The sequence below is a fragment of the Homalodisca vitripennis genome, chromosome 3 (assembly GCF_021130785.1).
Source record: "Homalodisca vitripennis isolate AUS2020 chromosome 3, UT_GWSS_2.1, whole genome shotgun sequence".
Taxonomy (NCBI): Eukaryota; Metazoa; Arthropoda; class Insecta; order Hemiptera; family Cicadellidae; genus Homalodisca; species Homalodisca vitripennis.
Genome location: NC_060209.1, coordinates 171,732,272 through 171,853,565, shown reverse-complemented (window position 1 = coordinate 171,853,565; position 121,294 = coordinate 171,732,272). Strand labels below are relative to the sequence as shown.

The 121,294-nt window shown below is 34.3% G+C and overlaps 3 protein-coding genes across 12 annotated transcripts; 1 reads left to right on the top strand and 2 right to left on the bottom strand.

The window, feature by feature from the left end:
- Positions 1-28,269: 28,269 nt before the first annotated feature.
- On the bottom strand, positions 28,270-92,329 carry LOC124357779. Of its 2 annotated transcripts, none has more exons than XM_046809824.1 (4): positions 91,978-92,329; positions 52,244-52,457; positions 42,672-42,749; positions 28,270-28,907 (listed from the first exon to the last, which is right to left on the bottom strand). In XM_046809824.1, exons 1-4 carry the CDS (start codon positions 92,158-92,160, stop codon positions 28,597-28,599), a joined length of 786 nt encoding a protein of 261 aa, XP_046665780.1. In that variant the 5' UTR covers positions 92,161-92,329; the 3' UTR covers positions 28,270-28,596. The 2 variants fall into 2 exon arrangements, with proteins under 2 accessions (XP_046665780.1, XP_046665779.1); XM_046809823.1 differs by lacking the exon at positions 91,978-92,329 and adding an exon at positions 78,014-78,557.
- On the top strand, positions 86,561-105,937 carry LOC124357780 (protein AMN1 homolog). 9 transcript variants are annotated; one of them, XM_046809828.1, is made up of 6 exons: positions 95,892-95,915; positions 96,736-96,905; positions 99,982-100,256; positions 101,262-101,476; positions 103,467-103,635; positions 105,775-105,937. In XM_046809828.1, the coding sequence occupies exons 2-6, from the start codon at positions 96,901-96,903 to the stop codon at positions 105,849-105,851; spliced, it is 741 nt and encodes a 246-aa protein (XP_046665784.1). In that variant the 5' UTR covers positions 95,892-95,915; positions 96,736-96,900; the 3' UTR covers positions 105,852-105,937. The 9 variants fall into 9 exon arrangements, with proteins under 9 accessions (XP_046665790.1, XP_046665781.1, XP_046665788.1 ...); XM_046809825.1 differs by lacking the exons at positions 95,892-95,915; positions 96,736-96,905 and adding an exon at positions 86,565-86,924; XM_046809832.1 differs by lacking the exons at positions 95,892-95,915; positions 96,736-96,905 and adding an exon at positions 94,861-95,039.
- Positions 105,938-107,009: 1,072 nt separating this feature from the next.
- On the bottom strand, positions 107,010-121,057 carry LOC124357777 (protein FAM114A2). The gene is made up of 9 exons (XM_046809822.1): positions 120,897-121,057; positions 116,890-117,585; positions 115,971-116,157; positions 115,621-115,847; positions 114,002-114,107; positions 111,642-111,892; positions 110,680-110,867; positions 109,226-109,340; positions 107,010-107,279 (listed from the first exon to the last, which is right to left on the bottom strand). Exons 1-9 carry the CDS (start codon positions 120,897-120,899, stop codon positions 107,202-107,204), a joined length of 1,851 nt encoding a protein of 616 aa, XP_046665778.1. The 5' UTR covers positions 120,900-121,057; the 3' UTR covers positions 107,010-107,201.
- Positions 121,058-121,294: the final 237 nt, after the last annotated feature.

Below are 121,294 nucleotides of genomic sequence, written 5' to 3'. Positions count from 1 at the left end.
GGGATATTTTCGTTTTCTAGCCATTTTCTATATTCTTTTCTTTACATAATACTATAGGTTTAGTTATATTTAAAACATTTTCATAAAATATAATAAACATGCTGTATATATGTAGTGTTTTTCAATTCGTAAAAAATAAAATAAATAAAGTACAAAACATAAAATTATAACTTTTAAACGTACAAACTGTAACATTTTGGCGATTGTGTATGGAACTGACGAGTGTATAGGGAAGTAACATAATCTAATTTAAAGAGAATGTAATTAGAAAAATATTGATTGAAAATCGTACTTCTAAAATTAATATTAACGTCGGGAAGCTGGTCGAATACGGGTATGGGCGAGATATAGCCAGACATTTGTCTACTTCGCACTTGATGAGAGTGAAATTTGCTTTATTTGTATTACTAAATATTATACACACCCAAACGTGTTGTCACTGCCCAACTACTAAAATAACCGCATGTATGTAACGGTTAAAAAGGCTCAATACTTATTACTTCATTTTTCAATAACTTAAGTGATACAATTGTAACAATACTCAATGTTAATTGTTGTTGTCAATTAATATATTTTATTTGTTATTTATGCTAGTTATCTTTTAACAATTTTACGTTTAGTGGCTGTTATTAAAATATGAGAACAATTGGATGCATGTAACACTAGCTACCCTCATTGATACCCTTAGATTCACACGCAATTTTGCTCGCATGACAGATGCGTCATGGAGACATCCTTTTTAATGACAAAGCAGGCATTTCCGACATAAATGGTGGTTATTAAAGAAAATTCCACTATAAATCCATTTTCAGCTAATTAAATATGGCAGTAAAGATTTTTTAGAATTTTTAAGTCGGAAGTGAAACATTTATATTTGCACTATTTAAATAACTGAAATTTCGCTTGCTTGAATAGTTTCAAAGATTCCAATATTAATGAATTGTTAATAAATAATTTTAGGTCAATGGGTAGAATACTGAGGTCTAAGTCCATAGCCCTTTTGTAGTGGACTCTTGTAGTACAGAGCCCTTGATTAAAGCTGGAACGTTAATATATAACATGTCGTAATTCTTTAATGATTTGTTCCTTTAGACTAAGTATATGGTTAGATCTCTGGTGATTTGAAAATTATAAATAGTATTTAGTATTTATATCTTTTAATTTAACTATAAACTGACAAACCAAATAATAAACCCCAGGGGTTACATCGAATCATAATTTTATGAGCTAATGCTAGAATCACAAACTAGCAAAGAAGAATGACAAAATGCTAGAAGGGGAATTTTAAAATTATAATAAAATTTTGTACCACATGATTTCTATATGGTGGTTTGAAATGGAAAAAGAAGTTTTATGACGTAACTTTTAACATATTTTTAGCTTCCATAATTCATTTTTAGTACATTCTCATAAATTTAGTATATAACTTTATAGGGATTATTTTCAATTCTCCTTTTTAAAAGATGTATGGCGACACGTTTTGTCGGCATAGTCGAAATGTAATTCTCCTCATTTAATTCATTTTCTACAATGAAGAATGGTTAAATGATGGTAGCCACTTAACCTATTCTTACAGTTAAGATTCTCCTTAGACTACTAGATACGATTATATCTTAATATATTAAATCTTGAAGTTAATCCACTAAAAAAACTCTCCATGACTTCTTTTTCACCCCAAACACTATTAATATAAGCATAAATGTGTATGAACATGTATATATCAATATTCCGTGCAGGTATTAGAAGCATTTATTAAACTTCAAGTATCAACTTTATTCAATCCACAAAGTAAATTATTAATAAATTAAGAGATATAGATAGAGTTAATAACATATTGAAGTTAGACGAGGAGTGTGAACGAAACATAAAAGAACAATTTTGCTGTGAACAGCACTAAAATTCTATTTATTCATTTAAATATTACAAAGAAACTAATTTTATAAAACGATAATATTTATTTGACATGAATTGTATAGTTTATATAGAGAATCAAACTAATTCGTAAAAATGTAAGTTTTAAATTATAAACATTTACGTTTTAATAATTCATTGTATATAAGCTAAATTACTTATTACTTTCAAAATTATATGTAATTTTTAACTACTATTATTAATTTGAGCTATATTCTTGATATTTAGAATTGCTATTTATCGTTACAATTTCCATTTTTAATATTTATTTGTATTCCATTTTTATCAGTCTTACTTGGTAATGTGTTATCATTACTGCTTATAAAGTATATCTGTATCCGCTAAAAGGGGTTTATACAAAACAAATTATTACATTTGTAAATTTATAGTGGCAAGAGAATAATGTACGCTACATCAATACGAGCGCAACATTCATTGCCGTACGACTGGTGCGCGGCAACATCTCGCCACATTGTCCGGCTGCATGCAGTTGACATATAGACCCTAGTATACTAAAAGGTGACAGGTCTTTTGCACTTGCAAATATAAAAATAGGGTCGTTGAGACAACGATTCGTAGAGTAAAAGAGCTGCCCCCGACTAAAAGAACCTCTGAACAGTTTAAAATAGGTCGTTGCCTCAACGACCCTCTTACTATTCTCTTATACGTCTATATACTTCTCATATCGTCTGCTGGTTTGCTTGTGTGGAAAGTTGGTTGCAACTATAATTTAAATAAGTTTTTAATGTAAAGTCTTTCAAAAGTGTTGTTTGGATGTTGGATAAGTGAGTCTTCTCTATCCTGAAAGTACTGGAATAATAGGTAACAGTTTCCACACACACATTTCCACACATGAAAAGAGGCATGAAAGGTCAACGATTTGACAGCGTTGAAGAGGTTAAGAAAAAAACAAGTTGATTTTTAAGTATTAAATTAAGCTTTGATCAAGAAAATTGCATAGACATTACAACCTATAAACATTTTTATTATGCAAACAGTTTAAATGTATTCCACAACATTAATATCTTTTTAAGTAACAGGCTCTAAATGAGATAATAAGAAGCAACCTTCCAGACTAATAGTTTTTATTTTTTGTAAAGTGAAGTTGAGTCATAGGCCTGTTTGCTGTGACATGGTAAAACCAAGTTTGCCTGTTAATTGAATACCTTATCTAGCACTGATAAGATATCTTAACCATCAAGTATAATAGCTCAGTGGTAAGAGTCTCTGCTTGGCAACATAGAGGTACTGGGTTCAAATCTGACTACAAGTGAAACTTTTTGCTTGATAAATTTAATTGAGCTAATATTACTTAGTGATTTTTATTTTATTGAACTGACAAAATAAATACTATTTATTTGACAGTAAAATTTTTTACATTTTTTATTTGTAGGACAAGGTGTATTTCTGTACATATTTGTATATATAGGACTACCTGAATATTTGTAAATATTTTTATTTTCACTGCCACATAAATTAGTGAACTTTGAAATATATTTTAAAATGACGAAACAAGGTAAAAAAGAAAGTAAAACTAATTCTCCTTGTGGTAAATGCAGTAAAAGTGTTTCTAACAATAGTAGAGCTGTATTGTGCAGAAGTAACTGCCTTATTAAATGGTACCATTTGAAATGTACGAACCTCACTCTAAAGGCGTTCAAAGAATTGAGTAAAACTAATATAATATGGACCTGTAATAAATGCATGAATAAAAATTTAGATGAAGATTCTTGTGATGAGTCCTCTGAGGAAAGCAATACCAACTCTTTAGATGAAAATTTGTCGATAAGTGAGGACTTGGGACAAGAAGAGATGATAACTAATGAAGTTAATTTTGAATTAAAAGAACAATTAGAAAATGTAAACTGTGTCTTGAAAACTGTAAACAAAGATTTGTTTCTGGCAAATGAAGAAATAAAAAATCTAAAAAATGAAAAGACTTCGCTTGAATTTATTGTCTTGCAAAAAGAAGAAGAAATAATTAAACTTCAACAGGAAATTAAAGAATTAAGGATCAAGTCTATTACACAGACAGAGGAGTGTTTTAGTTTTAATTTTCCTAGAAAGTCCCATAAAAGTAAACGATATAGCCTACCGAATTCCTTAACTACTACTAAGCCTATTCTTAAAAAGGTACCTTCAATTGAGAGAGGAAATAATGACTCAATAAATGAAACAGAACTATATGCAACAGTTCTCCGTGAAGGGAAGTGAAAATATAAAATTAGTTCTTCTATTTTAAATTCAAATGCGGAACATAATTTTATCTCAAAAAATTACTATCATGCTATAATGCCATCAGACGATAGTGATCATGTGGATTGTGACGGACTGGACACTCATGGAAAAGTAAACAAAATCTTGATTTGTGCTGACAGTCATGGAAGAGACTTGTCTTGGCATGTGAATGCAAAAATAAATAAACATAACAAGAAGGAAATGGTTAACAATGAGAAATTTATATCAGTAGGTTTTGTAAATCCAGGTGGTCGAACTTCAGATGTTTTGAAAGAAAGGAATATTAAAGAAGAACTTACTAACAAGGAAGATGTACTAGTGATTGTGTCCGGGACAAATTACATTGCTAGAAATGAAGGAGGAAACGCACTGGCAAAAATTAAAGAGACACTTGACAAGTTTAGTGATAAACGCATAATTTTAGTAGACTTACCTACTAGGTATGATTTGGTTGACTGGTCGTGTGTGAATTTAGCGACCAAAAAAATAAACGAAGAGCTCAAAGGACTAAGTGTGGCATACAATAATGTGACCATGGTGGAAGCAAGTAAGGCGGAGAGACATTTACATACATCTCATTGTATGCATCTGAATCCAAAAGGAAAGATATGGTTGGCAGAGAAGATTTGTGAGGCAGCTGGGATTGGCTCCTTTCAACTCGAGCACATGCCTTCTTCTAACCTCAGAACACCAGTAGACTCCACTATCAATTTGGGAAACGACAAGTCGACACAAGAGGACCCCCAACCATTGGTGCTGCAGCCTTCAATAACAAAGTCTTGAGTATATTTCACCTTAATTTACAATCAATTAGGAATAAATTATTTTCTTTAGACTTAGTGTTGGATAGGTTAAGCTGTAATGTTTCATGTATTAATGAGCATTGGCTATGCCAAGATGAAAGTCTGCTCTACATTCCGGCTGGGTTCACTTTAGCAGCTACTTATTGTAGAAAACCACCACTCACCAAAGGTGGCTGTTGTATCTTTGTGAAAAATGGATTAGATTATAGAATTATTAATGTACAGAACTTTTGTGTAGAAAAAGAGTTTGAAGTATCAGCTATCTACTTGCAGAGTGTTCAAACTGTTATTGTAAGCATTTTCCAAACTCCAGACTCAGATGTTGCTATGTTCATTTACCTTTTTGATATTTTTCTTAACTTTTTAGTACATAAATATGTTGGGACAATAATCATAGCAGGGGATTTTAACATAAACATAAAAAAGAATACAACTAAAAGTGAAACTTTTCTGAACCTTCTACGATCATATAATCTGTATTGCCTAAATAAAGAAAACACAAGAAAAAATGCCTGCTTACATAACATCATAACTAATGAGTTGCCAAATAGAACTAATTGTGAAGTCTTTCAAGCTCATCTATCAGACCATTCTAGTGTTATTGCTACATTTAATAATAAAACCTTGTTAACCAAAGAAAAAGAAGTTATGTATCGTAGTATTAGGAATGTAAAACCATGTGCAATTGCTGTATTTAAAAATCATCTTGAATTATTGGATTGGTTAGAGCTAAGTTCTTTTAGTAATGTAGATGAAGCGTTTAGTTATTTTATAAAAATAGTATCAGATTCTTATAATTATTGTTGTAATGTTAGAGAAATTAAGTCTACATCCTTAAAAAGAGAACAAAAAGTCAAATGGTTTACTCCTGAACTTAAAAAATCAAGAGAAATATTGTTGTTGTTGTATGATAGGTTTCAGAAATGCAATAGTGATTTAGAGAAAAATAGGTTTAAGAATGACTATATGGTGGCAAAAAGATCATATAGATTTAAAATAAAGCAGGCAAAAATAGCAGCAAACAATAACTACATTGAAAAGTCTAATAACAAGTGTAAAGCAGCATGGAACATTATTAAAGCTGAAACTTGTCAAAATGGTAAAGGAGGTGAAACAAATAATATTGAATAAAAACAACTTAATGAGTATTTTACTGATGCTGCTTATCTTTTGAATAATAATGTCATAAATGATGAGACCAGAGCTTTAAATTTTTTAAATCAGTACCTTATATCTAATCATAATAACATATCTTGTAATTTTAGATGGCGCAACATTACAGAATATGATGTCTTAAAATGTGTAAAAGAGTTGAGTTCTTCTTCTTGTGAAGACATATATGGATTTTCCAATAAGATCTTAAAGGAAGTAATTCTATTTATATTGAAACCCTTAGTATACTTATACAATATTATGCTTCAGCAAGGTATTTTTCCAAGAGTTCTGAAAGTTGTTAATTAAAGTCACCCCTATCTATAAGAAGGGTGACAAGTCTAATCCTGCTAGTTATCGTCCTATATCATTGGTTCCAATTTTTAGCAAGGTATTTGAGTACTGCATTAAGAATCAATTATATTTTTATATGCCAAACAAGGGGTACATTTGTAAAGAACAGTTTGGTTTTATACCTAGCCGTAATACAATTCAAGCTGTGGAGTCAGTGGTTTCGAATGTTTTAGATGGCTTTGAAAATAAAATGATTTGTTCAACTACCCTGATAGATTTATCTAAAGCTTTTGATTGTATTCCACATAAATTACTCTTAAAAAAACTAGAGGGTTACGGTGTAAAAGGTGAGGAATTGAAGCTCTTTTCATCATATCTCAATGGTAGAAAACAAATGGTAGTACAAGGTAGAGACAAATCGGATCTTAAAAATGTTACAATAGGGGTATCACAAGGTTCAGTGTTAGGGCCTTTTCTGTTTGTAAGGGCTGTGAATGATTTTGCACACAAATATACCATGTTTTTCTGTACTATATGCTGATGACACCACCCTAGTGAGTAGCAATGAAAAAATAGACCAGTTATTGATAAATCGTAGGAGGCTGCTAGATGATGCAAATGAATGGTTCAGATCTAATTCTCTAACTAGAAACCTAACTAAAATTCTCTAATTTTACAACTGTAAACCGTGATAAAACAGAGAATATATGTTTCTCTCTTGATAATAATAATTATGATGATTTAAATTTTAACCCTGTAAAACTTTTAGGAATATATTTGGATAGTAAGCTAAGCTGGGATGTACATGTGCAAATGATGTGTAAAAAATTGGCAAGAGTCATCTACTTACTTAGAAAATTAAGATTCTGTGTTAGCATGGATATGCTCATGACAGCCTATTATGCCTTCTTTAATTCACTTTTAATGTATGGAATTTTGTTATGGGGAAATAGTAGCGCTGCTCAAAAAGCTTTTATATGGCAAAAAAAGGCGCTAAGAGTTATTAAAGGTTTACCTGACAGAACTTCTTGCAAGCCCCTTTTCAAAGAATTGCAAATTATGACTCTGCCAAGTATGTATATATATTCATGTTTATTAAAGTGTAAAGAAAATTTAGAAACATATCAGCTCAGACAAAATATACATAATTATAATACAAGGAACAAAGGCGAGCTAGATATGGTAAATTTTAGGCTAGAAAAAACTAAGAAAAGTCATTTATGCATGGAAATTAAACTTTTCAACAACTTGCCTGATAATGCATGGAGAGTTAGTATTGTCAAGTTTAAAACTCCTATTAGTAGTTGGTTGAAGATTCAAGATTCAAGATGTCTTTATTAGTCATTAAGTAACATACTTGATACTTGATACTTTTGTTTCCGCAGGAAGTTGGCCCATCTTAGGGCTTCTGCAGGTCCAAAACTGCCCTGCATAGGAGGGACAGTGTTTAGGGTAGGGTGGGGTGTTCCAGCCCTTTACAATGATCAAAAAATTGTTCCATGCTATAGAAGGATTGATTGATCTATAGGAAATTTTTTAGCTCATCTTGAATTTTTTGTTACAATTGATTGTTCTTATTATTAGTGGTAAGACTTGATAAATTTTTAGTCCAGAGAAATTTGGTTTTTTTTTCAAAAAGAGTAAGCCTATGTTGCATTGAGAAATATGTTCTTAAAATCTAGTATTGTAATTATGACTATTGTTTATAAATTCTAAGTTTTGAGATTTTATGTACCAGGCACATTCATAAATATATAGACATGGAACTGTTAATATTTTTAGGTTTTTGAAGTGATCACTACAATGTGAGCGGGGAGGCAGGCCCAACATGGCTCTGATGGCCTTTTTTTGCCAAGTAAAAATTCGTTTGAGATTTGAGGCTGAGCCCCCCCACAGGATGATTGGAGTAAGAGATGTGAGACTCGAACAAACAGTGGTATACAGATTTTTCCAATTGGTTGTTTTTGAGTTTTGCAAGGTTTCGAAGGACAAAAACGCCTTTGGCTAATTTGCTTTCAATTTTGACCACTGTTTCATTCCAGTCTAACCCATCATCCAATACCACCCCCCAGCAGTTTCTGCTGATTTTGTGACATCCATCTCCCTGTCACCTATGCACAAGCTAGGAGTCCAGGAAATTTTTTGAATTTTTCTTTTGTTTTTATTTGGATGCAGATGCATTTTGTTTTTTTTCTTGATTGAGTTTGAGGTGGTTTGTTTCAAAAAATTGGGCTAGATTGTTTGCTTTTGATGAAGGATTCTAATTCCAGGGACTCCACAATCTCTGTGCCTGGTAACTAGGGTAGTGTCATCAGCGAACATGTAAAGATTTTCCACTGGAATCTTACTGGTTATGTTGTTTACATAAACCAGGAAAAGCAAAAGGGCCCAGGATTGAACCTTGTGGCACGCCATTTCGGATCAAACTGGGTCGTGAAAGTGTGGGATTTAATTTTGAATTTGGTTGTGCTGAGAACCTCCACTACCTGATTACCTATTGGTCAAGTATGAGGTTAGCCATGCGATGGCAGAATTTTGAACGCCCAGTGCTGATAATTTTTTCAATAAAATGACCGCATTGACACAGTCGAAGGCCTTCGATAGGTCAGCAAAACAGCCGGAATACCGTCTCACCAGCCTCGACCGCATCAATGCAACCATTTACAAAATCTATTAAGGCCGTTTGGTTGATTTGGATTTTCTGAAGCCATACTGCCTCTCCACCAGGAGTTTATTTTCCTCCAGGTAGAGAGTCAGCTGGTCACAGATTACCCTCTCAATGATTTTGGATACTGCCGGAAGGAGCGATACTGGACGATAGTTGCAGACATCGGACTCATCACCCTTCTTTTTGAAAAGAGGCCTCACCTTGGCCACCTTGCAGGCATCCGGGAAGGTGCAGCTGTTTATGGAGGCATTCACCAACTTCCACAAGGGGTTTAGTCAGTTCCTTTTGACAGAATTTAATAGCCTTCATACATAGACCATCCACTCCGGCCGATGTTTTCGGTTTGAGTTTGAAAAAGTTTTTTTAGTATTCTATCATCTATGGGCCTGAAAGATTCTAGTTTTGTGTTAGGGTCTATGTTTGGACCGTCATTGTCATCAGAGCAATAGTTTAAATTTTCATTTATTTGAGTCTGCAATGTTTATGAAGTAATTGTTAAAATATTCTCCGATCTGCTTTGGGTGATTTATTTTTTTGTTTCCATTAATATTTCAATATTTGTTATCTTATCAGTGCTCTTTCCTCTAAAATTATTTACAACATTCCAGGATTCCTTTTGTTTGTTGTCAGATTCATTTATTATTTTGTTAAACCATTCTGCTTTTGTTGACTTGATTCTTAATCTGTAAGTCTCAAGGGGCTGAATTGTATTTCTGTCTGTTTTCTGAATTTTTGTTTATTTTCCATTTATTAAACAATTCATATGCCCTGTTCTTTAAATTGCTTATTTCATTGTTCATCCATTTAATTCTGTGATTTTCTTTTATGGTAACTTCTTTTAAAGGGCAGGCTATATTGTAGTGGTATGCAAAAGTTTTGATAAAAGCTCCATATTTTGTCATTTATATTTAGGGCGTTATAAAAATCTCTCCAATCTTCATTTCTCAGTCTAAGTTTTAATTCATCTAGGTTATTCTGTTTCAAGCTTCTTATTTGTTTTTTAGTTTTACAATTTTTCCCTTTGTGAGTATCAATATTTAGTGATATGGCATGGTGATCAGATAGGTGTGGTTCGATTACTTCGTTTTTTTGTGTTTTTCAAAAATTTGTAATGAAGTTGTCGATACAAGTGGCAGAGGTATCAGTTTCTCTGGTGACCTCTTTTACAGTTAGATTCAAGCCAAAACTTGTTAAACTATTTTTAAAATCTAATATGGTTTTATTTTCACACAATATATTCAGGTTGAAATCACCACCAAGTATTATATTGTCTCTCTTTTGGTGTTAATTTAGAGAGGTAAAGTGTTAATTTGTTTTGGAATATGTCAATGTTTCCATCAGGGCTCCTATATAGGATGCCAATAATGGTTTTCTTATCATCTACTTCGGTTATTATTTCACAGCATTCAAAATTCTTGTTCTCAGATAATTTATTGCCAATGCTGGGTTATTTTTTAGAACTTTTAGTTTAGACTGATTTTGCTTATAGATTGCAACTCCGCCCATTCTCATCCCTTCCCTGCAAAAACTGTTTTGCAAAGTGTAATTTTGTATTTTCAACATGTTTAATTTAAAATCTTCAAGACCATGCTCAGAGACTAAGAAAAAATCAGGTTTATTGTCATCCAAAAAATATTTCAGTTTGTGTTATTTTTCCAAGAATGCCCCTTATGTTTTAGGTGAATTACTTTACAGGACCCTGTTATATTGTTAGATGAAGCTTTTTTCCCCAATTTAGCCTTCTGTCCCGTCGTGGGATATATCGGCTTGTGGTTATCTATGTGTTTTCCAGGGTCATGTCTATTTTTGCGTTTTTTTCATCCAGTGCTTTTTTTGGACTGACTAGTGAGAGATAGTTGATTATTAGGTCATTTAGGACATCCTTGCCCGTTTTGTTAAGGTGTAGGCCATGTCTAGTAAGCAAGTCCTATCTAACATTGAATTTATGGTTTAGGAACGCCCAGTTATATTAGTTTACATTTATGTTGTATGATTTTCGTTTTGTTTTTTTTATTACTTCATTTTTTGTCCGGGCTGTCGAATCTGTAGGGTGTTTCGACCCACAGCACCCTTCCCTTGAGCCCTTCCGCAAGATTGTCCAACCCGGAGCCCAGTTTCCAAGTTTGTTTGGTTTGAAATGGCATTTGACCCCCCAACCATGAGTACAAAATCAGAGTCCCCTGCCTGTTTGGTTACCTCACCCGCCTCGGTCTATCATGGACATGAAAGAAGTACCAGGTTGCACATTTTCCAAAATTTGAAATTTATCCCAATTTTTGACCCTCTCAGCTGGTCACCACAGCCCCTCCATGACTGTCTGAAACCAAACGTAACCACACATTCCGGCCGGCGAGCCCTCCCAACATTCGCTCCCCAGCTACACCCCTATGCCCCTTAACCCCCTTGCACTCGTTCAAACCGCCATTCACTCCCTCCTCAGTCATGTCCATGACTACTTGCCTCAGTCTCGTTAACTCTACTTCCTTAAGACCAAGATCCTCTAATAAGGTTTCTTTTTCCAATAACAAAGTTTCGTTTTTGAGTTTTTAGATCATTGATTTTCTTTTCATTGTCCCTAAGAAGGCCTATTACATCAAGATTTTTTAAGCTTAAATTTAAATTGTGGTAGTATTCTATGCAAATAGGGACAGACCCAGTAGTCATTTTTCCTAATGTTAACAAAAAGTGTTTTTTTTAGTTTGCTACATGCTTTGTCTGCATGGAACCACTTACAGCATATGTCACAGGCTATTGAGTCGGTTTTGTTTTCATCAATGGGCTCTCCACATTTACAAACAGGTTTCAACAATCATTTTCTTGATGAGCTTAAGTAACTTTAAATAACTTAAAAACTAGCCTAGCGTTGGGTAGCTTTTTGTCAATTAGTAGTAAGTTAACAACGAGAAAGTCTAAACTAACTTATTGTATGAGTGGCCAGATAGGCCTAGTCTTGTATTAGTCCAAATTTGATCAAAAGCCTTAATTGTGTGATTTGAATTCCTAAAACTAACTATGTAGGTAAATGGCCAGATAGGCCTAGTCCTAAATTAGTCCTAATGTAACTATACAACAATCAGGGATTTATTCTATTCAAGAGTCAGCTAAGTCCTGGAACAATTTTAATTTTGTGATTTTTTGAAATGAAAATGATTAATGTTGTTAATTTTAGAAAAGATTTGACCAATTGGGTTTTTAATTTTGAAAAAAGTTCGGCCCTCCCGGTTCAGAGTGATGTGGGTTTCAGCTGGTGTGTATGGATATAAAATGGAAGTTTTTAAGGTTTTGAGGTTGAAGAAAGATATTTCCAAGCAAAAGGAAGGCAGTTTAGTTGTACTTGCGTGACTTGCAGTTATCCAGAATTGAATTTCTTCATTAATGTGGTACGAACTTCTTCATAACCTATATCTTGACTGATGTCCACAGCTTGCCATGCTACACAAGCGTACACTGTCCACACTCACTAACTGTCCACTGTCCACACTGGTAACATAATTAGTTACCATAGACTTCGTCACATTATTGGGCAGTAATACTTAAAAAATTAACAATTTTATAATTGGAGACTTATTTTAAAATTAACAGGAATGTTGCAAGATATAGGAACTTACAAAACTAATAATTGGTATAAATAGAGAGCGGTTGTATAAAATTATTTAAGAAATAAGAAAGCATTGTAGGGTAAATATATATAAAAAACACAGACTGGACAAGAAACACAAATAACACATACAATTAAAACCCAATGAAAAATGTAACAATATAAATATTTAAAATATGTAAGTCAGGTGGTTAAAACATAAAATCTCCAAACTATAAAATAAAGGTTAAAAAACTTAAAACTTGACTAGACAAAATTATAAACTTAAGGAACTAATATCACAGGCCAAATATTCATTCACAGAGTAAAATGCTTTTTCTTTAAGCCATTTGCTTACAACTCGTTTAAACCTATTTATATTTACAATCCATCCTCCTTTTGGTAATTTATTAAATAGTTTTATTTTCATATAGATATGACTACCTTTTGTTTTTTCAAGCCTGGTCCTTGGCAGCTCTAACATGTACTTTTTTCTAGTTTTATAAGTATGTATGGTTTCTCTAACAGTATAACTTTGCAGATTTGCTTTCACATCCAGTAAACAATAATATATATACAAACAGGGCAATGTCATGATATTTAAATCCCTAAAAGCTTGCAGGCAAGATTCCCTTTCATTAAGATTTTTTATAATTCTTATTGCTTTTTTTTGCCAGACAAACACTTTATTTGAATGGCAACTATTTCCCCATAAAGAAATTCCATAGACTAAGTGGGAGTGGAAAAAGGCATATTAGGAGGTTATTAGCATTTCTTCGGTGATGCAGAGTTTCAATTTGCGCAATAGGAAAATTACTCTCGCCAATTTAGTACAAAGATTTTCTATATGGCTTTCCCAGCTTAGTCTACTGTCTAAAAAGATTCCTAATAGTTTAACAGGCTTAAAACATTTGTAAATTACATGGTCCATTGAAAAAATTATATTTTCTGTTTTGCTATTGTTTACAACAAGCCTGTTAGCCTGAAACCACTCAGTTGCTACCTTCATTGCATTTTCTTGTATTTTTATTAAACCATTAAGTGTACTATGGTGATTTAGAAGAGTAGTATCATCAGCAAACAAAACTGACATACAGGGTAAATTGAAAGGAAAATCATTAACTGCAACGATAAATAAAAAAGGACCTAAAACTGAGCCTTGTGGCACACCAATTTGAATTGTTTTTATGAGAGACGAATTAGAACCCTGAACAACCATTTGTTTTCTATTATTCAAATAAGATACCAACAAATTCAACTCACTACCTTGCACACCATAGCAATAAAGTTTACTTATAAGTAACTCATGAGGTATGCTGTCGAAGGCTTTAGACAAATCAATTAAGGTTGCAGATGATGTTGTTTTATACTCAAAATTATGAATAACATTACCAACTAGAGTTTCTACAGCTTTTGTAGTATTCAGTCCTGGTAAAAACCCAAACTGCTCTTTACATAAGAGACCATTTAGCATGAAAAAGTTTTGTAATTGGTTTTTGATACAATATTCAAATATTTTGCTAAAAATAGGTATTAAAGATATGGGACGATAACTGGAAGGGTTTGTTTTATCACCCTTCTTATAGATAGGAACTACTTTTGCTATTTTTAAACATTGAGGAAATGTGCCTTCAATTAACATTCGATTAAATAGATAAGTTAGTGGTTCAGCTATGACACTGATAATCTGTTTAGTAATCTTATTCGAAAAACCATAGTAATCTTCACTACCCGATAGATTTAATTCAGAAGCACACTTTAGGACATCTTCAACAACAATTACTTTCCAATATAACGTATTTCTTGGAGTACAACTATTTACATAAATATTTACTAAGCTAAGAGCTACACTAAAATCATCAGGTACTTGAGTTTTATTCATATCTAGTGCTACATTTATAAAATAATCATTAAAAACATTAGAATCAATATAAGACTCATTAGATTGCGATTCTGTGCTTTTTTCAGCTTTGATAATATTCCATGCAGCTTTACATTTATTTTTAGACCTCTTAATGTAATCTTCATTTGCCAATAGCTTTTCTTCCTTAATCAAGGCTTTATACTGTTTTCTAGCTTCCTTGTACACTGATTTAGCCAACAGTTCTCTTTCTGTACCTTTACTATTTTTTAAATTGTCATAACAAACTAAAACAAAACTTCTAAAATTCTTAAGTTTTGGCGTAAACCATTGAATATTTGGCCTTTTTGAATTTTTAACTATAACTTCTTTTAAATAACATGTTTCTTCATATAAACTAGTCAATAAATTAATAAAATAAGAAAATGCCTCGTCAACAGTATAAAAAAACTTAAGCCTAGTCCAATCTACTTCAAGAAGTAGTTTTTTTAAAACTATCAAGCCTTTTATTCAATTGACGAGTATTTGTCCTGTGACACTAGTGAAATAAAATTTTAGTCTACTGTTTTATCTTTCTTTTAAAATTTATTTATTATTTCTCATTGGACAAAGCCTTTTGATGAGCATTTGTCCTGTTTCAATCTTGACGCCACCGATACAAATTTGTTGAGTTATTTGTTTTATTCTCTGTTATTACTTCTTATATATTCTATTTATTGTTGTTATGTTATGAACTTATTTATTGTAGTTGTACATTAGTTTTTAATTATTTATTTATTTTATTATAGGCTTATTAAATAATTTTGTATACAAGAAATTAAGGAATTTGATATTGGCTAGTTATATGAATATTCTGACGATGTCAATTGCATTTATATATGTTTAAAGACAAATTCTAATTTTCCTTCTGTTAATCCAAGCCAAGGTGGAACAGCATATGCCGAGGGCTGCGTGATCAAGGGAGAGCTTGGTCGTAAATATGCGAACTCTGGATACCTGGCGACCTCCAGTTTAAACCTAGCCTTCCCCAAGTAGAGCGGGACAATGCTTGGGGTGACCTTTAGATCTCCGCTACTCGTGGGAACACAATGAGTACAGAATTTAAAGAAAAACAAACAAAACCAGAGAGCTCTTGTAGCACTCAAAAAGTGGATGAAAATTCACGAAACACAGAGGGATTGATGATGGGCTCTGACCCTAGCAATCCTGATCAAACCCAAAAAACAGGCGGACTTCCTAGTAGAAGTCCAACAGCCTCCGACTCGGTTTAGAGTCGAAACCGATGAAGAAGATGCGATACTGGAGGGCGATCACCAGAAAGAAGAGGGAGCAAAAGTCGAGGGACAGCTCCCAGCACTGCCTAAGTTATGTGGAGCCGCCAGGAAACGCATGGTCTGGTTCCGAAAAAGAGGGTATTCCCAAGAAGAAGCCAGGGAATTGGCCTTAAAACCAATTCCAGAAGAAAGGAATAAAAAATTGAACAAACAAAAAGAGGGAAAGAAACCGAAAAGACCTCACTCTGATGGATCCACTCCGGAGGCCCATCAGAGGAAGAAAACAAAGAACGAAGGAAATCAAGGGGAACGCAAGGAGCAATCTGGACAACCCCAGAAACCTTCCTACAAACAAGCGGTAGCTGGTATAAGGGTAGGGGTCTTGCACTCCAATTTTCCCGAGACCCTACTCACAACCGAACAGATGGAGAAGATCCAGAGCTTCATCCTGGAAGCTATCGTGGAGGAACAGGAGGGTCCCTACTCTCCAAGATTCTACGGTATCAACAGGAGACAAGGGGTTCTAATCTTCACCTGCGAAAACACCGAAACAGCAGAATGGCTTAAAGGAAAGCAAGACTCCCTAAAGCCTTGGGAAGAGGCCAGTCTAAGGATAGTACCAGAGGAAGAAATCCCTCGTGCGAGAATCGCGACTGTCTATCTTCCTGACAGTATACTTGATACAACCGAAAAGATAATGAAGCTCTTAAAAGGACAAAACAAAGAGCTATCTGTCGGAGAATGGAATGTTCTGCGGAGAAGCGACGAGGGGAAGTCTGTCCTACTCACCCTGGCAGTCGACTGCGCTACAGCGAACAAACTTGAGAAGGAAGGTCCTTGGATCGGCTACAAGTTTGGGAAAGTTCAGCTTAGACTGAAGAAAAAACATCAAGGAAACATAGAACAACCCACAAGGGAAGAGGGGACTACAGAGAAATCTGAGACGGTCACCACAGAAAAAATGACCGCTGAAGAGATGGAAGTGGAGGAGGCCACGAAGGTGTCAGAGCAATCTGTACATACCTTACCTAAAAGGTCTACTCCACAAGCCAGTGCAGCGGTCGAAGAAGAAAGACCCACCTGTTCTCTCTTCTTGAAGAAGGGACCTTCGCTCAAAGGACCATCCGTCTCGGCTCGAGGAAGAAAAGGGGATAAAGTCTCCAAGCAATCCAGAAGAAGAGATGGGGATGGACCACCTGGGGGAGGTGGGAAAAAGGCGTAAGTATGCGCCTAATACAGATAAACCTACACCATGCAAAGGGCGCAACTGACATCTTGGGAAGAAGGTTTATCTCAACAGGCCTGGATATCGCCCTAATCCAGGAGCCTTGGATCAATAGAGGTTGCATCAGAGGACTGACAACTCAGGTAGGTAATCTCATTTATGATCGAACAATTGAAAACCCAAGAACTTGTATTCTAACTTCAAAACTAATAACAGTCTTTCCGATTACAGATCTAATAACAAGGGATCTGGTGGCGGCTACAGTGAAGGTGGCTTCACTGCAAGGGGACAGAGAGGTTACTATAGCCTCAGCCTACTTCCCCAACCCGTCAACAAGCTGCCCACCAAAAGAACTAGAAAGACTATTGCAGAGCTGCAGAGACAGAGGCTCGGCCCTCATTCTCAGCTGCGACTGCAATGCTCACCACACGTATTGGGGAAGTACGAACACAAACAAGAGAGGTGAGGAACTTCTACAGTTTATGTTCAGCAATGATCTAGTGTTAGAGAATAGAGGGTCAAGCCCAACCTTTATAACTAGAAATAGGAAAGAAGTCCTGGACATAACCCTATCTACAGGACTCAAAAACATAAATATAGTAAGGTGGCACGTCTCCAAGGAGGCCTCACTATCGGACCACTGTCCAATTAGGTTCGACATAGAGGAGATAGGGGAAAGATACGTGACCCACAGGGTTCCTAAATCGACCAACTGGAGAGGTTACAGAGAGTCCCTGGTAGAAGAGTTGGAAGAAATAGGACCCTTTCAAAAAAATGAATTTGAATTAGAAAGGTCTGCACAAATAGTAGAGCAAGCTATAATAAAGGCCTACGAGAAAAACTGTCCTCCCAGGCAAAACCGGTTGAAGAGGGATGTGCCGTGGTGGACTGGGAGGTTGGAAACATTAAGAAACAAAACGAGGAAACTATTAAAATGGGCAAAAAGGACAGACGACTGGCTCCCTTATCTACAGGCCCAGAACAAATAAAAGAAGAACCTGGAGGAATTTCTGTAAAAATATTAACAGTCTTCCCGAGGCATCCAGGCTTCAAAAAACTCTCCAAACGGAGCATACAAATCCTATGGGGACTCTAGTAAAGGACAATGGTGACCTAACAATGAACAGAAAGGAGACCTTAGAACTACTTCTGGAGACACACTTCCCGGGGGGTCAGCTAACTCGTAATGAGGATACTTATTCTCTATATGGGGGGGGATCCAGTCGGGAGGTGGCAAAAGCCAGACAGGTGTCTAACAGACTATTCACACACGAAAGAATTAAATGGGCGATAAGATCGTTCAAGCCATTTAAATCTCCTGGGGCGGATGGAGTTTTTCCAGCCCTTCTTCAAGAGGGGCTGGACATTCTATTAAATACCCTTAGCATTCTATTTAGAAGCAGTTTCGCCCTAGGATATATACCAAAGAACTGGAGGATAGCACTAGTGGTGTTCTTGCGGAAAAATGACAGGGATCCAACAAAACCCAGTTCGTACAGACCCATAAGCCTAACCTCCTTCATGGTGAAAACTATGGAAAAAATAATAAATAGACACATAAGGGACGTAATATTACTAGTACACCCACTTAGTCCCACACAACACGCATACATAGAAGGAAAATCAACCACCACTGCTCTCCACAGTTTAGTGAGAGAGGTGGAGAATACCTTCGAAAAAAAGGAAGCCCTAGTCAGCGTCTTCATGGACATTGAAGGAGCTTTCGACCGAGTAGCATATCAATCCATGAAGACTGCGATGGAACGTTTTGGAGTTTCCCCAGACGTAGTCAAATGGATAGTAGCCCTCCTAAAAAGTAGACAGGTGAAAGCCAAGTACGGGGACGAATCGGCTGCGATCACGGCCCAAAGAGGCTGCCCCCAGGGGGGAGTCTTGTCTCCTCTCCTGTGGGCGATGGTAGTGGATGATCTCCTAAGAAAAGCAGAGAAGAGGGGGATAAGGCTACTATGTTATGCGGATGACCTAGTGCTTATGATTAAAGGGAAAAACATTGGCAGGCTGGAACGCCTAATACAAACAGAACTGAACTTCATAAGCAACTGGTGTCATGGGGAAGGTCTGCGGATCAACCCATCAAAAACTAATATGATTACCTTTACCAGGAAAAGGAAATTCCAGCTAGCTAAACCGGTCCTGGAGGGAATCAGCATTAACCAAACAAAAGAAGTGAAGTATCTGGGTTTAATCCTGGATGAGAAGCTCACTTGGAACTCCCATATTAGAAACAAGACATCCAAAGCAATAATGGCCCTTGGGGCCTGTAAGAGACTCTTTGGATTTAAATGGGGACTTAAACCCAAAATGATATATTGGATTTACGAAACCATAATAAAACCAATGGTCACATATGCTGCTTTAGTGTGGTGGCCGAAGGTCGAACAAACAACAGCTGCAAAAAGGCTACAGAGTCTTCAGAGGTTAGCTTGCTTAAGCATCACGGGAGCAATGAGCTCCTGCCCAACACTAGCAATGGAAGCGGTTCTGGGTTATACTCATCTTGGCCAGGAAGTGATGAGAACAGCTGCGATGAGCGCAATGAAGCTTCTAGGAACAAAGGTAATAAATGCTACCTCCCTAGAAGGCCACATAAAGATATTGGAAAATTTCCCTGAGGCTGAAATGCTAACCAAAGTATCTGATACTATGGTTAAGAAATACTCCTTTGAAAAACCATACACGGTCTCTATCGGAAGTAAGGAGGAATGGATTAAAAGGGAGGCCTACCCGGAAAAAGGAGTCCTGAAGTTTTACACCGATGGTTCACTCCTAGACTCAAGGGCAGGGTATGGAATACATGGACCTGGAGTTGACATGGCTGTGCCCCTAGGAAGACATGCCTCAGTTTTTCAGGCGGAGGTCATGGCAATAGATTCATGTTCTAGAAGACTCACACAGTTGGGGACAAAAGGATTATCATACCTTATACTCTCTGATAGTCAGGCTGCACTGAAGGCACTGGATACCTGTTCGATTAATTCGAAAGCGGTCTGGGAATGCAGGAAGGCCCTAGCAGAGCTAGCAACAAATAACAGAGTAACACTCAGATGGGTGCCGGGTCATGAAGGAATTCATGGAAACGAAAAAGCGGACATCCTCGCCAAAAAGGGAGCAGAATCCATATTGGTGGGGCCTGAGCCAGGTTGTGGAATATCCTTCTCCAGCATTAAAGCTCTGGTTAAAGATTGGGAAAAGAGGACAAGATACAAGAATTGGAGCAGAGCCTCGGGTTTAAGAATATCCAAAATGTTTATCTCTCCTTATGCAAAAGGGTGGACAGCTCTCCTAGACCAGAATAAGGAGGATATAAGACTGATATTAGGAATGTTGACAGGACATGGCCCTCTGAGGAAGCACCTTGTGAAGGTAGGCCTTAGTAGGAGCAGCGAATGTAGACTCTGTGGAGAGGAGGAGGAGTCAGCAGAGCACATTTGGTTGGATTGTCCTGCCATCGTAGAGACTAGGAAAAGATACTTGGGAGCATATCTCCTCAGCCCCAAGGACATCAGAGAACAGGAGCCCTTAAATCTGATTGGTTTTTGCAAAAGCCTCGGTTTTTGAGGGCACAAATAAAAGTAAGGGAGGCGCAAAGGTCCTTTTAGGACTAAGTGCGGGGACAAAGTGTCCTCTTCCCTCAGAAGGAAAAAAAAAAAAAAAAAAAAAAAAAAAGACAAATAAAGAATCTTGAATCTATATTTTATCCATTGAATTGAAAAATGGATTGTTGTCGCTACGACCCTTCTTCACATTGCTTATACATTTCTCCATTTTGGTCCGTTGACACAAAGAATGGTTGAGTAAAAGACCTGGTTCTCTCAATATAAACATTAAATATAATTTAGGGTCGTTGAGACAACGACCCATTTTTTGAAATATTCAACTAAACAGGCAAAAAGTGGTGTTGTTGCTACGAACCCAGTTGAGCAATTGATCCTTTTCATTCATTTTACTGGGTCATTGTCACAACGAACCTATGTAGAAAATCTTAAATATCAAAATAGGGTCGTTGTCTCAACGACCTGTAGACTAAATGACCCTGTCTTATTTGTTATTTTCTCAGAAAGGGTCGTTGAGTCAACGATTAGTAGTGTAAAAGACCTGTCACCAATGGGTTACTTGTACAGTCTATAAAAGTATCAAACTTTTGGGTTAATTGCTTTCAGTGTAGGCAAGTTGTGTTGATAACTATTCACATTTTAAGATCAATAACAATTCACATTCTAATTTTAAAATGCGATGATTTTCAAAATGTTATGTTACAGGGAAAGTCTTTATGTTTTCAATGAAGGCAATTGAAGGTAAAAAAAGTTAATTAAATTACCAATAAAAAACAATGTAACCTAACATACTGAGTGAATGGGTTTAAAAATATATTTTTGCTTCTTATGTAATATACAGTACAGTGTGAGTTAAGGGGACTCGGATGGGCAAAAAATCTTTTTTACCAAAAATTGTTTTTTTGTGATTTTGTATTCCCTGTTTCATTCTTTTTCAGAAAATACTTCACTTAAGATTTTCTGATGGTTAGTTCTTTTTTTATAGCAGTTTTTCTAAAGAATTGCAAAGAGATTTTGACGTGCAAGTACCAGAGAGCGATGGCCAATAAGGAGGCCTATGATCATAAAGATCATTTCCATTTGCCTAAAGTGGTAATGGACAAAATAAAACCAATATTTAGGGACTTGGCTTCACCAGACCTTCTAAGGGAATGTTTACACGGAGATACACAAAACCCCAATGAATCCGTTAACAACATAATTTGGTCTCGACTTCCTAAAAATACATTTATGCTAAGGTCAACCCTTGAACTAGGTGTATATGAGGCTTTTGCTTGCTTCAATCAAGGTAATATTGTGAGATGTTTAGCTTTAACAATTAGGCTACAAGCCTGGCAACAATTTGGTCAGACGAATGAAACAGAAAGATGAGATCCGAATCAGACAAGCAGAAAATGCCATCGAGGAATTAGAAAAGAAGTGCCGGCAGAGGGCAAAATTAACCAAATTAAGACTGGAAGAGTTGCTTGAGGAAGAAGAGGATCCAGATAACCCAGCATATGCCCCTGGACACTATTAACTATAGTTTATTTTTGTATTTTTATAGAGTTGGTTACAATGAACTTCAAATGCGTTTTCTGTAAAACTATGTTTTTTGTTCGATAGGTACACTTTTCTCAAGAACTATTATAGGTAGCCTGTTGATTCTTTTTTTAATTTGTTCCCGAAGTAATAATCTAAATTTTGAATACATATTATTGCCTTATGTTCAGTACTTAATTTTATACATCAGAGTAAATTGTAATTTTTTATGATATTTTTTGCATAAAAAGAAAAAAATGTCACACGTTTATCTGAAAAGATTTTTTATAACCCTGTATTCAAAATATTAAGAAAAGTACAAGGAGCAGAATAAAAAAAAATTAACTGGCTACCATTTATAGTTTTTAAGATAATGGTACCTAAAATTCATCAAATTAACATTGCGGGGATAGGCCCATCCGACTTCCCACGTATGGATACACTCTGTTTAGTTTTTGACGGATAAAGATGGAGGGATGGAACTCAGGACACCGCTCTAGGAAATAGAAGCGAACTTTTTAGTCACTGTTACAACTTTGCCCATTTCTCCAAAATGGAATTTGGGGGGGGGGGGCGGCTCAAAATTTTTAAATGTAAAGACCCATTAAGTGACACCTAATTTGAAAGGTCTTGATAATAAAAGAAAAAGAGTGGAAAGAGACGTATAGACCACATTATGGTTTAGTTTAGAAGTTTAAGAAGCTTACAAAGTAAGTGATTAAAACAAATGTAACTGACCACATATGTTTGGTGTGCATAGTGGATTACACTCACTTAAGCAGAAATAAGAGTTAATCGCAGATGTTTTATTGATTACAAACTACAGCGTTAATATTTTAGAGACTGATTGGTTGGACATTGCTTGATGAAATTCACTCAGCAGGAGAGATTCATCGTTAACTGTGTGTGGTTTATGACCGAAACATTATGAGTGGAGGTATAGTTTGTCAAAGGGTGCAATAATTTTTTTTTATTTGTAAGAAGAAACATTTCTTATGAAGAAATGAGCAGTAGACCTTCTCTTATCATTGATCATGTACTGAACAAAATGAATGAAAAAGTTCATGAGAGTCATTTCACAACTTAGAAACTTTCTAATCATTTTCCTGAAATTCCTCAGAGACTTTTACACAAGATAGTTACAGAAAAACTACAAGTTTTGTACTTGTTTGGTATTAAAACTGCATACCGACAACCAGAAAACAAATATAATGAGTTCTGTCCGTACTTCCTTTCTCAATTTGTTTTTGAAGAAGAATGTTTAATACAATTGTTACTGGCTATAAGATAGGTTGCCTACGTAAATCCTGATCGAAATAACAGTCTAGCAATCCACATATCACTTCTCCAAGCAAGCCAAAGAAATCCCATCAAACTTTGTCAGCAAGAAAAGTCAAGTTTTATGAAATGCTAAGAGCATCTTACTCTTTGATTCTATGGACATGTTACCATCACTTTTGAAGCCTACTATGAAACTTAGAAAAGAAGCGTGATCCAAAACGAGTGTCATAACCTTCTGGTCATCTGTGTTCTGTTTATATGAGGGCTACCCAGAAAATAACAAACCTTTATGAATGATGTGGCAGTAAGCGGGACTACAGCCGCCATCTTGGTGTCAAAAACTCTAACGTTCAGTACACATTGAGCTGCAGTCGCATGCGGTCTGCATCTCTTTTACTTTTCTCACTGTGATTAATTAAAATGTGTGCTGCAATTAAAAATCCTGCCATTTGTGAAGTGCGTTCAGTGATAAGGTTTTTGTTGGCAAAGACCATAAGCCAATTGTAATCTATCGCCAACTGTGTGAAGTTTATGGAAATGGAATAATGATTAAAAGCAGAGTATGGCAGTGGTGTATTAAGTTTAAAATGGCTGCACCAATTAGTCATAGCGGTTGGCCTAGCCTAGTGACTAAAGATTTGATGTTGAAAATCAATGACAAAGTTTTGCGTGAAAATCAGTTTCATTTCCCACTCTCTCATGTGTATCATTCACTCTCAGAACATTTTCCACAAATTTCACGAAGTTTACTTCATAAAATTGTTAGAGGGAAGCTTGGATACCACAAATTTTGTGCCAGGTGGGTTCCAAACATCCTTAAAGAAGATCACAAAAAACAAAGGCTTGCTGCATCGTTAACTTTCCTTGATGAATATGACAAACATGGTAACGAACTTCTCGATCGTATTGTTACTGGTGATAAAACATGGGTGAAGAAGCATGTCAATTGTGAAATAAAAATGCAGTCTATGGAATGGAGCACACACATTCTTAAAAAAAACCAAGAAAATGTATCCAAACTCTTATCGGCGAGAAAGATTATGATAACTGTTTTTTGGTTGATTTCCTTGAACGAGGATCAACAATCAATGGGGAGAGGTACTATGAAACATTGCAGAAGCTACGGCGGGCGATACAAAACAAGCGTAAGTGAAATTTAGCTCAAAATTTTACTTTTCTACAACAATGCATGTTCCCATACAGCCAATCGTACACAAGTCTTGGATGATTTTGATTGGGAAGTGCTTGTTCATCCGCCTTATAGCCCAGATCTGGCACCAAGCGACTGCCACCTTTCTCCAGCGATGAAGACCTTTCTCGCAACGCAGTGCTTCGATAGTGACACTGAATATCACGCTGATGTTAACACGTTCGCTACTGAGCGACGCACATGTGCGTCGCTCGGGCCGCACTCACGGACCGCGCTAAAAATTATAACCTCATTCTTAGACTGGGACTCGCAAGATTGACATAACCATAGACCATGAATGGTATATTGTTAAAATTAGTCTAATAACTTCCTAATAAACTAAAAATATGTTTACAAATAATAAGTACTTGTTTTTTTTTTAATTAAAGCAATTTTGATGACGACGCATATATGCGTCTCCCGGTCTATAGCACGAAAATAATAATAAATTCAATAAGTTATTTTTCAAATAGACCAGGTGACGATGATATGCGTCTTTGTACATTTGTCCCTTATGTTAGTTCAAATAGTACATTTTAGCAAAACAAGGTTTTTACATGAAAACCTTTTACTGAACATATAAATTAGGTTTTATTCTTATTGGTAAAAATATCAGAATCACAAATAAAAATGTGTAAACTGTAGTTGCATTTGTTAACTAATATCATGTAGCTTACATAAAAACACATAAATGTTTCTTCATTTTTTAGTGTGGTAGTCTTGAAAACAGCTTGGCATACATAAACCAAACGGCTTATCATCTGAGTTCTTGCAAGTTGCACAAATATAAAATGTGTCACGCCTCTTGTTACGTTTTACTCGACAAACATAGCACTTTACTCTCTTCTCCAACTTCTGTGGTAAATGAGCTGCAGGACTGGTACGAGGAGTATGTGTGACAGGCTCCCACTGGATGTAGTTCCTAATGATGATATTCCTATACTCAAGGTAAGTCATTTTTCCATTTAGTTTTGAATGAAGGTAAACACTATTCCATAGTGCAACATCTATAAGATGGAAAAAGATTTTAACGTACCATCTGAGTGACTTACGTGGAGTTGAGTAATAAGATATCATTTGGTCGCTTCGATCGATGCCGCTCATCCCTTTATTATAATCTACGACCATGGCAGGTTTCATTGTAACAGTACCTCTTTTGTTAGTTACATGGACCATTTCAGGACCATGTGTAGTTGAAATGGTTGTCACGTTTCTCTTATCCCGCCACTTCATCACCGTCACATCACCCTTTTGCCAACTAATATACTCTCCCTTCTGTAACTTTGACTTTACTACTACCTGCGGGTTACCTGCTCTGTCGACTTGTAACGTTCCACATATATTTGTTTTGCACTGAATCAAGTTTTCTGATAGATCGACGCTGTTGTAGAAGTTATCTAAATAAACTGTGTGACCTTTCCCAACGAAATTTTCCATCAGTTTCATGACAACTTGATAAGTGTGGCCTTTGTTTTCATGCACTATCTTACCTTTTCCTTGATAGATTAAAATGTTTACAATGAAGCCATCAGATGTGCAAAGTTCGTACAACTTTATTCCGTACTTATGAGCTTTATTTTTTATATATTGACGGAATGAAAGTCTTCCACGAAACAAAATCATAGCCTCGTCGAGAGAGAGGGATTTCCCAGGACTGAATACTTTGTTACAGTTCTCTAAAATGTGGGTTAGGACTTGATCAATCTTGTGCAACTTATGCTCAGTGCAATCTGTCTCAGTGTCATAAAAGCATAAACATCGCAAAATGCTCTCAAATCTAGTTCGAAACCTTGTATTGCCAAAAATTGGGTGGGCATATAATGGATCTGTAGACCAATAGTGTTTTAAAGTTGGTAAACGCACATTACCCATTAACATGCAAAGGCCTAGAAACTTTTTTACTTCATCTCTGTTAACGTCTATCCATTTATTAAGTGCTGCATGTTTTGGTATAGGGTTTCCCCGATTGACATTTGCTCTTTTATTGGTCCATGTGACAATTTTATCGAGGATGGAATCATCAAATATGCTGCCAAATACTTCCACCGGATCATCCGCTTGAATGTTTATTTGTTCCTGTCCTGTAAAATCGAAAGTTTGAGGGACATTATTAGTGTTTGTCCACAATCCTTCAACAGTCACAAATTGTTCGTGGATAGCATTTACTACCATTTCTACATTATGATCCTGCTGTGCCAAATCATCCCGATTATTTTCATTTTCGATTATGTTTACTTCCATTTCAGCATTTTCTGCTAGTCCTATTTCTATGTCCGTGTATTCTGCTATAGATTCGAAATCATCAGGTAAGTACCTTACGTTTTCCTCACTATCAGTTTCGCTTTCACTAGATGGATGATACTCACTACCTCCGTCTGAAGAGAATAAATCACTTAGTTCAGAGTCATCACTATTTTGGTCACTAATCATACGGTCTATTTCACTGTTTGTTTGTAAAAATGATGAGGATTTTTCTCGTCTTTTGTTTCGTTCCATTGTAAACACTACTCTGTTAACACTATAACCACAACAATCTAGTCCGTAGGTGTACTAAACCACGTTATAGCTTTGAGGTTAGGTTACTCTTATATACAGCTGAAAAACATCAGCTGTTTAGCTAACCGTATTGTGACGTCACTAATCGTCGTAGCCACAGACCAAGGGACTCAAATATGAGTCGGGCATTCCCGTAGACTGTTACAAAGAGAATAGAGCTTTAAAATAGACTGTTCATGAGAAATAGTCTTTTCAATACAATGGTGACACGGACGCAAATATGCGTCTCTGGTCTAATTTAATGTGATCACCGGACGCAAATGTGCGTCGTCAGTCTGAGCGAAATAAATAGGTAGACTCAAATATGCGTCGATGGTCTATATTAATGGAAAATAATTAACACTGCGGTAGCGAACGTGTTAATCAGTGGTTAAGATTTCAGGTAGGAGATTTCTACAAAGTTGGAATCGAAACATTTGTGTCACGTTAAGATAAGTGTCTCAATTTGAACAGGGATTAGGTTGAAAAATAGCCTGAGAGTGTAGCTAAAAACACTTTTACACTATAACTAGTAAGAGTGCATATAATAAAATGTTCCTATTTCAGTTGGTTATTTTTTATTTCAGAATGTGTTACTTTCTGAATAGCTCTCATATATGACAAGGCTCGCCCTCACACAGTTCAAAGAAGAAATTAAGTTTTCAAAGATCAAATGGAACGTCTTTGATCATCCTCTACACAACCAGGACTTAACTACTAGCGACTTTCATCAGTTTCCGAACATGTAGTGGTGGCTTGCATCTCAGTGGTTCATTTACCAATAATGTAAAAGCTTCAAAATGGCGTGACAGGTTGGCTGCATTAAAAGTGACAGATTTTTACGCAGAGAGAATCAAAGATATGACAAGTACTTGAATCTGTTTGGTGATTAGGTAGAAAATTATAGAAAGTTGTTTTTCATATGTATACAATCAAATTTTGCTATCTTCACCGGTTTACTTTGTATTTCAAAATGGAGGTTACTTTATGGATAACCCTTATATTATTAGCTATAATGTGACCACATTCCAACATGAATTTTCAGTTATGTACCTTGGAAACCTTAATCATCAGTAAAATAATTAATAATTTCCTTATGTTGTTAAAAATCCAGAAAAATGCTGATATAATTTTAAGAAGAAGGATTTCAAAGAGTACAAAAATATGTGTTGTATACATTTATTTAATCATGGACCCAGTCAGTGTTAGGTTCAAAATACAAAATGTATTGATGTATTATATTTACAATATTTTAATAGATAATACTGTACTTACAACAGTATGCAGTACAGTGCACTTTATCCACTTACCATAGCCGACAATAGATTTTACTGTATAAATTTGTTTTGGAGATCATCCATCCTGGTTTACATTACATTAGCAAATGTCATTCAAGTTAAGTGCTTAAAAGGCGCGGGAAACAGTCGTGAAAACACAACTGGGACCACTTTACTAAAATAATATTTAGTTGTAAATATGAACAAATATATGCTCATTCATTTAGCACTGCTTGAAAAGAGAGAAGGTGGTGTGAACCTTCCTTGAGCATTTTGCTGTCTGACACGTAAAACACTTTAGTATTGTTGCCACCCACGTCTGTCTGTGTGCCCCTCGAAATGGTATCGGAGTTCTGCAGAACCTGTGTGAAGATGGACCGAGGCAGACTCAGCTGATGCTCCAGTACCAGTGCCTCCATCTGCATGTTGTACTTCTTTATCTCCAGACATTCCAGCTGTAGGTCCATTATGCGATTTCTCTTCACTCTCTCACTTCTATCATTTATGCAGCTCAAAGGTCTTGATGCTATACGAACAAGAGAATGATTAACACGATGCAGTTGAATACTTTTGGGTAATTGGAAAACATTTTAAAACAGTAATAAATGTTAATAAAACAATACTTTTCCGATATTGTTTATTTTTTGGATGAGGCCTTTCGGAACCAAAGGTTTTTATCATCAGGCAACTCCACAAATAAATATTTACATTATTTTGGATACAATTAATATTAAAATACCATACGGTGTAAATATGCAAACACAAATTTTGAAAATATTTCAGTCAGTATGAAAAATTAGATATGACTACAGTTTAATTTTTTTATAAATTTAGAAGAAAGAAGACTGGAATTTTCAATAGGGCCTTCTTTATTGTTTATAATTTTTTTATTTATTTCTGTTTATATGTAGTGTTTCCCAAGCGTTTACGTTCATTGGTTTTGTTACTTCTTTTAGACAACATAAAGGCCACCTCAAGACACAAAACAAGAATTTATTTGCACAACATACAGCACTTTCTCGAACCAAATATGCAAAAATTTTAAAAGGTATACAAAAATGTCAAATGCTAATAAATCAGGAATTTATGAAATTGGATGAGATGACTGTGATAAAATTTATATTGGACAAATAAAAAGAACAATAAAAACACAATTCAAAGAGCATTTATCACACATGAAATAAGGAAGAGTTGAAAAATCTGCTGGAGCCAAGCACTGCATTGAATAAGGACACAGAATGTCAATTAAAAATTAATAAAAGAAGTAACAAAACCAATGAACTTACATGCTTTGGAAACACTATAAATAAACAGAAATAAAGAAAAACTAATAAACAATGTAGAAGACCCTATTGACAATTCCATTCTTCTTTCTTCTCAATTTATTCAAAAATTAAACTGCAGTCATATCTATTTTTTCATACTGGTTGAAATATTTCCAAAATTTTTGTATTTGCATATTTACACCATACGGTATTTTAATATTAATTGTAACAAAAATAATGTACATATTTATTTGTGGAGTCACCAGATGATGAAACCTTTGGTTTCGAAAGGCCTCGTCCAAAGAATTAATTTTATTGGAAAAGTATGGTTTATTGTACAAAGTAAACAACATAAGGATCCCACAGAACTGAGAAACTGGAATGTGCCAACTGAAGAAGCTCCACAGGGAAGATGTATAATATTTACAACTCTTATCCATTAGGATTATCTCTCCCTTCCTCCCTCTCTCTATAAAATATGAATAATTTATCCTTAATGTAATAGTTGTTAAATATAAATATTGCGTGTACTATTACAATATGTATTTTTTATAGAAAACCAAATATTGTTTGCCATGTTGTAGGAATGGCAGTTAAAATAAAATAAAATAATAAATTTGAATCCTATATTATTTAAAAGGGTCATTTTTCAAGTAAGAACTTATTGCGCATTTTGCCCGTGCATCCTGTCACGTTACGTCCGTTCAAGATCAGCCACTCTTCGCTAGTCCCCCACTACGCCACCATTACGTTACACGTCTCTCCACTCTCCCGATGTTAGTTATTCGGTTAGACTGCATTATTTATCGCTCAGTGATTTGGTTTTTAAATGTTCATCCTGCTGAGAAATTTATTGGCAATTTTTTTATGGCGATGATGTAATGGACAATGGAAGTGTGAAAATGGTGGAATCTTTTTAATGAAGGAAGGACAAATGTTCATGATGAACGACCTGGACACCCTACTGTCTGTCATAAATGAAGAATTGGCACAAAATTTGATGAGCAAATTCACCAAAACAGGCACTTCACTATTGACGAACTTCATTAGAAATGTCCTCAAGTTTCAAGGTCTGTAGTTTATAATATTGTTATTGATACTCTTCATTTAAAAAATGTGTGCGAGATGGGTGCCAAAAATGTTAACAGAAGAACATAAAGCAAATGGCACATTCTTTGTCCTTTTTGGAGTGCTATCACAAGGATGGTGAAGTGTTCTTAAGTCATATTGTGACTGGTGATGAGACATGGGTTGCGTACTACACTCCAAGGACTAAACGTCAATCCAGTGAGTGGCATCATCCAAACTTCCAGACAAAGCCACGAAAATTCAAGCAAGAATCGTCAATAAGACAAAACATGGCCACAATTTTTTGGGTCCGGAAAGGCATACCTTTATTAAACTTTCTGCCACAAGGAATGACAATAAATGCAGGGAGATTCTGTGAAACGTTATTGAAGTTTACGCTCGTTGTTGAAAACCACCAATGAGGCCTGCTTTCTTGCGGCGTTGTTATGCTTCACGACATCGCTCAGCCTCATTTCACAGTAAGAACACAGGCGTGTCTGGCCAAGTTTTGTTGGAAAATACAGGATCATCCTCCATACAGCCCTGACAGCACCATCAGACTTACATCTTTTTTCAAAACTCAAGGAATTTCTTGGTGGGAAGCACTTGGAAAATCATTACATTTTGGAAGAAACAGTCACTAACTGGTTTAAAGGTTAGGTGGCAGAGGTCTTTGATGATGGGATCTAAAAGCTGGTGCCATGACGAAAAATGTTTTGATGTTCATGATGACTATGTAGAAAATTAATATATATTCATAATTTAGTTTGTGATACAATTTAAGTTGATATATACGTTTCTGTTGATCTATTACAAAACAGTTCTTACTTAAAAAATTACCTCGCATACATATCAGAATCAGAATCTTTAATGTCGTTAAACACACCTTATAGTGTAATAGGAGTCAATTTTAACTCGAATTAAACTTAATACAAATATTGTGCTAGCCTTGATTATGCCTACTTACAAATCATACTAAATTGTCTAAATTATCCTCTTCAAATTCATTAACTAATTAGTATACTTTATTTTTTATAACTTTTCTATAATTGTCTTAAATCCCTTAGAGGGTATATTTCTGTATGGTACTGGCAACTTATTAAACAGTCTTATACCTAAAGTCTAGCCTAACATAGTTAAAAACAAATTTTTCTCGTTTCATGTATAGGGTTTTTCATTTTGGGTGGGTAGATGTTGACAGTCTATGATTAAACTTTATTATCAAAATCAGTGTTCACTAAACGTTACATGCATTGCGACCATTTTACGGCAGGCGCGAAGGACTTTCAATGTCAACTCTTCAACGTTTGGTACCTAAATTCGAGATGACCAGTTCGGTAAACAACCAGCCTACACCCAGACGTCAAAGGAACAGGAGATCTATCGAGAACGTCGCCGCTGTCCTTCAAAGTGTGCAGAGGAATCCGGGAGGCGTTCAATTCCTCGCAGTGCACAAGAACTCGGCCTTTCGCAAACTTCAACTTGGCGAATTTTGCTTCTGAATTTAGGCCTCCATCCATAAAATAACCCACTGACCCAGCAGCTCAAAGTTTATGACCATAGACAATGCCGTTTGTTCGCCAAGTGGGCTTTGGAGCGTTTGGAAGAAGATCCTAATTGCGGCCGAAAAATTATCTTCAGCGATAAAGCACATTTCTGGATCAATGGCTATGTTTAAAAGCATAATTGCCGTATATGGGACAACGCCAACCTACATGAGGTTCACCAGGTAGCGATGCATCCACAAAAAGTTACTATTTTGTGCGGATTTTGGGCTGGTGTTGTGATTGGTCCATATTTTTTTTTAAAACAATGATGGTGAGGCCATTACTGTCATCGGCGAATGCTACAGAACAATGATAACAAATTTCTTTTGGCCCAAATTAAACGATATGGACGTAAACGACATGTGGTTTCAGCAGGACGGCTCTATGTGCCACACAGCGAACGAAATCATGAACATTTTGCATGAACGATTTGAGGGTATGGTTATCTCTTGCAGAGGTGACGTGGAATGGCCACCAAGATCGTGCGATGTGATGCCCCTAGACTTTTTTTGTGGGATTTTTTGAAGTCGCAGCTCAATCAACTGATGGACTTAAAATCAACATAACCCAGGCCATCGCTCAAATTCAACTGGATTTATGCGGCAGAGTAATTGAAAATTGGACCACTTGAATCTGTACCATTGTGAGAAACCGCGGTGGACATTTGAACAATCTCGTATTCCATACATAATGGCATACATGGGCCTTTCATAGGAAAAATTAATTTCGTTAATATATCATACATAGCTTGTTTTATTTCATCTCAAAATCTACCCGCTCAAAATAAAAAAACCCTTTATTATGATGCTACGTACGAGATCTCAAAGTTAATTTGTTAAAATGATCTTTGACATACAATAAAATATACAGAATAACAATATACAAGGTAAAGTTAAAATACTAAAATAAATGAAGTAATTCTTACAGGAATATCCATTACTAACACCAGCAATTGCTCTATTTTCCTCTGTCACAGAAAAACATTTTTAGCTCCACTCGAGTTACCCAGTAGGGTTACACCATACAATAAATGAACATGAAAAAAGCATAATAGGCATTTAGAATTAAACTAGCAGTTGAGCAAGAACTAAAGAGGTTCCATATCAAAAACACAACTCTAGCAAGTCTAATACATAACTGAACTGTATGCTCAACCCAGGCCAGCTTACTATCTAATAAAATGCCTAACAGTTTTACAGAGGAAGATTCATATTTACTCAGACTAAAAATAATGTCTTCTGTCTTGTCATTATTAACAACAAGTTTATTTGTTTCAAGCCAGAAGTTGGATCTTTCAAGTGCAGTTTTCTTCAATTCATTAATTAAAGCCATACTTCTGTGAGCTAATAGGAGAGTTGTATTGGCTGCATATGTACAATATATACAGTTTCATTTTTCACTCAGAGTTACTTGATTCCACCTATATTTGCGGCCTCCCTGTCAAACTGGTCTTCCGTAGTGTTCGAGCAGATGGTAGCACTTATGGTGGGCTCTACAATTACATCCAGTGCAAAGGAAATTGGTTTTCTTTTTTCAAGTTTTTACGCTCACATACTACACACAAGCAATAGTTTGTGTTGGGGAGTTTTGCAAGTTCATGAGCAGGGCCAAGGACATCACCAAGTGGAACAACAACTTCTCTGTCTGACTCACACAAATGTGAGAGAACACTTACTAGGAAATCACGTCTGCTATATGGTCTGTCAAGTTTACCTCAATGTCAGAATAAACTTAGTCATCATTAGAAATAGGATGCTCCAAAACGGACTCTCTAAGATCACTTCATCGGTCTATAAAGTTTTTATCTATAATAAACAACTAAAACTATAACCTAAGAAAAGTAAACCACAGAACCCTTACTACACAGAAAAGGAATTTTGTGACAATTAAAATGTTTATTTTTATGAATCTAATGACTACTGACTCGATGTACTGTTCTCAAAGAATATGTCATTAAAGTATATTGTCTATTGTCTATTGTCAGCAACAACATGGTTGAGTATTACGTCAGCTGTCCATAAAGAACGATGTTTTTATGGCACACGAGGAAGACAATAATCAAAGTAAGTACAATAAATCGGTACTAAAGTTAATCCTCTGACAGAATATATCCAATAAAAATCACTTACATGACCTAAAATATGAAAAATTTTAATTAATGTACATATCTACTTTGGCGAGGAATATTCTTTTGGTAATGAAAAATGTGAGAGCAGAGTCCGATACGGAATTGTGCTATGGGGAGCATCCTCAACCATCAACCTTCAACGAGTCATGGTTCTTCAGAAACAGGCAGTAAGAATAATGGCTAACATTGCACCGTGGGACAGCTGCAGAGATGCATAAAAAAACCTAGATTTACTGACCATCACATCTCTTTACATAATTGAAGTCATCATGCTTGCTGCTAACTTAAAGTTGACAAAAAACAATTAATTGTCACGGTCGAACCACAAAACATGGACTTGACTACAACTTACCTGCTCACAGGACCGCTCTGTTCGCAAAGAAACCCTCATATGCTGGAGCTAGACTATATAATGCTTTACCTATCGAGCTCAAGACAATTAACCCTTAGCACGCCGTAGACGAAATAATCCGCGATGTTTTTAGGTCTTATAACGCCAAAGACGAAATAATCCGCCGATCGATATAAATATATTTTATTACTGTTTATGAAGTTTATAAACTCAGTATATAAGCCACAATACTAAGTAATGTACTGGCTTGACCAAATAATCCAGTTGCAGCTGTCAGCTGGCCGCAGTAGCTAAACAATACATTTTTTTGTTGCTGGCAGCTGTTCTCCCTCTCCCGTCTGTACGCCGATGACGATACTATCCGCCATTACCGACTGTCAGTGGAGCACGCATCGTGCCTTTGGGAAGTGTTCTTTCTTTGTCATTCCTTATACAAACAGTTGTAAAAAGGTGTTTTCTGTGTTAAAATCAAGTTTTTATTGTTTTGTCTGTTGTGTAATTATGGCTCATCACCCTGACGATTCTGATTATGACGATTTTGTTGCTAACGTTTTGAATGCTACGTTTTCTAGTGATTACTATGATGTGGATGAAGATGATATTAGTGATACTCTTTTAAACAATTATACTGACAGTGACGATAATGATGATGTGAATGTTCAACAACCACAAGTATTAGGCCTAGACCTATGTCAGCAACAGGTAAGAAGTCCTACCTTGCACAATAATGCTCAACCTACGCCTACATCTGCATGGATCAATGTTACAAATGATGATCCTGGGCCATCTAAAAGTATACCAATTTATAATGTGAATCACGGTCCAGTTTTACCATCTCATTTTGACAGCAACACCAAACCCATAGAATATTTTGAATTATTTATGAACGATGACATAGTACAATTTATTTGTGATGAAACCAATATTTATGCCAACAAACGAAAAGATAACACTCACTCTCCTGTTATACTTTCAGCAGATTTCAATATAGATATTAGTAAAATAACCTCAGAATCACAGTCTTTCCTGAATTTGTTGAGATCATTTTAATTTATATTGCTTGAATCACAACCCAACTAGGGAGATGCAGTACTAGATAATATTGTTACAAATATTAGCAAAGATAATACAGAATGTCAGGTTATTGAACCACATCTGTCAGATCATGCAGCTGTGTTTTGCAAAGCTGTATGGTCTATCTCTTGCAAATAAAGTTAGGCCTCATAATCCAAGCAATTTATATAAAAATATTAGAGATTTAACCCCTACAACTATTTTAAACTTTAAAGACATGTTAGTTTTAAGAGACTGGAGGCAACTATATTGTATGTCCGATGTAGAAGAGGGTGTGAATATTTTATTTCTGTTTTGACAAATTCTTTATAACAGATGCTGTAGAATTAAACATGTTAAATTAAAAAAATCCCAACAGGCCAAGAATTAAATGGCTTACACCAGAAACTGAAAAAAATGAAAGAATTCATCATTTTACTTTATGACAGATACAAGAACAGTAAGGGTAACAATAAATGAAAGTAAACATAAAGAAGCATATACTGATGCAAAAAGAATTTACAAAAACAAAATAACTTTAGAAAAAAAACATGCCAATGAAAACTTTATTGCCAATGCTTCAAATAAATGTAAAGCCGCCTGGAATATAGTTAAAGCTCAATCAAATAATGGCAATGGTAGTAACAGCTCTAGTCAAGTTAGTGTTATTGATTCTGAAACGTTTAATGATTATTTTGTTAATTTAGTAGGTAAGTTAGGTTTAAGTAGTTCTAATAGAAATGTAACTGAGAATCAAGCCATTAATTATGTAAATACATATGTCACAAATTGTTCTGAGGATGGAAAACATTTTAAATGGAAACCAATTAGTCAAGTTGATATTTTAAAAAGTGTGCAAAATCTAAGTACATCTCGTAGTGAAGACTACTATGGGTTTTCAAACTTTATTGTTAAAGAAATTATTGAAATAATCTTAGAGCCCCTACATTTTCTTTTTAATAGGGTATTAGAGAACGGTGTATATCCCAGTTCTTTTAAGATAGCTAAAGTTACTCCAATATTTAAAAAAGGAGACAAAAATGACCCATCAAGCTATCGACCAATATCTCTGGTTCCCATTTTTAGTAAATTATTGGAGTCTTGTATTAAGCAACAGTTAAACGGCTATTTTACTGAAAATAGCCTCTTTTTGTAATGAACAGTTTGGTTTCAATACCGGGGCGAAATAACAGTAAAAGCAGTAGAAAAAACTTTGTGGAAACAAGTTATTTTTAATTTTGAGAACAAAATTAATATCATCTGCTACTTTAATTGACTTGACAAAAGCTTTTGACTGTATCTCGCACAATTTATTAGTAAAAAAGCTGTTTGCATATGGAATACAGAATAAAGAACTTGATTTTATTAGCATCTTACCTTAACAATAGAAAACAAATGGTGGTCCAGGGCCAAGAAAAATCAAGTTTTAAAGGTGTGAATGCAGGAGTCCCCCCAAGATCTGTCCTTGGACCATTTTTATTCATCATATCAATGAATGACATAGCTTTTAATTTACCTTGCCCATCAGTTTTATACGCTGATGATACTACACTTTTGAGCTGGAATAAAAGTTTGGATACACTGCTTGAGGACGAAACACAAGCCATAGAAACTGCATTACAATGGTTTGAAGCAAACAACCTTGTTGTAAATAGTAACAAAACAGAAAAAATTATTTTTTTCCTTGAATCACTATATTTATAAAGATGTAAAGCCTGTAAAAAAACTGTTGGGACTTCACCTAGATAGTAGATTGAGCTGGGACCAACACATTGAAGAGTTATGCAAAAAATTATCTAGAGTCACATTTCTTTTACGTAAGCTTTTGAATTCTGTGACAACGAATATGCTAATTACTACCTATTACGCCTTTTTCCATTCTCATCTTAGATATGGCATTACACTTTGGGGTAATAGCTGTGGTTCTCAAAAGGTTTTCATATGGCAAAAGAGAGCCCTAAGGGTAATAAAAAATGTCCCAGAAAGAGAGTCCTGTGAGCCTCTTTTTAAAGAACTACAGATAATGACTCTACCTAGCCTATACATTTACTGTTGCTTGGTTGATGTTAAAGAAAATCTACAAACACTCAGGGTTAGACAAGAAGTCCACAGATATCCTACTAGGATAAAACCATATGATAGAAATGTTACCAATAAAATTAGAAAAAACTAGAAGTAGTCACTGTATTATGAAATTAAAAGATGTTCAATAAACTGCCTCAAGAGGCATGGCATGGCATGTAACATTAAAAAGATTTTAAGGCAGTTTTTAGAACATTGGCTCAAAGATAAAGCGTTTTTACTCTGTACAAAGTTATTTGGCCTGTGATATTAGTACCTTAAGATTTTAAAATTAGTGTAGTACCCCCTGTTTATTTATTTAATTGTTAAATAATTTATCTATTACAATTTATCCTTTTGTTAATTTTTTCTGTTATATCTTTGTTACATTTTTAAATTTTAGCTAAATTAGAGCTAAGCCTGGTTGATGAAAGAATGTAATAATATGTTACCTGTAACATTGATTGACTAAGCCCGCTAGACAAGTTTGTTAATGTACACAATATGTACTAGTGGGATTTAAGCTTTAGCATAGAATGAATTTGTCGATTTGCATATTTTATGTTTTAAAGACAATAAACTTTCTCATTCTCATTCTCATTCTCATTCTCCTCATGCACGAGTAAACAAATGGGTAGATATAAATCCTTGTGATTTCAAAGCTTTTATTGGCATTATTATAAACATGGGTTTGATGCCACTGACTTCAATTGAGGCATACTTTTCTACAAAATGGGATAGTAGAATCCCATTTTTCAGCGATGTTTTTTCGAAAAATGAATTTTTGAACCTATTTTGGAACATTCACTTCTATCATGAAGTAGGTCAGGGTGATACCTGACCCAAAGGATACCTGATTCAGCCATTTGTAGATCACATACGGGAAAAGTGTGCTCTATTTTATAATACTAGTAAATATGTAGCTGTGGATGAAAGTACTATTTCTTTCAAGGGAAAAGTATCTTTCAGAGTCTACAATCCACAGAAACCCACTAAATTTTGAATAAAAATATTTGTAATTTCAGACAGTACAAATGGGTATATATACAATTTTATACCTTATTATGGGAAGCAAACCCTAATTCCTAATTCTACCCTTCTCAAGACTACACAAATCGTAAAAGTGCTTTGTGAGTCAATCTTGCAGAAAGATCCTAAAAACCCTTATGTAGGATTACAAGTTTATACAGACCGTTACTACACAAGCCCTGAAGTTGCTAAAGAAGTCCTTGATTTAGGGTGTGTTTTAACTGGTACTGTTATGCCGAACCGAGTTGGTATGCCTCCTAATTTGAAAGCTGATAGTAAAAAGCTCAAGAAAGGAGACGTTCTCTCCAAAAAAAAGGAGATTTATTGGTCGTGTCCTGGAAGGATAAAAGGGTCATGCACATGTTGAGTACGAAGGGCAAAGGTAGCAGACGTAATATGAGCCTTGTACAAAGTGGCCAAATAATCCTCCAACCCCTAAACCAGATGTAGTAACAGACTATACCAAAAGAATGGGAGCAGTTGATAGAAGCGACCATTTTATCGCGTCTTATCAGTTCATGAGGCGTACGAAGAAATGGTACCGTAAGGTTTTTTTTTGGCTTTTAGAAGTGGTCATTGTCAACTCTTACTTATTATATAAAAATGTTCAAGAAGCAGCTGGAAAAAAACCACTTACCCATAAAGATTTTAGGAAAAGTTTGGTTAACGACTTGGTAGCAGATAGAGTACATCTACGTACGCAACGAAGAAAGCGTGGAAGACCAACTCTAAATGTTCCTCAAGAAAAAAGCAAGCAACATTTTATGGGGAAAAGAGCTCAAGGATCCAGGAGGTGTGTTGTTTGTACAAGAAATGGATTACGAAAGGAGACAATGTACTTCTGCAAGTCATGTCCCGAGACCCCATGGCTTCATCCTGATTTGTGTTTCGAAGTTTACCATACAACTGACTAAATCTATCATCAGAACTTGTAAACTCATTAAGATCAGCATATTACACTTTACTTGTTTTCATATTCATGTACATAGCCCAGTTTTTATCACATGTATTTGATTACTCTGTAACCATTTGATTGAATTAGATTTTTATTGAAATATTCCATTATTATTAAAAAATGTCGTTATTTTAATGAAAGTATTACATTATTGTAAAATTTACTTTTTTTGTGTGTTATTAGTCATTAGGAATGATTAAAAAAATTAGCTTCAAGGAATTTTCATTTTCATTTTTTTACCTTAAATGAGCGTAATCTAAAAAAATACTAAATTTAAATCGGCGTTCAAAGGGTTAAAGAAAAAAAACTAAAAAAAGGACTCTATTCCTGGCTTGTGAAAAAATCAATTTACACAATCAGTGAATTCCTTGAAGATGCAAATAGCCGCAACAGCTATAAAAAACTTACAAGGAACTAAAGACAATTTATTTCCATTACATTGTATTGATTTTCATTTATATTATTATGTATTTGACACCTGTTATAAACTTGATATTTATGAATAAAGCTTTCTGTATTCAGTATTTCTCCTTTATCAATTGGATTATAATAATAGATTCAATAAAACAAATTCCTACTGCAATTACTGATCGTCCTGATCTGAATCCATGTTGATTAGTATCATTTAAAATGTTCTTTATTAAAAAATTAGGTACAGATAGCCTTTTAAAGTGTTTTAAAAAAACGGCGGTAATATTGATAAAGTTGAAAATGTTGTAATTTTTCATGATCATAATTTTTGTACAGTGGTCAACATTATTTAGATGTTTATAACATACCTCGCCTACACTTCTGTATGGACTTGCTTTAGACTATAATGAGAGGGCCAGGTTAATTTTCCAGCAAGACGGTGCTCTGTTAAAAAATCAAAACACCAAGAAAATGTAGTAATGGACATGCCAAAGTATACTTACTTGTCAGAATATTGAAATATACTCTTTTCTGGATGTAATTACCTCACCCTCTTTTAATCTGACGCGTTCGAGTTAATTTGAGGATTGATTTTTTTACTAATCTGATCGGCTGCCCTTGACACACTATATTGAAGGTTCATATCAGGTAGGTACTTCATATTAGGGTCTAAACTTTCTACTTTTACGATTTTCTGACGAGCTTGTGTAAATTGATGTATACTCAGTGAATTCCCATGCACTGCAATTAAACCACTGCCAAATGAGAACTTGGCACCAGAGCTGGCACACCACAAACAAACAAAGCCCCATAATACCCAACCACAAGCAAGCAACACCATAATCATCCTACAGCGGAACACAGAAAGGGTCTCCAATAAAATCGACCGCATTAAGACACTCCTAGACAGTATACAACCTGACCTTGTAGGTCTAACTGAACATGGCCAAAGAAAGGAGACATTAAAAAACATAAGGTTAATAGGTTATGAGTTAATGGCACAATTCTGCAGAGAGAACCATCTTAAGGGATTAGTTACAAAAAACAACAATGACGTAATAAAAAAATAATAATGAAAATAACGTGTGTGAAGAACTAATCTTTGAGATTGAAGCAATTAAATTAAATCTTGGTAATTCTTTTAGGCACCTTGTTTGGATGTACAGAAATCAGGGCAACATTAAAGCCAGCTTATAAATCACCCCATACCATTGATACCCACCTTCTCACATTTAATAAAAAAACTTGTGCTAACCAGACTCATATAACATCTTACAACTAATCAGCCACTAACACCACAGCAACACGGTTTCTTGCCGGGAAAATCCACAGCACTTATAGATCTAGTAGAGTTATTAGTGGATCAGGGAAACACAGCCATATGATGCCCACTGACATGTAAAGCAACATCAGAGGTCAGAATCATCGCTCAAGATGAGTACCCCAGAGATCAGTACTCGGACAGGTCCTTTACATCCTGTACACTAATGACCTCCACTGATACATGGAAAACTACAGCAGAACACTGATGTATGCAGAGACACTGCCCTCATGCCTACACTGCTGTCAATATGGCAATACAATACTACCACAATAATGGCCTTGTTACCGAAAAGAGCAAAACAAAACAGCTAATTCTGAGAAGACAAGGAGACCTAACTGGAAGACTGCCTGAACTAGAAGAGAGCACCACAAAATATCTTGGGGTTATAATTGATGAATCCCTGTCATAGACACAACATGTAGACTACTTATGCAAAAAGCTAAGATCAGGGCTCTATGTAATCACAATAAATTAAACACATCAATGATACTGTGACAGCTACAACTGCATACTACGCCCTATATGAGTCTCATCTGCGGTATTCAATTGTAGTCTACTAATTGCAGCACAAGAGGCAATCTGCAAAGGATTCTTATACATAAAAAAAGAGCTACCCAAATCCTTGTAAAACATTCAAGCAAGAGAATCATGCAGGCAGGCCATTCGAGAACCATTGATTCTCACCATTGTTAACCTTTACATCCTGTAAAATGTCAAGTAAATATACTTCAAAACCCCTGAGCCAATCCCAATTGGTGCCCACCATCACAACTACAACATGTAACGCCCTGAACTAAATCTAATTTTGTGCAATGTTTAGACACAATTTGCTATATATAATATATATATATATATATTTATTTATATTTGTAAAGTCTAGATATAATGCATCACAAACTATGATTTCATCAGAAGTCAAGGAGGGTTCCTCTATTCCTTCACAATGTTATTAAAACAATCTATGTATGCCACAAACAGCTTGTAATCACCTAAATTTTTAATAACAAAGATATATGAATAAACAAACAAATACTTACTTAAATAATTAACAGTTCTATTCTACCTATCCATATTAGATAGTCCGTACTAATACATACCATGTTCTGAGTGATGGGATGGTTTAATCTTGTCTCTTGTGGAAGCCTGGCTACTTATGGTCCTTGGTGCTTCATCTCCTAAAAATGTTATTATTCGTCAATTCAAGAAATTCATTCTATCCCTATGGACTTTTAGATTAATCCTCAAACTGGCATCGACATTACAATGTTGATCTAAATCGTTTTGCAAGTGGCAATCGACATTATAATGTCGATCTAACACGAACATGTTTTAACAGTTCATATAGTACATAAATCAATACTACCACCACTATTTATACACAATTTCAAACAGAAAGAACTGCTGATTTCCATGGTGAAATTTGTTTTACTGTTTTGGCAACAATGATGTCACAGTGACATCATAAATCTTTCCAGAAAGAATTGTCTTCATCTAGCCATTTTGAAAAATAGTCATATACCATGGGTATGGTTTATAATGTTAGTTTAGAGCTGTTTATAGCTTTGTTTAGGCTATACTATGCTAAATTTTTATATATTTTGGAAATAATTAGTGTAAAAATTATAATTTTTGTTAATTTTGAAATAATTGTATCCATAGTAACAAATTTAGCCTTTCGTGTACTATTTATTTGTGGTTTTTACAATGTATATAATTTTTCATCAAGAGAACCTTGGACAAATATATTTTCTGAATCTAGATCAAATGAGGAATAAATTGCCTACCTCAAATTCTAGTATTTAAAATACAGGGTGGCGCAGAGAAACGGGAAATTTTGAAATAATCATAATAAACCAATGAATTGTACAAACAGCTTTTTTATGCTTAAAATGTGTTAGGCAAGAGTGGAAATTACATGATAAATGTTGGAAATAACAATACATCTAAAGTCACTTTTTAAAAATAACATCAGTTAAGTGCTGTCCATTGCGCCTAACACATTCATTCAATCAATTTCGAAAACTTGTGCGACGCAATGTGTTCTCTGGGATGTTGGCGACGTATTCTTCTATCTGAGTCTTGAGCTCAAGAAGATTTCTTGGCCTAGTCTGGTACACAACGCTCTTTAGATGTCCCCATAGAAAGAAGTCGCATACTGAGAGGTCTGGAGACCGTGGAGGCTATGTGACGTTAGCGTTCCTTGAAATTATGCACTCCCTAAACAAACGCCTCAGTGCTGCCATTGACAGATTGGCAGTGTGTGAGGTGGCTCCATCCTGTTGAAACCAGGTTTGCTGAATGTCAATATCTAGAAAAGCATGAAGCCGTGGAGTAAAATATTTCTTTAGCATATATATGAATGTAACGTTCAGATGTGACAGTCACAGTGGAACCATTACCATCCTCAAAGAAGTAATTATCCCTCGACAAAACACTGCACACCATACAGTAACTTAAGGCTGTGTAACGGACGTTGATGAAGTTCACCGGGATTTCTGTGAGCCCAGTAACGCATGTTCTGCTTATTGACATGTGTTAGATCCGGTCAGAAGGACCCAAAATTATGTAAAAGATCCGGCTTGGCGGACCGCAATTATGTTTCGAAGGACCAATAATTATGTCTAATATTAAACTCATACTTCGATAGCTGAGCAGATGGAGCCCATACGTTGACTTTCTACGAATAACTATTACTCGAATGGGAAAAATAAAAATACGAAATGAGCTCACAAAACATAGTATTAGAAAAAAGGCACACAATTAAATCAAGAATTCAGGTGTTAAAATGATTTTCGTTTTCTATTAAAAATGTCCAAAAATGTCCGAATTAGTTGAGGATTTTTAAATCTTGGTTGAGAAGAGAATTGTCTTTAGTTGCGAAGGACCATGATAAGAATGATGAAACACTGTTACCTTGCACCGTCCATTGTCTGATACCTCGACACAAATGAAGTTGGGTTGATTGCAGTTTGACCTGGGTTGCTTCCAAGGAACGTTGCACTGGTGGAGTCCTTGTTGATGGATGAAGATTCCACCTTCACTTGACACTGTTTTCGGTTCACTCACGAACGTTGAGACACAGTTACTTTTGGCTCGTTAACAAAATAATGTCTGGAAAGGGGACTGCTAATTGCCATAGAACGGCTTACGGTTCATAAAAGACAAGACAAGGGGGCACGGCCCGAACTTAGTTAAAGCTGGTGTTGACGTACAACCTAGCTGTACGGAGTCTTTAGAAGAACTGGAGAGATGCCTCGGGGGGCTTTTCTTGTCCGCGTCCTGGACGCCTGATTGGTCGACAGAAGTCACCTCATACCACGTGACAATCGGACCACTATAGATTTGGAATGCAGGTGGGTGTGTGTGTACAAAGATAAGTGAAAATAGCTTGCTTATAATTTAAATGGTATCGAACAACAGTGGGCAAAGAGCAGTTCTAAATAACATACAAAATTTTGATTATTAGTAAAAAACTATATTAATGCGTAAAATTTGATTAATTATTATAACTAAATATGAAAACCTAACATTTCCCGCCTCCTTGAAACATTATAAGGTTTCAAGAGAAAATAAAAATAAAATCTTGACTATAGAATAAGATACATATGGTAATAACACACTTAGTCTAAAGTTGATAAAACCAAATACATAAAACATAGTTAACACAAAGTTACAAACAAAATTCTTGAAAACAAAAATGTTTATTTACATTTGTCATTCCATAGGAAGTGGAAAGACCTTGAGGGTGGAACCCGAGAGGCAGGTAGGTCACCCATCAGTGGTGTTCTATTTCTAGGCTTGTGACGAAAGCACGTAGTACATTTGAAAATACGTGAACGTATGGCACTGCGAGCAGAGATGATCCATATCTCTTGTGAGAGAAGAGCCTGAGTCAGTTGTGGTCCAGAATGCAGGTGTATCCGGTGGTAGTAATCGATAATCAAGTTTACTCGATAATCAAGTAACCGACTACTGGGTGTTGTTTTGGTAGTAGTACGGGGTGTCGTGACTCATAGTTTAGATGGCTATTTTTTAGCCGGCCGCCTACACGAATAACATCCGCCTCATCGATGAAAGGCTGCAACTTCCGGATTGCGTTGTTACACTGCTCATTCTTTTTTAACAATAAATATTCTGAAGAAAATGTTGTTTGTTGTACAAGCTTAAACAATTTTTTGTTTAGCTGTTTTCAATTCAATAACAGACAATAGTTTTGATTTGTCATTTGAAGATCCATTTTTACAAATGTTGATGAATCTTAAAATGTAGGCCATAATTCGGATCAATTTATTCCAAGAGGAAAATTTAGTGAATATTTCCCAGTGCTCAACAATAGAGCTTTGTAATATGCTCAGAGAAGTCTCTTTAGTTTCTCTCTCGATTTCCCTTTTATCTTCAAAGAAGGTGAAATGAGGCCAATTTTGTCGGTCCAGTTTTAGCCACTGGGGACCTTTGAACCATAGTGTATGGTTTTTCAATTGTGATGCTAATAGGCCACGTGATCCGACGTCACTCGGATTGTCGCTTGATGTGAAATAGTTCCAAAACCGTGACGGAAATGTGTTCTGAATTTCTGCCACTCTATTTGCTACATATGTCAACTGATACGGTGGTGTTTTTATCCAGTATAGAGCTACAGTTGAGTCACTCCATAACATGACATGATTGAAAGTAATATTGCTGAATTGTTGAATGCAGTAAGTAGCTAATTTTGACAGCAGGTGCGCTGCGCAGAGTTCAAGGCGTGGTATTGTGATCTTCTTTAATGGAGATACTCTAGTTTTCGACATAACTTGTCTTATCACTGGGGCTTCATCGATTTGGTTGCACTTGATAAAAATGACGGCTGCGACGCCCTTTTCAGACGCGTCACAAAAACCATGAAGTTCTACGCTGCTGGCGGCGTGGAGGGGAAATACGCGATCGATTTTGATGTCACCCATATGATCCCGTGTGTCGTTCACATACAATAACCATTTTTCTGCTAGTTCAGGTGGCAATTGTTCGTCCCATTGGAGCCCTCGTGTCCAAAGGAGCTGCATAAAACTTTTCGCTACCATTATCAGTGGTGATAAGAAACCGCACGGGTCATACAATCTGGCTATCAAACTGGCACATGTCTCTTGGTTAAGCTACCTCTCTGATGTTTGAAATTGTAGCGAAAGCAATCTTCAACTGGATCCCAATGGAGTCCTAAAATAGAAAGTTGCGTAGATTGTGAGTCCTGCAGAAAGCGAGGCGTCTCACGATGAGTAGCTGGTAGTCTGTCCAGAAGTCGGGGTTCGTTCGAAGCCCATTTTCTCAACTCGAATCCTCCCTTCGCCAGTAGCTGGATGAGTTGGTCTTGCAGTTGGATAGCTGATTCTAGTGAAGCACTTCCTGTCACAATGTCATCTATGTAGGTGTGATGCTTCAATGCGTAGGCTGCATCCGGGAAGGCGTGTCCTTCGTCCTCTGCTAGCCGCGAGTGTCTTGATTGCTAAATATGGAGAACTGTTCATCCCATATGTCACTGTTGTTAGCTTAAAAGTAGATATCTCCTGTTCCGGAGTATCTCGCCACAAGATTAACTGAAAGTTTTGATCTTCAGGATGCACTAAGATCTGTCGATACATTTTTTTTATATCACATGAAAACACTATAGCGTGAGAGCGGAAGTTTATTAAAATACTGGAAATGTCTGGTTGTAGTTTCCTTCCAGTTAGTAGCACGTTGTTCAAGGAAAAACCTCAAGTGGTCTTGCTGCTTGCGTCAAAAACAGTCCTTAGCTTGGTAGTAGAGCTGTTTTCTTTTATTACTCCGTGGTGGGGTAAATAGTAGTGCGGTTCGTTGGCGTGATGTTTCTCCAAAAGTGTCATATGACCTGTTGCTTTGTAGTCTTTCATAAAATTCCTGTACAGTTCAGCGAATTGTGGTTGGGTTTGAAACTTCCTTTCTAAGGATACAAAACGTCTTTCTGCGGCTGCTCGAGATGAGCCTAAACAGCTGGGTTCTGTTTTGAACGGTAATCGAACAACATACCGTCCGTCTTCATTTCGCGTATGAGTACTATCAAAAAGTTCATCACACTTTGTTTCTTCAATGCTTTTGTGATTGATGATAGGCAGTTCCTCTTGAACGCAAAATTTTTGTAATGCTGTGTGAAGCGAGTTGTCGTGAGTAGACAAAAGTGCAATCGAATAGTTACTAACTGGCTCTGTTAAGGTGACACAAGGAGCTGTTCCCATAAGTATGAAGCCGAACTGAGTGCCGATCAGGTGTGGCAGTCCCGGTCCTAAACTATGATTTTCTTGTGTGAAGACAGTGGGTATTATGGTTCCACCCAACAATACATCAATGCCGCAAGGGGTGTCAAAAGTCGGATCCGCTAACGTGTAATGCTTAACTAGACGCGACAACTCTGGACTTATTTTCGCCCTTGGGAGGTTTACAGATATTTTATTCAAGATGTGGAACTCCTGATCAGGAGCTATGAGCTGACCTGACAAAGTGTTGACTTGAAGAGATAACATGCCACGTGTGTTAGAGGCATGCTGTGATAAACCAGCAATTTGAATGTTTGAATGATAACGTTTCGCTCCTAGCAATGAGGCTGCCTGACACGTTATCAGATTACAAGTACTTCCGGAATCCAATAATCCACGGAAAACATGGGATTGTCCATTTTCAGCAGTTAGTTTCACTAAGATGGTACCTAAGAGTACCGTTGACTGTTGTTGTGGCGGATGCACAGGTGGCAGCGTCTTGATCGTAGACAGCGTGACTGGAGTGGGACTCGTGACGTCAGCTAAAGGGGATGATCCCGCTTCTCTCGACTGTGGTATCGATCGATGATGAGTAGTGTTGTGACGTCGCTCCACAGCTGATTGATGACGTGTCGAGTATTGATTGCTTGCTTGACTTCGCTCAGTCGCGCCTGACTGGAGATGTAGCAATGTGTGATGTCGTTTGCGACACTGTTTACAAGTGTGCGATGATTGACATTGAGGCAAATTATGATCTCTCAAGCACGAGAAGCATTTTCGTTCTCGTTTTACAAGTTGAAACCTTTCAGCTGGTGAAAGCTTTAGAAATGTGGGACAAACATAGATTTTGTGATCTGAGTTACCACAAGCAAAACAACTGTTACTATTTATATTGTGAGTTGTTACTAAAGCGGTGGGTTTGTGTTTGTCTTCAAACCGCGTGACCTTTTGAGATCGCTGATTGAAAGCTTTAACTGGAGCTTTCTTTGCTGACGAGTGGAGGTCTGCATATTCACTCATGTTACATTCTGTGTTCAGAAACAAGATTATGTCTTTGACTGTAGGCAAAGTGTGTGTTTCCTCTTCGTTCGAGGACCTAAAAGATTCTAGACGTTTGCGTAAATCTCCATCTAATTTACGAAGTAACAATGCTGAAAGCAAAAAGGTTGGCTTGTGTGGTTACGTCACACTCAATGGCCTTCAAAGCCTCACTGTGTTCATGGAAAGTGTTCACGAAAGTTCTGAGTCCTCGTACTTACTGACTGCTAACATCGGGTAAATCTATGAAATGGTTCAAATGTAGAGTAACCAAACGTCTTGTTGAGTGATAACGCTGACGTAAGATATTGTACACAATTAGATAGTTTGCTGCACTAATGTTGAAATTCTTGATTAAAGCGAGAAAGAATCGAGAGCAAATATTGGAATTTGACTACACTTGTTAAGGCGGTGTTACGATGCACAGTGATAAAGGACAACACATACAAGTTGATAAAGGATACCCACTTGGCGGGGTCGCCAGAGAAGTGGTGAAGCTCTAGCCGCGGCAGATTGATATGTGACAGCGTGGCTAGGGGGGTTTGCCGCTCACTGTGTACCGACGGTGTTGACGGCGCTTCCTCAGGAGACATAGCAGACTCTATCAAACCAGAAATCTGAACGAAAAGGTTGTTAATTTCGTCTTGATCCGTAGAAAGTCTTTCCACGGACAATTCTTCAGTCGTTGCAACCTCCACGATCCTAGCTAAATTAGCTTTGAAGTCATTCCGTTTTTTGGAAACTTCGCTCAGATAGCTGTTTAACGTACGTTGAACAACATGAGTTAAAGGGATTTCGCTCTTAACTATTTTTTCAACTTCTTTTAGAATTTTGGTAAATCTATTCTTAACTAGCAGCGTCAACCTTTCATAGGTACTGACTTTGATTGGAGCCATGATTGGTTAGTGAATATTTAACTTAAAATATGAAATTACTACAGCAAACTAAATAACTAACTAAATTACAATCAATAACAATTATAACAAATTAATTAACCCTTGATAATGTAACAATATTTAAAATAAACAATACACAATAAAAATCATTAATCACCAATGATAATTGGTTACACAAAATTTCCAGAGACGTTGTAGTTAAACACTGATACAAGATATTTCAATTTCCTCTCATAATAAATTCTTACTTAATTATTATGACAATCACAAATGAGATACAATAGTTGGCAAAACAATAAATGTTGCAAGTGTAATGCAATGTAGTGTATAGACAATGGATGTAAGGTATAAGATGTGTCAATGTTTGTTTACAAACAATGCGTTTAAAATTGTAGTGTGGTATGTAAGAGTAGTCGGGGATGAGTGTTCAAGATGGCCGCGCATCGCTTGGGGACGCTAACTTTTGGCACTACAAATACTAGTCTCTCACACAATGGAAGCACAATGTCTTATTTTCCAACACCAAATAAAGTTTATTTCTCCATAGTCTGATGAAAATCCGGCTCGAAGGACCAAAATTATGGAGAATATCCGGTCAGAAGGACCCAAAATTATGTAAAAGATCCGGCTTGGCGGACCGCAATTATGTTTCGAAGGACCAATAATTATGTCTAATATTAAACTCATACTTCGATAGCTGAGCAGATGGAGCCCATACGTTGACTTTCTACGAATAACTATTACTCGAATGGGAAAAATAAAAATACGAAATGAGCTCACAAAACATAGTATTAGAAAAAAGGCACACAATTAAATCAAGAATTCAGGTGTTAAAATGATTTTCGTTTTCTATTAAAAATGTCCAAAAATGTCCGAATTAGTTGAGGATTTTTAAATCTTGGTTGAGAAGAGAATTGTCTTTAGTTGCGAAGGACCATGATAAGAATGATGAAACACTGTTACCTTGCACCGTCCATTGTCTGATACCTCGACACAAATGAAGTTGGGTTGATTGCAGTTTGACCTGGGTTGCTTCCAAGGAACGTTGCACTGGTGGAGTCCTTGTTGATGGATGAAGATTCCACCTTCACTTGACACTGTTTTCGGTTCACTCACGAACGTTGAGACACAGTTACTTTTGGCTCGTTAACAAAATAATGTCCGGAAAGGGGACTGCTAATTGCCATAGAACGGCTTACGGTTCACAAAAGACAAGACAAGGGGGCACGGCCCGAACTTAGTTAAAGCTGGTGTTGACGTACAACCTAGCTGTACGGAGTCTTTAGAAGAACTGGAGAGATGCCTCGGGGGGGCTTTTCTTGTCCGCGTCCTGGACGCCTGATTGGTCGACAGAAGTCACCTCATACCACATGACAATCGGACCACTATAGATGTGGAATGCAGGTGGGTGTGTGTGTGTATGCAAAGATAAGTAAAAATAGCTTGCTTATAATTAAAATGGTATCGAACAACGGTGGGCAAAGAGCAGTTCTAAATAACATACAAAATTTTGATTATTAGTAAAAAACTATATTAATGCGTAAAATTTGATTAATTATTATAACTAAATATGAAAACCTAACAACATGCCCATTTAAATGAAAGTGGGCCTCATCAGACATCCAAAGATTTTTAAGGAAATTTGCGTCATTATTGATTTTAGTCAGTAGCTGTTCACAAAATTTAAGTGTAATTCACCGACATTTGGTTTTAGAGCTTGAAGAATCTGAAGCTTATAAGGATGAAACTGTAATATTCTTTGCACACTCCGATGCTCAAGTCGCAATGAAGAGGCGATTTTTCATACAGAACGACGCGGACTCCTTTCCACTGTGACTCGCACTGCATCAAAATTTTCTGGGGTTCGAATAGTCACTATACGCCCAGGAGGTTTTTTCTTTAAGGCCGAACCACTCTCTTTGAAATTCCGAACCCATGATGACATGGCATGTAAAGAAGGAACTCAACTGCGGGGAGGAATATCATAATGGCATCGGAACACTCGTTGTGCAGCTGTTACACTATCGCCATTTTTGTAATACGCTCTCACGGCAACGGAACGCTCCGCACCACTCCACAACTCCATCTCAACTAAATGACCGTTACTACTTGACATCACGACTTCCGTCCCCAACTCCTACGAGACTTACAGGTGTACCAACAACGACTTCAAAATGTCCCGTTTCTCTGCGCCACCCTGTATTATCACTAAGACACCAGGGGTAGTCCCACCACTTAAATAAAAGAAAGTTTAGTGTAGTTTTTTTATGGTTTATGCATGATGTTTTTATGCCATAACTGTCTCCACCCATAATAATGTATTACCCATATAGGTTTATAGTAAAAATGTATTTTTTACGAGATGTTTAAAGTACGGCTATGAAACACTAAAAAATGACTTACCATCTGAGGAAAAAATGAGTGCCAATTTGAGGGTTAATGAACACGATATAAAATTATCTGTTAGGTAACAGACATGATATTGCTTACCGGTTTGCTGCAAGTTTTGGCCTTCAATCTCCTCACCCACGACGCAGTAGTCATGACCATCTTTGTCCTGATATACCACAGTGGCCTCCAACTGTTGTTCCTCCATGCCAAGAGGATCTTCCCCCTCATCAGCCACCACATTCAATATCAAGCCATCTAGACCACCGAGTTCTGACAAATTTGGTTTCTTAGTCGGTGTTATCTTTGCTTTGGGCTGAAAAATTATATTCATTGAGTTGTTGAAGCGAGCAATACATTAATCACTGTTAACAAATTCAAAAACATTTGTACAAAACATAAGATGATTGGAATATCTTTCCATTATTCACAGTAAATATAAAATATGAATACCCCATATTCTCTTGTTAACAACCCCACACCTATATAAAACAAACAATAAAAAACTGTACTTTCCGATGAGTTTCAAAAGATTGCCCCTGCCCCCAAAATACCAATTTTTGGACCCAGCTTAATATTTTTTAATGTAAACCACATCAAGTTACAAAATGTTTTACGTGTTTATGAAAGAAAATTATTAATGAAACTTGTACGATGCCATCTCAAAAGCCAGTACAAAATGATAACTAACTCAAATTTACAATACCCTTAGGTCTAAAATTGTTAAAAATGAATTAAGTTATTACATTTAATCTCATTTGAATGGATTATTGTTTATTATAATAGTGAAACAATTAAGGTTTTACAAATGGAAGTGTTTTAAAATTAAACAAAGTTCATTTGGCTTACTTGGTGGCGATCTGACAATGTTCTAACCTGTTATCGAAACAGGCAAATGATCTTGCTTGGAATGTTATTGTGGTTTACATTTAAAATGATTTAAGTTGAGCTCAAAACTTGGTATTTTAAGGGCAGAGGCAATCTTATGATGCTAATCGAAAAGTATTGCAAATACTGAATTTGGTTCTGCTATACGTGATTATTTTATGGAGTACCCATATTTTTTATTCACTGTGTAGGTATACAAGTAGTGTAGTATTTAATATTTTATGTATCTAGCTACTCATCCTTCTCCTAATAGGTTAGTGAACTCATTTCAAACAAATTCAAAAATACATTACAGTCTCAATCAACGCATTCAAATCGTCAGTCTTTTTAGTATGACATATTTTTGGGTACATTTAACATCCCCTTTTAATATCTGACAAGCTCGAATAATTGCGGCCTCTTTGCGGCTTACCCCATCAAGCAAACCGTCATATTAACATCCCTCCGTCACCAGAAACACATTGCGCATGTACATAGTAAATATCTGATGCGCTTTAATATGTTTTTGTGTCTCTTTTTTTTACATTTTTTAAAAGTCATACCCTCTTCCCCCACCATTGAACAAGCATATTTCACATAAGATTTTTTCTTTTTTACCATCAAATCTACCAAATTTTGAGAGTCCCAACGACGCTCAAGTAACTCCCCATTTAGCTTACAGGGCTCCCCTACTGTAAAGTGTGTATTGTAATGTTTGAATTCATGAAATTCCTAATATCACCTAGCATTTAACTACAATTTAAACTTTAAACCAAGATAACAGTTTATTAAATTGAAATCCAAAGGTAAATGCATTTTCTAAGTTATTGGATTTTTGTAGGACTTTCTGCCTGAGGGTGAGGTATAGACAAATTCAAATTCATATAGCGTGAATCACCTTAAAAAGTAGTTGTTTCCAAACATTATTAAAAAATAAAAGTAATACTGTGTCATACTTATTGCATTAAAGTAACTTAATCTGCTTACATAAATAACTTACAAACTGTTTGAAATGTAACGATCAAAAGAAGATAATTAAGCTTATGAACACTAACATAGAATATATTCTAGCAAGTATTTAATATAATATTAGAGAGCAGTTTCAAAGCGAGAGGATACAGTTGTTGCGTGCAACCGCCCAGGCTTGTTGCCCGTACTGTGGTTGGAGGGGTAGTGAGGGTAGTCACTCTTACCACACGAGCAATCTATATTGTTTATATATTGATGATGGTCAGTGTAATGCACAAGTGAACTATACTCAATTTTGCAAAAAAAAACTAACAATATTCTAGGATAAAGAATTAATAATTTACAATAACATTATCAATAAAAAATATGGTTTTAACTCCTTTTTTTAGGCAAGTCCACATTGGCATGTTTTTCAAGTTATTGTAATCAACTACAGTGAACCATATGACATAATTATTATTTTGCTTATTTAAAATAATTTCCTAAATTTAATGGACCTCTTTGGCTGTACTCTGTTTAGTATAATTTGGTTTCATTATTTATAACTCAACCCGCCTTTTAATTTTAAATTTTCTAAGAGATACAGATGTGTTACTATGGTGATGTTTTGCTCAGTCTAGTTCAGTGTGACTGTATGCAGAGGCATGCTTAGTTCAACATACGACTGTAAAGCTTTATACTGATCTAGTGATATCAATTGTTTGAGGCAACCAGATATTTCAGAAATATGTAGTTCACAGTGCATTAGACTGCATAATAATAAGCAGTCACCAATACAATTAAATCATGATTATCAATTATAAATATTGATACTATCGAATACAACACTTGACCTATAGATATTCATAATTAATCATTGCTTGCTGATTTTATTTAATTTATCTATTGAGTAGACTGGTGAAGTCATTGCCCATTGTTTTTAGTTAATTTATTTCATGGCAATGAGTATGCAGTCTCAATATGTATTTTTAAACACTGAACAATGTTTTCAATGGTAATGAATGACCTTCCTCCTTTAAATCTGAAGTGTCCAGTTTGTAGTGAGGATATGAAAACTAGAATTAAAGGTGCAAATCAAAGAACTTTGCTACAAGAAAAGCCGGAACAAACACAATGTATAAAAAAATACACTAGAGAAGACATTTTTAAACATTCTAAATTTGGTATTAAGAAAATATTGAAAATTGTGTACTATTTTAGTTGGAATCAAACTATAATTTTTTATTTAATGAATGTAGTTTTAACGGCATTAGTTCCTGCAGAAATACCATTTCAGATTGGCTTAAGTAATCATAAGTACTATGCTGCTCTAACATAGTTTAACCCTAGAGCTGGTATGAAACGAATTTTCGTCGCCAAAGGCCCGTCCGATTTGGCAACGACGAATATTCGTCGCCAAAGTAGACATGTACAGTTATTGAAATTGTAGGCAATTAAGGTCATATAAATGATTTTTATTTTATATATTCTGGAAGAGCAATAACTATAGTACCGATTGAAGTTCTTACTTCGATTATTGTCTTCTTTGTTTACCGTAAAACATAGTTTTTTTGGACAGCTGACGTGAACGTAGTACGGGTCAACCACATTGTTGTGAAACTGTAAACAAGTGCCGGGTTTTGTGTTTGAGGTTATGAATCCAATAGTATTTGGTGTTGTTATTATTGTTTTTTTAGCTTTATTAGGTTATAGTTTTAGTTGTTCAGTATGGCTGAAAACTTTAGAGACCGATCAAATGATCTTAGAGAGCTCGCAGGGCGGGATCTAGTGACACTGAGTGAAAAATGAAACTTTGTATATATTGTACATATGTAAATAAGGTAAGATTAAAATTTATTATTTTATTTTATTTTTGTTTTAACTACTGTTTTGTTTATATTTTTATTTATATAAGTATAAATGCAGTCAAGAGATTATGTTTACCCACGAACAATAATATTTATTTAGAAATGTACGCATTTTTGAAAATAAGTAAATATGGGTGCTTTTTCATAAAAAGCCCTGTAACACATACGTTTTGAAATAAAAGTTACAATAATTATATATTTTTGGAATCAGGACAAAATTTCGAATAAGTTATCCATTTATGGTTTTGATGTAAGCTTATTGCTAAGCAGTTACACAATGGAATATTTACAAAAAAAATTTCCAAAAAACATTTTTCTTACATTTTGTACAAAAAATAAAAATATGTTTCCATGGAAACAATAAGATATTGTTATTACAATACTCTCCATATAGATGTGAATACATTGACATATAATAGTTTATATTTGGACTAACAGTTATGAAATGTGATACATCATAAGAAACGTCTGCGAGGCTGTTAAAATAGAGCCACCAGTACAGAGTGACACCATTGCCAGCTCTAGAGTTAAATAAAGTTTAGTTATTTTATACAATCTGAAGCAAATGCATTTCTTTTACACATAAAAGTATAGCTTCACTATAACACGATTTAGTGGATGTTTTGGTTGTCTACAATTTTCTCCCTATGTTACTCTTCTTACAGGTGTTAAATTTCTAATGAAATTGAAAGGCTTATTGTGTTCTCATTGTAGAATAGAATAGAATAGAATAGAATAGAATAGAATAGAATAATGCTTTATTTCTGAACATCAAGTACAGAGAATGGTGTCAAGTATGTTGAGGTTAGACAATTCAATATTGGATGAATATATCATGTTATCATGTTCTTAAGTTAAGTCCACTGGTCTTTGGTCTTGTCAAGAAACTCTTCGATTGAGTAGACTGGATTATCTGTCAACCAGGAGCTCAATCTGTGTTTCAGCGCTTCGCCTGTCAGTAGCTTAAAGTCAGCAGGGAGATGGTTGTAGAGTTTAGCCCCGATGAATGATGGTTTTCTTTCATAAAGAGCTGTCCTATGTCTCGCAACGGGGATTCTTGATGAATGTCTAGTGTCATGAAAATGTAATCTTGTTTCTTTTGGGAGTCCTAATTTATCAACATGGAGTATGACTGCCTGTATGTAAATTGAGATTACTGTTTTAATTTTGAGGTTTTTAAATTCTTCTCGGCAACTGTCTCGTGCTTTTAGGTCTGCTATGGATCTTACAGCTGACTTCTGGATGGTGAGTATACGATTTAAGTTGGTAGTTGATGTGCCACCCCATACTACTATACCATACCTCAAGTATGTCTCAAATAAAGCAAAAGTATGCCCATCTTTGCTGCTTCTATGTTGCTGATGCATTTAATTCTTCTTATTACATAGAGAGCAGAGTTGAGTTTCTTGCACAGGATGTCAACATGTGGGCCCCCATGTCAAATTTGAGTCTAGAGTGAGACCCAAAAGGTCAGTTTGGTCTGCAAGGTCAATATCAGGAAGGGCCGGGATTATTTCACCTCTTCTGCTGAAATTGATCTGTTTTGTTTTAGAAGGGTTTGCTACCAAGTTATTTGTAAGGCAGTAGTCGTATGTCATGTTTAGGGCAAATGTATGCACTGATGCTGATGTCCTCTGGTGTGTCTCCTTTCAGTAAAAGGGTTGTGTCATCTGCGTACATCACCACCGAACTGTAGTCCTTGATGTAATCAGGGAAGTCATTTGTCAAAAGTATAAAAAGTACAGGCCCAAGCACCGATCCTTGTGGTACTCCTCTTTCAATCGAACGTAACTTTGATTTTACTGTTCGAGTAACACCATTTTCCATGTAAACTGAGCTCTACCAGTTGACTCCGTCCTCTGAGATAGCTTTCAAACCAGTGTTTAGCAGTTTCCTGGACCCCTAGTGCCTCTAACTTATCAAGAATGATATCATGGCTAAGGCAGTCGAACGCTTTTGAGTAGTCAAGGAGAACAGCAGTGGTGTATTTGCCTTTGTCAATGTGATCAATAATAAATTCTACTAGGTCTGTTAAGGCTGTGGCTGTAGATCTACCCTTTAAAAAACCATGTTGGCAGTTAGTGAGGAGGTCAAGTTGTGTCAAATGGTCTATGAGTCTCTTCAGGACGATTTTTCTCAAAGATTTTGGAAAAGGTGGGAATTATTGAAATGGGGCGATAGTTACTGAGGTTGGTTGAGATTCCTTTCTTCAGTTTTGGGTACACTTTTGATACTTTGAGAGCCGAGGGGGAAAATGCCGCTTTTTGAAGGATTTGTTGATAACATCAACAAGAGGAGCAATGATTGTTTCAGCACAGTGTTTTACTAGCTTAGCAGAGATGTTCATCTAGACCACTGGAGGTTTTATTCTTCAGGGAGGAGATGATTTCTTCAACTTCCTCACAGTTGTGTCTGTTAGAATAAGCTTTGTCTGTGTTAGCCTAGGCCTAGGTGTTGTGACTCTAGTAGATGGTTGATTTAGGTTGCTAGCTGCTCTTAATGTGTCCTCTGCGATGTTTGAGAAATAGGTGTTGAGTTCTTCTACAATGTCTTCAGGTTTTTCTATGGTTTTCCCTTCAGTAATTAATTTGATGAGTGGATTGTTCTTCTCCCCTCTTTTTGTAGCCCTCTCAGAGTTCACTATCTCCCAAGCTGCTTTGGATTTATTGCTGGACTGCTGTATATGGTTTGCTGCACTCTCTTGCCTTAATTTCCTCAGTCTTAGGTCATATGCTTCTTTTTACTAGCCATGGCAGATCTGTTTCTCTCTAGCCCTGTCAATTCATACATACGAAGCAACTGAAGATAGTCCTGCTTTAGTTGGGTAATTTCTATGTCATTGTAGTTAACATAGGTTTTGCTTTTTCTCTGCCTAAGTTTCTTTAGTGGACATTGCAGCATTTATTTTCATAGTCATAGTATTTAGAAGATTGTTATAGGCTTCATCGGCTGATATCGTTGAGTAGACTTCGGTCCACATTTGTTGTGCAAGGCCAAGTTTAAGGTGGTTAAGTGTTATTAACATTTATTTGTTTTCTGATTTGGGATGTCTGTCTTGGTTGCTCGGTGGTAATATCTAGCACACACAAGTTGTCCTTTGTGATCTGATAGACCTGTATCAAGTATGTGCACTTTGAGGCTCTCTATGGGGAAGTTTGTACAAACACAATCAATCGAGGAAACTGAGTGATAAGTAATTCTAGTTGGCGGAAGGTTTAGTCTGTTAAAGTTATAAGCTGCTAGAGTCTCTTCAAATCTGTTTTTGGATTTGTGTACCTTTAAACAATCAATGTTTATGTCACCTACCAGAACAACGCTACTTTTATGTGGTTCAGTTTGCTCTAAAAACTTGTGACAAAATTCTGAGTGCATCTTCTAAATTTGCTTGTGGGGGTCTGTACACTCCAATTATAGTAATGTTGGTTTTACTGATGTTTAGGGCTGCTACTGCTATTTCACATGTAAGTTCCTCACTAAAGATCTCCCACACTCATAGATTCTGCCTCAATCACTGTGTCATCTTTTGTGAAAATAACTACTCCTCCATATTTATGTTGTGTTCTGCAGAAATTTGTGACTAGCTTGTATCCAGGAATTATTGTATTCAACAATTCATTCTGCTTTAGACCATGTTCTGTTAGTACTAATATGTTTGGAGAGGTGTCATGTAAATAAGTGGTTGAGTTGCTCTCTTTTGTTCTCTAGGTTTCCTTATGTTTTGGTGGAGGATACTAATTTTTGAAGAGTGTCTTTTTCCTTTGCTTATTATTGTATTTTTATTTTGCTGTTTGTCTTGTTGCTGTGTAATAAAAAATGATTAGGTTGTTGCACATCAGCTTGCAGTAGTTTCTCTGACTTTGGGTCTTGGGAAAAGAGTGAATCTGTTGTGTAGAGAGCTCTTGAGTCAAGGGTGCAGTTGCAGAAGTATTGTCGCCTAGTGGCGGGTTGGTTCTGACATAGGTATTATCTATTCTCAAAAGGTTTTTTATAGAACTCTATGTGTTTTAAAAAGAAATCTTCATATTTTTCATCTGCTAGTCTTATTTTTGCATTTATTGGTGGTGACTTGTTCACATTTCAATTTTATTTTAGAGTTGACAGACATTGTGTTTTGTAGAGTTTTATGTTTTCTAGCGGTTGCAACTTGAAAAGAAACACTGTAGAAGTTTCCTTTTGTGTTCTTGGTTGGGAGAGGTGTGTGCTGGGTACTGTGAGTAGTCAGGCTGTCTTCTCGGCCAGATGTGTTGATGTGTTTAGAGCCTATCACGGAGTCAGTCAGTTTCTGGTCAATGGCATGTGTGATTTCTGATATCAGGGAGTGGTTCTGTTTTGTTGGGGGACACAGTCAAAATGTTTTCCAGTTTTTGGTTGCAGGTTTGCCTGATTCCTGATGTCAAAAAGTGGCTTGGGCTTGTCGGAGTTGTAGTCAAAAGATTTTCCAGTTTTTGGTTGCAGGTTTGCCTGATTTCCTGATATCAAAGAGTGGCTTGGGCTTGTCAGAGTTGTAGTCAAATGATTTTCCAGTTTTTGGTTGCGGGTTTGCCTGATTCCTGATGTCAATGAGTGGCTTGGGCTTGTCGGAGTTGTCAAATGATTTTCCAGTTTTTGGTTGCAGGTTTGTCTGATTCCTGATGTCAAAAAGTTGCTTGCATTGTTACCTACTGCAGTTTAGGTTTTTTGTCTTATTTGCTGTGGTACTCATCCTTGTGTTTTCAAAACATGAAATTGACAGTTCGTCTTGAAGGGAGACGTCAAGAGGCAGTGAGTTGGTATAAAGAGTTTGAGTTGTTAATTTGGTCTAGATCAGCGTTTCCCAAAACGGTGGGTCGCGACCCACTAGGGGTCGCGGGCGGATTTAAGGTGGGTCTCTGGCGTGACTGTCACTCGTAAGGCCATGCCACACTGCCGTGGCGTCGCGTCCGTCCATCCATAGTATGAACGTCCGCGTATGCCGCGACGGTCTCGAATCCCGTCAAACTACCAGACACGCATCCGCGTTCCGCGGCCAAACGCCACGTATTTGTAGGAGGGTGGAAGCTCAGTACACAGTAAAATGTCGTTACTCACCCTTATGATTGTAGTTCACATTGCAGCTATACGTGTCTTGAGTAACTCGTAAAAACTTTGTAGCTGTAGCACAAATATTTTTTGAGTTAGACGGTAATGTAAAACACAGGTTTCGGAAAATCGCTGTCAAAGTTTTTTTAACACTAATATTTAACATTAAAATTGTTTAAAATTTTTAATTTAGCATATCTAACCAGCAGCAAAACACCTTCTCTTTCCTTGTCTTTTTGTTCTTTTTCAATTCTTAGCTTCCTTCTTGCTCTTCTTACTTCCAGTGTTCCCAATTTTGCCTTTTTCTCCGAGTATCCCACTCCCAAGATGTCAAAATCTTCAATGAGATTCCTAATGGTTTTTTCGACAACATATCTTTGTGAGCGTGCCTTTTCAACCTTGGTTCACATCAAGAATAAGTATAGAAACAGATTGGTGGACGTTGAAAGTGATTTACGCCTCAAAATATCTACTTTTAATCCTAACATTGAATTACTTGTTCAATCAAAACAATGCCAGAAGTCACACTAGTATTATAGAAAAATTATTTGTAATCTTGAGATAACCAATAAACTCTTTCTATGTTTTCAATACTAAGCTGTGTACATATTTATTTACATTTTATTTTTTTTTTCTATACACGTATATAAATATAGAATCATGTATATTTTATATTCATGTTATATATACATAATATACATATGTATATATAAAATCTCGGGTGAGGATGGGTCGCGAATGTGAAAAATCATTTGGAAGTGGGTCGCCAAACACAAAAGGTTGGGGACCACTGCGATGACTATTGTTTAGAACTATGTTAGAATGTTTAGTGTGACTTTTGATTCTGCTGAAAAAGGCGGATAAGTAGGATTTTGTAATTTGTTCTTGTTCTGTAAAGTTTAAGCAGAAGCTTTTCTGTGTCGTTCCTCATAGCTGCAATAGTTGAGTTTTTGTCAATAATTTCTTGTTTTAGCCTTTCTTCACGATTTGACAGGGAATTAAGTTCTTGTTTCAAAGCTTTTTTCAGATTGTTCCGATAGATTAGTTTGTTCAATTAGATTACACTGGAGTTGTTTAATTTTGTTAGTTAGGCTTTGGATTTCAAGTTCTGACTGTTGTATCAGTTCCTCTTTCAAATTCCGTTCTTCATCTGCTCTTTTCCTTATAAAGCTGGTCTCTTGCAGAAGCTCATTTTTCTTATCAGTCAGCCCTTTGATTATTTCATCCTTTTCCTTACAACTAGCTTCTACTTCCATAAAAAACTGTATGTCGTTACTTCTCTTTTCCAGTTCTTTTATCAATTCTACATTTTTCATCTTGTAGAAATTGTAAGTCTTGCCTAAGCTTGGTATTCTCTGTCAGCAGTGCATTGCCTGCTTCGGCTGCTAGGGTCAGGGATGTTTCTAGGTCAAGGTCATCAGTCTTCTCAAGGTTGTCAATCTTTTTGCTAATTTCATTTACTTCGGTACAGGGCTGTGTGAGATTTATTTTCCTTTTCTTCAGCTTCCTTTAAGGCAGCATTAAACTTTTTGTTCCGGTAGTTATCTGCTTTTGGTTGCCCATATACTAATATATTTTCCTCGTACGAGTATAAATCACTGTGCTTTACTGTGGCATGATCATGGCTGCCAAAAAATTGGACATAGTATTTTAAGCTTTTCCCTGTACCATTATTGCTTATTACTCTCTCTACTATTCCTGGCCAGTGTGGATAGCCTTTCAGCTTAATAAAAACCTTGTCACCTACTTTAAAGTCCAATCGAGGTCATTTGGATGCAGAAGGTATTTACTATGGAACCAGGAACTGAATGAATCCTATTCGGAACCAAGATTATAAATTTGATTAAATATTATTCCATTTATAATTTAAATGGAGGGCTGCTTTGATTATTCTGTAATACTTATTATTAAAGTAATGTAATGAGATAAAGCAGTTTTATTACAAAAATAATTCTATTGCTAATACAAAATTTGGCAGTTATTTTAGAGGTTTGGTTGCCTCCTCCTGTTAACTGTTGTATATTGTTTTATAGCCTACAAAGTTCTGTAGATTTTCAGAGTTGAATGAGAAAGAAACTCATAAAAGCTTGAAAATGAAAAAACAGTAACAAGAGAAATAGAAATGTGCTCCAAGAAGTTAATCCCGGTGGTGATGGGAAATCCACTCCCCATAGGCAGTCTGTTAAAATCAACATTCTTTTGAGGTCACAAAAACGTCTGCTAATGCCTTCTTTTCAACATCAAGTCACAAACTAGAAAAAGTCGTTCTATCATGTTTGTTTCTATAAATTTATATTTTTGTGTTCTTCATACTGGTGTGGTCAGTATAATCCCAAAGTACCAAATTATGTGCAAAAGCAAGCTGTTTCTTGTTTAAGAATGAATACAATTTAAACAAAACCAGACAAATCAGGAATAATGTAATTTCAAGTACACTCATTACAAAGACCATACTTTGTACTACTATTTAGTTACATTACGAGGACTACACAGATAGTAGATTAAGTTTCGCTCTGTAGCCGCTAGGGGCAGGAACTATCATGTCTATTTTGATGTCAGGGTGTATTCAGTAGCTATCCAGCCGTGCTAGTGAGAGGTTCTTCTTCTTCTATGGCGTGGCCTATTGCCATGAACTGAAGCCTCAAGGGCCTTTTGCACACTCCGGAAGCACACCATGAGGCCTTATCAGTCTACACCTTCAGCAGTTCCACAAACCACCGAAAACTACTTATCAGGTTCTCCTGGGTAAATTCACCACCCTTGTCCAAAACTACCAAAGTAGGCCTATCACTCCCTTGCTATTGCAGGACAATCAAGAGCAGGTTGAACACCTGTTCAATCTGGTGATTATACTGGTTAGTATTATTATTTTTTCTGATGTTCTTGAAACTAAATTCTTGGCTAACCTAATTGGCATGCATATAATGTTTTCTCTAATGAACTTTGTAGCCAAATTACCAAGGATCAGTTCGCGTGCCTTGTCTAAGAGCTTGATTCTTCTATTCTTCAACTTCGAGTAGAATGATACTAGTACAGTACTACGATTCTTTCTTTGTTCTTGTGACTACAACTGAAATGTCGAGCCAAGAATGCTGATCCCGCTGCATGTGAGTTGATGCCAACATGAAGTGAAGTCAATTTTAAAGTTTTATTAAATAAGTTGTGTGCAAAATTCCAAAGAACATTAGTTATTAAAATGCCTATAAACAGCTTGGAACAAAAGAACAGTGATGGAGTTGTTTTGGAGGTTGTTATTGAAGTAAAGGATGAACCATAAAAAGACTAATAATACAGATAAATAAATAAAATCACAATGAAATTGAATTGTATTATTATATGGTACCAAGATTTTTTACATTATAATTGTTATAAGTAAAATAAAGTATTCATTATAAATCAGATTCTATAGTTAATCAAATTCATAATCCACATCTAAGTAAAGTGAACTAAATTATAATTAAAACAAACTCATGTGAACCAAAGTAAACTAATGAAATTATAGACTGGTAGGCCTCATGGTGTTCTTCCGGGGTGCGCAAAAGGCCCTTGAGGCTTAAGTGCATGGCAATAGGCTGACCCATAGAAGAAGAAGAAGTGAAAGCATACCACTAAATATATATAATTTACCCTTCATAAACTTGTTTAAAACCATACTTTGTATTTGAATGCTAAAGTTTTTTTTTAATAAATATTTTATAATTTCAAAATTTGTGCAATAAGCAATTGAAAGTGACCGTTCTTGGTGAACGGTCAAGAGAAGTTTAGGAATGGACTACCGGTAGACTGTATAGTACAACATATTTGTGATGTTTTGTACTGCAGGGAAGTGCACCTGTCTATGGAGAATCCTTTCCTCTATTTCACAAAAACGATTACTCATTGAAATCCGGCCTCTGGGTAAGCTATAAATACTGTAACGTTTTTCTGATAGGTAGTTCTAGGCAAAAGTTGGTTTTGTTCTTTTTTCATGTCGTTATTAAATTTATTTTTTCTAATTTGTAATGTATTTTTTGTGAACGTATTATGATTCTTGTTGCATATGAATAATTATACAGGGTGTCCAGCAACCATTCGAACAAAACTTTGCCACATTGTTCAGCAGGCCAAAACTAACAAATAATGCAATATAACAGGTGCCCTATTTCACTTCGTTTAGCGTCTGTCTGTCTGTATGTGTTTTTTTGGGAAAAAAATTACTACTCAAAAAACATTTAAGATACAGAATTCAAACTTAACAGTTATGTTAACCTAGTGTTGGTCCTTTTTCAGTGAAAAAAATAAAAACGTTTCAAATTGTATTAGCTTTGAAACGGCTACTTTGACAACAAATTCACCAGGATAACTTTTTTTAGCGTATTTTATTACCAATTCAACAATTTTTGTTTTAAAAAGATTGAATAACAAATAACTGAGTTACAGCACCAAACGTAAAAACAGGTTAAAATCCATGCATTGCAAGTACATACAACAATGCAGTGGATTTTTACGAATAAACTTTTTAAGGTTCTTTATTAAAATAGTGAACAATATTATAACCTGAAATTTAATATTTATTTTTTTAAATTTGTTTTAAGGTAAATTTAAAAAAAAGTTCTTAACCAATTGTGAATCCTGGTTTTTTAAATCTTAAAAAAAATGTTAATAGGGCTACGTTATGGTTGGGTATAGGGTTTTCTTACATGGCAATTGTGTGAAACAGCGTAATTAATTCAATGTGTTTGAAAAATTTTATTGAACATGATATTTTTTATTAAGAAATCAATGATTACATTACTATAAAACTTTCATAATCGTTGCTCAAAGTGGCGTCCTTTTTATCTACAAAGCCGCTTGCGAGTCATCCCCCTCGTGGTAAATCATTTGACCACAGTATATTACTATTTTTGTTCAAGTCCATCCAACACAAGGCGTTTGTAGTTATTGAGTAAAACAACGGGTTTCTCCGTTGTTGGTTATTTGGGGTTTCAATCCTTTTGGTTTACTTCAATACCAAATATGACCTTACTAATTATGTGTAGAATTAGCCGTTTCAAAAGCTAATACAATTTGAAAATTTTGAACGGCCGCCATTTTGAAATGCAATGAGATATTTGTTTTATTTTTTTCACTGAAAAGGACCAACACTAGGTTAACATAACTGTTAAGTTTTGAATTCTGTATCTTAAGTGGTTTTTGAGTAGTAATTTTTTTCCCAAAAAACACATACAGACAGACAGAACAGACGCTAAACGAAGTGAAATAGGGCACCTGTTATATTGCATTATTGTTAGTTTTGGCCTGCTGAAACAATGTGGCAAAGTTTGTTCGAATGGTTGCTGGACACCCTGTATAATATCGAAGTTGGATAATATATTGAATCGTTTCGACTAACGAGTGAAGGCTGTTTATTAAATTTTTCCCCTTAATTGTAGCAAGAAAAGTATGAAAAAGTAGGCTACAGAAAGATTAACTCCAATGAGTCCCAATGCTGCTTGAAATTGTGTTAGGCTATAGTATAATAAGCAGCCACCAACACAATCAGATTTATATTATCGATTTTAAATATCTATAATACTGAATACAACATTTGACCTATAGATATTCATAAATAACCATTGCCAGCTTTCTTCATTTAGACTAGTGACATCATTACCAGCTGTTGTTATTTCGTTTGTGTAGGAGAAGGCTAGTGACGATAAGAACAATGGCAATGAATATGCAGGTATTGGCTCAAAATGTTTGTATAAACACTAAGCAATGTTCTAAATGGTTCTTCTTCTATGGGGTGGCCTACTGCCATGCACTTAAGCCTCAAGGGCCTTTTGCACATCCTGAAAGCACACCATGAGGCCTACCAGTCTATGATTTCAGCAGTTCCACAGTTGAAATGAAACTATTACTCTTTTTTATTAATGAATGTACTTTTGACGGCATTAGTATCTGCAGAAATACTATTTCAGATTGGCTAAAGTTGATGTTGAGAAGAACAATGTTTTGAGAAGAAGTTTGACTCAAACTTCAATTGAACTGGGAGAATTAAGAAGGGAACAGGTTATGTATGGGGGGATAACAAACAAGGATGGGATTATAGGGCTTAAATAATTTAGATTTAAATAAAAACGCATGTCATTAAAGTAAGACACTTTCTGCAGTAACATTTTTAAAGTATGACTAGGCCCTATCTATTGTAGTATATGCAAAATTAAAAGGTATTTACCCCCATAAGGTGAATAGTGAAGGTGCGAGAATTTATACCTGTGTTTTCTTTCTATATGTTTTCTCAAATTACTAACAGTTGTTTTGAATGACAATTTGTGGCCACAAACATTACATGATGCTATACTTCGATCACTGTCTGTAATTGTAAATTTTGACCATATAGAGCACTGTATTTTTGCCTTTCTTTTCTTTTCTTATCATAAAAATACTTCTTGATTTCTCGAATGATTCCCTTTTAACAATTAATTCACGGGTGGTTCTTTCAATATCACTTTCCACGTTTTGATGAATATCTTCAATGTCTGACATGGTAACAATTATTTACAAGATTTGAAATCAACTCCAATTTGCCGCGTAAGTCAGTATCCAGGTGAACTTTAGCACAAAACTATACCAGTGATCTGTCACGGGAAAATTAAAGTTAAGAGGAACACACTCACAAAGCAAATCTACACTGTAAGTAACAGTTACGTTACAATTGCACCATTAGCACGGATCCACAGCAAAGCAGCAACGTTTCACGTCAACGAAAACGTGAAAGACTATGGCGGTATGGCGACGAGAAAAGCAGTTACACAGAGAATGTAACGGCGACATCTAGCAGTTCAAAAGAGAACTTTTCGAGATTTATATAACTGTAGTTCATTATATCCAACATTATATCCAACTATACATCAAAAGTTTCTATAATTAAACTATCATTTTTTATACTGATTAATTTAAAAACATGATAACCAAAACTTTAGAAATCAATACATCTTTGTTGAAATATGTTGAAATATATGTCTATAACAATTTCAACATATTTGTTATCTATCTATTGCGACGTGCTTGAGCTTTGACTTTTATCTAATAAAAGCAATACTTTGATTATATATCACAGACATTCATAAATATGTACAAACGATTGTTTTGCTGTCCTTAAGAAACTCAAGCCCGCAATTCTAACGCATATATTCATAAAACCTGATTTGGGCGTTCTACACATAATTAGTAAGGTCATATTTGGTATTGAGGTAAACCAAAAGGATTGAAAACCCCAATTAACCAACAACGGAGAAACCCGTTGTTTTACTCAATAACTACAAACGCCTTGTGTTGGATGGACTTGAACAAAAATAGTAATATACTGTGGTCAACTGTTTTACCACGAGGGATGAACTCGCAAGCGGCTTTGTAGATAAAAAGGAGCCATAGAGCGTAAATCTATTATGTCAACAATAATCCCGAACATTTCTTGTCACATGGATCTAAAAAACCACATGACGTCCAAAAGTAAATGATAAGTTAAAGTTCATCGATTTGTGCTAATCGAAACAATGAGGCTGAATCCTTAGGGCTAGAACATTACGTCTTTGCACACTATTCTAGAAGCCTATAATAATCGGATGGAATGTAACGAATATTGGAACAAGACGTTTTATGGAATAATAATGTAAATTTTAATGGGGTTTCATGCTTTGAAATAAGAGAAAGAAGCTATGTAAATGTTTGCTACGGGACAAATGTTTAAACACTTAATCAACATAGGGCCAAAGAAGCAAACTCCAATTGCCAATAAAATTTATAAACAATAACAATGGGCGTTTATAGTTAATTAGATCTCAATCAAAAATTTGCATGGAAACTATGTAAGACGTGTAAATAAAAGTGTGAATTTCTTAGTTGTTTGCACTCATCGATCCAAAGCAGAGCCCTAGGGCTAAAGGCGTTTTTCTAAATTCTCTTCAACATGCGAAATTCATACGAATACTTATATAGAGAAATAAATTGGATGCTTATCGGAATATCTGTTTTGCTGGTAACGTATACAACAAAGTTTAAAAACCTACTCTGTATAATGAGTTTATCTTCGCAAATCTATCATTTTTTCAACATTCCAATTTTTTTTAAGAAGTTTTAAAACTGGTGCAGTATTATATTTTAATATTATCTTTAGTAATATAATAGGAAAATGTATTGCAATACGAGAAATATCATTGCAACCATGGGCGTTTATCTTTATTATTTATTAATAATTTAAAAATTATATCATTTTAATGAATGTAATAATACTATTACCTCAATATATATATATAAGTAGATAGTAATATGTCACTCCTAAGGACACGTTTCGGGACAATACAATTTCAAATAAAAATACGGTCTAAGGTCAATAAATAGATCTATGAAAATAAACAGTAAATCAGTTTGGGGACTTTTAAAAATCAAACGAAAATATACCTTCTAAATGCAATTTTGAATCATTATAGTATAACTTTCATGGATGGAATAAATTAATTTAAGAACGTGAATATGTTTAATCTTGTATAAGTATTAAATTTAATTTCAATGAAATTTTATAAAATATAACAAAGTTTATGAATAATATTTTTTCTAAATAAAAAATTTCTTGCTAAATAGTCAAGGATGTCTAAGTGTGAAAAAATGAAATCTCCAAAACCACTTCAGTTTTCTAGCATTTAAAAAAACTTATAAAGGAAGGACAATTTTAATGAGTTCAATGAATTACCAAAATATGTAAAACAACAATTGATACCTTCAACTGACGAAGAGTTGTTAGAAATCTTAAATACAGAAGATATTCCAGTGTTACAGGTGATGCGTTTATATGGTGTATACAAAGGTTTTAAACTTTTGAATCGTAGAGATATTCAAGAGTCAATTTTTACTGGAATATATATATACCAAACTCGCAAAGTATTTTTATAACAAATTGGATAGAAAAACAACAATCAGAATATTTTCAACACGTGTTTATGCTGTTTCAACACAGTTATTGGAGATTTAACAGCGATATTAAATACACTCTTAAAATATCTCTTGCTATTCATTCCAAATGATTTATTAGAGACTGTGTGTAAATACCAAGATTTAACAACACAGTTTATTAAAGATTACAAAGATAAATTTCTTGGTGGGGATTATGATGAATTTTAATAGCAGCAAAAAATATTGATGTATATAACATGTGATTCCGAAAAAGAAAGAGAAAAACTAATTGATTGGAGAAGCGATTGGTTTTACACCACGAGTAGCGGCTTTTGTGACTTTTTTTGGAGGGAATTCAAAATTAAAAAGAAAAGAAAGTTTTATAATCTATAATATGAGTTATCGCTTTCAATATTCTTAAGCTCTGTAATGAAAAAATCTTTATTATACAATATTAACCATATTACTTCGTTGATTAACAAAATGAATGATTGTGTCTTTGGTGTAGTGTTGTTAGTGTGCGTGTTTTTGCGCTTGGGATTCTCATATCTACTCAACTTCTACGGCGTCTATTGTTTAGAGACTTGGCCCTGCACTGCTACTGTCCAACCAAGTGAATGGCTAGGAGCATTTATTCGGGGTCTTGGACCTGGTTTTTTTTTCAAGTCTCAATTTTCTTTGGTAACTACTGTGTAGAAGTTGATGGAGAGATACAATTAGGGAATTTGTGTCGGGTGTTTTGTAAGTGTAACGTTGTATTAATGAACGATGTGAATGATGAATGTAATGAACGAATTAAGGAAGAGAAGGAATGAACGAATCAAGGAAGAGAAGGAATTAAGGAATGAAGTGGAAAAGCGAGGAAGCAAATGGCGCGCCAACCACAGTTGTTGTCATTACTCGGCTTGTTCTATAGTCATTACACTATGGCCACTCGTGTAAAGACTTGTCCCCAACCACTGAACGACAACCATGTCTTCCTCAATAAAAAAGCGCGCCTGAAGCTCTGGGATTTGAACCCAGAACCTCAGGCTTTGAAGGCAAGCGTCTTACCAACTGAGCTACGGTGAGAGTCTCGAAAGTTATAAGCTATATCTCTGCTATATAAGTTGTTCTCACTTTTAACAATATTAGGAGTGCTAGTTTACAAGTTTATTAATAATTTTATATTTCAAAAACCACTCAACCGATTTTAATGAAATTTGGTACACATATAGTAAATACTTTAACTCTTTCGTCTTAACTTATCCATAAGGGTGAAATCATCCCCAATGAATATTAAAATATTCATTAAAAAAATAAAAAATTTAATCAGAAATTCTGAAACTTCAAAAACAAGCGAGTTCTACTTAAAATTTCATGAAAATAACAAAATTTTTCTAAATCTACCCAAACATCCCTTATCTTAAAACGCTTATATCTTGAGAACTATTGAAGCTTTTTTGATGAAATTTGGTATATAGGATCAGTAAATATTAAAGTATTTTTTTAAATCATCACTTCCGGTCCAACCCTTAAGATGACCTTGAAATAGATTTTTCCTTACATCATACCTTATTTTTCAATATTTCTTTATATAATTTAAATTCAATGTTTTTATCAATGTCTTTAACAATTCTGACTGTCACTCAGAGATATCAATGTTTTTGATCTTGTCCATACCTCAGACTTAGGATCAAGATAATTTCACTAACATACATCAAGAAATAATTTAAAGATAAGTAGTTTTATTCCTTAGTTATCTGTAATCATTTTTATATAATATTTTACTTGTATTTTGCAATGTAAAAATTTCTATTCATGAAAATGTAGCATTGTAAACTACAAGCTGAAAATGTAATGCTTTTTTTCAAAAAATATAAAAAAATATAAATTTTTATATTTGCTTGAGAGATTTATATTTGTAAATAACAACAAAAAACTTACTCTTTTTTATTAGGAATAAACTATTTTGTCCATGTTCTGGCAAAGCAGTTATTTGGATGTTACTCTGGCAGTCTTGTAAAAGTTAGGTTACTGTTTGAGCTATTGTGTTATTCAACACGAATAAGGCATAATTGAAAATATTATGACACAGGAAGGTTATACATCAGGAAGTGATATATAATAAAACAATAAAGATATAATAAACAATATCACTCAGAGTGGTGATATAAGTGTTGTGAAATGGGCGGATAGGGAAAAAAGTGTGTGTCAGTAATATCCGCAATGTAAAATTCCTCAAAAAAAGTTACAGTCATGCAGTCCAAATGGTAAAGGAGGATCGAGAAGTCACTTGCCCAGAAGCAGTAGCCGAGTACAAGTACATGGGTGGAGTAGATCGCTTTGATCAACACATGTCTAGCTACAATCTAGCACAAAAAGTCTACACGCTGGTGGATGAAGCTTTTTTATTTCTTTTTTGAATCAGCTATTGTCAATAGTTTTCATATTGTACAGTAAAGATTGTAAGGACGCTGCATCAAAACTAATGTCGCATTTGACTTTTAGGTCAAAGTTGGTCAATCAGTTGATAGGCACTTTTACATCAAGAAAAAAAGTTGGGTACACTTCCGGAAAGTCTAGAGCCAGGAAACGAAACAGTCCGTTTAGAAAAAACCAACTGTGGAAAAACAGTCTACTTATGTTGAAGATCACCTTCCACAAAAGATAGACACATACAGAAGATAATGCGCACTGCTCCACCAAAACCAAAGAAAAGCGAAACAATATATGATTTATAGTGGCTGTAAAGTCGCAATATGCAAGGGCTGCTTTTCCTTATTCCACAAGACCATGTAACCTTTGACCATTTTTTGCAACAACATACATGTTAAAAACTGAGTGTTTTTTTATGTTTTGTTTCATGTGAATAAGTAAAGTGAGTGTTATTGTTTTCAGTTGTATTAGATTAGGTCAGTATCTACAATGTTGTTTCATATTGATTTGACAAGAATTGTTATTCCAACCATGATATTCTAGGAATACTTATATTTTCCATAGTATTTATACTGTATGTAATAAACATTTCACTATGATCCTTTTACATTTATGTGTGTTTATTTACAAACCCTTTGAAGTGGGAATATATTATCCCAGTGAATACAAGGCAAGACAAAAAAATACTCATTGCCCAGAGATACATTGGGATAATAATTTCCCACCCTAAAAAGCCCAAAAAACGTAAAAAATATTTTTAAAACTGTAATGTATTAGTGGTAACGTAAGGTATCATATTAATATTCCACTTAAAAATATAACAGTTTATGAACCTCGGTTTCTTGCCACTTAAAGGGTTAAAAGTATAATTTGGTATAACTGAAAGCAAACTTTTAAAATTAAAACTCACGTTATCCAGCAAGTTTTGTATGATTATAATTTGTAATAAAATTATGTTTTAATAAAAAAATGTTATTAGACCAATAAAGCATTGCAATTAAATAAAACTATTAACTATGGTTTTATTATATCATTGATAAATCATCCATATAATTTTATACTTTGTTTGAAGGTTATTTTTGACGATGGAAGGATTGTGAAGGAAACAGGATTTTTCCGGACATTTGCCATCGTTAAGTGAAACAAGAAAACAGTAACACTACGTTTCGAGATTCTGCAATCTGATCTCTTCTTCAGGTAAAGAACTAACCTAATACATAATTACAAACTAGGTTAAAAATAAACAAATCTTACTAAAGCGTTGTGGCACGCCTGAGTCAGGAATCACAACCTACATGTTGTATGTCAACTTCACTAACACTAAAGACATGCACTTAATAAAAAAAAAAACTATACAAAACACCAATCATTAAACTAAACTACGGAATACAGGTCACAATATGTCTTCACTCGTCTACTAACCATTTACGACTGACCAGAGGGTAGCCAATGGTAATCGTGACGGCCGGCTAAAACAAGATGGCGGAAATACATGGGAAGGGGAACAGGAATGGGCCCTTTCGTTATTATTGGTTCATGCGAGATGAACTTCTTAAAACCATATTGTGACTCCGCATTGGTTTATTGCAAATATCCGATCCGTTTGATACTTTTGGTATTCTCTTTAGTTCATTTTTAGAATTGGCAACCAAAGCGGCCTAATCTCGACTGATGGTTGACTGATTGGTTGGTCTGCCAATTTAATGTATGTTGCCTCAATTAATTTCCTTTTGAAGAAAAGAAAAAAAAGACCACTAAACATAAGGATAAAAGAACACAAAGAAAACACGAGAAAGGGTTTCACAGAAAAGTCAAAAAATTGCACACCATTGTTGGTCCCGAAGACCATCATATGAATTGGGATGAAGCCCACATAATACATCGGGAACCACATTTCTTCTTCAAAAGGAAATTAATTGAGGCAAACATACATTAAATTGGCAGACCAACCAATCAGTCAACCATCAGTCGAGATTAGGCCGCTTTGGTTGCCAATTCTAAAAAATGAACTAAAGAGAATACCAAAAGTATCAAACGGATCGGATATTTGCAATAAACCAATGCGGAGTCACAATATGGTTTTAAGAAGTTCATCTCGCATGAACCAATAATAAACGAAAGAAAGGGCCCATTCCTGTTCCCTTCCCATGTATTTCCGCCATCTTGTTTTAGCCGGGCCGTCACGATTACCATTGGCTACCCTCTGGTCAGTCGGTAAATGGTTAGTAGACGAGTGAAGACATATTGTGACCTGTATTCCGTAGTTTAGTTTAATGATTGGTGTTTTGTATAGTTTTTTTTTTTATTAAGTGCATGTCTTTAGTGTTAGTGAAGTTGACATACAACATGTAGGTTGTGATTCCTGACTCAGGCGTGCCACAACGCTTTAGTAAGATTTGTTTATTTTAACCTAGTTTGTAATTATGTATTAGGTTAGTTCTTTACCTGAAGAAGAGATCAGATTGCAGATCTCGAAACGTAGTGTTACTGTTTTCTTGTTTCACTTAACGATGGCAAATGTCCGGAAAAATCCTGTTTCCTTCATAATTTTATAGTTAAGAATTAATTATACAATTAAAAAGCCAAATTACCAAGGATCAGTTCGCGTGCCTTGTCTAAGAGCTTGATTCTTCTATTCTTCAACTTCGAGTAGAATGATACTAGTACAGTACTACGATTCTTTCTTTGTTCTTGTGACTACAACTGAAATGTCGAGCCAAGAATGCTGATCCCGCTGCATGTGAGTTGATGCCAACATGAAGTGAAGTCAATTTTAAAGTTTTATTAAATAAGTTGTGTGCAAAATTCCAAAGAACATTAGTTATTAAAATGCCTATAAACAGCTTGGAACAAAAGAACAGTGATGGAGTTGTTTTGGAGGTTGTTATTGAAGTAAAGGATGAACCATAAAAAGACTAATAATACAGATAAATAAATAAAATCACAATGAAATTGAATTGTATTATTATATGGTACCAAGATTTTTTACATTATAATTGTTATAAGTAAAATAAAGTATTCATTATAAATCAGATTCTATAGTTAATCAAATTCATAATCCACATCTAAGTAAAGTGAACTAAATTATAATTAAAACAAACTCATGTGAACCAAAGTAAACTAATGAAATTATAGACTGGTAGGCCTCATGGTGTTCTTCCGGGGTGCGCAAAAGGCCCTTGAGGCTTAAGTGCATGGCAATAGGCTGACCCATAGAAGAAGAAGAAGTGAAAGCATACCACTAAATATATATAATTTACCCTTCATAAACTTGTTTAAAACCATACTTTGTATTTGAATGCTAAAGTTTTTTTTTAATAAATATTTTATAATTTCAAAATTTGTGCAATAAGCAATTGAAAGTGACCGTTCTTGGTGAACGGTCAAGAGAAGTTTAGGAATGGACTACCGGTAGACTGTATAGTACAACATATTTGTGATGTTTTGTACTGCAGGGAAGTGCACCTGTCTATGGAGAATCCTTTCCTCTATTTCACAAAAACGATTACTCATTGAAATCCGGCCTCTGGGTAAGCTATAAATACTGTAACGTTTTTCTGATAGGTAGTTCTAGGCAAAAGTTGGTTTTGTTCTTTTTTCATGTCGTTATTAAATTTATTTTTTCTAATTTGTAATGTATTTTTTGTGAACGTATTATGATTCTTGTTGCATATGATAATTATACAGGGTGTCCAGCAACCATTCGAACAAACTTTGCCACATTGTTCAGCAGGCCAAAACTAACAAATAATGCAATATAACAGGTGCCCTATTTCACTTCGTTTAGCGTCTGTCTGTCTGTATGTGTTTTTTTGGGAAAAAAATTACTACTCAAAAAACATTTAAGATACAGAATTCAAACTTAACAGTTATGTTAACCTAGTGTTGGTCCTTTTCAGTGAAAAAAATAAAACGTTTCAAATTGTATTAGCTTTGAAACGGCTACTTTGACAACAAATTCACCAGGATAACTTTTTTTAGCGTATTTTATTACCAATTCAACAATTTTTGTTTTAAAAAGATTGAATAACAAATAACTGAGTTACAGCACCAAACGTAAAAACAGGTTAAATCCATGCATTGCAAGTACATACAACAATGCAGTGGATTTTTACGAATAAACTTTTAAGGTTCTTTATTAAAATAGTGAACAATATTATAACCTGAAATTTAATATTTATTTTTTAAATTTGTTTTAAGGTAAATTTAAAAAAAGTTCTTAACCAATTGTGAATCCTGGTTTTTAAATCTTAAAAAAAATGTTAATAGGGCTACGTTATGGTTGGGTATAGGGTTTTCTTACATGGCAATTGTGTGAAACAGCGTAATTAATTCAATGTGTTTGAAAAATTTTATTGAACATGATATTTTTTATTAAGAAATCAATGATTACATTACTATAAAACTTTCATAATCGTTGCTGAAAGTGGCGTCCTTTTTATCTACAAAGCCGCTTGCGAGTCATCCCCTCGTGGTAAATCATTTGACCACAGTATATTACTATTTTTGTTCAAGTCCATCCAACACAAGGCGTTTGTAGTTATTGAGTAAAACACGGGTTTCTCCGTTGTTGGTTATTTGGGGTTTCAATCCTTTTGGTTTACTTCAATACCAAATATGACCTTACTAATTATGTGTAGAATTAGCCGTTTCAAAGCTAATACAATTTGAAAATTTTGAACGGCCGCCATTTTGAAATGCAATGAGATATTTGTTTTATTTTTTTCACTGAAAAGGACCAACACTAGGTTAACATAACTGTTAAGTTTGAATTCTGTATCTTAAGTGGTTTTTGAGTAGTAATTTTTTTCCCAAAAAACACATACAGACAGACAGACGCTAAACAAAGTGAAATAGGGCACCTGTTATATTGCATTATTGTTAGTTTTGGCCTGCTGAACAATGTGGCAAAGTTTGTTCGAATGGTTGCTGGACACCCTGTATAATATCGAAGTTGGATAATATATTGAATCGTTCGACTAACGAGTGAAGGCTGTTTATTAAATTTTCCCCTTAATTGTAGCAAGAAAAGTATGAAAAAGTAGGCTACAGAAAGATTAACTCCAATGAGTCCCAATGCTGCTTGAAATTGTGTTAGGCTATAGTATAATAAGCAGCCACCAACACAATCAGATTTATATTATCGATTTTAAATATCTATAATACTGAATACAACATTTGACCTATAGATATTCATAAATAACCATTGCCAGCTTTCTTCATTTAGACTAGTGACATCATTACCAGCTGTTGTTATTTCGTTTATGTAGGAGAAGGCTAGTGACGATAAGAACAATGGCAATGAATATGCAGGTATTGGCTCAAAATGTTTGTATAAACACTAAGCAATGTTCTAAATGGTTCTTCTTCTATGGGGTGGCCTACTGCCATGCACTTAAGCCTCAAGGGCCTTTTGCACACCCTGAAAGCACACCATGAGGCCTACCAGTCTATGATTTCAGCAGTTCCACAGTTGAAATGAAACTATTACTTTTTTTATTAATGAATGTACTTTTGACGGCATTAGTATCTGCAGAAATACTATTTCAGATTGGCTAAAGTTGATGTTGAGAAGAACAATGTTTTGAGAAGAAGTTTGACTCAAACTTCAATGAACTGGGAGAATTAAGAGGGAACAGGTTATGTATGGGGGATAACAAACAAGGATGGGATTATAGGGCTTAAATAATTTAGATTTAAATAAAAACGCATGTCATTAAAGTAAGACACTTTCTGCAGTAACATTTTTAAAGTATGACTAGGCCCTATCTATTGTAGTATATGCAAAATTAAAGGTATTTACCCCATAAGGTGAATAGGTGAAGGTGCGAGAATTATACCTGTGTTTTCTTTCTATATGTTTTCTCAAATTACTAACAGTTGTTTTGAATGACAATTTGTGGCCACAAACATTACATGATGCTATACTTCGATCACTGTCTGTAATTGTAAATTTTGACCATATAGCACTGTATTTTTGCCTTTCTTTTCTTTTCTTATCATAAAATACTTCTTGATTCTCGAATGATTCCCTTTTAACAATTAATTCACGGGTGGTTCTTTCAATATCACTTTCCACGTTTTGATGAATATCTTCAATGTCTGACATGGTAACAATTATTTACAAGATTTGAAATCAACTCCAATTTGCCGCGTAAGTCAGTATCCAGGTGAACTTTAGCACAAAACTATACCAGTGATCTGTCACGGGAAAATTAAAGTTAAGAGGAACACACTCACAAAGCAAATCTACACTGTAAGTAACAGTTACGTTACAATTGCACCATTAGCACGGATCCACAGCAAAGCAGCAACGTTTCACGTCAACGAAAACGTGAAAGACTATGGCGACGAGAAAAGCAGTTACACAGAGAATGTAACGGCGACATCTAGCAGTTCAAAAGAGAACTTTTCGAGATTTATATAACTGTAGTTCATTATATCCAACATTATATCCAACTATACATCAAAAGTTTCTATAATTAAACTATCATTTTTTATACTGATTAATTTAAAAACATGATAACCAAAACTTTAGAAATCAATACATCTTTGTTATAGACATATATTTCAACATATTTGTTATCTATCTATTGCGACGTGCTTGAGCTTTGACTTTTATCTAATAAAAGCAATACTTTGATTATATATCACAGACATTCATAAATATGTACAAACGATTGTTTTGCTGTCCTTAAGAAACTCAAGCCCGCAATTCTAACGCATATTCATAAAACCTGATTTGGGCGTTCTACACATAATTAGTAAGGTCATATTTGGTATTGAGGTAAACCAAAAGGATTGAAACCCCAATTAACCAACAACGGAGAAACCCGTGTTTTACTCAATAACTACAAACGCCTTGTGTTGGATGGACTTGAACAAAAATAGTAATATACTGTGGTCAACTGTTTTACCACGAGGGGATGACTCGCAAGCGGCGTTGTAGATAAAAAGGAGCCATAGAGCGTAATCTATTATGTCAACAATAATCCCGAACATTCTTGTCACATGGATCTAAAAAACCACATGACGTCCAAAAGTAAATGATAAGTTAAAGTTCATCGATTTGTGCTAATCGAAACAATGAGGCTGAATCCTTAGGGCTAGAACATTACGTCTTTGCACACTATTCTAGAAGCCTATAATAATCGGATGGAATGTAACGAATATTGGAACAAGACGTTTTATGGAATAATAATGTAAATTTAATGGGGTTTCATGCTTTGAAATAAGAGAAAGAAGCTATGTAAATGTTTGCTACGGGACAAATGTTTAACACTTAATCAACATAGGGCCAAAGAAGCAAACTCCAATTGCCAATAAAATTTATAAACAATAACAATGGACGTTATAGTTAATATAGATCTCAATCAAAAATTTGCATGGAAACTATGTAAGACGTGTAAATAAAAGTGTGAATTTCTTAGTTGTTTGCACTCATCGATCCAAAGCAGAGCCCTAGGGCTAAAGGCGTTTTTCTAAATTCTCTTCAACATGCGAAATTCATGCGAATACTTATATAGAGAAATAAATTGGATGCTTATCGGAATATCTGTTTTGCTGGTAACGTATACAACAAAGTTTAAAACCCTACTCTGTATAATGAGTTTATCTTCGCAAATCTATCATTTTTTCAACATTCCAATTTTTTTTAAGAAGTTTTAAAACTGGTGCAGTATTATATTTTAATATTATCTTTAGTAATATAATAGGAAAATGTATTGCAATACGAGAAATATCATTGCAACCATGGGCGTTTATCTTTATTATTTATTAATAATTTAAAATTATATCATTTAATGAATGTAATAATACTATTACCTCAATATATATATATATATATATATATATATATATATATATATATATATATATATATATATATATATATATATATATATAAGTAGATAGTAATATGTCACTCCTAGGACACGTTTCGGGACAATACAATTTCAAATAAAAATACGGTCTAAGGTCAATAAATAGATCTATGAAAATAAACAGTAAATCAGTTTGGGGACTTTTAAAAATCAAATGAAAATATACCTTCTAAATGCAATTTTGAATCATTATAGTATAACTTTCATGGATGGAATAAATTAATTTAAGAACGTGAATATGTTTAATCTTGTATAAGTATTAAATTTAATTTCAATGAAATTTTATAAAATATAACAAAGTTTATGAATAATATTTTTTCTAAATAAAAAATTTCTTGCTAAATAGTCAAGGATGTCTAAGTGTGAAAAAATGAAATCTCCAAAATCACTTCAGTTTCTAGCATTTAAAAAACTTATAAAGGAAGACAATTTTAATGAGTTCAATGAATTACCAAAATATGTAAAACAACAATTGATACCTTCAACTGACGAAGAGTTGTTAGAAATCTTAAATACAGAAGATATTCCAGTGTTACAGGTGATGCGTTTATATGGGGTATACAAAGTTTTTAAACTTTTGAATCGTAGAGATATTCAAGAGTCAATTTTACTGGATATATATATACCAAACTCGCAAAGTATTTTTACAACAAATTGATAGAAAAACAACAATCAGAATATTTTCAACACGTGTTTATGCTGTTTCAACACAGTTATTGGAGATTTAACAACGATATTAAATACACTCTTAAAATATCTCTTGCTATTCATCCAAATGATTTATTAGAGACTGTGTGTAAATACCAAGATTTAACAACACAGTTTATTAAAGATTACAAAGATAAATTTCTTGTTGGGGATTATGATGAATTTTAATAGCAGCAAAAAATATTGATGTATATAACATGTGATTCCGAAAAAGAAAGAGAAAAACTAATTGATTGGAGAAGCGATTGGTTTTACACCACGAGTAGCGGCTTTTGTGACTTTTTTTGGAGGGAATTCAAATTAAAAGAAAAGAAAGTTTTATAATCTATAATATGAGTTATCGCTTTCAATATTCTTAAGCTCTGTAATGAAAAAATCTTTATTATACAATATTAACCATATTACTTCGTTGATTAACAAAATGAATGATTGTGTCTTTGGTGTAGTGTTGTTAGTGTGCGTGTTTTTGCGCTTGGGATTCTCATATCTACTCAACTTCTACGGCGTCTATTGTTTAGAGACTTGGCCCTGCACTGCTACTGTCCAACCAAGTGAATGGCTAGGAGCATTTATTCGGGTCTTGGACCCTGGTTTTTTTTTCAAGTCTCAATTTTCTTTGGTAACTACTGTGTAGAAGTTGATGGAGAGATACAAATAGGGAATTTGTGTCGGGTGTTTTGTAAGTGTAACGTTGTATTAATGAACGATGTGAATGATGAATGTAATGAACGAATTAAGGAAGAGAAGGAATGAACGAATCAAGGAAGAGAAGGAATTAAGGAATGAAGTGGAAAAGCGAGGAAGCAAATGGCGCGCCAACCACAGTTGTTGTCATTACTCGGCTTGTTCTATAGTCATTACACTATGGCCACTCGTGTAAAGACTTGTCCCCAACCACTGAACGACAACCATGTCTTCCTCAATAAAAAGCGCGCCTGAAGCTCTGGGATTTGAACCCAGAACCTCAGGCTTTGAAGGCAAGCGTCTTACCAACTGAGCTACGGAGAGTCTCGAAAGTTATAAGCTATATCTCTGCTATATAAGTTGTTCTCACTTTTAACAATATTAGGAGTGCTAGTTTACAAGTTTATTAATAATTTTATATTTCAAAAACCACTCAACCGATTTTAATGAAATTTGGTACACATATAGTAAATACTTAACTCTTTCGTCTTAACTTATCCATAAGGGTGAAATCATCCCCAATGAATATTAAAATATTCATTAAAAAAAATAAAAAATTTAATCAGAAAAATCTGAAACTTCAAAAACAAGCGAGTTCTACTTAAAATTTCATGAAAATAACAAAATTTTCTAAATCTACCCCAAACATCCCTTATCTTAAAACGCTTATATCTTGAGAACTATTGAAGCTTTTTTGATGAAATTTGGTATATAGGATCAGTAAATATTAAAGTATTTTTTTAAATCATCACTTCCGGTCCAACCCTTAAGATGACCTTGAAATAGATTTTTCCTTACATCATACCTATTTTTCAATATTTCTTTATATAATTTAAATTCAATGTTTTTATCAATGTCTTTAACAATTCTGATAGTCTGAAAGTGGGAATATATTATCCCACTGTCACTCAGAGATATCAATGTTTTTGTTCTTGTCCATACCTCAGACTTAGGATCAAGATAATTTCACTAACATACATCAAGAAATAATTTAAAGATAAGTAGTTTATTCCTTAGTTATCTGTAATCATTTTTATATAATATTTTACTTGTATTTTGCAATGTAAAAATTTCTATTCATGAAAATGTAGCATTGTGAACTACAAGCTGAAAATGTAATGCTTTTTTCAAAAAATATAAAAAAATATAAATTTTATATTTGCTTGAGAGATTTATATTTGTAAATAACAACAAAAACTTACTCTTTTTTATTAGGAATAAACTATTTTGTCCATGTTCTGGCAAAGCAGTTATTTGGATGTTACTCTGGCAGTCTTGTAAAAGTTAGGTTACTGTTTGAGCTATTGTGTTATTCAACACGAATAAGGCATAATTGAAAATATTATGACACAGGAAGGTTATACATCAGGAAGTGATATATAATAAAACAATAAAGATATAATAAACAATATCACTCAGAGTGGTGATATAAGTGTTGTGAAATGGGCGGATAGGGAAAAAAGTGTGTGTCAGTAATATCCGCAATGTAAAATTCCTCAAAAAAGTTACAGTCATGCAGTCAAATGGTAAAGGAGATCGAGAAGTCACTTGCCCAGAAGCAGTAGCCTAGTACAAGTACATGGGTGGAGTAGATCGCTTTGATCAACACATGTCTAGCTACAATCTAGCACAAAAGTCTACACGCTGGTGGATGAAGCTTTTTTATTTCTTTTTTGAATCAGCTATTGTCAATAGTTTCATATTGTACAGTAAAGATTGTAAGGACGCTGCATCAAAACTAATGTCGCATTTGACTTTTAGGTCAAAGTTGGTCAATCAGTTGATAGGCACTTTTACATCAAGAAAAAAAGTTGGGTACACTTCCGGAAAGTCTAGAGCCAGGAAACGAAACAGTCCGTTTAGAAAACCAACTGTGGAAAACAGTCTACTTATGTTGAAGATCACCTTCCACAAAAGATAGACACATACAGAAGATATGCGCACTGCTCCACCAAAACCAAAGAAAAGCGAAACAATATGATTTATAGTGGCTGTAAAGTCGCAATATGCAAGGGCTGCTTTTCCTTATTCCACAAGACCATGTAACCTTTGACCATTTTGCAACAACATACATGTAAAACTGAGTGTTTTTTATGTTTTGTTTCATGTGAATAAGTAAAGTGAGTGTTATTGTTTTCAGTTGTATTAGATTAGGTCAGTATCTACAATGTTGTTTCATATTGATTTGACAAGAATTGTTATTCCAACCATGATATTCTAGGAATACTTATATTTTCCATAGTATTTATACTGTATGTAATAAACATTCACTATGATCCTTTTACATTTATGTGTGTTTATTTACAAACCCTTTGAAGTGGGAATATATTATCCCAGTGAATACAAGGCAAGACAAAAAAATACTCATTGCCCAGAGATACATTGGGATAATAATTTCCCACCCTAAAAAGCCCAAAAAACGTAAAAATATTTTTAAAACTGTAATGTATTAGTGGTAACGTAAGGTATCATATTAATATTCCACTTAAAAATATAACAGTTTATGAACCTCGGTTTCTTGCCACTTAAAGGGTTAAAAGTATAATTTGGTATAACTGAAAGCAAACTTTTAAAATTAAACTCACGTTATCCAGCAAGTTTTGTATGATTATAATTTGTAATAAAATTATGTTTTAATAAAAAATGTTATTAGACCAATAAAGCATTGCAATTAAATAAAACTATTAACTATGGTTTTATTATATCATTGATAAATCATCCATATAATTTTATAGTTAAGAATTAATTATACAATTAAAAATTATTAATATGAATTTTAAAAAACTCATTCATTGTTCGTTATCATGAGGTTTCCAAAAATCACAGTTTCTCGCAACACGTTGTTGGGAGGTCAAGTCTACCGTTGTAGGCAACGAAACGATTGAATTTATTGTTCGTTGTCATCACGTTGCCAAAATAACATGGAGTTTTTCGCAACACGTTGCGGAGACAACTGTTTCGGCGGGGCAACAACGTTGTTTATCCTATTACGTTAAATAACACCCCTCTACACTAGTTCAGCTCTTTTGTTACTGTTACATCGGTTCACCAAGACCACATTAATACAGAGAGGATATTACCTATTTGATTACAGTTACTTATGACGGTATTAATATTATGAGGTACATAATATGTAAACATTACACGTGAAAATACGAAACATTTGAATATAAAAACACGAATGAACCAAATGTTATAATACCAAAGGGAGCAAGAGCAATAGTAATAAATTCCTAGCATAAAACAATCGTTAATTCTATTTCAACATGAAATGCATTTAATAAAACAAAACATGAAGCATTGTGATACATCGATATATTGACATGTACAGTTATTTGTAAACTGGAGGGAGCTAGTGTTATAGCCACACTTCAACGTCACCAATTATTACATCTAAAAATGTACAAGTTTAGTTACTTGGAGCATCTACACCTGTGACGTCAAATGTGATGGAGTAACTGTAACTGAGACAATTGTAGATTTTATTAACGGTTACTCTTGGGGCAAATGAGTAACCGTTACAAAGTATCAACTACAGGAGTCCCGACACATCTGATAACTCTCAAAACATAGTATAAAAAAAGACTACTCTCCAGGGTTGCCAATGAGCGAGTAATTATCTGATTTTCGGGTAATTTAAATGATGGAAGGTACTTGGGACGATAATGGCATGTGAGCGGTTAAAAGAGGGTAATGGTAACAGAAAACATGACACTTAATACTACATTTATTTTCACTTATTTTTGTCGTTACTCTATGGCGGTATGTTTACTAGATATTCTTTGATATCTCCTTGCCTGCTTCGATAAGGTTTGAACCGATTGAATGTGATTACTTAATAGGCTATATAGTTAGTTTAGTAGAGAATGTTTGGTTCTCAGTGATTGTAGTTCTAAAGTCCCCATTTGGAAATCAGTAAAGTACAAGAAACTCTTCTTGTTTTCACTTTTCAGTCTTTAGAGAGTACATTGAGCTTATTCAACCGCCAAGAAAATAGAAATTTATCGAAACTCTACACACCTTAGTCTTTTGAAATATTTCTTTAGTCATGTTTGCATTTTTATATTGAGCTAGTTTGTCAAATAAAACATTTGGTTTGTTTATGTTGGAATTCACTTTTTGAGATAATTTCCATTGTTCAACCAAAAGTAGCTCAGAACTTTGAAATTAAAAATTTGTCCCCAGTAATGAACAGAGTTCCTGTGGTTAAAAGTCGATCTTTAAAATCTATACTCCGAATGGAAATGACTTTCACCGATTAATCGTAGAGTTAGAATTTGGATTCGTCTAAACCAGCCCAAGAGTATTGAGAAACAGCGTTTTCAACGAACAATACATTAGGATTTTTCCAAAATTGAAATAAATTCTAAAACTATTATTAGTGCTACCATTTTCTAATGCAACTGTTGAAAGAGTGTTTAGTGAACTCAAAAACTGTAAAACAGCACATAAAACAAACTTAAAACAACAACAGTTGTTGCTCTAATGGAAATGAGACTGTTGAAAGAGTGAACTCAAAAACTGTAAAACAGCACATAAAACAAACTTAAAACAACAACAGTTATTGATCTAATGGTAATGCGACTGTTGAAAGAGTGAACTCAAAAACTGTAAAACAGCACATAAAACAAACTTAAAACAACAACAGTTGTTGCTCTAATGGTAATGCGACTGTTGAAAGAGTGTTTAGTGAACTCAAAAACTGTAAAACAGCACATAAAACAAACTTAAAACAACAACAGTTGTTGCTCTAATGGTAATTATGGAGGCTACACGAAAAAAACCCAGAATGGTTGTGTTGGTTTTGAGCCTTCTAACAAAACGCTGAGAAAAATGTGTTTCTCCAGTTACATATGCATTTGTTGTTGTACATATTTGTATGTACTATTCAAGTGAATCACAATACCTTGCTAAAACATAGTGCAAGACTGAAAGGTCAAGTTTAAGGGATACTGGATCTCCAAACAATATTTATGGGTCTATACAGTTTATCAGTATCTGATATCTAAGTATCCAGATTTGTTTTAATTTGTAATAATTAAGTAATTTGCAATAATTGATTTACAATTATATAATTACAGTCTAAGAGTTGTATAAAAGTATTTTATGAACCGTTCTTAATACATTTGAAAGTTCCTCTCGTAAAAAACAATTATATGGAGGATAAAACGAGGATATTTTGGTAACTCTGGAGGGTCATTTTAAGTTTAAAGGCAGGTTAATTACCAGGAACCTGATTGGCAACATTGCTACGCTCTCTAGAGAGACACTAGTGCTTGACTGCTTGAGCCTTGAGTTGGAGCAGTCTACAATCAGATCAAAGTAATCAATCGCACAATATAAAGTGTTTGGCAATGTTACAAATTTGAAAATTAACCTACATTTTAAATTTGTTATAATGTTTGGATATGGTGGTCATATTCCGTCCCTGTACAGCATGTAGGTTAAGTATTTTATTTACAGTATTAGCCTATGTTTCTGTGAAGAGATTAGTCTTATCCCTTCTGGAAATTAATTCCCTATTGTATTGGGAAGCCAATAAAAAACACATTAATAAATATTAAAATATACAATATTTTTGTACCTGAATTTGTAGAGCAAAAACCAAGGGGATGTGGGGAAAACTAGGCCAATGTTTTTAAATTGAAAATCAAACACAGACAACCATAACTTTGACATTAAAAATGTATTGCATTAATATATAGAATTAACACTAAAATTACAAATAGAAATGTGACAAGGTGCATCCCTAACTCAAAAAATTATTTTAATTTATTTAAAAAATTACATTACTACTGTATCAAATTATTGATTTTTAACACTTAACCTATTGAATACAAAAGCATTCTAATTATAGTTATTTACAATATAAAGTTTGTAATGTGTTGAATAACAATATGGATCAAATTTAAATCATTTGTATGGTATTGAGTAAAGAACAGTGGCACAAATACAATGGTGATCTACATGTGTTATTTCCTCAATCTGTAGCCTATTTGGTTGTTTTTATGGAATGTTTGGATTGTTTTTATCAAATGAAGAATATGATCATTATAAGAAAGATCACACTTTATTTGACTTGCTGTAAAAATTACATATCGTTATGGCTCTCGGTTCTTGTTTTCTGCTTCTCAAAGGAAGTGATATCGGCGAGGAGGCTACTCTGTTCCTATCTATCATTTGTTATTACGCTATACATAGGTACATATTATAAATATAAAAAGTTTACGAGCATGGTCTGGCTTGACTTCAGGTACTACCTCGAGGGATGGTTTTTTTGCCAGAAGTGTAGGGTTTCAGTGGTACCTGTGCTCTGTACTTTTAGCGAAAAAAGAAAACCATCCCCAAATTCAAGTTCAGATCACATGAGTACTTGTTAAGGTTATTTTTTAACATTGGTAATACTAGTATCATATCTAAATCTACTTACATTGCACAATAACAAATAGTAGATAGGGACAGAGTGATCGTCCAAATGATATGTAATTTTTACAGTAAGTTAAATAAAGTCTGTTCTTTCTAATATAATGTAGTTTTTTTAATGCCCAATAAAAAATTTTCAAAAAATAGTGGTCACTGGATAGTACCAAAGTGGCCAATATGGTTCTAAATTAATTTAGGCTATACAAATTAAAATCATTGTAATAAATCAGACACACCAGCATGTGCGGTAGACCTACCATTTATGTGTTTTTATAAATATTTATCATGTGTATGTTTTATTATGTGGTTTTAAGGGTTTCTTTAATTATTGCACTTCCATGTTTTTAAACACCTGACAATGGGATGTTCATCTCGAAACATGTTGTGAGAATCTACAAAAGTGAATTTTGGAACTGTTGACAAGTTAAAGTAGCATATATTTGTCTAGAATTACGGTTTCGTGGCTTCTCCAAAGATGGGTTTATAGAAATATTAAACCGATGAATGGGTTCATAATTTGTTCAGCAGTTAGCAGTTAAGCTATACCCCTATCTCAATAATTCGATGACTCATATTATTAAATGCACTGTAAAAAATGTGTATATATATATGCCTGGCAAGCGAAAGGTTCGGGTTTGAGTTCCGGCGGAACAAGTACTTTTTGTCCGGAGTAAATACTTTTTGTGATTCAATATTAATTGAAAATTATATATAAAGTTATGTGTAAGTATAAAAATGAAGTTTATGTTAGTAATTTTTATAAATTGATTTTACTATTTGTAATTTATATTAAACTAATGTAAAAACTCACCTTTCCTAACAAGTAAAGAGCAAACTTTACTTCAAGAGGTTTGGACCTAGAGCAAACTGGCCTACACAAGATTCAATTTTTATAATTTAACTGGGGCAGAGTTTGAAAAGCGGACTCAGGTTTTTATATCATTAAGTATAAATATTTAAACTTCATATATCGAATAACAGAACTATCAATCAACATTAACATACCTAAAAATTAAAATAAAAGTCATATGTTTGAAATGAAAAAGATTAATTACATACTTACAATGTCAATCTCATAAATAATAAAAATGCCATAACCATCAATCAAACAATACAGAAAAGTTTATACAAGTCCTAAGGGTAGTAGGAAAGATCTTGTTTAAATAATAAGAGAAGCCTTAACAAAAGGAACACACTGAAATTAACAATAAACAGTTAATTATCTTTAAATGCTATTTCGCTTAGTGTTCTAAAGTTAAATATTATATTTAGATAAAGTAATTTGTACATAAAATGTATGTTTAGAAACTGAAAATGGGTTTATTGTTGGTGCAAATTTAAGTCAATTAATTAATTGTTAAAGTTTATTGATCAGTATCGGCTGATTATAGTGATGGGTCTAATTGAGTAATATTGTTTATTAACCCTTTGAGTGCCACGGCATATTTTCCCAAGTCATACGCATAAATTGCCGGAGCATTTCCTTCTGTTTTGCAAGCGTGTGTGGAAAAAACTATATTAAAAAAACTATTCAACCGATTTGAATAATTTTTTTTAGATTGTGTGTTATAAAACAAGGTATTTTTTCCATATAATATTATAATTTTATTTCTATTTACACAAAAAGAATATAGATTATAACAAAAAACTAAAAAATGAAAAAAAATAAATTTCAAGTTTGAACTAAAATTTTATTTATACAATATTTTTTTAAAATTTTTTTAGCTATACCATATGAAAGAGCATGAAAAACTGAACAAAAATCATGCATAATATGGTGTGTTACAGTAATATTTAACCAGATACTGCAATATATACAAAATACAACAAAAAGCAATTTTTGTTCGTTTGTCAAAAGTTTAGAAACAATATTATAACTATCCTATTTCACTCAATGAAGTAAGACGACTGTAAAATACTAATTATATAAAAAGTATATAAAAATATACACAGACCTACAATATAACCTTACTTCACCTAAAATCAATAGTTTGATTGGAACTTGCGTTTTACTTCATCACCAATCCAACAATAAAATATACGTCACTAAACACGAAAAAAGAAGTTTACAAATGCATTGTAAGTTTTACTGAACACAATTGCAGAATAGTAATAACAACAGTTTTCAGCATAAACACACGACACTAGCACAATGTAAACACACAACAAACGAAACTGTGTAGTTAATGGCAACAAGTAGGAGCTGACCAACTATTGCGTCATCTGTTTTTTTTTCTGATGGCAAATAACTACAAGGGGGTGGTGAACAATAAAAATCAATCACAATTGATTATTCGAAACTTATAGATTGCCGTGAAATAAGTTATTTGTCAAAACAAAAATGAATTATATGTGATATTAATTAAATACAAATCGTCTACTGGGTAGATGCCGGCAATTTATGCACATTTAACAACATCTACTATGTAGACGCTGCGGCACTCAAAGGGTTAATATTGATATAAAAATACTAGGTCTGCTTACCATACTCTACCCTTTAACTGTAGTTATTTATTTAATAATTAAAAGTTAAATTAAATAAATGTTAATTAAAAATATTTATTTAATTAACATCTAATTGAAAGCTTGAATTACCTGACTGTCGAACCTACCCGAGAGTGTAACTTCCTTAATATTTCCTTACCCTAAATTTATGTTCCCTTTCTTCCTTACTTTACTCATATGATGAGTTCTGTACAACTTAAGTGAAAAAATTGTGTGCCCTAAATGCTAGAAATAGCCGAATTTCAATGATCTACAGCTGTCCATAATGGAATCAACTATCATGATGAAATAGTTAACTGTTTATAGAACTCAAATGATCATTGATTTTGAGAATACCATTAAGTATCCTTTAACTAAATTCTAGTTTTTCACCATAGGCCTATATTTCAGTTGTGTACAACTTAAAAATTTCTAGTATTGGTTTTGGTTAATGCAATTTTTTTTTATGAAATGCTCTAAATTGTAATGTTTATTTTACAAGTTTCTGATTTAAAAATGTTATCTGTTTATGGTTTTGGAGTCAGTGTTATGCTTGTTTTTTTTCCATTTAATTCTCAAAAATATTTATTTAATTAACATCTAATTGAAAGCTTGAATTACCTGACTGTCGAACCTACCCGAGAGTGTAACTTCCTTAATATTTCCTTACCCTAAATTTATGTTCCCTTTCTTCCTTACTTTACTCATATGATGAGTTCTGTACAACTTAAGTGAAAAAATTGTGTGCCCTAAATGCTAGAAATAGCCGAATTTCAATGATCTACAGCTGTCCATAATGGAATCAACTATCATGATGAAATAGTTAACTGTTTATAGAACTCAAATGATCATTGATTTTGAGAATACCATTAAGTATCCTTTAACTAAATTCTAGTTTTTCACCATAGGCCTATATTTCAGTTGTGTACAACTTAAAAATTTCTAGTATTGGTTTTGGTTAATGCAATTTTTTTTTATGAAATGCTCTAAATTGTAATGTTTATTTTACAAGTTTCTGATTTAAAAATGTTATCTGTTTATGGTTTTGGAGTCAGTGTTATGCTTGTTTTTTTTTCCATTTAATTCTCATTCAACATAAAGTGAAATCTTGGCCTGTATTGGAAGTAGGCCCCATTGTAATATTATTTTTTTGGTACACCCTAAGATTTGTTGTGTTTTTAATTCATAAAACATTTAAAAAATTAATATACATTTTCTATGCCATATATTTATTCTATTCTATTCTGTATATTTAAGTAAAACAATGATATATAACATGATAGGATGAAAATCATCCTAACATGTCCTGCTTTTCTAAGTTATTGAACTTCACCTTCAAGAGATAAGAAGTGTAAAGATATACACAAAGTTGTTTGCAAACAACAGTTTAGCAAATAACAAGGTTGTTGTCAAACAACAGTACTTTACATTTGCTACACTAAACTGTTTCCTAACAGCTCAAAAGAGTGATTCTGTTGTGTTGCAAGTGATGTGATGATATAGTCTGTTGTGGGAGCTCTGGTATACAAAAAGTTGTGCTATTAATTTTCTACTAGACTAATTTGTATTATTAACAAACCCCTACCTGAATTTTTATCTTCGCTTGTGAAGAATGCTTTTTCCTCAGATGACTTTTTAGATTAGTGATGGTAGCACGGTAGGACATGTTTTGGTCACAAAAATTGCATTTTGCCAATTTGTTTTTATCGTCTATTACGGTAAAGTACGACCATAAAATGCTTGTTCTCACTTTACTATGATTACTCATTTTGTTGTTAGTGGAGAACCCAAAACACGGTAGCAAAAGATTAATATTTGAACTTGTGCCGTTTGGCTTCACTTGGATTTAACAACAGCTTAACTTAAGTTTTACACTTGGATTAACAACAGTTCAAGAAAACAATATGGCTAACAAACAACAGGAACAGTTGTACTGGAACAGTCCATTAGCCAAGCGTGAAATCTGGAAACTAACGCTGTGCGCTGCATCCTTGATTTTGTTTTACAATCAAGTTCTGCATGTAGTAATATAGTAAGTTAAAAGAGTGACTCGATATATTGGTGAGTTCAGTGATAACTTTTCACTAATTTTCAGTGACCAGCCAGTACTCTCTAGTGTCCAATCACTAGTGGTGGACTTAACTGTTACTTTTCCTTATTAGGTCAACAGTTACCTTGGTTTGAGAGATCTGTTACTTCAGGGCTTGATTGTGAATTTGAAAGGTCCAATTTTGACTTAACATATCAGTTCATACTCTTTAACTATAATATCCGTATTCTCAACTGTGAATTTATCTAACAGGTCGAATTTGCGATGCAACAACAGGTTTTAAGGCCGAGGCATACGGGCGTATTCATGCGGAAGGATGTTTTAGTTAACGTAAAAATCGAATCACAACTTATTGCCGTGATCATAATGGGATATGCATTATCAATCAACTATATCCAAGAGGGCTGTCTACCCAGTGAATCAGAGTCATGATAAGTTGTTTATGCATTTATTTTATATTTTTTCGTAGGCCACGTGCGCACACATACGCATATATATGTGTGTGTGTGCACGTGGCTGACGCAAAAAAATATTTGTTATAGCGCACATATACTCCCATATTCATGAATTATACATAAAACTTAATGCGCGCAAAACGCAAATACTTTCATCGATATTGAACATGCATTTAAGTGTCCATAAATTAAATAGTGTAGACTATTAACAAGACAATGGAAAGTTTTCCTCTTAACTAATTTATAGGTTACATCTTTAACTCTGATGTGCTTGGAAGTGTCTTAAAGAATTTAAGCTAATTTATCTGAAATTAATTACTATTTTGGAAAGTGTGCTATTGGATGTCAAGTTTGAATTTGCCCCTGGTAATGTGTGTTTATATATTTTCTGAAACTAAAATTCCGATGGTGCATGACCTCAGAAAATTAATCCATAGGTTGTATAGTAATATACAGAACAAGCCAAATAGGCATTACTGTGGTAGGTATTAGTCACATACTGAATTAACTTCCAAAATAAAACCATATTCTGGAGATTTTATATTACCAAACTGACAACTACAATTATTACGTTTTGAATCCAGATTGAAATCTCACAGTTAAGAAGAAAATAAAAAAAACGCTTCTCTCTGAATTGGTTAAGTAAGAATCATTAGAATCAGAAGTTAAACTTGATGTTAAATTATGACTTTTATCGGGATTGCAGAGAGGTTTACTAAACGAGAACTACTGTTGTGTTACCTGTGCAATCTTTATTATAGATCAAAATTGCAATACATTTTCATGAGTAACCCCTAACTTAGTATAATTATTCGCGTACACGATTTACTTTAATTTTAGATGTTTTGGAAGGTCATTGATTATGATTATAAAAAATAAGGTCCAAACACAGAGCCCGGAGAAACATCCATACTTGTATTATGGTAGAAGAATGTTTTTCACTTACAGCCACGTATTGTCTTATATTTAAAATGTGTGTATTTCAATAATGACACAACATAATGTTGTAATATCAATAAAATGGTTCTTATTGTTATAGTTGTTCGTGAGATGACTTAAGTTCAGTACATTAGCCAAAATGCTATAATCTAGTTTTTGAAGTGAGTGTTCCCTTTCACAAGGGACATCCTCAAAAACTGAACCGTTTTCATAAAATAACTGTTCAAATTTAAAAAAAAGATCTGTTCTTCTGGTTATAAATCAGTGATTAAGAAATTGTTGAAAATATACAATAGAAATTGACCGATATTTATTTAATATTTCTTTATTACCTTTTTTTGTAGACGAATTATTTTATAGGTGTAGGTCAGGAGAGATACCTTCTAACAATTTGTTTAATATTCCTGCAAGAGGTAACTTGAGAAATCTAATATTTTTTAACTATTGAATTGGAAAGCAAACATACACAAAAATACTAAGGATTATATAAGACGTAGTAGTTAGTAGCCTGTGATTCTTGCACAAAACTAATAAGATTTACATTAATCTCATCCGGATTGAGTATAATATTCCGATGGTAGTCGGTAAATATCAAAGGCGACTGCCAACTTTGATCGACCTTGTGAGTTGAGGCACCAGGGTGAATCTGCAATGAATTAAGCCCCGCATATAGTATTCACGTTAGATGTCTTACTTGCAAACTATATGTCCAATACCAACCAGTTCAATATCAAAATCGTGTCTAGACACTCGAAGAAAATTTGTATACAACCATTACATCTCAATTCATCAGTAAAAGGATCCGTATCATCTCTGTTAAAATCATTAACCGCTGCCACTATACCTTACTCTTGCTTTTAATAAAGGTTTAAACCAATACATTTTCGGTCTTTTATGTTTAACCCAAATAATACAAGCTGTTGCAGTAAGTACAACCCCCTTTGTACTCAAAATTTTTCACACAGTTTGTGTCACTTGGCTTGTTCTGATTCGGTCGCAGACAAAAAAAAGCAAACTATGTCATGCGTTGCAACCTATATTGCAAACATCTATCGGCAACTATCGTTGTCACTTCAATGTAAACGTGGCTTTAACCGTTCGTGTGTCAGGTTTTAATGTGTATGTGTGAACAGTGTAATAGGTATTGTTTTGTATTGTGTAATTTGGAATAAAATAACGAAGCTATTCGGTGAATTTTATACTGTAAGATAAAGTACAATTTATATGAAATTTTAATTATTATAAAAATAACTTTGATACTACTACTAACATGTTTTTGCTTATATACTCTGTTTATATCCAATAACAAATAGTAGATAGGAACAAAGCGACCTCCGTATAATACCAAAGTACCTTTTAATCTAGTAGGATTCTCTGTTATAATAAAAGTTATGCTAACGTATTTCGATAAAGATAGGAATAAAGGACATCCTTGCCTTTATCAATGTCTTTGGCATATATCAATTTCCACAAATTATTATTTTTGGTGTTTTACCGTTTATGTTTTAGGTATAAATAGATCAAATTTCTCAAAATAAAACAATATTTTTATTAAGAGATCTTTACATACTTACGGTAATAGGACTTTATTTTGGAATGTTGATACAACACACCTTAAAATCAAATTCATCATTGTACTTCTGCTCAACGATAATACCAACAAAACTCAAGTCCTTATATTAAACAATATTACCACCACTTCATATTTCTTTATATGTCCACAAGAGAAATTACCAACTTTGAAATGCAGAGGTGTGTAGAGTTCAATTTCCTCAAAGCTACCCAAGTGCTCTTACGTACCATCACATAAATGTACTCATTTTTCAAAAATATTCTAGTCTGCTTAACTTATTTTCACAGGCTCCTCATGTTTATTTTTAGAACATTTAAATGATCTTTCATTTCAGTCTCAACAGAATTAAGGACCAGGCTTAACATTTTTATAGACCTTGAGTATGCTTTCATTAAAGCACTGTCTGATTTGGTAACACAGTCGGCTATACATTAACAGTTTTGATTTACCTAACCTAGCTTATGTGTTTCCCATGATGATTCTCATGACTGCCACAGACGGGCAAGGTTTAGGCTAGAACAATCTGCTCCGCTGCTCGTCGCTCTGCAGTGGTGCAATCGCGTCTTATCTAGTGTCAGGAGTTTCTCAAACAGTATTGTGTGCTACTCGATTTACCTAACCTAGCTTATGTGTTTCCCATGATGATTCTCATGACTGCCACAGACGGGCAAGGTTTAGGCTAGAACAATCTGCTCCGCTGCTCGTCGCTCTGCAGTGGTGCAATCGCGTCTTATCTAGTGTCAGGAGTTTCTCAAACAGTATTGTGTGCTACTCGATTTACCTAACCTAGCTTATGTGTTTCCCATGATGATTCTCATGACTGCCACAGACGGGCAAGGTTTAGGCTAGAACAATCTGCTCCGCTGCTCGTCGCTCTGCAGTGGTGCAATCGCGTCTTATCTAGTGTCAGGAGTTTCTCAAACAGTATTGTGTGCTACTCGATTTACCTAACCTAGCTTATGTGTTTCCCATGATGATTCTCATGACTGCCACAGACGGGCAAGGTTTAGGCTAGAACAATCTGCTCCGCTGCTCGTCGCTCTGCAGTGGTGCAATCGCGTCTTATCTAGTGTCAGGAGTTTCTCAAACAGTATTGTGTGCTACTCGATTTACCTAACCTAGCTTATGTGTTTCCCATGATGATTCTCATGACTGCCACAGACGGGCAAGGTTTAGGCTAGAACAATCTGCTCCGCTGCTCGTCGCTCTGCAGTGGTGCAATCGCGTCTTATCTAGTGTCAGGAGTTTCTCAAACAGTATTGTGTGCTACTCGATTTACCTAACCTAGCTTATGTGTTTCCCATGATGATTCTCAAGACCGGCAAGGTTTAGGCTAGAACAATCTGCTCCGCTGCTCGTCGCTCTGCAGTGGTGCAATCGCGTCTTATCTAGTGCCATGAGTTTCTCAAACAGTATTGTGAGCTACTCGATTAACCTGGTTATTAAATATGTAGGATGGTCTTCAGTTAACTTTTCTTTAATTTGAATCACATGATGTATGTTTATTGTGTGCTTTGTATAATGTTGCTGGTCATAAATACTGCAATAATCAACTATTTCAATATAAGTAGATAAGTTTATTGTTAAATCCAATGCTAACACTTGTTTAGTATATAATATTCTATTAATTAAATAAGTATACTAGCACCAATATAGTGCTAAACTCCATTACTTTTTGAATTTAAATCAGGTAAATAATTTGGATCGGCATTGCTCTCGCCCATTGGATCATCACTTTCTTCTTGCTCAGCAAGAAATAATTGCCTTTTAACTTCTCTATTGTCAATCATAATTAATTGCATTGGAAGTTAAATCCATGTTTATAATGGTGAGGAAAGATTATCTGTGGTGCTTTCGCTGGCTATATTTATTAATGGTACTTATTATGGTGTCAGGATTAGTTAACAAAAATAAGATGAATCTCATATTCTCTTAATTGGAAACCTATTGAAATTTTTTGCTCTCATGACAATCAGCAGATATAACTTACTATCCAGCAAACAGAACGTCAAAGTGACTTCCTTGATAGACCACTCTGTCTCTGTAAATACCGACTTAGCTCAACAGTCAACGAGACAGATTCAAACGTTTGTTCTGACATGTTCTTGCCATCATTATAATTCCTGTCTTATTTCTTGCCAGGATGATATAGTACATGCTACGTTCCAGAACGCTTTGATATTTATTTTTGAGATGTAGGATATTCCACTAACAGTACATAGATGCCTCAATGATATTTATATATTTTAATATCAACGTCTCTCTGCTTAACTACTTTTTAACTGTTTTCACGTAACAGATTGGCCTTGACTTTGTATGGAAAAATTATGTAGTTATTTTAGCTCTTTTCTAGGAAATACAGACCCTACAGTGAACATTTCGAACACCATATTCAAATGAGCTACACATTCAGTTTGTTAATTCAGATTTATTTATTGGTAAGCCTGCTTTTGTATGGGTTGCAACCAATAGCAAAACCTGATCCCAAAATTCAGTTGCCTGTAAATGTCCACATCAATTTTTGTGGTTATCAATCTGCACCAGTCTGTTTGAGTTGTTATGTATCATTCTCTGAAAGAAAATTTTGTAAATAAATCATGTAATAGAAAGAAATTATATGAGATGCCAGGAAACAAAATACGCCTAATCAATTTACTTACATTGTTTGCAAAAAGAAAAAAATGTTCAGAACAAATTGCTTCATATCCACAATTGATTTAAATTTAATTTTAACTTGTACTGTATATATTTAATACTTAGAAAAAAAAGCATAATTTTTTTATGAGGCATCTTTAGAAATTAAAGTTGGGATTTTGGAGGTTTTAAACATATGGCTATAGATGGGAGCTGTTACTTATTTAGTACAATAGTATCATAACACTTTCATCATAATTGCTTGGTATGATTAATAATTAGAAGTTATTGATTTTAAAATATGAAATATAACAAAATTTCTTTATCAAATCAAGAAATTGATATATAAATACGGAAGCGTCACAATACGTGATGGTGACCATGGGGTTACCCGAGCTGGGTATGTCATTACTTCCACTTGAGACGTGCCCTTTCAATGGGAATCCTCATTCATTTCATTTCCAAATGAGATTCCACTAATTTTTCTATTTCTGGCCAATCTTGGCTACCTTCTTCTATTTCCGATGTTGAGACATTCCTGGAGTCATTCCCCTTCTTTTTTTCAGCCTTGTTCAACCAATCCAGTGCATGGCACGCTGGGAGTGCTTAAGCCCACAGTGATAGTCTTATTTGAGAGCTGATGTGAGCTTGTCTCTGCTGAGGCATAAGTCATGTACTGGTTCAGAAACCAGTCAATTCTGATACTTAGGGAATGAACCCCACCAACTCCAACAGTCATCTCCCGCAGTAGACTAGACCTATCGAATTATCCTTGCACCCCAGGATCTCAACATTTGTGGTTAGTGATAGCCGCTCCTGGACATCCATAAGGTTGCCAGATTTAAGTGACACATCGGTTTTTGCTGTACCCAATGGTAGGTTCAACTGGAAGGTATCAACCAGCCAGAAGTGATCCCTGCTGGGTGAAATTCCCAGCTTGGTAAATGATGAAAACCGTGCCCCAGGGAACTGAGTTAGGACCATCTCACCAACTACGGTTTGGGAGACGTCCGGGGGTTCCCGGTTAATTGGCATGCACTACTTGACATACTGGCAAAAACGTTTATGGAAAAACCAACCACCCACATCGTTAGGACAAATTAACAAATACATTGTAGCCAGGGATCAAAGCGATATGGATTAAAAGCGCCACCTCTCTGATTCAGAAAGTGAAATAGAAGCTAAACAAAGAAAATGCCTTAGTCCCCCTATTAAAGATGATTCAACTCCTACAACTGTTCCTTGTGGTGAATTACAGAGAAGAAGACAAATCATTGAGTAATGTGAACCAGTTTGTCATAAACAAAGCTTTCTCAACTTCTGGAGGCTCTGTCAGGTGTCAAATCTGTGACAGCGTCAGATTTCAGACGCTGTACTAAGAGGAAGGTGAACTGGAACTGGGCTTAACATTCACATTGACCTATAGACTTGAAATGTTGCATGCATCGTCTGCGAAACATGTTATGCAACATGAGGTGTGGCCTACACATACCTTGTTTTATTCATATTGAAAGCATTTTGGAACTGTTTAGCACATACCATAATCCTCTCTTTTGTAAATTCAAATCTTCCTTCTTCTAGAACTATTTACCATACATATCTTTCTAACATGTCCCTTTTCTTCTGGGCTATTTCTTTGTTTCTTGTTCTCTGCTTCCCACTCTTGAATATTTCCTAATCATGTTATAAAATTACAAACAACGGTAAAGCTTTTTGTGTTGATTAGAAGGGGTTGACAATGTAGGGTTTGAGTGTTAGTGGATAAAGTACTTTGCAATAAAGATTGAAATTAATGTTTTAAATAATTTAATTAGTCTATTGTACTTTAGCAGTTTCAACATGTAAGACAATGTACATTATTTGGATTATTAAAAAATTCTTTTTTAATAAATCTAGTAATGGCTACTTTTGAAAATCTGACTCCTTATAATATTTCAGGTCAGTTCAGACACTTGTGGATTTGAACCATTTTGAAGTAACTTATGTACAAAATCTACCTGATATTGTAAAAGAAGATGTTCTGAATCTTGCCCTACGCAATGGCAAAGCTCAGAAATGTATTAGTAATTTCTTGCATCCTAACATTAAGAACTTACACATTAATGAATCAACAATATCAAATGATGATTTGCACAATATTTCCCGCTGCAAGAAAATCAGAAGTTTACAAATGAATCCACCAACTCAACACCAATACAATCACTGTAGTCTTGGTAAGCTTGTTAAGTTTCATTATACTAGAAATTTATATATTTATACCACATTAATATCCAGAGCTATAGTAAATTATTTTTTGTTCCATTTCGTATTAATTTATACATTTAATTGACTATTATTGCTTTGAAATTTCTACTAATCTAAAATTCAATGGTTACAATTGGCATTCCATTCCTCAATTTTAGTTAAAGGAAATCCCATATTTCTAACCCAACTTTTGAATATGTGATTCGTATTGGCTAGGCGTCAGGGAACCTTAACACCTGAGCAGGACAAATTTTAGTTGTGTTTGTCTATCTATGTTTATGTTAGGTGAAAATGTTTATGATCTTGTATTTACATAACACTTTGCTGGCTCAAACGAAATGTTAGTATATTTTCATTGAATTGTTTGGCATACAAATAATTTTCTTTGTTCTATTAGGAAAATAATCTATTACAGTCACCTCTTCATTAAAGTACAAATTGGTGATAAATGCAACAATTTTAACCTTTAGTACATGTTTTAAGTGGTTTTTCAAAAATGCATCAGTGTTCTACATACACTTTTTACAAGCCCAATTTTGAACCCTTTCAAATTTGTCACCCTGTCCTCACTTAATTATTTTGTATAAGTTTGTTAGCTGATTATCTCCAATCAAAGGAAAGTCACCTTATGAGATTCTGTACAATAATTGTGATTTTAAAATTCTTTTCTCCTCTTCCTTTTTTGAAAATCTAATAAATATAAAATAGAACATTACTAGTTTTTTTAGTCTAATTTTTTCTTCTAGTTGAAAGTTTTTGAGAAAATGGAAACAAAATTGTAACTGTTTTAACTTATGAGCCTATTGGAATATGAGCAAAGCATTTTACGATTATGATTAGCTGCAATAGAAATTATGTTCATGCTGTTTCACTAAATAAAAACAATAGATCTTAAACCAATGCTTAAAAAATTGTTGACATTAAAAAATTTCTGTTCATATTAATCCTTTATAATTTATGAAGTATCTTGATAGCTCTAAAGCAGCTGTTCACTAGCCTGCCTCAGTTAGTGAAGCTGCATGTACAGAGGAACCAAGGTGTGACAGATGATGTCCTTGCTGCCCTAACCACTCACTGTCCACTGCTGCAGGAGCTCGATGTGTCAGGCTGCCACACACTCTCCGACAGGTCAGCCGTCAGTCTCGCCACCCTCCACAACCTGCAGTCTGCCAACCTGTCTTCAACTTCGGTAACACTGAACATGTTTTCATTATTATTTTGTTTAATACCTAACTCTTAAATTTATTGAGCATAATGATTTTTACTGTTGAAGTTACTAAGTCTTTGTTAGTGTGTTGCCGAAAATCGGCCTGCCACTCCAGGGTTATAAACACTGGAAATTACCTGATCGACCCAACATGTGTGGAATGAAATTTCCTAAATTAAAAAGAAACATTGAGTAAGACCTTCTTATAGCTCCAATAGCTAGAATATCAAAGGAAATATTCTGTCATAGGATCTAAACCTAATATACAGTGTGAGTTAAAAGTATGGATACACTCTGTTTAGTTTTTTATGAATAAAGATGAAACATAATGGAAGTGTGCAACTACATAATAAGTGTCATGTAGAATTACATCAATAGAAGAATTTGATAAAACAATGCCTGTTAATCCACCAGATGAACTTGAGGGATGGAACTCAGGACATCTTTCTAGGAAATAGAAGTCAACTTTTTAGTCACTGTTACAACTTTGCCCATTTTCCCAAAATGGGATTTTGGGGGAGGGCAATTTTTAAGTGACAGCATTTGAAAGGTCTCGATAAAAGAATAAGAACAGTGGAAACTAGAGCTTTCTATCTTAAGCCAGTACAAAATGGCAGCTCATTGAAATTAGCTAAAAATTAATTGAGGCAAAACATAAACATCCACATTCAGAAGATAAGTATCTTTAATAGACAACCACTAATCTTACAAACTCAAACCTGTTTTACAGTTATTACCTGCTGCAGAGCAGGCCTCCCCTACCTTATCAGTTTTGAAGAAGTCCAGTATCATGTTTATTTTCTGGTTGGAATTAACAAAGTTAAGACGTATTTTTGTGACACTCTACGTTGAAATGGAGTGTTTAAGTGAACAAGAGCGTATTATGATTCTGATGATGTGAGGCTACAGAGACCGGGTGAGATCTTATGATGAAGTAAGGAATTTATTTATTGACACTTATCCCAATCGATACCCTGTATCTAAATCAGGAGTTCAAAAGACAGTCTAACGTTTCTAGGAAACAGGCAGCGTTACAGACTGCCCAAAACCTGGACGACCAAAATCGGCTACAAACGAAGCAATGTCACTTGACGTTTTATAGTCTGCAGAAGATCCTCATGCTTCTACAAGAAATGATTCTCAAATATTAGGTATATCTCAAACATCAGTCTTTAAAATTTTACAACTCATCAGTGTGTTTTTAACGGTCCATGTTATTGTTTGTTGTGATGTGTGACTTCTAACAGTCGATGAAGCATAGCGTAAACTAAGTGCTTAAGTCTTTTTGACAAACCTAAAATTATGGGATGATTTTGAAAAAGTGGATCGATCATTATTTGGTAGTATTGCACTAGGTGTATGGAAGTGCATCAAAATCAAAGTTGGATTCAGTTTTACAGTTGAAAAGAGTGCTATTCGAATAATTTTAAAACTTGACATAAGAGATTCTTAAGAGTTTATTCCATGTTAATATATAAAACTATTCTAAATTTTTTTTTTTAATGACACATTTTTTTATAAACAAAGGTATTTATAATTATAATACAAGAGAAAAAGATATCCCAACAGTCCAATCACATAAAAAAAGTTTTATAAAAACCCCAGCTTTATAGGTTTGAAATTTGTTAAGCACTTACCTCTTAACTTAAAAAAGAGCAAAATATGAATCAATTTAATAAAAATTTCAAACTATATCTATAAGGTAAGGCATTATACAGTACTGAGGAGTAATTTTCTGTAACATAAGAATTTTAACTGTGGATTGAATATTGCTTATGTAATATAATTACTTTATTATTGTTAATTGCTTTGACACTATTTTATGTATACAATGTTATATATTATATTAGACTTTTTTCAGAAATGTTCAATTATCCAAACACCCCCTTTACAAATTTTTTTGTATAATCGGTGTAGAATTAACATCAGAAGTTCTTTCAAAATGCATTTTTACAGATAGTGATTGTTGCAGATTGGTGATGAAAGTCTGCTAGCCATGGCTGATGGAGTCTGTTCCCAGACACTAACAGAAGTGATTTTGAACAATTGTGTCAATATCACTGACAAAAGTCTTAATGTTCTCATCAATAAATGTTGCAATCTGTCGATTCTTGCATGTGGAAACTGTCCTAAAGTATCTGGTAAGTACTAATGCACTCTTACTAAAATATACAAAAAAAAAATAAGGTTTATGGTCACATAACTGTGTAATGAATTAGAAAATATACTATACTAGTAGTACTATAGTAGTAGTACTATATTAAATGCTATATTCCCACTATATATATTCTTTTTTGTGGGGTCACTTGAAATCAGTAGTTTTCAAAACACATCCCACTGGTGTCCAAGACTTGAAAAACAGGATCACTGCTGAGTGCAGACGCTGAACCAGAGAAACTCTTAGAAAGGTTAGGCAAGAAATTGAAAATAGGTTATTTTTTTGCTTGAACAACAATGGCTACCAATTTGAACATTTGATTTGAAGTTTACAAAGGATTTACAACAGTATTCAGTGAGTAATCTTGTTGTTATTAGCAGTAGTACAGTAGTTTGTAGACTAATAATTTTTGTGTAAGAAATTACATTATTAGCTGCTGATATCAAATGGCTTGGCTGGTTTCAATTTTTTTTAACCAAAATACAGCATTTTTTATGAGCTTCAATTTGAGGTGTCACAAGATATTCGTTGCCATTTTAAAATTTTGTCTTTGGGACATATATACTTGATGGGGTAACAAGGTAAACTCAACTATTGCTTCAGAAAAATAATTTATTTGAACAAGAAGTGTTCATCCATGTGCAAAATCTATAATTAAAGGCTGGTCACAATTTTACTTAACATCTGCAGCTCCTAACATGAACGCTAAATTAATATGTAGATCAAAAATATACATGCTTCAATTTCAAAAATTAATACAGTGCCATCATTTATTACATCACAAGTGAGTTAACTGAAAACCCAAGAACTTAGACCAGGATTCATCCACAATAGCCCAAAATAGTTCAATTGTTACTGAAATTGTTGGTGGAACTATTTCAATCATAGAATTTTTAAACTCCAACTTCAGGGCCCTAAAACATTGTTCATTAAGCTTAATTCTAAAATGGAACAGAAGATTGGAATATCTTTCAGTAAACCATAATCTCAGGAATGTTTGGAATGTCATTTAAAGGAATATACCCATAGCATTTCTGTTTTTTCAGCAGATCACTAGCATGCGTGAAGCCGCAAGTAACTGTTAGTTAGTTTATACCACTATTCAATCAGTTTACATTACTGTATCATCAGAACAAAGAAAAACACCTTCATCTAATTTACTCTTTACAACTAAATATAAACTTAGGTACATGTTTGTTCTTGATTTATGTGGGTGGTATCATTAATTCATCTAATTTTTTCAGTTCACACTGTTAACATAATTAGCAATTAAAAATAATATTAACACAAAATCTTGAAATCACAAAATTTGGGTTGTGTTGTGGAGAGCTATCTTTCAGTAATATAAAATGTATTTATTACATGAAATTTGTTATGACAACCCTTTTGAATCATTGATACTAAAACTAGTTTCAGGTTAACATAGATGGCTCTTCATAGCGAGACCAAAATATTTCAAGATACAATATTTTTACAGGTCGCAACCTGAAAAACTTAGATAATAGTTAATGTACATAACTTGAATGTAATTGATACAATTAAAAATATTATAAACATTGTTTTCTGCGATAGACTCAGTAATATCCTGCTCAATATCAAGCAAAACATTTAAGAAACTTGATGGAGTTGCAATCAACTGATAAGAACTGATTTGTAACAGCTGAACTCAAGTTAGGAACAATAAGATACCAGGATAACTTTTATTGTTATCCTAGTATTTATTGTAACTTATTGTTGTAACTTATATAAACCATTTAGTCAGTTTGTAATGCTTAGAAGTTTTAATAAACATGTTTTGTAGCAATATGTAAGATATAATATTAAATACCAAAGATCGGCAACATAAGCAGACATGTACATGACATACATGTTGCATTTTCGGTACTGGTCGTTATCAAGTTCATGATTTGATACATGATGTCACTGGGTCTAAACGTATACATTTACACAGTGAGAGAAGTCTTTTCAGAGATTCAAGTAAATTTCCTGCCCTATTTAAGTTTTGTGTTAATTTTACACCTTGATAAAGTTGTATTGTTATTTTAATTTTAAGATGGTTTAGGATTTGTCAATAAATTGTACTGGTAAAATATTTCACATTTGTTTGTTTTGATGCTTTTAGGAGACAATCATTTGGGACCAGGCTCTGATTTGGGCAAAAACAAAAAGAAACAAGTTACATGGACATTTTACTTTTAGGAAAAATATTTTAAATCTTGTCACTGTTTTAAATATTATGACTTATACTTAGTATTTAAGTATGAAAATAAATGTTAATTTTGATAGTTACAGTGTTTTACTTAACCAATACCCAACATGCATAACAATATCAAAAGGGCATTAGGTATAAAATAATTGACTCTAATTATTTAAACATATTCAGAGTTTGGATGAAAGTGTTGATGGAAGTGCTGTTTCCAGTTATAAATGTTGAATGTTGACCCCGTAACAAAGCTTGAAAGGAATTTTGAATTATTTGATTTAGAGTGTAAGTACAAGTCTGCAAGCTACTAAAAAGCATTAATAAATACACAGACACAAAATGTAATGTACTTATCTTATTAGAAATTAAGGTCTATGGAAAATTTTAAATCTACAGATGAGATCTTTTTCAAGATCTTGTGTGGATAATTAGGATGCATATGTTATATTATATGTTAAAATGTTATATGGTTGTAGTGAGTTTGTGTATAAATTTATTTATTCTGTGATTTTCTCGTTTTTTATGGTTACCCATAACACTGACGTAAAATTGATTGCGATCAGCTAAATCTCATTGCCATGAACACTCTGTCCCTGGTTCTGGGTACATCTTAGTTGTTTGAACATCAAATCTTCTATATGAAATTAAATTATTATATATTTCTTCTTTAGAGTCTGTGAATTTTTGCATATATCAGATCATCTACAGAAGAAGCACAAATTATTACCTGCCACACATTTCTGCCACATTCTGTTTCTTTAGTATTCTGTGTTTGTCAATCACATAATAGAAATTATCAATTAATAAAAATATAAGAATTAAGCCAAATTGTAACAGTTTGTAATTAAAAGCATGCAACAGTGATTGCTATGTCTATCAGACTAAAACTCGCTGTGTGTAAAAAAACATGGAATTATTCATGTACGTCATTGTGTAGGCAGACATGGCACGGTGCCGGCTAGTTACAATAGCAATAACTGGCTGCTATCCTGTATGGTGACAAAACCATGTGGATCCGATTTTCATCCAGTGTAAAAGATCCAATACAGTTCTTCGTGCCACCATGAAGAATGTGTATAATCAGTTTTTATCCGTCCGCCTAAATCTGGCATGTGTGAAGGTGGCATTAAGGTAATTGTAATGATGACCTCACGGCAATAAACATTTATTTATTTGAATAATAAATTGCTGTGTTACACAATGGTTTGGTTAAAACTGACGAATAAGAGATACACTGAAGTGTTTACATATGATCTAATAATGATATGTATTACATATGAATGAAAGCACTTTGAGTAGTTACCTCGATAAGGAAATATTTACAGAGTATATTTATCACACTTTGGTTATGAGAGGGCGCCGACTTGGAGTATTGGCACCAGCAGTTGGCAAGCGTTATTGATATACGTACTACTGCTTGTGGCCTGTAAAAAACACTTCATGTAATAAACTGTCTTATGTACAAAGTTTTTAGATGTATAATTAAAACTATTATAAAGTATTTCTTATACTTTACACCATATTATGTTCAGAAATCACAATAATGGTTAAATACATGGATAGCCTATTAATTTAATCCTTGTTTTCTTACCCAAAGATGTAGATTTGTAATCTACTTAGAGATTAGTAAGTATGTATTACTTGTATGGCACATGGGATTGGAAGATCTTGGATTAGCAACTAATGCTAAAGTTTAGTAAACTAAATGAGATTTCATCTCATGTACATCTTGACATATTCGTGACAATGTGTGGGTCACGCTCTCTATTAGAAATGTGCGTCGTGCCTCATCAGTGGGTTTAAAAAACAAAGGCTTTCTTTCTCAATGTTATATGGCTGCATTTTAGACATCAAAAATAATATGTTCACGAACACTACTATTCACTCCAGAACATATTTATTGAAAATTGAACTGTCATTTTAAAAAGTATGATAATTTTGGCCTTCACGAACGTGTATGTATAGAGTGGAAGGATATACGAAATGAATCCTCAACAAATAAATTTTACCTAGATAAAAAATAAGTTTGAGCTCATGGTCTTTTAGTCGCCAATATCTATTGGTATTGAACAACCTTGGTAATATTACAAAATTGACAATATACAACATTTATGTAGGTATATACTGCTATCTCTTTCCAAATTATAACTGGTTACTGACGCCCAGACAAGCAAGACTTTTTGAGAGTATAGGACTAATAATCTTTTTTTAAATCAACACTTGGATCTAAGAATATACTTTCTGAAAACATAAGTTCTGTAGGTGACAACAATAATGTACTGTTATTATTTTATTTTTATAAATGCCGTTATTTTGAAATGAAGAGTGATATAACATATATTAAAATTATTGTTGTCTTTTACTAGATTAATAAATACCCAGTATCCTGTTATACGCTTGAGATACATTGTTTAATAAAAAACTACACTAAATTAAATGAGATAGGACATATGTTGAAGTTGTATTTCTTGGAATCATGATATAATTACAGTAATATTTGTAATTATTTACTAAATTTACTACATTATGTATAATTTTATGTTAATTTAATATATTCTTGCATTTCAACATCCAAACCTGTCCACCAAATTACAAATTATTGTTGTCCTCTACATAATTAATTATGTTTTATTAGTCTAGTCACTTAAGGTTCTCTATATTGCCTTGAAATAATTTTTTTTTTATTTCAAATTCCATATGTGCTGTATAAATCTTAATAGTAGACAAACCCTTTTTATCGTTTCACAACGTCAAATTATATTATGTAAACAATAAATTGTAATCTGAAATACCATTTTATCATCTGAGTATTTATATTTAATGTAATAAATTGTAAATTTTTTATACATGTTGGATTTTTTACAGGGATGAATTTATTTTTCAGGTTCCTACTTTAGATAATTGTTACCAAAATCACAAACTGTGGTTACTCATAGTTACTACAATATAAAATAATAATGATAATATGGAATTCAGGTATTATGTGTGTATTTTTTATAGACTTAATGAGTCCTGGCACAAAAACCATAATAGGTGCCAATTCGGAAAATATCTGATTGCCGTTTATAGGGCTAAGAGATAGTTTCATAGTTCAAACCCCATTTAACCAGTAGAACACAGAATGTTAATTATACTAACATCCCAAATCAACATGTCTTGTATCAATCAAAATTAATAACTATTGAGTAGAGTATTCCATACATCTCAAGTTTGTGAACAATGCTATTTTTATGATATATGAAGAAACCTTTAACTAATTGTTACACATAACATCTGTGCATGCTTAAATACACATGGGCCATATAAATGGTAAAACAAAATAGAATTTAGCGAGTATTACAATGTTAACATATATGGGAAAATACATTACCTCTAAGAAAATATTTGTTATCATTGAGCTGTTTGCAATGGGATCTTTTTTTGTCAACAGCTGGGTAAATTCATTTGTTATCACAGATGATCTTGCACATAAGAGATTTGTCAGTCTGAAACATACATATAATAATATTATTATAACGATAAATTGTATCTAAAACCTAATTAATGCAAATTCTTTGATTGTAAAAGTTGTTTTAATTCATGTGAATTACCAGTAACACTCATATAAAACAAACCTCTATAAAAGGCATGTTGTGGTTAAAATCTGCAATAAAACATTGTTATCGCCCCAAGGAAAATACAAAATTGCTACAATGTTAATTGATGTAAGCAATCTATATTGTATTAATCTATTCACGGCTTTGATGTAATATTACGTTAATAGTGATTGCGTAAAAGTGTGCTACTGGCGTAATATTACGCATCGTCATATTGTTCCTATTTTATTTTGTTGTCTGCCGTAATATTATGCAAGAAGCATTTCTATGACAACCGCGCGCCATGCAAGTAGTTCTGGTGGCATCTACTAGATGTCAGTACTTCCTTGGCCCTCTGTCATGAGTGTTTGCATTTTAGTGAGTTCGCTGCAGCTGCACAGTGCCAGCAGATAGTGAGTGAGTGTTGCTGTGGCATGTATTCCCCCTCCCCTTTACATTCTAATGTTTATTGTACCATGGAAATATTCTACGCGCAAACAGGCAATTGGCTACGTTTGCGTGATTTTGGTATGGACACAGATGATAGTAGAGAATATATAAAAAAATTACAAACAATTCTGTTAAAAGATACTAAAAATAACTTTTTTGCATAACAAAGTATATAACTAAACTCTACCGACATGTTTCTGTAAAATATAGCAGAATAATGCAACAAAACGACAAAATTCTAAGCACACAAATTAAATTGTTAAGGGGTTAAAAGCTCAAACATTTATAATATGAAAGCTGAATAGAATTTAAAGTATAGAACCAGATGTTTCATGTGACAATTCCTATTAACTATTGCTGATCAAAACTATTCTCAAGTAACAAACAATTTGTTATTCACTTCCTATTTACTCTTTTTAATTAAGTTTTGCTAAACTTTTTTTCAAAACAAAAAAAGGAAACTCTCAAGTTGTTTCTGAGCTTAAAATTGTTGCAAATAACATTTTATGTAGCCTTTAAAAGTACATTTTAATCTCATTAATTTGAACATTTTTTGGAAAAATTATTGAAGATATAGATAGATATTTTTACCTGTTACGATTGTTGAGTTAAAATAAATTTATTTGTTGTTAATGTTCTGAACCGTTATTTAGTTTGTAGCTTTTTTTTATTACCGATTGTTGTTTATCGAGTAACAAAGCTAGCCCCTTTACAGCCATTTAATAAAAAAAACTTGCTCTAATACTACATTAATATTTTCACATTAGAAATCACATGAAGAAGAGCAACAATAACTTACTGCACATAACTTTCAGCCTCTTCAGGAGTGTTGTGTAGAGATTTGGCGAGCAATAACTCTGCACTTTTATGGAAACATTCCATCGCCGCAGCTGTAAACTCTGCCACAGAGGAGATGGCAGTTTGGTTCACTACTGTAGGAGATTCCGTCTTCATACTGTCCAGTCTGTTGACTATTTCTCTGTTTATCTGTGTTCACACAATCATTTTCAGGATTCTAAATTTCACTGTCATTTGAATCACTTCTGAGTTTTGAAAGCAAGCATTGCAAGAAAATTGCAGAGTAGAGTTAAAGTATAAAAGGTCAAAAAGAATTAGGTTAAAATATTTTGAATGTAAAACCTGTGAAGGATTTAAAGAAGAGAATTCAAAATATGTTTGGTACTGAAAGGAGGGTCTGAATACTGATTAAAGAAGGCTGGCAATTAATGTGAAGAAATAGAGGAGAATATTCAAGTCATATACAGTTGATGGAAAAGGACAATCAAAAAAATCTAACAACAAAATAAAAATACTCTAAGTTAATTTCAAACTCCATCAATATAATATAACAATCCATTCATACTTCAACAGATGAACATTTTACTTGGAAATGTTATCTGCAATTTGTACAGTATCAAACTGGAATGGTAAAAACTAGACAGGAAATTCCTAGTCTACTGATGTGTACTATTCTTTTGTGAAAAAAACTACTTTCACTATCAGTCACATTTATCTCACTAAACGAAAGGACTTGCATAGTTATAAAGAAATCTATTTTTTTCCAAAATTACTTTACTGAATACAAAACTGTGTTTAGACAGTGAAAGAGAACTGTAAGTAGAAATGTTCAAGTCCTGCTGGGTCATGCAATAAGGTACTCAAGCTGTGTATAAATTAAAATTAACAGAAAATGTACAATTCAATAAATTGAGGAACTAAGAATAATTGTTCTGCACTTGAAATGTGATATATAAAACTTACATTAATTATTTTAGCTGCTGATATTTTAACCTTGAGACCATCCACATATCTTGTTATATGTTCTGCAAATTGTTCTTGAGTTAACTCTGGAATGTCTTCCTCTTCTTCTGACAGCTCACAGAGGTCCTTCACTTGGGCCATGGTCTCCTGAAAGTCTGTCAGCTGGTCTCCTGACAGAGACTGCATCTGAGACTGCAGCTTCAGCTCACACTGAGTAGACAACATCTTTAGGGCTTCCAGATGCACCATTCCTTCAACACATTACGGTGTAGAATATAGAATAGAAAATATTTATTGTGCTGAAAATATACATTATACTGTAGTGCAACAGTCAATATTAATAACACTTTTTGACAGAACTTATCTGGCTTTTCATACAATTGCATGCAGGCAAACATTCGTGTGATCAACTCCCAGATTGCCGAATATCAATGCCAAGTGTGCTCCAACTGGGTAAAAAGCACAGGTATGGAAATATTAATATTTAGTAAGTCATTATTAACACATTAGAGGTACAAAGCCTAAATCAATTTCGACAAACAAAAATTCCAGAAGCCAAAGTAGCACAAACACTTACAATGTGAACTTTCCAGGTTAACCCCTTATCTAGGCGAAATTAAGCAGAATTGGTTTCCTCCAGAACAATGTACAAGACAAAGTCACACACTTGGGCTGTAGTCTCCTGAAATTATATAAACTGATTTTCTGACAGACTTTCAAAGACAATCCAAACCCGCACATCTCACTGTTGCAGTAACTATGTGCAATGTCCTGTTAATGGTAGTTTCTAGGTCTGGCAGTATATGTGCTGTGAACAGTGTTCCAGCAAGACACCTGTGATCTATCTTCTTTTCTGTGGATACTGTCTGTTACTGCAACAACTGATCACATGGAATTGCCATTTTCAGAACTATCAGAGGCAGTATTCCTATAATTAATTCATAACCTTTTAGAAGACAACTCGATATTCGTCCAAGGGTCTCGTGAAAAGTCTGTCATCAGATTTCCTGACAGTGACTGCATCAAAAACTCCAAGTTCAGCTTAAATTAGTGAACATATACAGGGCTTCTAGGTGCACCAACCCTTTAACTGACACCATCACTTAGAACAAGACACAACTGAAAATCTGGACCAGGATCTTCTGAACCCTGCCTGACCTTTACCTTTGTACCTCTTCCTGAGTAAGAGGTTGATAAGATTGGAAATAGGGGCCACATCTTGTTAACATTGAGAAATTACAGCTATAATCATAATCTTGTCACCTTGGAAGAAGAGGAGGCTGGCTCTGTATAGTGTCTTCCAGTGAAAGCGGATAGAAGACAGTACTCCCTCATGTTCAGGTGTGCCACACCCTTTAACATTAACAAAGCTCCATACAGTCCACAGTAAACTAGACATATTGGTCAACCCTCTAACCCCAATATCTCATTGTTTGAGATTACTGATGTGCTGTTCCTGGACATCCATAAGGTTGCCCAGATCTACGTGACACATCCATTTTTTGTATGTATCTAGTTGTGGTTTAAATACATTGCAGTTCACTAGCACAAAAGTGTAAATAAGAGTCTATTTCTGGAAGGCAACAGTTAAGAATGGGAAATAGATAATATGATGAATGTGCTGAGATGAATTTATAACTTTTGTTGGATACAATTCTACAACACCAGGAAGTTGACTTTCCCTGTGTGATACCAAAATGCTAAAATTAGTTAGCACCCCAGAAGAAACTGGCTAAGGCCAAAACCGATGTGTCATTTAAATCTGGACAACCCTATAAATGTCCTCAGGACTGCAAATGTTGAGATATTGGGATAGAAGGATGGATCGAAAGGTCTAGTCTAGTGCGAGGATGACTGTTGGTGTGGATGAAGCTCCCTTAGTGTTAAATGCTGTTGCTGTTAACCTGTACATGATGGTTCTGTCCTCTGCCTACTTTGACTAAAGAGGGTGGAACAGAACTGGTTTCCTCTTCTTCCTAAATGTCATGTCTTAGATAGTTTCTGTTATCTCTTCTAATTGGATCTCAACAACAGAAGGTGGAATCTATCCCTAACCTTTCAATCCTGTCATTCCGGAACCAAGTGCAAAGGTCCTTTTATGACTAAATGCAATAAGAGTTATCTCAGCTTCTTGTCGTAAATGAACAAAAACCATTAGTTGGATCAATTTAAATGTTAGGACATAAAAAACACCAATGAAAAATATACTATTCCCTAATTACAATAGAATAAACATTTGAGTAAAATAAAGTGAAGGTTCACAATCAATAATACAGTATCAAAATCAATTCTACTAAGCAATTGTTACTTTGGTGTAATCTAATAATCAAAGTTTATTTTAACTAAATTTATTTTCTTACCATGAAAATCATCAAAGATGCTTTCAAAATGGACTTTTCTGGCAGTTTCTTTTTCCTCCTTTTCTTTGTCACTATGTTCTGCTTTCTCTTTGGCTTCATGTAAAATCTGTAAAACGATTATGAGATGATAAAGGAATTCATTATGATGCCCTTATTTTAGACCACAATCTTCTAGGCTTTACACAGCAAAACAATAGAGAATAGGGATACTTGACTACATCTTGCTGTCCAATAATGTTTGCTATTATAGTCCTATTGATTGTTGTGTGAGCTTCCAAATCTGGTGTAGCAATAAGAGGAGGATTTGAACTGATTGGCACAGTTACTTTACAAGAAGAGTTATGTCCAGATAAAGAGTTCCTATTTGGAGGACATATTATCTAAGTAATATTTAAATAATGAGGCCAAATCAATAACAGATGCCTAATCAATCAGTAATGGTAATAAAGTCGTTATGTAGAATTAAAAGATCACGAATAATTTATTTAGAAAACAACAGAAATTAAACTTAGAACAGACATTGTTTTGTTTCTTAAAAGTCTCTATAGTTAAATAATTAATTAAAGATGTACATAAAAGTGATCCAAGCTGCAAAAGCATATGATGTCTCAAAAAATCCTCTCTTCAAAAAATGTTTCCAAAACAGTATGGGTTCTATCAACAATAGAACTCAAATGTCAAAAGAAATCAAACTCAAAGTTGGCGATAGCCTGGTACAAGGCGAGGTTCTCCCCCCCCCACCCTCTGTCTGAACCAAAAGTTGTCCCCACGTAAAGACAGAGTGGTGTTGGCTCCTGTCCTTAAGGAAGAGCTCGACCGAATAATCCAGCAGCTCACACCCAAAAAATCAAATTATCTACATTTGATGTCTATAGGGCTCATAATGAAATAATGCTCCAAGCATGTTATGAGCCCTTTAATGGAATTTGTACATTTATCCTTTAAAACATAAGTTTTCCCCACCCTCCTGAAAATCCCAAAAGTCTTTCTAATTTTTAAAAAAGACGATCCAATGTCAATTAACAATTATCGGCCTGTTTCAATTTTGCCTGTTTTGAGCAAAATTTTTCAAAAACTGTTCTTAATAAGAATGCTTCAGTTTTTAAATAAACACAACCAGCTTTCAAAGGACCAGTTTGGTTTTAGAAAGGGCAAGTCGATGATAGAAGCAGTCGTGAGTCTAGTCGACATGGTTGTGGAGGAGACAGAAGGTTGAAATTCCATAACTGGTGTGTTTTTCTATCTAACTAAAGCATTCAAATGCATAGACCACACCAAACTGCTTGACTAATTGGAATCCCATGGCATTAGAGGCGTGCCCCTATAACAGCTTAGTTAATTTCTAGGCCATCGATCACAAGTTGTTTAGATTGCAAACCAAGTTTCAAACCCAATCAAAATAAGCTATGGGGTACCTCAATGCTCCATTCTCAGTCCAATCGTTCTCTTAGTCTATGTCAACATAGGATCATCACTTTTGCATGGAAAATTCATGCAGTATGTTGATGCCACAACTGTTTGCCTCAGTGGAAAGTGGGACAACAGGCTTTTGTTAACCTCAACAACTGTGTCCAGTACTTTCAAAGCCTCAATCTGACAACAAATTCTTAAAAATTTACCTGGGAAAGTAAAGGTTTTTCCTGGTTAGGAAAGAGCATAGCTCGCTTCTTCATCAATCCTGGATCTCCTTCTTGAAGAACTTCCATTGTCTTCTTTCCCAAAGATTCAAGAGTATCCAGTCCACGATTGATGACGGTACTGCTGACAAAACTAACTCCTGACACAATTGAACCTAAGCCACCGTAACTCGGTAGAGTGTTATCTTCTTTACTGACTGATGGTTCATCTAAAAATGAAATTGTAAATTTTAGAGATAATTAATTTTTATAATACATTTTATTATTTATTGAAAACACTTTTAACAACAAATTCAGTCATTAAAATAATAATTTCAATCTTTTTTTTTCACCTGTTCGCTCAGAAGTTCCAACACTGGCAGCGGCTAGTGTCTCGGCGTCAGGTGCACCCACAGTGGTCTCCAGAACTGTGGAGAGTCCAGCGGACACCTGACTGGAGAATGTGGAGACACTGCCAGTAGCTGTTGAAATCAGTGAACTTACTCCCCAGCCTCCCCATCCACCCCACCCTTGTGTGTCCTACAATACAAACATACAGCATGCCTCATTATCTGTAGGGAGAAAAATGACAAAGTAGCCACTCCTTATTTATCATTTGATGAGCAAGATTCTCTTTTCATTAATAAATAAATATATGTTTACTGAAATTTAGTTGCCCTTAAATTACTTTGTAGATAATTAAATGTCTACCTCTTTCCAGAACACCAAGATGAACTATAAGTAAAAATTGAAATCCTGTTCAAATATTTCTCTGCACAAAACTTGAAATTAACAATTTTACAACTTTGGAACTACTGTACATAAACATTGGTCACTGATATTAAACAAATATGTTCTCAACAACAGAAATCAAAAAGTGTTGGTAAGTTAAAAAATACAGAATATAAATTTACAAAGAATTTTTGCACTCTGTGATATGCAAATTCTGCAGCTTTATGGTTCTGTTCACTAAATTTAGTTATTTGGGGTTATGAACAAAGTAGTAATTTAGCCATAATAGGTTCAGTTCAAACATAATAAGATTTTATTGGGTGAAGTTATAAAAAAATCCATTTCCCTTGAAGTGACCAAAAATTCAGCTTATTAAATTTGATCCACAGTATAATGTATTATATGTTAATGAGATGATTTCTACAAGTTTATGGAGATTGAACAAATTTGTGCTATATAGGAACTCAAAACTGAGATTCTGACTATGTAAGGTTCTAGTATAATGATTTTATGAGATGTATAATCTATTTTATACCTTACCTCTTGTTCATTAGATGATTGTTTGATTTTTTCAAGTGTGTCAATTTGCTCAAGATTATTTTCAATAGTCATATCAGACGATTTTGCTAGTGTAGAAGGAATACTAAACCCATCTTCTTCTATCTCCCAGCCATCACCTGAGTTTTGTTCACTTTCACTACTTTTTATAGATAGTTTTTCTCCATGTTCTGCAGATTGTTTTTGTAAACTTATTTCTGTTGGTTTAATATGCTGACTTTCATTTTCTATTTTTATTCCCAGAGAATTTATACATTCCCTTTTTTCTTTCATATCTTCTGGTTCAGGTTTTTTCGATATACTTGGTACACGTGAAATATCAAGTTTTGCATTTCCAGTTAATCTAGTCCCAAGTTTCTTAGAAGGAGGCTTGATTTTAATATTATCAACCTTATTTGTATTTGAGTTATTTTCCAAAACTGCACTATTCAGAACATTATCTGAATCATTTTTATTATGCTTTACAGTATGTTGGGTTTCTTTTAATTGTAAAGAACTGAATTCTTCAATTGGTACATTTTTAACTATCTCCTTCGGGGAATGTTCAACAAGTATTCCTTCTGATTTAGCATTACTTAGATTTCCGGTCTGGCTTTTCAAACATTTTGAGGAGTTATCTTGATCAAAGTCTTCATCAGCACTCTCAAAATCTTCTCCACTATCAGACGAATTCATTTCCTGAACAAACAAATTATGAACTTAAAAAACTTATTTGTCTAGTTCTAAATTTTATAAAATACTATAAGTTTGGTATTCAATAACCGGAAGCGTTCTGTTGCTTTATTACTACCATACAGTGCAGTGAAAGGGTTTTTATGACAACACATCACTAGCTACAGTATATATGAGATCTGAAAGGTTTCCGACCTCAACGTGAAGATGGCAGCACTTGTAAATAAAAGCTACTGAATTTTGTTCTTTATCTGTTGACAGTGTTGACAGTTACTCACCAAAGTTTCAGCCATTTTGGACATGCAGTTTGTATGTAACAGTTGTTTGAGTGAGTTGATGTGAGTTTATTTGTGGAAATGGACAAAATTAACTATCAAGCTCTCATAATTTTTTTTTAGTGATAATACGCCTTGGCAAATCAAAGATGAATTAGATCCTCTGAATGGGACTCTGCACCATGATTTACCACAGTAAAATTTTGGGCTACTGAATTTTAACGTGACCTAAGAACTTGGGAGACAAACGTTCAGGACGTCCAAAAACTGCAACTACCAATGAAAACATCGCCAAAGTTTACAAAATGGTGCTAGACAACTGTAGAATAATGAGAGAGATAGCAGGGGTTATGGACACGTCAAAAGAGCGTGTTTGTCACATATTAAACCAACATTAAGGGATGAGAAAGTTGTCCACGTGTTGGATGTCGCATTTGTTCACCTTAGACCAAAAATGTGTTTGAATAAATATTTCCAACGTTATTTTGGTGCAGGTTACGTGAAATAAATCCGAGTTTGAGTGCTGATTAATTCTTGTAGATGAAACTTGGATACACCAAACCCCATTACACATCCGAAACAAGTGACAGTGACAGTTTCAACTACTACCAAAAAGTGTATGATCTCAGAGGTTGATTTTTGGGTACTAGCTCAACATATTGACTAGAATGTTTTTTAATGGTGCTAAATAGTACCCTAATCACCTCTTATTTTTATTTAGATTAAAACTTTTAGAACACTTTTTATTAATATATCTCATATTACAACTGCTGTTACATAGTTATGATGGGAAGTTTTGGTCCAATGTGAATGTTGAGTTAAGCTCCGGTTTACCTTCCTTTTAGTTCTGCGTCTGGAATTTGACGCTTCACAGACTTGACTCCTGGAATTTGGAGCGGTGTTCGTTTGAAAAGATCCAAGAAAAGTTGACAGGCAACAAAGAAGCTCAAATGAATTCTTTTGAACATTGTTTTGACATCAGGGACACTTTGAATACAAAATTTGGTGTAATCTAGGTGAAGAGGTATTCTCATTGTCTCATCAGGTGCATAAATTTCATTTCATCTCTTCAGATGAACACAACTCAAGATTTCAGGAATCAACTTTGTGACAGCTTCACATTCCAGACACTGGACTAAGAGGAAGGTGAACTGGAGGTAAACTCAATATTCATACAACTTTTAAATTATAAACAATACTTAAATTATCGAGGGTATTTTTTAACAATTACTGCAACAAGTTCAATTTCTTTCAGATTTTAATACGAGATGAGGTAGCTAGTATTTCAAAAGTAAGAAACGAGAAACAGGTCAGAAGACCATCATTGACAAGCAATAAGAATGTTCACTCTTATGCCACCGGTATGCAGGAAACATTCATATCAATCCTGTGTGATGGTGAGTCTAACACATGTTATGGATGGATATTCTTACATTCTTGTAAATTTATCCTAACCGTATTTAAAACTTTTAATACAAGCGAGCTTTTTATAGCCCACTAAGTATGTCGTACACGAAGACAATTCAGGCTATATATAGTCCTAGGGCTGTGTAAGACATCTACATCTTTTTCACACCACGTAGAACAGCTCTTGCATCACTCCAGCTGTATCGTCAGACAGGTGATTGTGTTATGTATTTGTTTTTTATCTTTATTCTCCAAACAATCAACCTCAAATTTTGTACTTTTATGGAAAATAAAGTAAGACACTGAAAAATGTTGTTTCCTACCAAAAAATTATTTTTTGTTCTTGTACTAGCCTAATAGTAAACAAAAAATGTAAAAATCATTAATTTTTAATTTTATACTTAATTAAATTATTAATAAATACTGTTATATTGTAGACAATTTTACTCTGAATAACAGGATAAAAAATTATATGTATATCTTTTTTAATACTATACTTATAATGTTGTTATAAATTGTTTGCATTTTCCTTATATTCACCTTCGTCTTCATCATTACACTTTTCAAAAACATATTGACATTTCAAAAGCATGTATCAGAAAAAATTCCAAAAGGGTTTGCCGTCCCTAATTAATCTATGCAATGCCTGCTGAGATTGGAGCGCTAATATAGTATGAGCTTGAATTTAAGTACTATCCCAAGGAATGTTTTTTGTGCCAGCAATTCGGGTGCCACTAATGATGCTCGTGCTGGTAGCCAGGAGCATTTGTATTCAATACTTTCTTGTGTCAAATCATTTAAAGTGATCTGAACACGAGAAAGTTCTGATCACAAATTCCCTTGCAACAATGTCACCCCTTTCTGCTAGCAGAAAAAAAAATCCCTTGAGATAGTATTGAAAAATCAAGATCAGACCTTTAAAGTGTCTCGACCCCTCCCCTTGTTGAATGAGATAAGAATAAACATTACACATGGACAATGAAAAAACTACTTTTAGCTTGGAAATATTAACTATGGCTTTGTGACACTAATTTTAATGTTCCTTGCTTTTTAAGGACTACCTGATCATACTAAAATATAAAACAAATTGTAGTTGAACCACCCAGTAGCTAAGAATTATTAACTCTCTCAGGTAGGCTGGTTGGCCCCTGAGTAAGGCAGTTGACCCTCAATTATATCAATCAGGTAGTTAGGTTAGATGTGATTTTATTAGATTACATATTATTGTTTGTTAGCTCCCACCCAGAACTTGATTCTCTCTGTCGCATATTTTATTGATATTTACCAGGTGTTACGTTTATTTAGGTTAATATTAATACTCCTATAGCCTACACTTTAATACTTTACTCAGTAAAATTGGTTGGCATGAATTACAGCTTACACAGTCAGGAACATTTTATTTAAAGGTGGTTTTGCATAGGTTTAAATCCCTCAACCCTAATTTTATAATTTGCTAGAGCTCTGCTAAGTTACCTAGTGTTAGCATACATATGTTTTGAGAGGTTATGTTGGCATACAGAAATATAATTAAACATTAATTCCTACTTAAGTAATAATTTCTATGCTATCAACACTAATCGTTGTACATAAATCAACTATTAATAATTATTTTAACAATTAATCCAACAAAATTACCATATCACCAAAAGCAAATTACTTATCAACAATAAATATTGGCAGACACGTTGCGTCAGTATTTTTCTTGCTTTTTTTCTGTGATAAATCCCCAAAGATGGGTGCAAAGAGGTCCAATCCTCCAACGGTTCTTTCTGAAAACAATTTTTTTAACCTTAGCATTAGCTATTCTGGCTTCGAATTACACTGTTTATTTACTAGCGAAGTACACTTTTTATCGTGTCTATACATGATTGGCCTTCCTCGAGATTTGAACCCGTGATCTCTCAGTTAGAGAGCCGAGGCTGTATCCATTAATTAGTCTACGAAGGAGGACTTTTTGCGTTTTTGAAAAGCTTATACTTTTAATAAGCTAGCCAAGGGCGGTAATTAAAAGGAACTACTATTAGGCAATATTT

Coding starts and splice junctions, on each gene's coding strand:
- LOC124357779 (XM_046809823.1), bottom strand. CDS start 78,319: ATGTCAGACATTGAAGATATTCATCAAAACGTGGAAAGTGATATTGAA. Junction 52,458..78,013: donor TCACCTATTCACCTTATGGG/GTAAATACCTTT, acceptor ATAATTTTTCAG/CCCAAAGCAAAGATAACACC. Junction 42,750..52,243: donor CCAAAACTTGCAGCAAACCG/GTAAGCAATATC, acceptor TAACATTTTTAG/GAGATGAAGCACCAAGGACC.
- LOC124357780 (XM_046809825.1), top strand. CDS start 86,884: ATGTTTGGATATGGTGGTCATATTCCGTCCCTGTACAGCAT. Junction 86,925..99,981: donor ATTCCGTCCCTGTACAGCAT/GTAGGTTAAGTA, acceptor ATAATATTTCAG/GTCAGTTCAGACACTTGTGG. Junction 101,477..103,466: donor CCAACCTGTCTTCAACTTCG/GTAACACTGAAC, acceptor TGATTGTTGCAG/ATTGGTGATGAAAGTCTGCT.
- LOC124357777 (XM_046809822.1), bottom strand. Junction 116,158..116,889: donor AATCATCTAATGAACAAGAG/GTAAGGTATAAA, acceptor TTTGTATTGTAG/GACACACAAGGGTGGGGTGG. Junction 114,108..115,620: donor AAAAACCTTTACTTTCCCAG/GTAAATTTTTAA, acceptor ATCGTTTTACAG/ATTTTACATGAAGCCAAAGA.